Below are 144,179 nucleotides of genomic sequence, written 5' to 3'. Positions count from 1 at the left end.
TGCAATGATGGAGAAGCTGGTGATGGAATTTCTACCTACCATGTGTAATTCAGCCTCTTTGCTCAGTTGGGGCCTCCTTCTCTTGGCTGCTAGATGGTGCAGTAATTGATGGGAAAGTGCAGATGGGATATTCACAGTTATTTTATAGGCCCTATAGAGTCTTTTATAATTTCTGAACTTGATAATAGGTTTGTGCACAGATCCAATTTCAAAAAAGATCGGGTTGGTTCGGATGCCTGTAACAGCATGGGCTCTGCTGTCATTCTTTTTCTGACCACAACAGAACAGCAGCTGTCGAAAACCTAGCTGCTTCCATTTCTTTTGGTTACACATGGAGTGTGAGGACAGAGGCAACTACTAGGTGATTTCTTAAGCCCTTGCCTTAAACCCAGGTCTCCTTTAGATACAGAAGGGAAAGGATCACAGGAACTAGCGTTTCTTAAGCCCTTGCCTTAAACCTGGGCCTCCTCTGAAAAAAGAAGGGAAAGGATCACAGGAAGCAAGGTTTATTAAGGCCTTACCTTAAACCTTGGTTTCTTCTAAAGAGAGAAGGGAAAAGATTTCAGGAAGGAGCATTTCTTAAGCCCTTGCAGGCTTCTGAAAAATGAATGGGGGGGGGGACTAAAATCCAGGACACTTGATAACATCTATCCTCCTCTGATGGAACCTACATCAGCAGCTGTTGTGTGAGATATTTATTTGCTCATTTCTATTCAACTCATTTTTAAAGGACTCAGGGTAGCTACCTAGTACCAGGCTTTTCCTCTTCACGAAAATTGCAGAGTCAGATCACTATCATCTTACTGTTTCTGGGGTTTAAAAGTAAGTTCACTGTCAGAGCTTGACCAGCCTTCAGCTTTCTACTGTATCATGCAGCAGTTTGGACAAACAATCTTTCATCCAGTCTACCCATTCACAACTCCTAATGGTTCCTCTTAAGTTTTGAAGATGAGCAAACAGGGACATGTCCAAGCATACTTCGAACATAAATCACGAAGTCACATAAAATTGTATTAATAAGTACTATAAAGAACAAGACAGTGTCTAAGATACAGGAAAGATCATTCCCACTTATTATTATTATTATTATTATTATTATTATTATTTGATGCACAACAAGATTAGTACACAGCAAACAAGATCACTATGCTGGCTTTTGCATTTGATCACACGTCGGACACTTTGGCAAATAATGTGAGCAAATCCAAGTAGGGAGGAATTTTGCAGCCCACAGATGGTAATTTTGTCAGTGCCAATTGCTTTTAAGTGCAGACCAAGGTCTTTAGGCACTGCAGCAAGTGTGTTGATCATTACTGGGACCACTTTTGCTGGCTTGTGCCAAGTTTTAGCAGTTCGATCTTTAAATCCTCATATCGTGAAAGCTTTTCCCATTGCTTCTCTTCAATCCTGCTGTCCTCTGGGATTCCAACATCAACGATCCATACTGGGTTTTTTCCCATGATTGTGAGGTCAGGAGTCTTTGTTCTCCAAAATTCTGTCAGTCTGAATTCGGAAGTCCCAGAATAGTTTAACGTTTTCATTTTCCATAACTTTTTCTGGCTTGTGATCCCACCAGTTTTTTGTCTCAAGCAGATGGTATTTGTGGCACAAGTTCCAATGGATCATCTGAGCAATGATGTTATACCTCTGTTTGTAGTCCGTCTGCATGATCTACTTGCAGCAGCTGAGTATGTAATCTGCTTCTTTGAAGAGTCTGTTGTCGATTTTTCAATTCTGGCTTTGATGGCATTGGTTCTAATGGTTTGTTCTTGGACTGCAAAAATCAGGCCCTCGGTCTCCTTTTTCAAAGTTCCATTTGTGAACCACATCCATGTTTTATCCTTGTCAATTCAGCTCTCAATTTTTTCCAGTAACTGTTCATTAAGAGCTTAGTTTTTTCCTATTGACTTCCATCAACATTGGTTCTTGACTGCCTTTCACATAATCTGTCAGTGCATGTTTCTCTTCTTCTACCATTTGTAATCATAATTGCAAATAATAATTGCAAATAATAATAACTGACAAAATAATAATAAATAAACCACTAATAACTAAATAATAATAATATTAACATCTGACAAAATTACTATCTGTTAGCTGCAAAAATGCCACCCTACTGGGATCTGCACACATTATTTTCTGATATACATCACACAGTTCTAGACACTTGGGAAGTGTCCGACGTGTGATCCAATACAACAGCCAGCAGAGTGACTTTGTTTGCTGTGCATCTTTTTGTGTTTCAAACAACAACAACAACAATTATTTTAAAAAGAGAGACAAAGTATCTGGGGTCTGCCATCAAATGCCCATTTTCTAAGAAATTCCTGTTAACAATAAACTACAAAAAAAAACATTGCTCAGATCATATTCAAGGTGTGCAAAATATGGCCAATAAAGAAATTCATTTTCCCCTTGGACATTCCCACCATCATAAACTAAGTGGATTACAATTTGAACACATTTTCAAAGACCCGTGCATATTCTGAATCACTGTTATTTTTATTTTAAAACAATTTTTCTGCCCTTGTTTTACCGCTGTTTGTGGTTTTCATTTTTTTAATTGTAGCTATTTCACTTTATTTCATTTATAATATGCCTTAGAAATCAATTTGTACATGTGTTTTCTTGATATTGGAATTTGCTGCTTTGGAAAATGCCTTTTAATTTAAAACTGTGGGGTAACATTTTCAAAACATATCAAAATTATTACTGTTGGTACCTAGCTTATCTCGGTAACCTTGGTGAAGATGAAGAGGTGGTTTTGAAAGGTCACCTGGATTTCATCACAAAGGAAGTATGACCTCACTAGTCTTTGTTAGCCATTGTGGTTCGCCTATTAAATGGCCAGAGCTGCCTGAGCAAGTCACAAGCTCTGAAAGGTCCCTCCAAGGCAGGTTGGGCTCCAGCTGCTAGGAGCTCGAAAGAACAAGAACACCATCTGAAATGGCTCGATTCAGACGCAGCAGGAGCCGAAGCCTCAGTCGCCGCCGTCGCAGGCGTAGAAGACATGGAGGCGGTGGAAAGAAGCGGGGAAGGCGCCGTGGGAGAGGGAGAGGGAAAGGTAAACATCTTTGTAGCAATCATTGGAGGGTGCTTACTATTTTCTGGATCGGATCTGGGTTATATTAGATAGCTAATGTTTATGTTTGCCTTTTTCCAGGTAAAGGCCACAAGAAAGGAAGAAGAAGGAGGAGACACCACCACTAAGTTCTCCCACTCTGGCCTCCGGTGCCCTTGATTTCGAGTCATCCAATTCAACAAAACTTCTGTCAAAAGAAAGCAAAATGAAACAAAACCACTCCTTCCACTGAAACATGCAGGAAGAATTCTCAAAAATCAGGGAGCCTGGAACAAGTCTGAACCTTGCCACCTGTCAATAAATGCTGACATTTCATTTCTGTGTCCTTCGTGTTGTTTGTTGGTGTTGCGGGGAGATGGGAAATTTACATCACATGGCAAACTGAGAACAACAACATTGTAATACCCCATAATTAATCATAATATATATATATAACCTTTTCAAACTTTGGTATAACTTTGGTATAATTTACTCAGAGCAATGGTGGGAATAGAGAAGGAGGAATCTATGCAGATGATTATTGAAATCTGAGGTGGTGCTGGGTTCTTGTCAGCAAGACAGAAACAAATGAGACTTTCTGACTTGAATTGTCATTTTGTTCATTTTCTTTTTTTTTTTAAGTGCCCTCTTGTTAATAAGGGGAAAATGTTCCAGGGTTATCAGTTGAGAGAAGCAGGGATTTCTCTTGATCTGCCCTTAACAACTCTCTGCCTCATGTGCTCCTTTAGCTCTCTGTCTTTTGGACCTATACTTTCAAAGTTGGACCCCACTCTGCCCATGAAGAATGGTGCAGTACAAAATCCCATGGGTTTAGAATGCTCTTAATAGGTCACAAAACTATGTTGTTGGTTATTTTTCTCAGTTTAGCATTGATTTAGAAAGGTATAAATATGTATGCTATACCAGGGAAGTGAATATTCATCTCTTGGAGTCCTCGTGGAAAACAAACATGAGCCAACGTCATGTGGCAGCTAATAAAGCCAATGGGATTTTGTCCTGCAAAAATAGGAGTATTGAGTCTAGTTCCAGAAAAGTCATGCCACCCCTTTATTCTGCCTTGGTCAGACCACACCTAGTACTGTGTCCAATTCTGGGCATCACAATTGAAGTTGACAAGCTGGAATGTGTCCAGAGGAAGGCGACTAAAATGATCAAGAGTCTGGAGAATAACAGGTATGAGGAACGACTTTAAAGAGCTGTGCCTGTTTAGTCTGCAGAAGAGAAGGCTGAGAGGAGACATGATGGCTATGTATTAATATTTGAGGGGAAGTCATGAGGAGGCAACAAGCTTGTTTTTTGCTGCCCTGTGACTAGGATGTGGAACAATGGTTTCAAACTACAGGAAAGGAGATTCCATCTGAGCATTAGGAAGAACTTCCTAACAGTGAGAGCTGTTTGGTAGTGGAACTCTCTGCCCCAGAGTGTGGTGGAGGTTCCTTCTTTGGAGACTTTTAAACAGAGGCTGGATGGCCATCTGTTGGGGGTACTTTGAATGCAATTTTCCTGCTTCTTGGCAGGGGGTTGGACTGGATGGCCCATGAGGTCTCTTTCAACTCCTTGATTCTATGATTATTTCATCTTTGCTGAGCAGATAAACAATTTCTGTAATTTTCCTCTCGTGAAAACAAACATTTTGAACATTTTTTCATGAGATTTTCCTGTTCTGTTTCTTTTTTCAGGCAAATGTTCAGCACAACAGCAAACAAACTAATACATGTTTATATAAAAACTGTTTTGAGGCAAAATTGATGCTTTTATGCTAAACCTATGATTTTTCACAAAATCCATCAACAGGTTTTTAATACAAAGAATACAATTTCACCCTACAATTATGTCTTTAAGCTAAGTCTTTGTGCATGCCCCAGTTTTCATGCAAAAAGTATTATTTCCAGAAACACAGAAGTTTTTAATATTAAAAAGTCACGATTCTTCCACATTAATTCTGTTTTGGTACCAAAAAAAGCTCTTGCAACATGTTTTTATGTTGAGCAATGAATAAAGGTCATTCTAACCCAGTGCTACATATAGGATCAAAATATTTATCTTTACGGAGTGCATTAAAAAATTCAATAAGGGATACTCAACTTACATAAGGAATCTCAGGTAAACAAGAGATTCCTCATCCAAGTTGGGTATATCTAGAATGCTGGGGCCAAAAGTGTTCTAGATTTTAGATTGGGGGGGGGGGGGTTGAAATAACCTTTATTTGCATATATTTACATAATGAGATATCTTGGAGAGGGGACTCAAGCTTAAACACAAAATAATTTATGGTTCATATACACCTTACACATATAGTCTAAAGCCAATTTTATACAATATTTTAAACAATTGTGGGCACAATGTAAATTGAACTATCTGAGAGAAAAGGTGTCACTATCTTGGCTACCATGTGAACAATTTTGTATTTTAAAATTCTAAATAAGGGTTTTTCAATTTATATTATATTATATTAAAATAGTGTCATATTAAACTAAAACAAAATCATTTTTAAATTTTCCAGTTATGTTGTCTGTAAAAGAAAGTTCAGATATATTGTTCTTCAATGTGATTTTTTAATTGATTTATAATTTTAGAATAACATACTTGTTTACAAACATGAATGATAATTTTGTTATGAAATAGAGCCGAGTTTATCACAATTCACAATCAACTGAAACTAGTTGACCAGATTTCTTTACTTTATGGGTGAAATGGATCTATCCATTGGGTTGAAAGTAGATGACCAGAATTTATTTTATCTTATTCTGGTGAAAATTATCTAATTTCATTTAAAGTAGTTGGCCAGATTATTTTACTTTATATGGACAAAAATGGACCTAACCAGGTTAAAACTAGATGGTTATATGTTTTTTACATTATATGATCAAAAAATGGATTTAAGCAGGTTGAAAGTAGTTGACCAGATTATTTTACCTTATTATACCTTATTATACTCTGGAACTCTCTCCCCAAGGACATCAGACAAGCCCCAATGTTGGCAGTTTTCAGGAAGAGCCTGAAGACCAGGCTGTTCCAATGTGCCTTCCCAGAGTAGGAAACTCCTAGCATCATGTCCCAAATGCACTTTGTTAGAGATTTAGGATTGTCTGCACATTGCACCTACCTCCAAAAACCTCTACATTTCACCTGCCATGTCCTGCACTTTTTAAATTTTGTCCATTACATTTGGCCCAGCCTTAGGTTTTAAATGTGTCAAGTTGTTATTGTTTTTAGTGTTTTATTGTTTTGCTTGATGTTTTATTATTTGCTTTATGAGTTTTACTGTTGTATTTGTATGCTGTTGTTTTGTTGGTGGCCTTGGCCTCTTTAAGCCGCATCGAGTCCTTCGGGAGATTTTAGCGGGGTATAAATAAAGTTAATAATAATAATAATAATAATAATAATAATTATTATTATTATTATTATTATAGGCAAAAATGGACCTAACCATGTTGAAGCTAGTTGTGAATAAAGTTCTTTAAAAAGTCCCGTTTACAATATATTCAATACTGATATACTTTGAGAGGGAAAGCACTTAGTATTGCTCTTGTGATTATAATGGGTTCTCAGTATCCATGGATTCAGTGGCCCCTGCATGAAGGCAACCATAAAGCTAATGTGGCCCTGAATGAAAATGAATTATACACCCCTGCTTTACATGTTCAATGATTTTTCTGTCACTTTATAGGAATGAAAACCTTATAACTGATAAAAGAATGGCAGAAAACCTGAGAAATGCCACTCCTTATCATTCCAAATGCATAAAATTGCCCTTTATAATTATAGGCAACTGGAAAGCATGATTTATTGCACATACGCATAGAAGTGATGTTATCTTTGGTTGTATTACTTTTGAATTGTTTTCATGACCAAAAAAGTGAAAATAAATTTGGCTGTTCATTCAGCTCATTATGTCCATGCTTACACTGGGCATAGTTTTACCCTTATGAGAGTAGGGAGAGCATTACAATGGAAATCTATATTGAAAGGCCAGCATCAATTGGGTTGAAACTAATTGACCAGGTTATTTTACATTATGTGAGTAAACATTGATCTATCCAAGTTGAAACTAGTTGGCCATATTATTTTTACCTTATATGGGCAAAAATGGACCTAACCATGTTGAAGCTAGTTGACCAGATAATTTTACCTTATATGGGAAAAAATGGGCCTAGCCACAGGGTTGCTAAAAATAGAGACAACCCATTGTACTACATCACAGTTGAATGAGGTATCATTGGCCATTGTTAAACTTGTATAAAGGAAAGCGCTGCAAGCCTCAAGCCTTAAGCTCTGAAAAGCCCATCAAGAACAGGTGGTGCTCCGCTGCAAAGAGCTTAAAAGACAGAGTTACCATCTGAAATGGCAAGATTCAAACGCAGCCGGAGCAGGAGCCTCAGTCGCCGCCGTCGTAGGCGGCGACATGGTGGTAAAGGGGGAAGGAGGAAAAGGGGCCGCCATGGCAGAAGGAGAAAGGGTAAGGTCCTTTTCCTTAAAATGTCTCCTTTCGTGTATTAGCTCTGGTGTTTTCTAACAGAACTTAGGCTTAATATATGACTCTGTTGTTCCTCTTTTCTTTAGGCCATAAAGGTCACAGGAGGAGGAGGAGAAGAGGAAGAGGCAAGAAAGACTGAACTCCATGGTCTCTGACATGCTTCCCTCCTGGCAATTGTTGGCTTTTCTACACCTGCCAACAAGAATAAAGACACAAACCTTCTGAAGAGTAACACCCAAGATGACTTACCCAGAATCAAGGAGGCTGAAACAATTTGAGCAATACCACCTGTCAATAAACAATGGACATTTTATTTGGTTGTCTGTTTTTACTGTAGAGAGAATAATGGTAGATAATTAAAAAGACAGTTGAAAAATAAATATTACCTTCAGAGGGAAGGGAAGTAGAATAACAGAATCCTACACATCAACCAAACATATTTCAGTATGGAGTTACCATGAAACTCAATTAACCTAAATGCTGGCCAGAACTAAATTGATTCCTTCTAATATCTGCACAAGTTCCTTCCATATAAAATACAATTTTTATTCTGGCTTGACTCTATAGTTTTCCATATATATGTGAAATACAGAGTATTATATTAATCACAGACATTTTTAATTTTACAAGGCCTAATTTTCTATATTGCTATGATTTTTCTTATGTTGTCAGATGGTATAAGTACATTTATATATGTGCCTACCTATCATATTTCATCACAATGAGGTTGATTTGAAACATCATAAACCTTTGTTGACATGAAGTCAGATTTCAGAAAGAATAACATCAGTTATAAACAGCCATGTAAGGTCAAGTGGTGATTCTATTGCTAGAAACCCAGAGGGTGAGCACCTCAAAAGAGTCAGATTTGGCTTTAACCAAGACCAGAAATGTGAACCATTTCCATACTGGAAGAAGACAAATAGATTAATATTATCTCACCTTTTTCTCAGAATTGATACCCAAAGTGCCTCACCTAAACAGCTATACAAGTTGACATAAAAGGAAGAGAAGTCTCTATCATGGCAGAAGGAGAAGTAATTATTTTAATACATATTTTCTGTACTTTGTGGTGTTAAATAGTAGCTTTCCCAATAAAGAACTCAGTCTAATTGGGCAACATCTCACAAAACACAAGGCAAGAGCAGGGGCTAACATAAAACATGGATGCTCGATTAGGGTATGACACAGCTTTAAGTGATGGAAAATACTTTTGAGAGTTGCCATAATAACATTAAATGACTGGAGATAGAAGGAGCAGCATAGAAAATTCAAATTACCTTTAAGGAAGAAACATAATGCTATTGATATAATAAACATCACCAGATCAATATTGTGTGCCTGCTTATTTAGGCAATTCCTTGTTGTTCGAGTATGATTTTCTTCCAAGGTGCAGTGTCCTGGCGGTGGATATGTAGATGACTGTGGAGCCCTATTCTTGACCCGCATGATGTTCTACAGTGGGGGCATCGGTTTCTGGTTGGAAGGCAGTCTCGTTCAGGGTTGGCTTGACATGTCTTTCTCTTGGCACATTTCTTCCTTTTGCCCTCCATCCATGCCTCTTCAAATTCTACAGCACTACTGGTTACAGCTGACCTCCAGCTAGAGTGCACTAGGGCCAGGGCTTCCCAATTCTCGGTGTCTATGCCACAGTTTTGTTTCAGAAATTGTGAAAAGTAATGTATTGCAGTAGTGCTAAAATACATGAGGTCGAGTGCTTTTGAAAGTTCCTTCAGTTTTAAAAAAGGGATTTCCATCTAACTCCTGAATATGGGAGTTATTTCTGTTTAAGCAAAAACAGAATCTTGATGGAACTTTTTTCATTGTTGCTTAGACCTTGATTTGTGTTCTAAAGATCTGTCATTTTGGCCTGTTTTGCTGGCTTTAAGTGCAGCAAATGGGGTTTTTGGATGGGGCCAGCTGGGCGCCATCAGATGACACATTGCTGGGCCCTGCCACTTTTCATCCCTGTATTTGGGGGAAAGCACCAAAAGGTGACTTCTCCTGACTATGGGGAGGAAAGTGTGTTTTTAGCTGAAAAGCCCATGTGATGGCAGAAAGGGCGGTGATGTAACATGCATTGCCCTGCATTGCCACCCTTTCTGCTGGCTGATGGAGGTGAGGGGAAGGGTGCCAAAGGACCACCTCCTGTCCTCCATGTGATGAGGGAAGGAAAGAGGGCACACAGGTCACCATGAGCCACGCTGCATGCATTCTCTTTGCCGGCAAAAGTCAGCAAAATGGCACAGCCCCTTGGGGCCATGTGAAGATGTTCTAAGTAGTGACATCATGCTGTTCAATGATAAGATATCATTGTTTTAATGTGAGAGGAGGGGCAAAAAAGAATAACCTTCATTGGTATAGAAAGTATGGACCTTCAAGTCCCTGTCAATTTATGGTTAGAACATTAATTTCACCATTATTTATGGAGCCCCCGGTGGCACAGTTAAACCCCTGTGCAGGCAGGACTGAAGACCGACAGGTCACAGGTTCGAATCTGAGGAGAGGCAGATGAGCTCCCTCTATCAGCTCTAGCTCCTCAATCGGAGACATGAGAGAAGCCTCCCACAAGGATGATAAAATCATCAAATCATCCAGGCATCCCCTGGGCAACGTCCTTGCAGACAGCCAATTCTCTCACAGCAGGAGTCACCCCTGACACAACAAAAAAAAACAACAACATTATTTATTAGGCAAAGAGCTGGCTTACCATTATTTTCCTCTGAAATATAGACAACAGCACATGAGATTCCCAGGTGACTTCCCTTCTAACTACTTATAACCAAGTTTGACTTTTTAAGGTTTGAAACTCATGTATGATTTTGTTCCTGAAAAAAAGTTAGTTATTGTTAATAAATTGAGATAAATCACTTTCCTTATCTCAGCTGCTTCTACCTTCCAAGTTTCTACTTGAAGGCACAAAGTGGTAAAAACACTGGACTTCTTAATTCAGCTTTCACCAAAAGCGGCATTTTATCTTTATTTATACAAATATACAAGACAACCTTCATTATTTCCTTCAAAATGTGTTTATTTCCTTAACAGATCACTCCAGGTACTAGCCTATTCTTTCCCTCTGTTATCTCTGTTACAGTAAAGATTCTTACTGGGGTTCTCTTCCCCTTTTTGCTCCAACCCAAACTACTAATCTAAATAAGTCAACTTGGCCTATCTAAACCACACAGGCTAAAAGCCTAAACCTTCCTGATTCTCAACACAGTAGAACCAGCTTTCTCTGACCACAGATTGCCTATTTAAAATGCCTGCTCTTGCCAAGTGGCAGTTGGCTCCTCCCCCTTTTCCATGGTAACCCATCTCAGAGTGAGCTGAGCTGGCACCATCCCCCTAGTTATGCTATTTTAAATACTTACCCCTTTAAACACCTACCTATAATTATACATGACTGTAGGTGAAAATTCACACTTCACCACACAACTACAACTCCCATTTACAGCCAAACTAATTTCAGATTATGCAGTTTGTAGTTAAACACATCTGAAGGGCCCCAACTTGGAGAATATCTTGATTAATGAAACCACATTTATATACACCAGCTTTTCCGTCTGCTTTGTGCCGCTCATGAATCATTTAAGTAATTCTGATGAGGTTCTTGAAAAAGAAATGTGCTGCCCGAAGAGCACAATACATTTGATGGTTTTATGATAGTGTGCTTTATAAAATAATAGTTGGGTCAAAAACTTGACAATTAGTCTTTTCCTTGTCAATTCTTCAAACTCCACTCTACACAGACTGCTAAAAGAAGGCAAATATACAATCTATTCTCACTTCTGAATAGGCTCTGGTTCAGTGCCAGCAATGCAAACACTTATCAATTTTCACAGTGAAGATGTGGTAAATGAAATCGGAGGACAAGCTTGAAATAGTGAAGTAATACTGTCAGTGCAATATTTTCGGGCATCTTAAAGACGCTGCTCTGTGCGCTGTGATTCATACCTTTCGAACAGATCACGGATTGCACTGAACCTGCTGACATTTGCTCCAGGGGCAAAAGCAGCACAACCTGGCATGGAAACTGTAGCTCAGGTGTGTTTATTCAACATATGTGGACAATTTGCAGCTAATACTTACTGTAAATCTAAGATGTAAAACAGGATAAGTTCAATCCAGAGAAAATATTTTGACTGCCAAATTGTGGCTGCTTCAGTATTTTAAAATGTCAGATTTATGGTTACCTTGAAAATGACCAATTGCCTATAAATCTTCAAGTATTTGAAAAAGAATGATGCATGATTGTTTAGCTCATGAAATGCATTGCTTTCCCCTAGCCAAGCACATGGTTTTAGTTAGAAAATTATGGTAACAGAAATTGTATAAAAATTATATACTAAACATTACAAGACAGGGTATTTCTGAGGTTTATAGCCAATGGCGTTATGCCTAGAGCATTAAAACTGGGTATCCCTGAACCTCAGAAATGGTCAGGATTAACTTTATTACATTTTTAAGCTCTGGAAATATGATGCTATTTGTTTATTTAAACTACATCAATTGCCTTTGTGTTTCTTAATATTTTGAACTGGAATGTGCATATGAAGTCACACTGACGCATCTACACTGTCACATGGAGTGCATCAAGACTGGCTCCAGGTCAAATGTCCACTGCCTTGGGCAATTGCCTTATGCAATGTGTTTTATAACAATCCCCTGCTCTCAAATAACAAACTCATATTTTCTTCCAAGAAATCCTTTTGTTGCTTCTGTGAAGATCTACAATTCAAATGACTACCCATCAAATTGAGCTGCAGAACTAAAAGCTTAGATATCAGTGATGAAAATGAGTAGAGCTCCACAATGTTATCTTGTATAAGTATAGTATGACCTCACAAAGCTCTGCTTTCTCAATGAGAAATAGGAGCCAATTCTTGTACCCCATGAGAAAGGGAAGATGTAGGTCAGGCTGGCCTATACTGATATCATCTGTACTTTCTATATCTTATCTCTTAGGTGGAGGTTGTTTGAAGGTTTCTCCTACTTGGGCTGGGAGATTTATGAAGATACGCCCATCAAACTATTCAGCTGCATCTTCAAAGGCATCCCATCTTGCCCTCTGAAGGTCATCTGTTCTGCATCCTCCAGCTCACATCAGTTTCATCCATCTTCTAACTTTCTCCCAACACACATATGCAGAAGTCTGGGCAATGGCTTTTGGAAAACTAACACATGAGTGCTGGTTCCCAGACTTAGGTGAGGTAGGCAGTGTTGTGTATGAAGTATTTTTTTCCTCAACCATTTGTTTTTGATCCCATAGTTGCATCCCTGCAAACCTTCGTTTCCCAGCCAAGTCTATGGATATCTCTGATTTGTGTCTTCAGAGTGCCATTTTTGTTCTATTTTTTTTATTATTATCTGTTTTTCTGTCCCACCCATCTCACCCCAAGGGGACTCAGAGCAGTATTTATCCTAGACTGAACATCTGAAACACATAGAATGAAAAAATAGGGCTTGGAAAAGTTATATTTTGAACCAGAATCTTCAACATTTTGGCGGAATGACTTAAACTCTGGTTAAATGAATGGATAAGAAATTATCAAAGTGGATTCTTACCAAAGAGACACCTCAAAGACAATGCTAGAACTGTCATTGATTTAATAGAATATTATGAGACAAATCACCAGAAAGAAGTGCCCTTCCTCGTGCTAGATGTGGAGAAGGCCTTCGACAACTTGAACTGGGACTTCTTTCAACTGCTAATGGAGGAAATTGATATAGGCTATCAATGCCAGACCATCACCACATGCATTCAAATGCAGCATTCCCATACTAAAATACCATGATCAGTAGTAGCTCTAGTGGCGCAATGAGTTAAATCCTTGTGCCTGCTGAATTGCTGACCTGAAGGTTGGCGGTTCAAATCTGAGAAATGGGATGACCTCCCATCTGTCATCTCCATCTTCCCATGCGGGGACATGAGAGAAGCCCCCCACAGGATGGTAACGTATCCTGGCATCCCCTGGGCAATGTCTCTGCAGGTGGCCAATTCTCTAACACCAGAAGCGACTTGCAGTTTCTCAAGTCCCTTCTGAAATGATTAAATAATAAAAAAAACCATGACCAATGTTAAAGAGGATAAAAAATAAAATAGGTTTTCTCAGCTATTAAAGAGGTTGTATTCATTTACAGTTTACTTATTTTGGGTACACTCTATGTACACCGAGAACAGAAAAACTCCAAAAGGTCCCATGGTGATCTGGGGAAAAAGTATCAGATCTGAAATGTCAGGATGTATGTAGCCTTCTCTTAGCTGAACACCATCCCACACACAGAGGCAGCAGATATGGGTAGAACAGGCCCTCCTACGCTTCACAATGCCTCCTGCACGCATTAAGCCTTGGCCAGCCCTGGCTTCATTGCAGAGAGATCAGGGGTCTTGCAGTTGCTATTGGTGGAAGACAGCAACATGAAAAAAAAGTCAGTGGTTTGACATTGCAATGAAGAAGCAAAACAAAAACAAAAAACACTTCGGTCTGGACCAAGGAGCCTCTGACACTACCGTCAATACCGCTCTGATGGGACAGACCAAGCTGCAGCCAGAAGACTCACCAGGGACACGACCACAGAAGACCTGACCTCTCCTACAAAGAAAGAGAAAAGGTGTCTGCTCTAGGAGCTGGGGCCACAGAAGGCACAAGACGCCAGAAAACTGAGAACCATGATAGAAGCCCATCAAACAGAAGAGAAATCAAAGAGGGCAATAGAAGCATGCCAGAAGAAGGCTTCTATAAAAAGAAAGTGGCAGGAACTGCACCTCCTCAATTACTGGCAGTGGAGGAAATGGCAGAAGCAAGAGGCCTGGGAACAGCAGCAGAAGAACAGGAAGCTCCAGAGGGAGAGGGAGCTGGTGGCTGCAGCTCTCCTTGAACAGGAAGGGATCCGCCTTCTCTACACAGGATCAGAGTGGGTACGGCCACCCTGTGTCAGCAGTGATCCCTTCCTGCTCAAGGAGAGCCACCAGCATAACTTCAGACAAGGCTGCAAGCCCTTCTCCCTCCAGCCTCAGAACATCAAATGAAAAAGCACTGCTCCGAAGGCCTCCACCCTTCACTGCATCGGTGAAGACAACCACTGAAAATATAATCTATTTACAAAGAAATATATATTTTAAAAATCTTTTGATTCTTAGAATTCTTTTTTCAATTTGCACACCTTGGCCACATCCAGAGGGAGAGCCACCAGCCTAAAATCAGCCAAAGCCACCAACCCTTCTCCCTCCAACCTCATGAGAACGAACTAAACATTGCTGCTCCCAGGGGGCCCGCCCATCTTCCACATTAGCTTTAGCACCCAACAGGGTCATTGCTGAAGATGACTGGCCTTTTTATTTTCCAAGGCCATCACCAAAGACCTGACATGTTTGAAAATAAATATTTTTTAAAAAAAACATCTTTGATTTTTAGGTTTTTTCCCCCATTTACGCCCCTTGGGCTAATCTAGAAGAAGAGTCTGGATGTCCATTTGGCAGGAAGGATTTAATGGAGTCTCCCTTCAGGACCAAAGGGTGTTGGAATGGATGGCCCTTGGGTTCTTTTCCAAATCTAGGGGTCTAATAATAATAACAATAATAATAACAACAACAACAACAACAACAACAAACTGGTGGGATCACAAGACTGAAAAAGTTACAGAAAATGAGCACTACTCTGTGACTTCCGAATTAGAGTTTTGGAGCACAATACACTCCTGACCTAGCCTTCTACTATTAGCTGAACACCATCCCACACACAGAGGCAGCAGATATGTGAAAGAGGGATTTTAATGGAGTCTGGTCAGAGCTACTTCGCTTTCCCTGCTTTCTGCAAGCACACAGCGTAGGACTGCGTCTTTGAACTTTAACTGGAACATTATGAATCATGATACAGAACAGAAGCAGTACCATAATGAAAGATCAAGGAAGGCAAGAAACCAAAGGGAAAAATGTGCAAAACGATCCTTCAGCTTGATTGTAGATTTGCTTTACTAAATGTAGAAAATGGATGATAAAAAGGGAAAGGAAACCATTGTGACTGTTGGAAAACATGCATTGCTTTTTTAAAAGAAATGAAACATCTGGAAATGATTTTTAATACTGCCATGCCAAGTTTGAAAATGTCTGATTTGTTTTAATCAGAAAATGACACCTCTGGAGAATAGAGACATGTTGAAAACATTTAGCTTCTTGAGTCTAGCGATGTAACTGCACCAGGAAGCAAAAGGTCAATCTCATTACTAGCTTGCTGCAGAAAAGGTCAAAGAGGTCCAGCTGAGACTGGCAGATTCAGATATGGGGTGCCCGCCATAACCCACCAAAGTCAATAGCAAACCTCCCCTTTATGTTAATAGGCCATAATCTATTCCATTCCCCTTGTAACTTTTAGCAAAGGCATTGACCTGAGATGGTTTTGTGTATGTCTCTCTGTTTGTGTGCATGTGTGTATGAAAGAGAGAGAGAGAAGGGGAAAAAGAAGGGATGGCGATGTGGGCTGTTAACATATGCTGTACAATAAAAATCCAAGCTTGTTTCTGACCTAAAAAATCCAAGCTTGTTTCTGACCAAGGTCCTATTGCTTTTTATTGATAATGATACCTACGAGGTCATTTTGTCCCATGTTGAAATCAGAAAGGCATTTCCAACTAATTACCGACACCTCTGAGAAGTCCTTTCTCTATCATGCATGCTAAATTATTTAATATTATTCAGATTTCTTTCTCCCGCCTTCATATGCTTTTTTAAAAAAGATGATTTCAGTATGGAAGCTTGCTCTACAAATTGCTATCCATGTAATTAAGTACTTGATCCAAATAAAGATGTTGGGATGAGGAGATGCTCCTCATGTCAAGTGAGGTCAGGCACATTTATTCCTTTACACGACTCTTTTAGTAGGCTTGCTAGTTGCCATGGTGATTATACTAATAATCTCCAGATAATTGTATGTCATACTCTTAAGCATCAGCATGAAGGCTGCGGTGATATCGGAGAGATAGCTGGCCATGGTGATCAAATACAGTTGGAGAAATCTTTGAAGAAATCTAGTAATGAGGAGAAAAAGAATAGGAAAGATGAGAGGAGACAGGAGTGGATGTGGCATGAAACAATGAATAGGAAGAGAGATGAGTGCACATTGTATAGTACAGATAAAGGAACGGGGGGGGGGGGGGGGGAGAGAAATACAATAAATGCTAATGGATAAAAGAATCCCAAAGAAAAGTTCTGATAGAACAAGCATAATTGTTCTACAAGCATAATTTAGCAAGAAAATTTGAAAGAACCAAGTTTAAAACCCAACTGATGGCACACATGCCATTAAAAGAACAATTTAGGGACAACCAATCCAAGAGGGGATAAAATTATGACAAATGATGGATTTGGCTGCTGTAACAAAAGTGAACTCTGGAAAGTTTCTGAAACACACCTTTCCTCATCCATTCTAGACAAACCAGAAGTTGATGTGGATACCTTATAGTTCAGGGGTGGGGAAGCCTTCAGCCTTCCAGTTATTTTTGACTGCAAGTCATAGAAGCCCTCAACAAAATAGAAAAAAAGTGAGAAATGCAGGAAAACTGCTGTCCAAAACTATTTGAAGGGACACACAATTCCCAGTACTGTTCTTTATGGAAAACGTGTGCTCTAGCATTAAGTTCTCCAAAATATGAGAATATTATTACTAAATCAAAGGTATCTGGGAAAAGAAAGTCAAGGACTTATCTAAACCAGCTGTTTAGCTGGGTGTGAATCTGTGTCAGAGCAGCCCTGGGGCACTAGGGGCCATTGTTTACATGACTGGGGAGTGCAGCCATTTAACAAGGGCATGGCACATCTTGCCTCTTCCATGCTGCCACTGTTTCCATGCCTTACTGGCCACTGAGTTCTGTGAAATCTCTTGTGTGTTGTTGTGGGCATCTCTGCTGATATCAGAACAGAGCTTCTGCATGACTACATGAAAGAGTAGGGAGATGGTGTGATGGTGCCAGTATCTCATCTGGACAGTTAATTGGACCTTATGCAGCTACCCAGACTGACCTGAAGCTTCAGGATACTCCAGAGTTTCCAGAAAATTCTGGAGTATCCCATCTTTGCAAGAATCACTACAAAGCCAGTTCAAACCTCAAAGTCCACAGGTTACTTACTATTACTAGAAGGAGCTGTGAATTCTGGCAGCCATCCATTCAAAATGAGTCAAGGGTTTTGGCTTGTGTAAACACCCCCCCCCCCCTCCAGATGCATCCTTTGGGAGAAGATTTTTCTCAACTAGAAATGGATGCAAAAATAAGATGCAATCAGAAAAGCAGGCCTATTTGCTGTGAAAGGTTCCCCAGCTATAGTTATTTTGGACAATTACCCTATATGGATTGAAACTTTTCTTTCCCATTTGATTCATTTTTGAACAGCATTTTCCAAAGTTCAAATATTTCATCATAAATTTGCCCCCCCCCCCCTAAAAAAAACCCCTTGCAGTTGTTAAAAAGATCGAAGTATATGAGGTTCACCCATCCAGGCAGGCTGCACTCAATTCTTAGCTCTTAAAATTCTACATATTCAAATATGTTTCTATTAAAAAACTAGGGATGCCTCCTCCTGTCCTCAAAAGTCCCATATTTAATATCAGTCATTACAACACTATCCTTTCTATACTGTCAAAGGCTGTAGTGTACATACTGAATTTGGCAAGTGTAAAATATTGAGCATTTCTTTTGTTTCAACCCCACTGTCTCCAAAAACTTAACAAAAATCTTAATATTCCTTCAGTTTTTCATCAGTCAAGTCACTGACCAGCCTAACTCAGTACCATCTACACTGATAAATGTTTCCAAAATAAATTCAAACACAGCTTGCTAAACTATTTTTATATTATTTCTATGGTGTTAGCTTTTTAATGGACTGAGAAGGAGGAGGAAAATCATCATCAATTCCACATGACATTTCCTTAGTCCAAGGAGCCTCTTGTAAACCTCCTCAGGGTTTTTAATATAAGTCTGACTATAAATTATTTAAATCTTGTTCCCATCACTATAATTTTTGTCACCATTGTAGTCTTAAACCATAATGGAAAATGGGAATGTGTCAAACATGCCTGGACTTTTCACTGATGTTTTTTGTACAATTAAAAGCTGGGTGTTTTTCAAACACAGTAAATTGCACCATCCGATTTCATAAGCTCATGAATGGCTGTTACTCGTTACCCTACAACTTCTTAGACAATAGCTAAATTAACTGTTCTTATTTCAAAACTTCCAAAAGCTCTGAAAACATTAAGATTTTAATTTGAGCAACAGATTTATATGTACAGAAAAGGGTGCATAAAATTTGAATGTCTCCATACTGATTAGACATCGTACATGAAGTCAGCTGGCCTGAAACTAAGTAAACAACTAAAAGATTTCAGCAAGAAATGCCTCTCTTTTTATTTATGAGCTTCAATTTCAGCAGTTGCTACTAAAATTGTGCAGAAAGGCTCCATTTACATTTTTAGGATCAGATCCTTCAGAAATTCCTCATTGTTCCACACACTCAATGGAAACCTAAATGTTTCTCAGGCATTGCTAGCTATTCACAGAAATGTGTAGACTCGACATTTGCTTTGGCACTTCTTGTGCCTATAGCAGTTATTTGCATGAAGAAAAATTCAGCATTGGTGACTCTTTCACTGGCAAAGATGTGAGAGATGGCTTCAGCTGCTGAAAGTCTACATGCTGCCCAGCTGTTAAAGACACTGCAGCCTTGCCAGGAAAAAGCTGGCAACTCTGTAGAAACAAGCATTCCCATTTTCATGCATCCATAATTTTGCCAACATTAATCCTGAAAGCTTGAAGGGCATCCAGGCAGCTGTGCATAATGTTGGTCCTATTAAACCAACCCAGAAGTGCCCAGCAGCAAAAGAGGCAAAAAATAAGGACAAACTTTAAGCATGGAGCTATGGCAGATGCTAATCCCATAAAAGCAGTAGGAGTAATAATAATAATAATAAAACTTTATTTGTATTCCGCTCTATCTCTCCGAAGGGACTTGGGGCGGATTGCAATCACAAAAAGGTAAACATTCAATGCCTGAGTATGACATTGATGCAGAAAAAAATTCCATTTTTAAAAGTTGCAATAAACATCTTTTCTGACAAGGAACTGAGTCACTAGCAACACTCAACATCTTTGATAGGAAATGGATTTTTATTTTAAACTGTTTTCCCCAGCCCTGCCACCCCTCCCCCCCCCAGTCAAGATTTAAGAACACTCACAAATAAAATACAAACAGTTTAAAAGTGTTAAAAAGATCAACATTAGAACAGAATTGAACTGTCAATTAGATCAAAACGATTTAAAACATGCAATTAAAAGACAATGAAAAACAGTTTTACAAAAAAGCTCAACTGCTTCTTCTTATGGTAATCAACTTCATCGCAGTCAATGCTTTCCAGCTCTTTTCTACTATGCCTTTGACAGCTGCCTTAACAGGTGGAGATTTCTTAAAGGAGGCGAATTTCCTCCAGGCCCGAAAATGACATTACAGGGAAAGCTTCATCAGCTAATTTTCTCCCTGTCAGCCATTGAAAAGATAGCAGGAATCCCAGAAGAAAAAGAGTTGACCAAGTGCACAAAAAAACCGTTGTAGAGTGCAAGTAAAGAAATCATAAATTAAGCAAATAAGGGTGTCACTTATATTTGTAGGATTTTTTTTTCTGCTGACATAATTTCTGTGTAACATCCAAGTCCCATCACTGGCTCAAAACAGAACAAGGTGTATAGAATTTGTGTTAAAGGTGAGATCAAGTGGGCTACAGTTCTTGAGCAAATGAGATGGCAAATTTAGGAGGTTCCGTGCCTTTTCACTAAATAATTCTTTTAAAAGGAATTCTTTTTTTTCCAGCTTTTCCATGTGGAGGACTAGAAATTTGCACTGTAAAACTAAATTTGAGTTCTATGCTAGAACCATATTCCATGATTTATAATGCAATTTCCAGCACCCAATCCACTCTGTACCAACATGTGGTATTCCAACTGATGAAAGTACACAAACCAAACTGAAGTCTAAAAGAAACAATATTTCCACACTGGTGAGGAAATAGTTGGATCAAAGAGCTTTGAGATCTAAGCAAAAACTCTAATGTTTGAAAGCTATGAAGACAAGTAAACATCGTGAATTGTACCATTTCTTTGCTCATCAAATGACCATCTAAGTGTTTTACAAATATTTATATACCTTGATGTTTTTGTTTCTGTGTTTTGAACAAAAGGAGAACCCGACTAGAACATATTGAAGACCTATCCAGTCCAACATATTTTTTCCTTTAATGTCCAGCAGAATTTGTCTTGGGAGGTCCATAAGCATAGCATGAAAACAATGGCAATATTCCAATTATGTTCTATAGCAATTGGTATTCAGAAGCATATTGATCCTAGAAGAAATATATAATCACCATGACTAGTACCCATTGCTGACTTTGTTCCCCATGAATTCATCCAAATTCTCCATTTTGATAGCAATCTAAAGCAATTGCCATCACAATGTCTAGTGGAACTGAATTCCATTAGTTAACTAAACATCGCATACACAAAAAAAGATGATTAACATAACTTTGTAGTGGGAAATGAAATAGTTATGAACTTTACAAGCCTTAATGAAAGCGGAGGCTGTACTCAACAAATCGGAAAACTAAGACTTTGAAAGAGCAGTTAGAAAAGTGGCTTTCAGAGGTCAATCATTCATAGGGTTGCAATAAGTCTCAACAGAGGTAATGTTGCAACTTTACAAAACAGCTACAGCAATGACAAAAATAGTGTTTCCTTTGGATTCCTCTGATTCTGCCGTTCAACTTCCCACAGCTTCTTCTATTGAGAAATAAGGTGAGGGAAAATAAACAATTATTTATTATCTTTATCCCTCCTGTCTTTTAGAAAGAAACTTAAAACCTTATAATGGGACCAAGCGTTTGAGCCATAGAAGCAGCAACTGATGAGGAGTTATAGGATATAAGTTGGTTTGAATTCAATGGGTCTTTGCAGAAGGCAAAGTGTTTTATTGGGTTTGGATCTTTGTTACTGCCATTACTCTCAAGTTTGGGTCCTTGGACTACAGATCTCTGTGTTTCCGTGACTTCTGGCTGGAACTCCATAAGTGCTGACTCCAACCTCCCCTTTTGACTCTGGACTGTGTTTTGACGACGACTTCGCTTTTTTGGACTGCTTCATCTCATTTTTGATGTGCCTGGACTTTGAACTGTTTTTGGACTTCGATTTTGCATGCTCCCACCTTGTGCTTTTTGGACCTTTTGAATTTCAAGCAGATTGCTGTAACTTTTTGTTATCCCAGATTATACTCCGGTATAATCCAGATTATATTTAAATTGGGTTTTTTGCTTAGCGGTTGCTATAGACTCTTAGTTTGTGCTAGAGGCACTGAGTTAAGTGTCTCTAATCCTTTTTTGTGTTTAATAAACCTTTGTTTGGACCTTTTATACTGTGTTTGGCATTCTTGAGGCTTCTGGGTCTTGACATTCTATGAACTGACGCAGACTCCGAGATCTGCTGGGGAGGCCTTCCTATCAGTCCCACCTCCCGTCTCAAGTGCGGTTGGTGGGGGCGAGAGAGAGGAACTTCTCTGTGCCCCCCCCCCCCCGGCTTTGGAATGCCTTCCCATGGGAGATCAGGCTAGCCACCACTCTCCAAGCCTTCCATACACAATTGAAGACATAGCTTTTTAGACAAGCCTTTCATCATGTTTAGAAACCCTTACTGATATTGATTGCAGTTGTTTTATATCTGAAGCTACTGTTGCATTTTACTTATCTTAACCAGGGGTTTTAATGATGTTTATGTTAGTTGTTATTGCCTTTGTGTTATTGTCTCTGCACTTCTGTATTTTGTGTGTTTGCACCCTTGAGTGCTTTGTGAGACACTCCGAGTCCCTCTGACAGATGGTAGCAAGGTATATATAAAGTGTTGTTGTTGTTGCTGTTACATATTTTGGTTGAAACTAACCAGCCAATAGAAGCAAAAGAACACAGATGTCACTTCTCTAAACCTACAAAAATGCACAATATCACAGGCTAACAAAGTGCCTGTGGCCAGGAAATCAGAAGACGCTTACTTCTTGGGAGGAGAGCTATGTCCAGTCTCGATAAAATAGTAAAGAGTAGAGACATCAGACTGGCAACAAAGATCCGCCTAGTCAAAGCCATGGTATTCCCTGTAGTAACCTACGGATGTGAGAGCTGGACCTTAGGGAAGGCTGAGCGAAGGAAGATAGATGCTTTTGAACTGTGGTGTTGGAGGAAAGTGCTGAGAGTGCCTTGGACTGCGAGAAGATCCAAGCAGTCCATCCTCCAGGAAATAAAGCTCATTGGAGGGAAGGATACTAGAGACAAAGTTGAAGTACTTTGGCCACATCATGAGGAGACAGCAAAGCCTAGAGAAGACAATTATGCTGGGGAAAGTGGAAGGCAAAAGGAAGAGGGGCCGACCAAGGACAAGATGGATGGATGGCATCCTTGAAGTGACTGGACTGACCTTGAAGGAGCTGGGGGTGGTGACGGCTGACAGGGAGCTCTGGCGTGGGCTGGTCCATAAGGTCACGAAGAGTCGGAGACGACTGAACGAATGAACAACAACAACAACAAAGTGCCTACTAATCCATGATAAAGCAACAATGATAAACCTTTTGATACATAAACATATAAAGGCCAAAATGTTAATAGCTTGTTACCACTGTCCATGTTGGCAGGAGCTTCTGTGAGAAGTCCTGAGATCCCAGGAGCACCAACCTTGGTTTAAAGACCTATCTGAATTATAGCACAATCCTATGCACTTCTATTTAGAAATAAGTTCACTTCAGTTCAGTTAGATTCACCTCCGAGAAAATATGTATAGGATGCAAGGAGGTTAAGCCGTTTTACATTATGTTTATTTATTTATTTATTTATTTATTTATTTGGGGGTTCTTTTACCCCGCCCTTCTCACCCCGAAGGGGACTCAGGGCGGCTTACAGGAGCAAGGCACAATTTGGTGCCTGCATCATAAACAATCGTACACAAAATTACACAAAATTACAACAATTTACAGTTGACATGCATACAATATAACCATAAAATCAATAAAATCATTAAAACCAAATACAAACCCAGTTCTCCTCTTACATGGTCAGTGTTTGTTAACACCTAGATCTAGTTTTTCATTCCATTTATCCATCCTGCTGGTCTTACTTGCCTGATTGACTGATTTAATTACCAGAGTGCCCAAAGGCCTGGTCCCATAACCAAGTTTTCACCCTCCTCCTGAAGGCGAGGAGGGATGATGATGCCCTAATCTCCCCCGGGAGTGAGTTCCACAGGTGGGGGGCCACCACTGAGAAAGCCCTGCTCCTCGTCCCCACCAGCCTCACTTGTGACAGTGGTGGGGTCGAGAGCAGGGCCTCCCCGGATTATCTCAGACTCCGGGGTGGGACATAGAGGGAGATACGTTTGGACAGATACACTGGACCGGAACCGTATAGGGTTTTGTAGGTCAAAACCAGCACCTTGAATTGTGCTCGGAACTGAATCGGCAGCCAGTGGAGCTGGCACAACAGGGGGGTGGTATGCTCCCTGTATGTCGCTCCGGTGAGCAATCTGGCTGCCGCTCGTTGGACTAGTTGAAGTTTCCGAACAGTCTTCAAGGGCAACCCCACGTAGAGAGCGTTGCAGTAGTCTATTCGGGATGTAACAAGAGCGTGGACCACCGTGGCCAGATCAGACTTCCCGAGGTACGGGCGCAACTGGTGCACAAGTTTTAGTTGTGCAAAAGCTCTCCCAGCCACAGCTGAGACCTGGGGTTCCAGGCTCAGCTGTGAGTCCAGGATCACTCCCAAGCTGTGAACCTGCGTCTTCAGGGGGAGTGTAACCCCATCCAGCACAGGCTGTAACCCTATACCCTGTTCGGCCTTGCGACTGACCAGTAGGACCTCTGTCTTGTCTGGATTCAATTTCAATTTGTTAGCTCTCATCCAGTCCAACACAGCAGCTAGACACCGATTATGTTCACAAGAATATCACTGAGGAACTATAATAGTAGAAGTAACAGATATTGCTTTATTATTACTACCATTATAATTACCTACTTTTACAGAATTGAGTAAATTGTGATTAAGTATGTCATAATCTTTTAATAGCTATGCTTTGCTTCAAATAAAAAAGACCTTATCATTCAGAAAATACATTGAATGAACATAGTAAAACAGCTCTATTCTGCAGCTCTATTCTGCAATTCATCTGGAAAAATTACTTTTCAGACAATTTATTTTTGCTCCCTGTCTTTATGTCAGTTCAGGACCCAATAGCAGCATAAATTACAATAAAATACAATAAAAATCTAATCACTTTATAACATTACATGATTTTTGAAAACTATCAAATACACTGTCTCATTAAAGCTGGTGTGCAAGAAAGGAAAAAGATGTATGGAAACTTCCATTTGAAGACTTTGCCATAAGCAATCACTGCATGGCCACAGTTTTGCCTGAATAAAAGATAATACTGTCTGCTCTCAGAAAGAGTGCAAAGAGCTTCTCACAGATGGAAGAACTGCAACCTGGGAGGAGTCACTAAAAAGGTCCTTGTCTGTGGTGAGACTGAGAGAAAGGACTAAAAAGTCTAAACATTTAAGCTAACTCATAGGAGGAGATGCGGGTTTTCAAATCATATGGACCCTGGTTGTACGGGGATTGTGAAAGTTATGGTCCCAAAATAACTTTTCCAAGCACTGCTTTCAGCTCATTTTAAGAAAAGGGTGAGAGAGTATGTGCTGGGGGGAAATAACATAAGGGATTTTTCATATAAAAAGAATTATTTGCCAGATGTCTGTCTTCTTGGCACAAGGCCTTCTTGACTTTGTTCAAACGACCAATTAACTGAGACACCCTCATCTCACCGAACTGCATTCCTAGCAATATTCAAATTATGTGGTGAAAAGGTATGTGGGTATGTGGGAAGGACTTAAATGAAATAAATCCAAATTCCTTTGCCTCCATCTCAGCCAAATCACATACACCCTAATGCCCTTTAAACAACAGCTGCTAAGGATCACAAAAAGGAAAAAAACGGAGGCTATTGCTTTAAGGCAACTTTTCTACAAAATGCTGTATGAACAGTAATGCACACTTTTGAGGAATGCAGAAATGTAACCTACTCAATCTAGTCTATGGTGGAGGTCAGAAGGGGAACAGTAGCACATGTTTGATGGGGCTTTCCCAGATACAAAAAATATTAGAGTTGTAAAGTAAAGTTGTAAGTAGAAGGTAAAAGGAAGAGGGGCTGACCAAGGGCAAGATGGATGGATGGCATCCTTGAAGTGACTGGACTGACCTTGAAGGAGCTGGGGGTGGTGACGGCCGACAGGGAGCTCTGGCGTGGGCTGGTCCAGGAGGTCACGAAGAGTCGGAGACGACTGAATGAATGAACAACAACAAAGGTTATCTAATAAATGGTAGGACATAGACTTCAATTTAATCTCTCTCCAAAAATGCTATTGGGAGAAATGAATGGCCAGCTCTGAAAATAATATACAGTGATGGTTAGCTATATGTTGACCATTCACAAAATCATGAAAGTTGACTTCTTTGCCAATATTTTAGACAATGGGAAAGGAAAAGGTGGAACAAAATGCTACTGAACAAGATTATAGTTTATAAATTTTTGTGGAGTGGAAGGAATAACTCAGACCTGAAAATAATGAAGTCAGAAATAATGTCTTCAATTTTAGAATCAGTAGAAACTCAATTATTTGACACTAATTGATGTTTTTAATTATGTGATACAACAAATCTGATAGATTATAATTTCCTTTTTGAACTTATCTCTGATACATATATGATATGATGGGACAAAAGACAATAAAGGAAAATGGGAGACATTCTTCCTCCTACTACCGCCTTACAACTTGGTTCTTTGGATTACTACAGACACTCTCTGCCACACATCTTTAATTGCATGGAGGACCATTCTTGGTACAGGTGTCCCTTGCTGGTAACACACAGTAGGGAAAGTCTGTAATGGAGAAACTGCCCTTTGATTCACAGGTTTCTCCGGGAACCTATCACATTAGGAAATACTCCGTTTCTAAGACTGTTTGAGAATGATTTTGAACAGGTCCCCTCACATGACTTTGCCCCATCCCGTCAGTATTCCATCAGAATCTGTCTGCAAAGCATTGCAGAAACGGATTATATGCACATAGAATTCTGATTGTGTTTTTTGAAATACTAGATATTCTTCCATTGCTGAAACACTGTTTTTGTGTGTGATAGGAAAATGTGAATGCATCCCATCAGCAATACTTTTTAAAAGGTCATAGAGTGATAGGGGGTGTTTTGAATGGATTGGGAGGACCAGCCTTCCGTGGTGTGATGTGTCAAAGCACAGTATTTTCAAATCTTAAGAACTGTAGTAACCATCCCCCCCCCACCATACCCACATCCCCCAAACCCTTACTCTACCCTTCCCACCCCATTCTCCAATCCCCCCATGCATCTCTTTAGCACCTCCCTCCCTCCCAAAGCCTTCCTTCTTTTTTATTTTATTTTTTTGCAGCAAAATCAATAAAAATTATTAAAAAGAATTGTAATAATCAGGCATGATGAGAAGTATATGCATCCCGTCTCAATACAGCATGCATCCAGTCCTTAAAAAATATGGGCTGCATGCTGATAAGTAAAGGTAAAGGTTTCCTCTTAACATTAAGTCTACTCATGTTCAACTCTGGGGGGTGGTGCTCATTTCTCTTTCTAAGCCGAAGAGCTGGCGTTGTCCGTAGACTCCTCCAAGGTCATGTGGTATAAGGATATGCAATAAGATCTTAGTTACATGTTAATATATCCCATAAATATATGTCTAAATATACATTATTTTGCAAGTTGTCCCTATATACCAGTCTTTTAAATGTTGCAAGCCTTGCTAAGTCTTCTGTCTTTTGAATACTAAATTCTCCTTTCAATGTAGAAAATGAATCCACTATGGGACATTTCTAAAACAGTTGACTAAGAGACGCATTGGTAGTACTACACCTCTAGTAATGATTTGGCTCAGATAATATGACAATATCCAAAATCCAGAAAACAGTGATACCATTTTGGAGACAACACAGCCAATCTCGGATGTTTTCTGATTTCGATAAACCTATGATGAAATATGTTTTGATGAAAGTATACCCAGAATAGTAGTTTCTGTTGTATAAGATGTAATCAGAGATCTATAGTCGTATTTAATATAGATGTTAAAACAGCAGATCATTGTTTAGTCAAAATTGATCATTCCAGTTCTCTATTTGATTCTTGCTGTAAACTTCATTGACACATTAATTGATATATGATTTAATAACTCAGTATCTGTAGGTGTGTCCTTTTACCACAACAGAAACAGGAATATTCTTGGGCATATATTAAATGACAAAACTAATGATATTGGTAATTACATTGTATAAGCAAAGGGAGAACAGACACAGTGTCTTCTGAGATCTTTAGTAACTTTTGGGGAAAGGGCCAAAGTTATCCCAAGGAAGCATTTTGCAGTTCTACTATCCATTTACTGCAAGGGCAAATGGTTTGAGTTAAATTTTGGCTCACTATGACAAAGATTGGGACATATTTTATTAATTTAACACAGTATCCCTTGGCAGCATACAGAAAACTTTTCAGAGAATTCCAGAAGGCCAAACAAGGGTAACAGGCTGAAAAACATGAATTGGAAAAAAATCAAATGGATTAAGTGAAGCTACCTGGCAAGAAGTATTGAAACAAATGAAATATATCAGCATAGCAAGTTGCAACACACACACTAAAATCCTGACTAGTGAGTTTTATATACATGCAAGAGATTCAGGGAAATAATTAGCTTTGTTACTGATGAGTCTCTATACACAGAATAATATGTACCCTACACTAAACAAAACATTTACCAGCATATACAATTACACAGATATTTGTGAACCTGCACCAACATTTAGTCATGTGGGAATGACATTTATTCCATGTGATCACTACAATATTTTCTCTAAAACATACCCTTCAATTTAAGACACCCTTCTCTTTTTTTGTTATCTGCCAAATGCTTAGCAGAACTCTGGGTGGGGAAGAGCATAAATAATTGCAGCGCTCAGGGCTGCTTCACACATTACATTAGAAAATCATAAACTTGACTGAATTTTGGCTCCAGGGTTGTCTTGAACCATATTACAGTATCCACAGCTGGATCCAAGAAATGTTAGTTTCTTGTTTGCTTGTTGTACTCTGTTGAAAACATTCATCTGTTGTACGCTTGGCTTTACCTATGGTGTTCCACTGGTGACTAAACTGTGCACAAATTCCATTCTGAGATTATGTGGGGTTCTACACTGTACACTAATGAGAGAATAACAGCAGCATGCATAACGACCCCAAATCATTGTGTTATCCCACCCAATGCTTATTTGTGTTCTATGTGATTGCTTACAATGTTTATTTATTTATAAGTTGACAATGGTTAATTTTGTATTGTATTTTTAAAGATTGGAAGTAGATTTGTGTCCCCATTGTGGGAGAAAAATGGCATATGAATAAAGATCATAGAATCATAGAATCATAGAATCAAAGAGTTGGAAGAGACCTCATGGGCCATCCAGTCCAACCCCCTGCCAAGAAGCAGGAATATTGCATTCAAATCACCCCTGACAAATGGCCACCCAGCCTCTGTTTAAAAGCTTCCAAAGAAGGAGCCTCCACCACACTCCGGGGCAGAGAGTTCCACTGCTGAACGGCTCTCACAGTCAGGAAGTTCTTCCTAATGTTCAGATGGAATCTCCTCTCTTGTAGTTTGAAGCCATTGTTCCGCGTCCTAGTCTCCAAGGAAGCAGAAAACAAGCTTGCTCCCTCCTCCCTGTGGCTTCCTCTCACATATTTATGTATTAGTAGCAATAATAATAATAATAATAAAACTTTATTTGTACCCCGCTACCATCTCCCCATGCCCAAAATACATCAAACAATATCAATAACACAACATTAATAAACAATCAATAAAATACAAATCATATAAAACACATAACAAAACAACTATCAATAGTGACATATAAACAGTTTTAAAATGGCTGGGCCAAATGTAATAGATTAAAATTGAAAATATGCTGACGTGAACAGGTAAAAATATAACTGGATAGGATTTTTCAGAGAGAAACGAGGGAACAACAATCCATCCTAAGTCAGTGTTAAAGTGCATTATGAGGGCATATTGTTGAGAGTTCGCCTATTCTAGAAGTAATTGTAGATAATCAAGATGGGCTGCAGTGAAGTTATGCTTGTGCGTATATATACCTTCAAGTTTCCTGTTGAGTTTTCTTGGGCAAGGAATACAAATAAATGATTTTGCCTACAGCACTGGTAATTGCTGTCAGGCTCCCAATTCAAGTACTAATGAAAGTTGATCCTCCTTAGCTTCTAAAATCAGATAGGATCTGATAACCACCATGGTTTTGGGATTCTTCAGAATTATGCATAGAGGAAATAACCCAGAACTGTCTAGGTTATTATGCATGATGTTCCTCCAGAATCAGCCAGGATGTAATAGCAATATGAAGTCCAAAGTCCAATAGCAGCAAAGCAACACATCAACAGATTATCCAGATGGGAACAAGTTAACAGCACTGGCAGAGCAGGCCAAAAAGCCACATCCTGCCAGAGGGCAAGGCAAACTAAACAGAAGTCCAAACATGAAGCACAAACAAAGCAAAACAGATAATAAGTAACAAGACAAAATAAAACAGCAATCACAAGAGACTTGGGTTACAGGAACTTCTGGAACAATCACCATCTGATTTTGGGACAATGCTACTTCCATGCAGGAATGGTGCCACCTTCTACTTCTCTCTGCTTTCTTCCAATGCTAGACAACTGACAATCCCTAACTGATGAAAATAAATGCCATTCTGATGTAAGCAGGAGCTGAAGCTGAGTTCCTCCCCGCTTCCAGATCTTTAAAAGCACTGGCAGTAAATTATAGCTTCTGGAGGCAGGACAGGTCCCAACCCCCAGGTTGAGAAATACTGCTCTAGAAGCTGATAATCATTGTCAGTGTCCAATCCACAGACTGTAATATAATTTACTATCAGCAATCTTGGAATGAGAGAAGCTCAGTCAACCAATTTGATTCTGGAACAAAGTTTTCACAAGAAGGAAAGATGGCTTTTTTGGGGGGGAAGCAAAACTGAAGGTGAAAAAATGAATCCATGCAACTACAGGGCAGTGTACTAAATGGCAGAATAATACATGACAATAGACAGTCTAGGAAATCCTCAAATATGAAGGCTGCATAAAAAATAACAAGATTTTTGATCAGACTGAAAGCCATGAGATTCCCGTGAATGCTCAGAGGGAATTGGTTATCTACAAAAAGATATTATCCCTTAATAATATAGATATGAGGCTTAACCACTGGGTATGTTAAGTGACATTAGTAAAACAAATACCACACTTTCGGAACAGTAATCCTGCACCATCGAGTTATTGCACCCGCAATGAAAAACTTTCAAAGCAGCAACAAGAGGAAACAACATTCAAATATTACAGCTATATAAATTGGATAGAATATGCCTGCCACAAATATTTTCTCAAAACGAAAAGATTTGATTGGAAGCTGCAGGTAGCCATTGTGTCTGAGAACAGTAAAGCATTAGTACAGAATAAGAAATACAATACAAAGTGCTGAAGATAATGGAAGCCTCAGCCATTTAACCTCTCTGAAGTCTGGCCAAAAAAAAATGCTATAAGGTGTCATTTGTCAAGGGTGTTGTTAAGATTAAATAATGCATGAGTTTGTACTGATCCCCAAAGATGTGAATAATTAAAGTTTGCTCAGCTCCACAACACGTTCCATGTTTTTAATCTTTGGTGAGACGCCTCTAACTTTCTAACTATATTCATATTCGGAGTATGGATGGGAAGGAGCATGTTGTGGAACAGATCGATTTTTAATATAAAAAACTGAAACCAAATTATCCTAATTCTTAATATAATTATTTATAGTCCACTTTCTCTCCAAAAATTGCAATTCAAAGCAACTCATAATTTAAAAGAACAACATAATTAAAAACATACAAAAAGAAAACATTAAAATAGAATGAAACTATTTCCAGTACAATGGATTCTTGCTTTCTGCTAGTTTGGTTCACTCACTCATGGATAAAAGTATCTGTGTATGCTAAAGTTGCATTATATACAATGGTGTAGTAAAATAGTGCCCTTTATATAAAATGCCGAAATCAAGGTTCGCTTTTTGTACTTTTAGGGAGAGCGGGAATATTTTCAAGCTGTGGATGGTTGAATCCATGGGCACAGAATCCATGAATAGAGACGGCTATCTGTAACAAAATAATTCAACATTAATGAAAAAAGGGGACAAGCAAAGGGGAGCTCTAAAACAGTATAGTTAAACAGTACTTAGCTCCCTAGACCTTTAAAAACTTTCTATTTTAAAATCTTCTGCAACAACACGGTAGAGTAAGACTGAGGCAATACCAGGAGTAAATCATCACTATGACGGTTTGGCTCAAGCATGGGCAAACGAAGGCGGGGGGGGGGGGGGGGGGCGGATGCAGACCCCTGAGTGCTTACCTCAAGCTCTACTTGTTTTCCGTATCCTCTAGGACAGGGCAGCCCACTGCATCCTTATGTCAAAAAGATGGGAGAAGAAGGCTTGTAGCAGCTAAGAGCCCTCTCGCCCTCCTCCTGGCATAAGGACAGTGCAAGTGCCCCCTCCTGGGCCTGCCCTCTCCTGCGCCCGCCCTCTCCTGGGCCCACCCACCCAGTGTCTGCTCGCCCCCCTCCTTCCCAGGTCCGCAATATGGCCCCAAGGCAAAAAGGTTTGGCCATGACTGGTATAGCAGCATGGTCAGCAGAGAGTAACTTGTAGCCATGGTCAGTTACACACAAAAAGTACTCACTTTCCAGCTTATTCATACAGAAACTATTTGTCAAATAAATAGAAAAATGAGTTGCTTCCTTATTGCTGATGTTTAAAATATCATGTAGGTTGAGCCTAAGTAGACATGCACAGCTCTGGGCAGCTCTTGAACAAAACAAAAAAGAAAAAAGAATGGGACCATGCCAATGGTTTTAACGAGGAATCAGTTTCATCAGACTTCTCTTTCTATGAACCATAAAGCTAGTTGCACTATTTTGGGGTGGGGGGGCAGGGGGAGGTTGCAATACTAGAAATGGGGAACTGGGCCATACCAGTGGTTTTGTTGAGAGACTGACACCATTTGTTTCTTTTCTTTCCCAGTTTCCACTTCAACTGGCTATTGTAAGGATTACCAAGTTGAGTACTAGCATATGAGTTGGCTTAATTTCTTCTTCCCACCTCATCCTTTTTTCCTGGTATGCTACAACCTAGATTATACTACGAGCTATATTGCTCATTGTCTTGTTTTTATTCAAAACACATTATAAAAGTTACTTTGGAAGGCTTTTTGGAAAATAGGAAATATGCTAACATGATTGTTCTGGCTTCCTGATATAAAATAAATGAAAGATAATACATTTTGATGACAGCAGTGAGAAGTTAACTCCTGAAGCAATGGGACACAGATGGCCAAAATGCAGACCTCTAACACTCCAGGCAATGTACAGCTTTAGTGCAGTTGGGCGGAGATGAGAAATTTGTTAAAGTATGCATGCTGGCCTGCTCTTTAAAGGGCACAAAACAAATGTGCCTACTACAGAGAATAAGGAAATCTTTAAAAGGTTATATATAGCACGTTTAGTAACAAATATGCCAATGTAAGTTTTAGAAAGTGTTCCTCCTGCCAATAAGGAGTAAAAGGACTGATATCTATGCATTAAACCACCCAGTCTATTAAAAGCTTTTAAAAGATCTAACAAAGCTAGAACGACAAAAGCTCGTATTACAGAGAGAGCAATCAATAAACCAATTGGCGCTACCTCTGTGTTATAACCCTCAGAGGGTGCATTTTTCACAATTTCCATTCCAACACCTAACAAAAAGAGTTACTATTTCCCTTATGTAGCTAAAGATAGTTAACTCTCTCCAAAAACAATTTCTTTCTTGATGCTTTCATTTTGCCATTTGTCAGAAAAGGTTCTTCTCTTGAGTTTAGGAAACATCTTTTTCTAGACTACAGCTCCTGATATTCTTCACTGCTCATGCTAAACACAAGAGTTCTTTCTGTGATTATAGTACAAGGAATAATTTATCAAACTACTGAGTATTTGAAATACAGACCTATAAATCCGGTATGGGAGCAGGTGAAGGGAGATGTAATCCGAAACCAAATCTTCTCAATATAAGCCAAATACTAAGCGTGTTTGTATTAAAGTCTGAGTCCCTTTGGAGAAATAGGGTGGGTTATTTATTATTATTAGATTGAGAAGATTTGGTTTGAGGTCCTAATTTATCACTTATTGTGTGTGCTTTGGGGTGCATTCGCATTACAGAATCATAACGCTATTATTCCACTTCAACTGCCATGGCAACATTCAGTGGAATTCTGCAGTTTATTTATTTATTTGTTTATTTATTTGTTTATTTATTTTGAGCGCTTCTACCCCGACCTTCTCAACCCCCTAGGGGGGACTCAGGGTGGCTTACAAAAGACATAATTCGATGCCTAACAATTCACAAAATACAATATACAAAATACAATATAACAACAACAATTATAACTAGTTAAACAATCAAATTAATACCATAGCAGCAATAAAATCGTCTTGTGGTCAGTGTTCGCCAATTTATAAATCCATAGTCCATCCAGCATTATCATAGTCCTTTCCTACTCTGGTCGTCATTGTCCTTTATCCATCTGCCAGCTTACCCAAACCAGCTTACCCAGTTTGGAGTTTGGTGAAGCAGTATTCCCTTTTTTCAACTGTCAGTTAATGGGATGTTGCAATAGCAGTTAGTGGAATAATAATATTATAATTCTGTTGTGTGAATAGGCTGATAGCCCTTTTTTGAGTCTATCCTGTCTCACAGAATTCTTCTGAAATTGAAATAGGGAAAACCACACATGTGCCATCTCACTTTCCTGAAAGGTGAACAAATATATGAATAATAGGTAATGTTCCATTATCCAGATGGACTCCAGAAGGGAGCCTAGACAAAGAAGGATAGTCCATTTTATGGGGATAGAGGGTGGATTGAAGGAGTTAAGCCATTTCCCTCGTTTTCCTATTATTCCCTCCCTTCCCATATGATAATTGTTTTGACAATGGCGATATGGGTAGAAGGAATAATGGAAAAACAGGAGAAATAGTTTAACTCCTTCAGCCCACCCTCCTCCCCCATAAAACAGACTATTTTTTCTTTGTCTAGTGCCCCCTTGTGGCCTCTTTCCAGATAATGGAACAGTATCAAATAATAATATAAATATTAATATGTATATTAATTCAGATCTTAATAGGATTACCATTTCTATTATTAAATAATAATAATAATAATAATAATAATAATAATAATAATAATCTGTATTTATACCCTGCCACCATCTCCCCAATGGGGATTCGGGGCGGCTTACATGAGGCCAAGCCCAAACAACAAATTACAGCAGAGTAAAACCAAAAACGCAAACTAAAAACACAAACAATAAACAACATCATAATTACATAAAAAATGTGAATGCATAACAATATAAAATTACAATAAGCACAATCACAGTGACAATAGGCAGGCTACATGTAATGATTAAAAGAAAAACTAATTAAAAACTAATTAAAAAATCGGGTGAGATAAAGGAGAAGCAGGTTATTTGAAGATGAGGGCAAGATCTGGTAAGACAGGGGGGGAAAAGAGAAATCAGAATACTGACCATTACAATTGCCAAACATGTTGATCATCGTTTTGATTCTCACCCATACCTTAACCTGATTGGACAGAGGTTGATTACTATAATGCATAACTTTTTAACCAGTTTTCATTCCATGGGTCACATCTATAGCTGCTTCCATCTGTCTTCAAGATCCAAAACAGAGACTCCTACAGTTTGACACCAATTTAACTGCCAGGGCTCAATTTTATATAGTTTGGAGAGGCATCAGCACTCTTTGGCAGAGAAGAGTCAAGACCTTGTATGTCTGAACAAGCATTTCTAAAATCATAGGCTGTTAAAATCACCATCAGCATGTTTTCAAATGTATTTTCAAACAATGGAGGACGTTACATTATCACTCATTATCTACACAGGATATGTCCAGAGTACCTATATCAAGTAAACATTGGCAAAGCTTTTAATATTTATTTTTCCTCTTTAGCCACAGATGGAGAAGAGAACTATTATTATGCCATGCATATCCAATGTCTGTGGTAAGAGCATGCTAATATTAAAGCATGTTTTGGTTTTTGGTTTGTTTGTTTAAAAAATTCAGGGCTATAGTCTTTGTTAAATGGAAACAAAGACCTTCTGTATCTTCCCTGTCTCTTCTGTCTAAGGATGATTAAGGAGATGTGGAACATTTTGCAAAGAGAAGTCCAGGAGTGCTGTGTTGGCTACAGAAGTTTTTATGCTGTGAAAAGTCAGCTCTTTCTCTTGCAGTTTAACCATTTTTATCTTATCAACCTCCTGGTTTTTGTCTTTTATGTCAGAGGCTACATGTTACAGATGATGGAACCTCTGCCCTTCCAGGCTGAAAATAAGATTGACTGCCAACAAAGCTGGCTGCTAATATCATGCCTAGGTAGGATACAGTCCCAGGCTGAATGAGAAATGAGATTAAGCCAGCTCAGGTTTGGTTACCTTTCTTTCACATATAGAAGGCATGACAACCAGTCTATAGATGGACCCAGCACTTTCTCGCTGAGACAATGGTTTAAACTTGACATGGAAAGAGACATGGTCTGATTAAGACCTTAATTCTAATTAATTTTTCATCATAACTTACTAACATTTTGCAATTGTGCTTGTATTTGGGATGAAAAGAATTTGCTCTTTGTTAAATCTGAAGGCAAGAAAAGGAAACATTGTGGAGGAATGAAAATCATGCGTAGTTCAAGTCTTTACCAATCCACACACTGTCTTGCCAGGGAAAAGATATGCCTTGCAGATGATCAGTAATCAGTAAAGAATAAGATGTTTACTCTTTTTTATGCAGAGCAACATATATAGAGTCATGAGAACAGTTGCATTGACTCACACAATGTCCTTTGAAAGAGATTCAAATGGTCCTTAAGTGTCCATGTGAAAGATATTCTTCCAGCAGCCAAAAATACAAACTGTCTTGTCAAGCTCCTGCACAGAAAACTTAAGCATGTAACTGTTGTCAAAACTCCCAGGCTCAGCTAGCTTCTGGGCATGGCCCAACCAATCAGCTTTGTGCTTTGCATTTTTCAGTTAACACACCAACTGGTTTTACATGCTCCAACAAAAATGACATATCTCCCATTTCTAAACAGTTAGATTTGTAGAGATAAAAATAAAATACATTTTTAAAAGAACTCTTTCAGAAAGATGCAATCATCTTGTTATAATCCCCACATTATCGTTACCCTTGTATCAGAGCTTGGAAAAGAAACCTAAATTTCAATCCACATAAAGTATTCCCCACAGTGCCTGATTGCGAGCTTTCTGGAGTAATTGTCTATGAAGTAACTTTTCAAAGGTCCATCTTGTATGACATGATTTAGAACAACCATCTTCAACCTAATGTTGTTTATTTGTCTTACTGCATTCCATCACCCCTTTAAATGATTTGTATTATGCATTCCATCATCAATGGTGCCAAAGAGAACTACAATTCAAAAAACATTTGGGGGCCATCAGGTTGCTATAAGATAGCTTACAGTATACTCATAGAACCATCTCATTGCATTGAAAAATAAAATGAAATACTATTTCCTTGAGTGGAAAAGTATTTCAAGTCCATATATAGGTTGAAGGCATCTCTCAGGACTGCTTTCGTTGTCTATCTGTGCAATGCCAGTGGATTAGATGGTCCTTGTGGTCTCTTCTAGCTCTAAGATTCTATATATATTTCACCATAATTGCCTCATGTTTGCATGCTTACTTAGGACAATAAAACATTATAATATGAATGGCATACTCTTTTTCCCATCCCATGTTATGTTTAACAAGCAGAACTCTCTCTCAAGAGTTCTTCACCAGAATGTTTGTCACCTAATTTTTCAGATGCCTCAGCAAACTCAGTTTCAGGATGAGAATACACTAGTTAAATTATATTATTATTATGTTGTTATGTTTATTTATACCCTGCTTTTTTTCTCCATGAAGGAGACTCAAAGCAGCTAAAGGATAGTATAAATTCAGATTCTTCTGAGTGATTTTAGTTATTTCAATTCAATACACATTTACAAGAAGAAGATATTTTTCTAGTATTTCAGCCAACCCAATCTCATAGTAAGTGTTTAAAGGACAACATGTTGAAAGGATACAATGGATTTTGCTTTTTAATAGTAGGTTTTTTCCTTTTGACATTTAGAGTTCTTTCTATAGCTACAGGTAGCAGTACAGTTTATTTCAATAGAGTAATCAGAGGTTGCAGCAAATTTGTATTGTTACTTTTCTTAACTACTCATAAATTTCTTTTGTCTTGATGTATGATCAAAATTAGGATTGTGGAAACATTACACCACTCTGTTTCTGTGGCTTAAGAACAGCTTTTCACACCCTCCACTGGTTTGCCAGTTGTAGATCTCTCTGAACAAGGATAACGTTGTGTAGGGATTTCATTGCTGATAGCATCCGGGTTGGGTCATCCAGGTTGCATTTCATACAAGGTTACTGAAAAAATGGTTCAGATATTTTAATGTGTGAAGAATTCAGCAGCAAAAATTTAGACAGGTTCTCCTCAATAGACCCATACTATAAACTCTTAAAGCAGTGGTTCCCAATTTGTGATCCGCAAGAACTAAAATATGGTCCATGGCCTCAACGTTACAATTTTTTTCTTGGTCTCTTTGTTTTTAGGCCTGTTCCTGGGGGTTATTTGGGGTACTTTCAGAAAATTGCATTGGATAGACCACATCAGCTTTAGCTTATTAAATATGTTTTTCTTTGGGCAAGCAGATGGCAGTTACTGGATGGCATATGTTCTGTATCAGAAACTAAAGCTAATTTGGTCTATCCAATGCAATTTTCTGAATCAGCACCTCAAAGAACCAAACCAAATCTAAAGTTGACCAAAAATTGATTCCTTTTTGGTACTAATGTTGGAGAGTGGTTCCTGGTCAAAGTAGCCCCTGGTCAAAAAGAAAAAAAAGGTTGGGAACCACTGTCTTAAAGAAATATGCTGTCTTGCTACCTAGATGTCAAAACCAATAGAAGGACCTCACCCTCCCCATGTACAGAAATCAACTACATTGGAGCAAGGTCTTCAAATCTATTTGGGCCTCTGAACTGAAGTAAGTCCCCCTTTTCCTGTTCAACCCTGTACTTGTATATTCTGCCAAGTAAGTTTTTTAATTCCCTTAAACAATAAAGAACCTGATCTACAAGCAGAGAGATCACCCCGCTTTTCAAAATGTAATTGTATGATAGAGACATTGATGCTTGTAGTGCATGCAGGCATCTCAGCATCTGCTGTAACAAATGGGGTTTCTTGAGTTTAGTCGTTTCTTTAGCATTTCAAAAATCTCCATCCCTACCCCCAAGCACTTCAGGTAATTCCTTTAAAATCTGGAGTCAGGTGCAGACCAGATCCACTGCACTAATGATGCTCCTAGAGATTGTACATTGATCTTGACAATTCTAGTAACTCACTGTTTTCAACTGTGCTCAAAACTATTGCCTGTTTCTCTCCCCTCCCTCTACCAGCTAATTCCAGACCCTGGAAAAATTACAGAATTCCCCCAGCTAGCTTGGCGATGAGATTCTGAGTTAAAGCCCTAAAAAGTAACTTTTCCAAGATCTGGATAATTTCAAATTTTCTCCTCCTATTCACCCCATTCCTTAGTCTCATTTTATCTCCACTTTGTATTTTGCGTCATTTGTTATTCCCATCCTGCTCTTCTAACACCTACTAATTTATTCGCTCTCAAATTCTCAGTCTATCATATCATTCTTCTATTGTCAGTTTTGTTGTCCAGTTTCTAAGGCTGGATAAGGAGGAGGGGTGTTAGCTAACTTTCCTTTTTTGGCTGCCAACATTATGTCACTCCCTCCCAGAACAGGAGCTCAGAATGTGGTATAATTTTTCTTTCTCATACATCTTGGTCTCATCTTACACTGCAGCTGATTTGTGGTTGAATAATGACATCTGCATATGTTTCTCAATGTTCTTAAATCTGAATGTTAAATATTTGTCACAGCTACATTTGTTGAACTCTAACCTTCCACTTCGTAACAACTAAAAGTGACTTTAAAAATCCTGTTCTTTCTGCCAAAATAACTTCACTATACAACACTAGCTGTTATTCATTCCGGATGATAAACACCCTCTCAAAAAATTTCCAGTCTTTAAAACTTTAATTAAAGCTATGCCTGCTGAAGGTGTCTACAAAAGCAGACAAAGTAGCTATCAGACAAAAACGTACAGTTCAGCTGTAAATTAACAGCCTCCACGCAGAGACAAGAAGAATACAGCCTTGTTTCCAGAAAGCACAGTCAACAATATGGATATTAATTCGTCATCAAAAACTTGCAGCTACTTCTCCACCTATTCCTTCACCTCTTTTTGACCACCCTGATAAATGTGTTGAAATAGAGATCTTTCAGTAAGCAACCTTGTTCTCCAAAACCTTGGTGAAAAGCTCTTAAAGCAGTGGTTCTCAAGCTTACTAATGCCACAACCCCTTAATACAGGTCCTCATGTTGTGGTGACCCCCAACCATTACATTATTTTCATTGCTACTCCATAACTGTATTTTTGCTACTGTTATATGTAAATATCTGATATGCAGGGTGTATTTTCATTCACTGGACCAAATTTGACACAAATACCCGATACGCCCAAACTTGAATACTGATGGGGTTGGGGGAGATTGATTTTGTCATTTGGGAGTTGTAGTTGCTGGAATGTATAGTTCACCTGTAATCAAATAGCATTCTGAATCCCACCAGCGATAGAATTGGGCCAAATTTCCCACACAGAACCCCCATGACCAACAGAAAATACTGGAAGGTTTTGGTGAACACTGACCTTGAGTTTTGGAGTTGTAGTTCATCTACATCCAGAGAGCACTGTGTACTCAGACAATGACGGATCTGGATCAAATTTGGCACAAATACTCAGTATGCCCAAATATGAACACTGGTCAAGTTTGGGGGAAAATAGACTTTGACATTTGGGAGCTGTAGTTGTTGAGAATTATAGTTCACCTAAAATCAAAGAGCATTCTGAACCCCACCAGAGATAGAATTGGGCCAAACAGACTAATAAAAAATACTGTGTTTTCTGATGGTCTTTGGCGACCCCTCTGACACCCCCTCCTGATCCCCCCAGGGGTCCTGACCCCCAGGTTCAGAAATGCTGTCTTAAAGTCTTTCCTTATTCACCTTTTTTTTTCTGTGTTCAAGATAACTTAATGGCCATTCCAGCCAACACACTAGGTTTGTGTTATGAATTTCTATAAACAGAGCATATGGGCCTCCTGCTCCTTATAAAGCTCCAAAGGCATAACAGATCCAGGTTTGCTTATCCTTCAGAAAGCAAAAGAGTAAAAATAGCTGAAGTGTCACCCTGTTCAATGTCACTGTTTGTGCATATTCTAATTTTAGGTGTTCTATTGTTAGGCTTTCTCTCGTGGGTGATGATTTTAGGGAGTCTTGGAAGAGTGACAGCCCTGCAGACCTGGAAACTTTTTACCTGAGCATTTAACCTTTACTGATTGCTAATTGCTGATTTTAATTGACTGCTTTCCTCCCCGTACGTTTGCAGATCTCTTTTCTCCAGGGTCCTTCTTCAGTGGGTCCTTTTCTCAGAAAAGAGCCTGTTGGTGACTTACAAATTCAGTAACCCTACTGACTCAATTGTCTAAAGGGTGAGTTAATATGGAGGTTAATCCACCTGATTCAATGGCTCCATTCTACTCAGGGCTAATAACTAGATTTAGGTCACATACTATCACAGGGGTTTTGCCCTCAAAACACTAATTGCATTTGCTGAGGTGATCCCCTTGCACTGGTTAATACAGAAAATGTGTATTAAAGAAAGGAGACAGCTCTTTGGTTGAAATAATGTTCTCAACAGTAAACCAACAGTTGCAGGTTCTTCCTTGGCTCTCCTCACCAATTGTTCCAAGTCTTTGCTATTTTCTGTAGTAGTATGGCAACGTTTCTCAACCTGGGGGTCGGGGCCCTTGGGGGGGATCGTGACAGGAATTCAGAGGGGTCGCCAAAGAGCTTCTGAAAAAAACAGTATTTTCTGTTGGTCATGGGAGTTCTGTGTGGGAAGTTTGGCCCAATTCTACCATTGGTGGGGTTCAGAATGCTCTTTGATTGTAGGTGAACTATAAATCCCAGCAACTACAACTCCCAAATGTCAAGGTCTATTTTCCCCAAACTCCACCAGTGTTCACATTTGGGCATATTGAGTATTTCTGCCAAATTTGGTCCAGATCAATCATTGTTTGAGTACACAGTGCTCTCTGGATGTAGGTGAACTACAACTCCAAAACTCAAGTTCAATGCTCTCCAAACCCTTCCAGTATTTTCTGTTGGTCATGGGAGTTTTGTGTGCCAAGTGTGGTTCAATTCTATCATTCGTGGAATTGGGAATGCTCTTTGATTGTAGGTGAACTATAAATCTCAACAACTACAACTCCCAAATGACAAAATCAACCCCCCAACCCCACCAGTATTCAAATTTGGGTATCAGGTATTTGTGCCAAATTTGGTCCACTGAATAAAAATACACCTTGCATATCAGTTATTTATTGACTATTCATAACAGTAGCAAAATTGCAATTATGAAGTAGCAATGAAAATAACTTTATGGTTGTGGGGTCACCACAACATGAGGAGAACTGTATTAAGGAGTCGCAGCATTAGGAAGCTTGAGAACCACTCTAATAGGATATCTTAAATTGTTCTTTCTTTAAATTTTCCCACCTTCTTCCTAAATTTCTGATCTTGTTTTACACATGATATGTTCAGCAGACAACTTAAACCTTCAATCTCTGGCATCTCAATGTAGGTTGTGCTGGAACTACACCAGTTCCAAATCCCTTTGTCTGGTTTCCTCGCCAATAGTTTTAAAGCTGTTACTTTTCTGTTAGTTTTTATGAGGTAGGAGTTTAGGAAAACCCTTCCTGGTTTGCGGCAGCCATTTTGCTTGCCCTTTTGTCTGAGGAAAAGGGAACCATTTTGTGTCAGCTAGTTGTCCACGCCCCATTTTGCCTGAGGAAAAAGGAGCCATTATAGATCATAGACCACCAGGGAATCCTTGAGGCAGGACATGTCTTCAGTTGGTCCCAGATTTCAAGGCTTTGACAATCCATTTCAAGTCAATATTTTATAACCAATTACTTCAGACCAGTTACCTTTAACCACTACTTTTACAACTACTTTAACCAGTCTACTCTACAATCAGTTACCATCAACCAGTTTACCTACTACCAGTTAATACTATCAACCAGTTATCTTTCATCAACCAACAGTTAAACAGCAACTGGTTATCACCTTGGGCATAAGGCGCCTCAGAGGCCCCTATAACAGAGACTTAGAACAAGGAAAACTGTCATCTATTCACCTCAGAAACATCCATGTCTGAAAGCTTCAGAATCATTAAGTTATCTTTCAAGTTTTCAATATGAACTTTGTTGTGGGAAACTTAGGGCCCTTCCATACAGCATTATATCCCAGATTACCAAGGCAGAAAATCCCACAATATCTGCTTTGAGTTGGGTTATCAAAGTCCAAGCTCAGATAATGTGGGATTTTCTGTCTTGATATTCTTGGCTATAGGGCTGTGTGAAAGGCCCCAAGTTAGTCCCTGGGTAGCGTTAGATCCAAGTCCTGTTAATCAGTCGTTACTATTTTCCCAAAAGCAACAGCATGGACGTTAATTCTGTGGAGTTCCTTGTTCTAAAAGAAGGCACCCAGCATCCCCCAAGTTGACTGGGCCACAGCAACGCATGGCAGGGGACAGCTAGTATATCATAAAAATGTAATGCCACACACAGTTCCTTCACAGATATGATATATTTATTGATTTAATCATTATTCAGTTTTGATTTTTTCAGACTCTGAAAAAGACACTTACAATCTCTGTTATCTTCTAGAAACTCAATTGTCTGATTCCTACAGTGAAGATATGGAATTGTCAGCACTGCTAGAGACAGGCCCATAAAATGAGCAAGCTTAAAGCCCCAAATCCTACTATGAGATCCAACTAGGCTCACTGAAGCAGTGGTATTTACCTATTTATTGACTCACCAGCCAACAAATGAATGGGTGTGTTTAATTAGTACTAACCATTAGGATCCAGCCAAGATGTTTACTAAATGAATGATTTACCCAAGGGCACCAAAAATCACTAATCAAATAATAGGTTCTAGCTGCTTAAATATTTGTACATTGAAGATGTTAGGTAACCATTCTTAAGGGACATTTAAAAAGAAATCCCTATGGCTTTTGCCTCAAGCCACATATTCTGTAACTCCACCCTGACCAACTGGAGGAGAGAAAGTTAATTCATATGAAAAAGTAGTGTTGGAAAGACTACCTCATCATTACGTGAAATACTACAGGGTTGTTCTTTGCAAGCTACCTGCATTTGTGCAACGTTGAAAAATACCTCCTTACTGTTCTGAAAGAAAGGGGATTTGGTTAAGTCCTAAAACTACACCTGCCATATAATCTTCTCCCCCTCCCCTTCCAATTCACTGCTACTCACCCATACACAAAGGGCGCACCCACATAGTACTATCTACCTGAGAGGGAAATCCAATGCCTGACTGAACATGTAGTCTCCATGGAGCCCATCCACAGCTCCTGATGCTTCACTTGACAAAATTTGCCCAAACAAATCCCGTGGTTCTGCTTAAAGGATCCATGTCAAAGGCCATTGCGTTGGGTTTTTTCTGTTCCTCAGTCTACTCTGCAACCTAAGCTCTTGCGTAAGTTCTTATTTGTGTAATACATTTGTATCACATGATACCCTGAGATCTGGCAAAGATATCCCTTCAAATAATTTAAAGTTTATGGGAGAGACCAATCCAATGCTGTGTTCTCTAACATAGCCCTGCAATGATCCCCCCCCCCCCCCAACATTGTAGCTAATTTAAATGTATTTGAGGGAACTGAATTTCAAAAAATATAATAAAAATGTAATGCCACACACAGTTCCTTCACAAATATGATATATTTGTTGATTTAGTCATTATTCAGTTTTGATTAAATGCAGCTGCTGATGTTCTAGAGCAGGGGTCCTCAAACTAAGGCCCGAGGGCCGAATACGGCCCTCCAAGGTAATTTCTCCGGCCCTCGCTCAGGGTCAACCTAAGTCTGAAATGACTTGAAAGCACACAACAACAACAATCCTATCTCATCAGCCAAAAGCAGGCCCACACTTCCCATTGAAATACTAGTAACTTTCTATTTGTTAAAATTGTTCTTCATTTTAATTATTGTATTGTTTTCAAGTGCTTTTTTGCACTACAAATAAGATATGTGCAGTGTGCATAGGAATTCGGTGATGTTTTTTCAAATTATAATCCGACCCTCCAACAGTTTGCGGGTCTGTGACCTGGCCCTCTGTTTATAAGGTTTGTGGACCCCTTTTCTTTTAGTGCTTTTGAATAGATCTTTGTGTTTCATATCAGTGGATTAAAGTATTTTGAAAATATATTAGAAGACTTTAATCCCTTTGTTACTGTTTAACACTCTTTGCTCCCCAAAGAACTTTTGATCACATCTCACAAAATAAAAATATAATGGGTGGTTGTGGGGGGGGGGGGGACTACACGTGATGGAGCAAATCTGAAATCAGTTTTGGATGTAGAATATTCCTCAGAAGGATTAGTACAGAATACAGATTTTTCTTGCACCTGGACACCATGCCAGTATTTGTAATGGGCTGCCTTTCTCCTCTCTGTCATCATCCTTTCCAATGGGCCATTGTTTCAGGACAGAGAATGGCATCTCCAATCCAGGCACTTGGTGACCCCTCATAGAACTGAGAATAGCTACTTAGGGGACCTTCATTACTCTGGTTAAATCTGGCACATCTCCCTCCTCCTACAAAAAGCTGCACTATCTGATTTATGTATTTATTTATTTATTTACTACATTTATATGTCACCCTTCTCACTCCGAAGGGGACTCGGAGCGGCTTACAAGTTATAATTGTTTCTTATTTGTGCGCTATTTTCTTTGGACTTCAATCAGGTCTTGATCTTATGCAATAACGACACAAGGAGTCATAGAATCATAGAATCAAAGTGTTGGAAGGGACTTCATGGGCCATCCAGTCCAACCCCCTGCCAAGAAGCAGGAATATTGCATTCAAAGCACCATCCATCCTCTGTTTAAAAGCTTCCAAAAAAGGAGCCTCCACCACACTCCGGGGTAGAGAGTTGCACTGCTGAACGGCTCATTCATCAGGTGATGCTATGGCTGGGCAGCCAGGCTGTTGAAGCACTCTCGCCACAAGGTTGAGAACCACTGCCTAAGCTCTTCAGCTTAGAAATGGAGATGAGCACCACCCCACAGGGTTAGACACAACTAGACTTAATGCCAGGAGAAACCTTTACCTTTACTAATCAGCATGAATGATGTGCCTGTCATTGTAGGTATCCAATGAAACCCTGGTTAATTCTAATATTCTAATAAATATCAAGCATTTATCATTATTACTTTTAATTTACAAATTCAAGTCAGATTTATTAGTGAAGGAAGTGTGGCTTCCTCTCTAATTCTTGCATCACAAGCAGACCTTGAGGAAGGAAATACTCCCTCTCCCAAATGGCAAGTGTTCAAAAGCAATGGCGAACCCATAAAGAAGAAATGAATGAGTAGCCCTTGCATTCATTCTTATACTGTACAAACAAAGCTGAAATGTAAACCTGTGACCTTGGTGAATCTCAGGCAGAAGCCAGAAAAGAGGAAGGAACAAGTAGCTAAAATAAGCAGATGGGTTATGGAGCGGAAATAATAAACAGAGAAATAAATTTCACTAGTAGTGAAGATATTGAAAGACCTAATCAGAGACAGAATGCACTAAAACAACACCTGAGCAGTTAAGATAAAGCTATGCCACTGGAAAATAGTCAAAACGATATCTTACAAAGTAGAGGTTTGTTTTTGTTTTAAAAAAACTCTGCTTAGTCTTCCCAAGATAACATCATGTTGGGAGCCAGAATGGTACTTATTACTTCTTATTAGTGTATTAAAATAATGGGTTAGAAAGACAAACTTCCATTTCACCAGAATAGTATGTAGGCTTCTTGTGTCATGCTCGCTTATTCCCTAAATTAAGCAGGCCTGGCCTAAATTATGCTATACATCACTAAGACCTTGGTAAAAGGCAACTTGCTTAATAATGTTACAGATACAGAAGAGACAGATGTTTCTAAAACTTATACTAAAAATGATAAACAGATTGTTTTGAAGCTTTGCAGCACAGGAAAGATAAATTTGAGGGTGGGAACAAATTATCTAGCTAGTGCTAAGGTAGCAGCTTTTCTGATATCAAAAGCACTGGTAATGTGTTTGGTGAGACCATTAGTCCTTCAAGATTTCTTTGAGTCCACCAAACCATAGTGTAGCTACTAATATTTGTGTGATTGCCTTGAGACATGAGAATCATTGAGCTTGTGCAGGTGCACTAGCTAGTGAGAAACTGAAGGACTGGGATGTTGTTTGGTAATTAAACTGAAAGAGAATCAGTGATTTTTAGGTGGACATCTGAAATAGCTGATTGGATGTTAATCCCCACTGGGCGGGTGGCATGTCTCTGTACAAAATAACCAGTCACAGGAGCTCTACTGCCTAAAAAAGAGTGATGACAGGTACCTATTAATATGACTGGGGGTCTTAGTGAGTGGCTTCCGCCAAGACACTTTGTATAGGGTCTCAGCAGAAGTTGAGAAAGGAGACAGGAGATGAGGGGTCTCCTTCCCCACTCCATTTTACTTTGTCCCTGTAATTTTATGTTTCCGAGACTGAACAACAATGTGCTTTGGTAAGGAAGCTACTGGATAACCTCTATATAGACCCGGATAAAGCAGCCTGGTGCTCCATCACTTGGTATGTGTAAGGAGCAGAGCATAGATTATTTAAGACCACTCCACCTGCTCATGATCCCTCTTGGCCCACAACTGACAAATCATCCTCCTGCCTTTAGTGCAGCATGAGCCTAGCTGGTTACTTCAAAGCCAAGTATGAAGAAAGTATAAAGGAAGAAACCATTTGCATGGGTTTTTGGCCTACTACATACTGTATCTGTGAGATGGACAATTGATTAAAGGAGATGTTCCCTCACATAGATATCAGAGGTATTGTAGGAATAATAAAAGACTTGAGTGCACATGTTGGAACCTCCTTGTAGTGAAGGGTGGGGCTCTTTGGATCTTGGGATTGAGGGATCTGGTGAAGGAAACTGCTGATGGGGCTCATCTGGAGCTTTCCTCTCTGTTATAAAGGTTTGGAACTTGGGAGGGAATGCCCTAGGTTGCCATTCCAGTCAACCTTCAGCTTTGCTGAATGAACTACAGCTTTGGATTGTCCTCAAGGTGAGATATTTTCCCCAAGGGAGGCTGAGAAGGTCCTTATATGTTGATACCTGGATTCAGCTAGACCCACATCAGGTTGTTCCTTCATTTCTTTGCTCATCCTAAGGCACAACTCATTTAAGTACGCTGTAGGTAAAAAAAGGGTCCTTTATTTAATTTAATTTTCTGAGTCTGGTCCTGTCTATTTCATAGTTGGCCATTCATGCTGCTGGGACTCGCATTAACAAAATCCAAGTATTCTGGTTTCAGATGACAAATCAAATCAAACCAGTAGCCAAGTCAGTTCCAAATATGTTTGAAAGCCTCACTGAGCCTTCATAAGACATATTTTTTCAACAGAAGAATCTCAACATGTTCAGTCATTTGAGCAAGATGATTGTCTGAATAAACTTACGTAATTCATTGTTTCTGTTAAATATTATGGCAGCTTCTGTCAAGCTTTCTGCCAAATCAAGAAAGCAAAGTAAAAGCTTGAATTAAGGCAAAGAACAAACTATAGATTTGGGAGGGGGGCAAAGGGGGGGTGCTAAAATGTACAACAGCAATCATTTTCTATTTGAATCATTTCTTTTTCCAGCTGTATCCCTTACCTCTCAAAAATGGCACTTTGCTTGGAATCTCATAGAAAATGAGGATGCTTACTATACCACACCATTATTTCATCACTGCAGTAGTCTGATTCTGCATTTGTTGCAGTCTTATCACATCACATCGCGGTTCTCCCAGTGCTGTTGTTCTATGCAGTTGTTGGGAATGTGACTTTTTTCATGCTGTTGAAAATAATCCATTAATGACCAGCTATGACCTTTTCCGCTATGATTCAGTCACCCATTTGCTTGGAGATGCTTCATACCACCTCATTCGAGAACAATCAATGAGCGGGTGCAGCATGAGTGTAGTCTAATTGTCCCTCCCTTGTGAATCCCCAAGTAATTCTTCACCAGACAAACATCAGATTCCCAAGAAATCTTTGTCAGACAAACCTCAGGCTACATCTTGTACTGAAATCTTGTACTGCAGAATTAGTACCTATTGATGTACTCACATTTGCATGTTTTTGAACTACTAGGTTGGCAGAAGCTGGGCCTAAGAACAGGAGCTCACCCCACTCCTCCGATTCGAACTGCCAGCCTCTCAGTCAGCAAGTTCAGCAGGTCAGCAGTTTAACTTGCTGCACCAACAGGAGACCAATAGACAGATAGACAATGGATAGATAGATAGATAGATAGATAGATAGATAGATAGAAAGAAGCAAACCAATCACGAAAAACAAGTTTGAGAAAATAGGATGGTGAAAACTGCATTAATGCAGAGGAAAAATCCTGTGGAAATCATGCTATTTCAGCACAAATGTGGCAAGGATGTGATACATAGTGTCAATAAACAGGTAGCATTGTGAGTGCAGCTGAAGTGGTTTTCCATTGGCCTATACCTGACATAACGGTATGGTGTGATAAGGTACTGAATCTAAGAAAAATGCTATTCAATTCTCAAGAAGTCTCCATTTCTGTCTTACCTTCAGCAAATGAGAAGAAATTTATAGCTTAACTTAAACCATTTTAATAAAACCATACTTTGCCCTGAACATTTCTCTGCATTTTCCTGAAACCTTTTTGAATTCTACACACATTCTTCCATATGAAAGGAAAGCAAGAGATGTATACTTCATATCAGATTATTTTCTGTAAATGTTGGTCACTAAAATACCACTGTCCTGATCTGGAGAAGTCTCTCATTCCCACAATTGAGACATGGCCAATTAAAGGGTTGTGAATTTTTCAGGCTCTGTGGCCATGTTCCTTGTAGCATTGTTCCAATAACATGACCCTTCAGCCCGAAAAACTCACAGCAGCCCAGGGCCCTTCCACACAGCCATATAAACCAGAATACCAAGGCAGAAAATCCCACAATATCTGCTTTGAACTGGGTTATCTGAGTCCACACTGCCATATATTCCAGCACAAATTTGAAATATATGGGATTTTATTAAGCTGTGTGGAAGGGGTCCCAGTGATTCTGGCCCTTAAAGCTTTCGACAGGCCAGTTGAAATTCTGGATGTCAGAACTTGTTGCTGAAACCAAGGAATTTAACAACAAATTTTGTGGAGGGTTGGGTTCATTCCAGCTTTTGGGGAAAACTGATTGCCACCTTTACAAAAGGAATTTTTAAAATTCTTTTGGCAACTTGAAACTTTTGAATAAAACATTTGTGTAGAAAAAATGATTCATTTACTAATGGTTTGTTTTAGAATTCTTCCTCTACCATGTACAGTTTTTTCATAAAGGACTGTTACTCCATTCATACATTGTTTATGGAAATAATCCTATGCCTGTTTACAAAGCATTCCACTACTGTACAGTGTTTTCAGCATAGTTTAGTGTATTTCGTATTGCAGTTGGGCTGTAATTTTATGCACACTTGCATGAAAAGAGGTTTCTTTAAACTCAGTGGGCCTTCCTTCCATATAGACATACTTAGGATTTAAGTCAGTTTATGGAAAGAAATCATTAAGTACAAAATTTCCTTTGTAAGCATCATTCCAATTGTAATGAAGCATATATATTTTTACTGCAATAAAAATAACAATAATTGTAATTTTTCGTGCATGAAAGTGCACTCAGTTTTTCTCCACATGGTGAGAAAAAAAGAACATAATGTGTGAAGCTGCCTTAGTGTCGAGAGGGGCATTTCCTCTCACCAGGCTTATAGCTCAGCCAAGGGACACTGACTCAGGAAGGAAGCCAGAGAACTGTAGATAGAGCTGAAGCAGACTCATTTATCAAACTTGAGATTGCAGCGGGATTATGTGGACTTTCCCCGCAGGGCTGCTTATAAGGGATTTCAGGGGAAAGAGCTGTGACTAGCAGGTTGGGCCAAGGCATTTTTACAGGAAGTGTTGATGGCAAAGTAGACAGAAGCCAAAGGTTTGGCCTTCTAATCAATTTTGTCTCCAAGTACACTATAAATTTATGCTGGCAGAGATACAGAGGGTCAGAGTCATTTCCCATTTGATGGAGGATAGGAAAACCACCGAATTTGCTGTACTATTAGAATTTTATTAATATTCTCATTAATCCCCTTGTTTATCTACTGCTCCTTCTTTGAGGCCATATTTTATATTACAGAGTGTTTTCCTCCTTTTCATACTTGGATTGCCACATTTTCTTTTCACCAAAACCAAAGTGGAGCTGAGACCAGGCAGGATGCCTCTCCCTTCTGAAGGAAAACAAAATGTGTGTTTGTTTGTTTTTCAATAGGTCATGTACCTCCAAGTACATGCAAAGTGCTTTTCCCCTCTCAGGATACACATTGGAAAAACTAAACAATTTCAGTTCCAAGTTGGCTCCACACAGTGTAGATCTGGGGTTGCCCTTACCTTTGAATAAAAACTTTAGAAAGCAGACTTGTTGGGAGCTGCCTCCTGTGTTGAATTGACTCAAACTTGGGTTCAAAGCCACATGTGTTTTATCTTATTTTGTTTTAAAATTGATTTTTACTCAAGTTGGCTTGGGAATAAAATATCACAAATGCAAATATAGTAAACTAGATTACTATTTCTGTAATGAAAATGTCACAATAGAAAAACAGAATGTGGAAAACAAGTCGTTCGGCAAATGAAAAAAAGCAAAGTATATCCCCAAAACCATAGGATAATTAAAAACAAATTGACTAATTCAACTACCAAAATCCCTGTAAAATAGGGAGACTTTGCAGAGGCATGTTGTGTTGAGCAACGAGACTGGCACTCACTGCTAAGTCTTGCAGAGCAGATTCTTGGTGTAGGCTTGGAGAAAATCTCACAGTGGATGTTCCACTGTAAGACTTTGGTGCAGTGGATCTAAACCTGTAGGTCCTCAGGTTTTTGGCCTGCAACACTCAGAAAACCCAGCCAGTTTGCCAGCTGATAGGATTTCTGGGAGTTGAAGGCCAAAATATCTGAGGCCCCAGATAAAAGGCCCCAAATCTGCTCCAAATCAGGTTTTAAAAACCCGCTTTGGCACGGATTTGAATCCCCACACTGGCCAAAAACCCCAGATTTTCACAAGTGGGTATCTATATGCCATCCTTATTACAATCTGTCCCAGCCCAAAATATTATCAGTTTCTTTTCAGTTTCCTTGCTCCAAATTTCCCTCATTCCCATTTTTTTCATTGGTAATCACAATTTTGGCAACAATTTTAGGTAAAGGACAGAAAAAGAAAATAAAGAAAAGAAACAAAATGTGAAGATTCAATCTAAATTTGAAAACTTTGCTTTGACCTTGTAGAAAAAGAAGCTAGCTTAAGTATTATCAGAAACATGAATCCATACAGGAAGAACACAGCACTGCTAACAATGAGTTCATTCTTGATTCTGTACTATTTAATGGTTCCAGTCAGTGAGTAGAGCAGTGATTCTGTTCAGAGTTTTAGTGTGAATTTCAAAGGAGCTCTCTATCTTCGCAAATTCGATCTCCAAAATAGATCCAGAACCTTGGATAGCTCCTTTAAAATTTAACCCAGACCCGATTCATCATCCTACTTGGCTGGCATTCTTGGCAATAATTCCATGGTTTGAGGCAGCTTCTCCCTTAAAAGAAAAATATACCGTAATGCTTTTGCTTCCATAATAAAGGTAAAGGTTTCCCCTGACCTTGTCTAATGCCTAACTCTGGGGGGGGGGGGGGGTTGCTCATTGCCATTTCTAAGCTAAAGAGCCGGCATTGTCCGTAGGCACCTCCAAGGTCATGTAGCCAGTATGACTGCGTGGAGCACCTTTACCTTTCCGCTAATGCATTACCTATTGATGTACTCACATTTGCATGTTTTTGAACTGCTAGGTTGGCAGAAGCTGGGCCTAACATCTGAGGCGTTTTCTAAACTGAAGAAGGCAGGAGAGCTTCTCCAAAATAGAGATCTCATCCCCAGAAAAAAGGGCAGTCTCTGGACCAAGAGATACTTTTTTAAGCCAATAACAGCGAAAGGCTTAGCAGGCTGGCTTTAAGCCCCTGTTAATGGTTAACTTTCAGGGTGCTGCTGAGACTGTAGCAACCCTGGGAGAAATGCAAAAGGATGCCATTTCATGCAACTAAGGGGCAATGCAAACCAAACTCCTGGAAGACAGAACATCATCATCATCATCATCATCATTATTATTATTATTATTATTGTGTGTTGTATAATAATACTATTCTGTATAGTGTTGGTGCAGTACCACCTGCAGATATTTACAAAATACTAAGGGAAGACTGGATTGCAGACATTGTCTCCTATGTGTTGAAGACTGAGGTTCTGAAGGCCAAATTGGACAAGCATGGATTTGTTTCTTGGTCACTAATTAAAAAATCTACACCACACCACTATTATAGGACTTCAGCATAAGAATGTAAGGGTTTAACTCACCTGCTATCCACAATCCAATCTTGATCATTTTTTCTTGTTTTGCCATTTTAGTATGAACAAACAGGTGAAATGAACTTGGCTTTCATCTAGGTTGGGTAGACCTTTCCTCTTAGCCCAACACAGTGTGTGAGATTGTATAGCACAGCATGATTCCACGGTGTGTTCCTCAGTCCTATTATCAGTAATGAATGGAGGGAGAAATATGGGACAATAATGCCATGCCACATATGTTATACTGCATTATTGGGCAAGGAAAGGAGACCTGAAGTGGCAGAAGCTTCTGTTTTGTGACATCTAGTTCTCTTACAAATGAACAATGTAATAGCCGAGTATGGTTGCCAGAGCAACCTTAACAATAAGACAAAAAATACACTGGAACTACAGGATCTGTCATACATTGAAAGATGAGTTATTGGTTGTATTTTATCAAGTTGTTACATTGGGGATAAAACAGCACACAGACGTTTATAATCCGGACATTGGCCAGACATCAACTTGGTGTCGGCATGCAAAATCCTTGGGATGTCAGAATGGCTACAGCTCAATTTCCATGCAGGATGGATTCATATGGGCTCTGGCTTATTCCTGCCTGTGAATCAACACAAATGTTCCTAATTGCATTATAAACTCCATTAGTTCCCCTGGATCTGTGAAAGAGATCTCCGGTTATTGGAGACTACACCAGACATCTTTAGGCAAGTCAATATTTTCAGTCTCTTTTCTACCTTTCTCTTTTTCCCAAAGGGATAAAAACAGACTTCTCTAACCTAACTGAAGATAAACATTTAGGCTAAAATGCTATGCAGAGACCCAAAGTTCATTGGGGCACAATGAAATGTGCTGCTGCCTAAATATGTATAGGTTTATGGTATCAGCTGCTAGAAGAAATCCTAAGCACATTTATTTGTAAGTCAGTGGGACTGACTTCTAAATAAACATATATAAAATATAGGTATGGTACTTAATAGGGCTGTGGTGCCTCAGTGAGTTAAACTGCTAAGCTGCAGAACTCTCTAATTGGAAGGTCAGTGGTTCAAATTGGCGGATGGGGTGAGCTCCTGTTTTTTGCCCCCGCTTCTGTCAACCTAGCAGTTTGAAAACATGCAAATGTGAGTAGATCAATAGATACTGCTTTGGCAGGAAGGTAAAGGCGCTCCTTGCAGTCATCCCGACCACTTGACCTTGGAGGCGTCTATGGACAACGGCAGCTCTTTGGCTTAGAAATGGAAATGAGCACCACCCCTGAGTCAGACACAACTAGACTTATTGTCAAGAGGAAACTTTTACCTTATAGTTCTTAACTGGAACTAAGACTTTATGTACATTTTTCAGAGGACATATTCACATATTATGGACAAGGCTTGATTCCAAACCAGTTGTGATGACAATCGTTGTGACGGAATCATTGGTAAACAAAGACAGTGGGAAGGTATGCAATCATTGCCTATAAATTCTACATACTTAGGTTCAGGCACACTGATAGACCCATCTCCCCATATAGGCTTGACTAACTCTCCTCCCTTCTGCCAGTTCTACTACTTTTGCAGTCACATGAGATGGGGCCTTCTTGGCAGCTGCCCCAAGCTTTGGAGTTGTCCTTTTAGGAACCCTAGAATGTCCTTCTCTTCCTTCTTCATTGCTGTTACTGGTAAAATTTATGCTTCTTTATTTCTTTTCATTTTTGTATTATACCTGAAAATTTTGCTACAGTCTGCAAAGTATTTTTTATTGCCACATGAACTTTGGGCAATATTTAGCAACATCTTATCTGAGGACCCTAACTTCAACTCTTATTTTTGGAGCGAGTTCCATCAAAACATTACTGTGCACTGTGACATCATTATGCCATACATTCCCTATTCTCTTTTGTCTGTTAGAAATATTTAAACTCAGGTCAGGTACATAAGTCAAAATGAAAATCCTCCATCTGTCAGAGATATTTTGATTGTGCTTTTCCTGCATGATAGGGGGGTTGGACTAGATGGCCCGTTTAATCTCTTCCAACTCTATTATTCTATGATATGTCATTGCAAATATGTGTATATGACAACTACTTTGCAGTGGCTGGCCATGATTTTTGGATTTCTTCTATCTTTTCTTCATTTTCCCCCTCCTTTTCATTATGGCCTAATATATTTTCCTTTCCTCTTTGTTTCTTGGAATGTATGGAATTAAACACTGGAAGTAGAATTTTTACAATGTGAAGATATACGAGGGTTATATGAAAAGTTACAAGACACATAGCTCTCATGGGGAATTTTCATGGGAGAAGTTGGTATCACTGCCATGTAGCAGAAAGCCAGTGGAAGCAGTGGCAGTGGTCAGTAGCTCATTAAATGGCATTGTGGAGAAGGTTGGAGATGAGTTTCCTCATTCCGTTTCCCTCCCAAGTGTGAAGCTCATGCTGTAATACACTACCTAAATGCTAAGGGCATGAATGCCGACGTCATTCATCGTGAGATCATTTCAGTTTATGGAGAGGACGTAATGTAAAGATAACATGTGGCAAAATGGGTATGAAATTTCAATTGCAGAACGATGGAAATTCACGATGAAGACAGAAGTGGACGGCTGTCCATTGTGACTGATTACGTGGCTGAAAAAGGCGGCGGGAGACTTCTATGACACAGGCATCAAAAAACTCGTCCCACAGATGACAAAATGTATTGAACTGAATTGTGATTATGTGGAAAAATGTAATATCTATGCTATAATCCATGTAAGTTTTATTAAAATATATTCTTTGTATTAAAAAAAATGTAACCTTACTTTCTAGATATCCCTCATAGAGCATGAACTTCACTTTTGGAGGGAAATGGAATGAGAACACTCATTTCTAACTTCACCACAATGCTAGTCAATGAGCTACTGATGACTGGCACTGCTTGTTCGATTCTGCTGCCTTCCCGCTACAAGGTAGTGATACCAACTTCTCCCATGAAAATTCCCCACGAGAGCTATGTACCTTGTAACCTTACTTTCTGAATAACCCTTATACAAATCTTCTGATGGTTTTATTTCCTCCAGCCACTAGATGATACCAATGAACTAATATGTACATCACCTAAAGTTAACCTGAAGGCTACTAATATAATGTCTGCCACATTTGTCTTGGATTCTACTCTTTATGTAACAAGGATCATAATGCTAGAATCAGAGATTAGTATTTCATGACTTTTATGTTGTTTAAAAGGCAGAATTGGCCACCAATTGTTTCTTTGTCGCTGTAAGGTTTTCATGATTAAATCGGAAACCTACAGAGCATCTACCAAAGCCAAAGCCAACAAAGACTACCATCCTGTTAGTCACATATGCATGCATACATTTCCCTTCTGCCTGCATGTGTTTTTTTTTTTTTTTTTGGTGCTGTGGAGGTTTCTTTCTCTGTCTACAATGGTCAATAATATGTACAGTCTCCGAACATGTCCACCCTGCACAGCTACTCCATGCCATGTGTGCAAGATTAGAAAAGTATCTGGTTAGGTACCTCCAGAAGACCCAGATGTGAAAAGAGAGTATTGGTGAAAAATGAACATTTTAGGGAAGATCCAAAAAGGCTGCTACAATTTTTGGAGGGGAAAGGATTTTCAGTTTTACATTGGCACCATTTCTGTTTCTGTCTAGAATGGTTTTTAAATGTTTTCAAGCTTTGTAAACAACACTTCTTTCCAATTGTGTATAAAGAGTCATGAAAGCAACAGATTTTTCCCACTGATGACAATGGTGTATGAATACAGCCATATACTACTTTTGAAAAGTTTTATCAGACTCACAGGCAACACTTCTCTATCTTTGTATGTAGACTTCTATTGCCATCTAGTGGTCATTAAGCATAACAGAAACTACCCCTTGAATAAAAACCATGTATGCATTTGAGTGAAATACCTGCTGAACTATATCTGTATCTTGATTAATGGACACAGAGCTTCTCAAGAACAGCAACCCAGGTAGGAATTATAGTCCTAAATACAACTTGGACTACAATTCAGATTATTGGTGAAATTCACATGACTGAATGCGTTCCGTCCAAAGATAAAATAGTATCACTATGCAGAAAAAGCAAGTAAGACAGGGGAAAGGACTTAGTGATCATCCTCAGAGGTGAGGTCACCTCACCTCTGAGGATGCTTGCCATAGATGCACGCGAAACGTCAGGAGAAATGCCTCTAGAACATGGCCATATAGCCCGAAAAAACCCACAAGAACTGAGTGATTCCGGCCATGAAAGCCTTCAACGACTTAGTGATCGTTTAAGAAGAAGGTGGTATTTTAATTGTCTTTTAGGAATGGAGGATTTACAAAGTAACATTATGATTACTCCCCTTACTACAAAATATGACAAGCCAGCCATCCCAAATTTGTGGAATGTGTTGGATTTGGCCAACACATTCCACAAATGTGTGGAGACATAGCATAAAGCTGAACTACACCACATGCTTCTATGAACCCCTCAAAAATCCACCTTTTACCTGCTGCAGTCTCATCCCCCTAATTTGGGCAATAAGAGAACAGAGAGGTAATAATAATAATAATAATAATAATAATAATAACAACAACAACAACAACAACAACAACAATAAATCCAACATTACATTACAGATTCCATTCCATTGCATCACAGATTACAGATTCCAAGTGTAGACTCTGCAAGGAAGCAGACGAAACAATGGTTCACATACACAGCTGCTGCAAGAAGATCACACAGATGGACTATAAGCAGAGGCAAAATACCGTTGCTCAGATGATCCACTGGAACTTGTGCCACAAATACCATCTGCCTGCAACAAAGAACTGGTCTGATCACAAGTTTGAAAAGGTTACAGAAAATGAACACGTTGAACTACTCTGGGACTTCCAAATTCAGAATGACGTTTTGAAGAACAATACTCACAATCGTGGAAAAAAAATAAAGGGTGGATAGTCAATGTTGCAATCACAGGAGACAGCAGAGTTGACAAAAAGCAACTGGAAAAGCTTACACAATACAAGGATTTAAAGATCGAACTGCAAAGACTCTGGCACAAGCCAGTAAAGGTGGTCCCAGTGGTGATCGGCACACTGAGTTCAGTACCTAAAGACCTTGGTCTGCACTTAAAAACAATCGGTACTGACAAAATTATCATCTTTTAGCTGCAAAAGGCCACCCTGTTTGGATCTGCCAATACATCACACAGTCCTAGACACTTGGGAAGTGTCCGACATGTGACAAAAGCCAGCATAGTGATCTTGTTTGCTGTGTACTAATCTTGTTGTGTATATTATTATTATTATTATTATTATTATTATTATTATTATTATTATTATCAGCAGAGAAAGATCTGACTATATTCTTCAAGCTGGATACAAAAAGACATCTCCCATGGCTTCCTGGAGAATCCTTAAGAGTTGCAGAGGATGATGCTAGCCTAGCCAGATGCTCCCATAGCTGGTCACTTCATCACCTCCTATTTTCCACTGGCCAATAAATAGCCATGGGGCTGCACATGTAAAAGATGGGTTTGTGAAGGAGGGTTGATCATGGGTAAGGCCAGGAAAACATTTCAACGTCTGCAATGACCCCCACCCTCACCCCACCCACCAGTCACCTAGGTTTGTGTGATTCACAAACAGTTGTGCCATTCACTAACAAGATGCCAACTTTCAGTGATTATTCTCTAGACTTGTCACTGTCAAGGGCTGGATTGGAGGGTCCTTGTAATCTCTTTGAACTTTATGATTCCATTTAGCTGCTGTTGGAATATCTCTGAAATTTTAGTATTTTCAATTTAGGGGGAGACATTATCTGCCAGTGTATCTCACTGCTAAATCCATGGGCATTTAGCAGATGTGTGCTGACAGAGGTCCCAGTCTATTCCATTCTAATCTGTGACAGATATTCGATCTGGATATTAGCTTTGTTCTCCAAGTGACAAAGACGCCATCAGAATGACTCTCACATTACTGTGATTTAACCTGATATTATGGTTGTCCCGCCATGTTTTAATATTTATGATCCTCAATTTTCCATTTACCTGTTCCAAGGAGCATAAGTAGGGAAAATAAGTTGAGCTTTTCTCTTTTGGAGATGCCTATTTTCAAATAGTTCAGTTATACTGCTTTTTTAACAAGCAACCTTGACTTTAATAAGTCTTTTAACTCAGTCTTTTCATATGACGAGATGTCAATATTTCCTTGGAAATATATTTACTATTTCAGAGGATCAAATCCATTAACAGTGACAGTGACATGGCTGTATATGTCTGAACATTCATTTGCCTAGACCTTGGTTTTTGGTTTTTTTGTTAGCAAAATGAAATTTAGATAAATTGAGGCAGTGAATACTTTCCTTGTGAACTTAGATTTGTTTTGGCACATTTTAATGGTGCTCACCACCTTGTAAACAAACAGCCAGTGATCTAACTCAAAAGACTTTCCAACCTGTTTCCTTTCACCGGGAAAAATAAGTCCTTTCAATATATGTCCACTTTTGTGCTGCCACGAAAAAATAAAATAAAGTTATTTGATATCTTAAAATAAGATAATATATTAGAAAATATTCTAAAGGAATATTTAGGCTGTGCTGTTTATTTATATTGTATTCATCCATAGAAAGTTCATGACGAAATCTTAGTGCTGTGGGTAGTCTTGCCATTTTCTTAGGGCTTTGGAAAGAAATATTTGTTTCTCGAAACTCAAGGGAGGTTTTTAAAAATTAGAGATGTTCTGACCAACAGTGTATTAGAGAAGTTCTGACCAAAAGGCATCAATGATGCACTTCAGTTATTAGTCTCTGGGTGTGGTTTCCCTTCAACAAGGTGCTTTTCTAACTGGAACACTGGTTCCCAACCCATGGGCTCACTGGTGGGCTGCCATTGGAGGAGAGCAAGAGAAAGAAGGAGAGGGAGAGAAGGAAGGAAGGAAGGAAGGAAGGAAGGAAGGAAGGAAGGAAGGAAGGAAGGAAGGAAGCAAGCAAGCAAGCAAGCAAGCAAGCAAGCAAGCAAGCCAGTGTCATTGCCTTCATCCTCTCACAACTTCCCCAACGTCATTGGAGGAGAGAGGAGAATCCCCCGAAGTAACTGTTGTTGTTGTTAGCTCCCATTACCACACATCAGTTGTAATGGGAAAGCAGCCCTTTGGAAGATCTTCTTTAGTTCCCCAAAGTAATTATTATTATTAGCTCCCATTGCCAAACACAAGTTATAATAGGAAAGCAGCCCATTTTAAGACCGTTTAGTTCCCCAAAGTAGTAGTAATAGTAGTAATTAGCTCCCATTGCCAAACACAAGAGTTATAATGGGAAAGCAGCCCTTTGTAAGACCCTGTTTAGTTCCCCAAAGTAGTAGTAGTAATAATAATAATAATAATAATAATAATAATAATAATAATAATAATCTCCCATTGCCAAACACAAGAGTTATAATGGGAAAGCAGCTCATTTGTAAGATCCTGTTTTGTCCCCCAAAGTTGTTGTTGTTGTTGCTGTTAGGGCAAGTTTCTTAGGTCTCAGCTCCGCTTTTTGTATTTTTTCAACCTGAACCCCCTCTTTTCTGTTAACAAAATCCATGGATAACAGAGGCCAACCAAATTTTTTTTTCTTAGTGTCTTTGTTTTTAGGCCTGTTCCTGAGGTTATTTGGGTGCCGATTCAGAAAATTGATTGGATGGATCACATCAGCTCTAGATTATTAAATATGTTCTTTTTTTCCTGTGCGAGCAGATTTCGACTACTGGATGGAATATGTTCTGTATCAGAAACTAGCCCTGATGTAGTCTATCTAATGCAATTTTCTAAATTAGCACCCCAAATAACCAAACCGAATCTTAATTTGACCAAAAACTGATTCGTAACTCTTTTGGTACTAATGTTGGAGAGTGGTCCCTGGTAAAAAAAAAAAAAAAGTTGTAAACCACTGAACTAGTAGAATATTGTGGATGACCCCATCTCAAGAATGCAAAACCCAAGCCTTAGATGCATAGAAGAACGTGGCAAAATTGACCTATACTGATGGCAGTCGCTGGTACTGTTACAATTTCTTCAGCTGTATTGATCCTCTCTTTGCTCTTCAAAAATGGGATTCAGACTGTGACATTTTCCTGAATGAGTCATTGAAGAATTGCACTGAAACAAAACTGGAATGAGTGATGTACAAATCTCTCTCAGTATTACCTGCAGATCTTCTGGCAGGTCTTCTGGCTGGATGTTAGCCACATCCAACATCTTGTCTTGTATAAACACAGAATACAGCAAACAGGATATAGGAAAGTAACATGAAGGAAAGGAGGAGAGACTTGTCCCTTAAACTAAAACATACCATAAAATAATCTGTTCATCTGCCTTCGTAATTGTAAGGCACCAATTCCCTGCCCCCCACAAAACTTTGTCTAAGGTCTGTGATCAGGAGGCAAAAGGGACTAATAAGATTGCCTCGAAGATGGTTAATAACATCATGGTTCCATTCAAAATACATGATTTGTACAGCCTAGCTGTGCAACAGTTTTCTGCAGAGGAACATTCACATGGATATTGTAGCATTGCACCTTTCAGTCTTATCATGTATTTTTGTCTCTATTATAGCGTGGGTGCTGAGATTTGCTAAACAACATTTTAGAACTGGGGAGTTGTGCAAGCTAACCCAATATGAAACAGCTCCCTTTAAATTTAATACCTTCTCCCGTCGACACAGATGTATCGCAAAGTAGTCGGACTGGTGTAGTAGTTTGAATAATGGACTAAGACTCTGGGAGACCACTGGTCAAATCCCCACTCAACCATGGAACCTCACTTAGTGATTATGGACAAATGATATCTTCTAAGAAAGCAACAATGGCAAATTTCCTTCAAATCAATCTTGACAGAAAAATCCTTGGCTAACGTCACTGTGAGTCAGAGTTGATCTGAAAGCACATAAATAGTGCATCATGCTTCCTTTTCATTTTCTGCAGAAGGTTAAGACAATGGCCTGAATAAAACAGAAGTGGAATAGATTCCCCTGGAGTGACTCTATCTGAAAGCTTTCTCTTCTTCTATGACTTTATTTCAGGTTGCATGATAAAGATATAGATCAGGTTTTGTTTAACATAAATGTGCGTATATTAAGCCAAGCAGCAGCGATGCCAAGAAACATTGTTAGTGAATTAAGAAGTTGTGTATTGGTCAAACTACAATTGCCCAATGTGCGTCAATGCCCAGTACACATCAGTTTCAATGTGCATCAGTCATGCTGGTCTCATTTTTCATTGTGCAATAATCACGTTGCTAGATCAACTACACAATAATGTTAAAGCAGTCTTCTACTGAATATAGTATAAATGTGGTCACACTCTGGACCAGGAAAATGTGAGCTGAAGCAAAACTTTTTCACCTGTTGTAGTCAATACATGAATTAACTAGCCAGCAAAATCAGTACCCATGCTGGAGAAGGGATATTGAGAGCTGTAGTTCAAAAATTACTTTTCCCAAATCTAGTCCAGAACCAAATGCTCATAACGAAACCTAGCCCATGTTGTGTTTAAAAGTTTCCAGTGAAAGATCAATTTCCTGGTTGAAATCGTTCTTTCTTGTTTAATTGTGCGGTACACTTACTTTGAAAGTAATTGTTATACTCCAGAAACTTTGTTTTTGTGGCTGCCACGAACTATATTGAGTTAGTTGAGACTCTATGAGATATTCATTTAAAATTTAGCAAAATGTGTTGCAGGATGTCCTGCAAAAACTAAGTTTCTGCAATTTAATACACTTCTCCATTTTAGAACAAATTAGGAAATGACATTTATAACTCAGGAACAAAAATTGTGTTACATGGTGTAGTTCTATCTTCTTTAGGCTTACCATATTTGTTGCTTCAATTGTAATTCCATACCCATGAGTATCCTCAATGCAACTTCCAGAACCCATTCCAATGTTTTTGTGTGCTTCTTAAACTGCAGCTTCTAAAATATCTCTTTATTGTTCTATCAGAGTTGAATAAAGGTTTTTTAAGAAAGAGAATGTCAAACTAATCATGGAATAACTTATACAACAACCTTAGTGGCTTCAAATGACCATTCCAGGGTAGATTCATGGTAGAGTGAATTAATATATATATGCATGCAGGGTAGGCTTTGGGGCCAAAAGTATGGATTTTGATATGACCTGGCTGTGGGTATGTCAAGGGTAATTTCACAGAGAAGAGAAAGTACCAATACCATTTTAAGAGACAGCCACCCCTGGCTACCGACATCATTTCTCTGAATAAAGACAAAACCAGCATGGCAGAGAGAGTAGAGGAGTTGATGCTTCTTTTAGCATCTCCCAGGGTAGATTAAGTGCTTGTCTTTCATCCTTCTGTTCAGAGAAGGGGATGGTTCCATTTCTCATGTGATTAAAGTATCGTGCTCACACTGACCATGGATAAGTTGGCCAGGCTTTGAAGCTGCAATGCCATTAAATGCTAATCAAGGTGGTCAATTGCAACATTCACACTTGCCTCAAGCAGACAAGAGTTCTTTCTCCCATCCTCGACATTCCAAATATATAAACCTCACTTGTCTAGTTTCCAACCGACCTCACATCCTCTGAGAATGCCTGTGATAGATGTGGGGAAAATGTCAGGAGAGCATGCTTCTGGAACATGGCCATAAACTCACAGCAACCCAGTGATTCTGGCAATGAAAGCCTTCAACAACACATTGGCCAGGGTTTTTTGGGGGTTGATTTTTTGACTATAATTTCTAGACTTATACATGCAACAAAAAGCTGGAGCCATCACTGATATTACTATTAAGTGAATATCATTGCTTCCATTTTATATTTGGCAACCTGATGTTAAAAGACAGTTTGAAAACAGGGGTTATAGTGAGGTGCCATCATTCACTTGATGATATGGTCCAGGATAAAGAGTGAGGTTTAAAATGAATGATATATTCGGTTCCATTGGTTAATTCCAAAACTAATTTACAAGCTATTTGCAAAAAGTTCTTAAGCCACACTTATAAAACAAAGCCTCTTAAAAATGCAATGCTTATCTCTTTGTTAGCAGTGGGATAGTATGCTGAAATAGGATGAGAGACCAATTAGAATTCAAGTCTGAGTGAAGGAAGATAAGACACTTTTGAACTGTGGTGCTAGAAGAAAATTCGGAGAGTGCCTTGGACTGCAAGAAGATCTAACCAGTCCATACTTCAGGAAATAAAGCCCGATTGCTAACTGGAGGGAAGGATATTAGAGGCAAATGAGAAGACAGGAAAGCTTGGAGAAGAGAATGATGCTGGGGAAATGGAAGGAAAAAGGAAGGAGGGCCAACCAAGGGCAAGATGGATGGATGTTATCCTTGAAGTGACTGGCTTGACTCTGAAGGAGCTGGGAGTGGCAACGGCAGACAGGGAGCTGGTCCATGAGGTCACAAAGAGTCAGAAGCAACTGAACAACAAATATTAAAGTCTTTTCATACAAATCAGTTCTACGAAATACACAGCTCTTATGACAAATGTGTCAGAAGAAGTAAAACACGAGAGGTATAGGAAACCAAATATAATAACATACACACATTATTTCTTCAGTCTTTATCCATCCAGAATTTTTAATCTGATGACCAAGTGACTTGGGAACATTACTGGACAGACTAAGGGAGAAAATGATGTACGAGTTCCTCTTTTAAGAAAGAACAATGAAACATTATTTCTGTGTCAGTAGATGGAACCCAAATACACACGATTCTTACTTTACATGGCTTTTCCACAGAGACATACACACTCTTTAATTGCAGTGAAGCATTACTTACACAACACCAAATCGTACTCAATACAATTTGAGAGCCATTATTTATAAGACATTAGAGAATATTATATCTATTCACCTGCATTACCAAATATTTTTGGCAGTAGCTGCAAGCAACTGCTACTTCCTATAGTTTTCAAAAATGTATTCAACCTACACATTCAGGATTTGTAAGTGAAACACCCAACTTTGTATTTGGGTTAGGAAGATGAGACTTTCATTCGGATATTTTTCCCTGCCCTCCCCGCACCCCCCCCCTCACCCCGGTGTTGAGTATGTAGGATAGTGAATGATGCTGTGACAGTATCTAGCAATTTCTCTTTATGTAGAGCAGATTATTGTTTTTTTTAAAAAAAATGCTCAAAAAAACCGGAAGTTAAATATGGCGAGCTACACAAAATCTAAAATATAGGGACTTTCCACAGTACATTATACTAAGTCAACACGTAACAGATTAAAAGATGCAAATTTTGCTTAAAAGTTTAAAGTTTCTGACATCATCTTCCACCATTCCATGAGCTCTTCCTTTTCTTCTTCTTTTCTTTCAGACAATGATTCCAGGTCAAAATCAACCTGAGAGAAACGATAAGTAAAAAGAGGCAACATATTTCAACATCTTGAAGTACTGCAGTGAGGACAAAAATGAGGTTGAACACACATTTAATCATATTCAGAGTAGACCCACCAAAATTAAAACTAACATCAAGTTCTGCTGGTTTCAATGGCTCTCCACTGAATGTGATTAGAAAGTAAACATTTTGCAATTATGAAGAAATCTGCAGTCTATACATTTATTGGAGAGTAAGTTAGCACTTCAAAGCATAGTAGTTCTTGCTGCTGTAGTTCTAAGTTTTGAGTGAGTAGCTGCTGCAAACATGCCCTTGCTATTGTTGAGAAAAGAAGGGGCTACTGTGCAGTAAGAACCACTGCAAACTGCATGGTCGGTATCTAAGTAATTTGAAGTGCTGGAAATCACCTTCAGGGACCTAAACAACATATTGTACTACCCAGATGTTGACCCTGCTTAGTCAGTGCTCTTCAGATTCGGTTCATGAAGCTGAAGTGGAGCAATGGTTCATCTAGCCCATGATTATCGCCCTTGCCCAGTAGTAGTTGTCGAAATATGTAAACAGACACTATTTTAATTCAGATCCCGTTAAGAAAAGACAAGGAGCTAGAGATGAAATGTGAAGTCCAGTACTGAATTCTGCCTTTTGCCATATATCACACATTTATAATATATCCTTCTGTATTAGGAATATTAAAAGCTCTGGGCAACAAATACACATGCAGTGCTAGAAACTTGATCTAGGAAGAATGGTACTGCACAACTCTTTGGAAAAATCTATTGGGGGGGGGGGGGGGAGAGACTATCAGTCTCAGAATTTCCTAGCCAGCATGGCCACAGCTCTGAACAAAGCAAATTCAACCTATACAAAAACAAAGATATGAATTATATGTCAATGTAAACCAGGCAGTACTTACCCGGACAGCAGGACTGAAAGGGACTGCCACTTTTTTAGTTATTGCTAGGTAAGCTGGCGCTGATGCAGTCACTTTATAATTTCCAGGTACAAGCAATCTCCAGTAATCACCATCCTTGGCTAGAAAAGAAGCAATATGTTAGCACTTCCACCTAATGGGGGACAAGGCCACTAACTGCAGCTTTGTCCCACATTTTAAAACATCACAGAATGCTCCAGAACTTTCACCTGCCCCTTGTTGCAGTGTGAACAGATGAGCTGCTTCCTATTCAGAACTGGCTTCACCTGTTCACACAGCCATCCCACTTTTCCAGGGCTCAGGCAGCTGGGGGACAAGGAATGCCCTGTCATCATTTGCTTAATGGTGACCAGCAGGCATGAAACCGGCAGTGGTTGTCGCTCATCGCGTCTATTGATGCTAGCTGATGTGAAAAAGTGATTGGAGAAAGAAGGGAGGGAGGAAAGAGAGAGTGATTCTTCCTTTCTCCTCTCTTTCATCGTAATTTTGATCCGGCTAGTGTCAATGGACACAACAAGCGATGACCACAACCAGTTTCATGCCGGTGTTTGTCACTAAGCCGAGGACAACACAAGAGAGAGTGACACCAAACTACGTTCAGTGCTGCTGGACCATGAGGGCACCATCCAGCTACCTGGACGGCTCAGTACCATGCAGTGTAAACATTCACTGAACTGGTTTGACAACCCACTGTGTGGACTCCAGTGGCACCTGTCTGGAGTATCCCACTCTGGACAAGCATCATGGTTTGTGACATGTGTAGATGCTCCCCTAGTTTCACAATATATTAATTACAAAGTGAAGTTAGTTTTAAGCGTCATATCGGACCGAATCAGGCTCTGTGGCTATCTAGATTTTGTTCAGTTATTGTTCCCATAATCCATCACCACTGGTTTTGCTGGAGGTGTGATGGAATCTGCAAGTCAACTGATACTCATACTTGGTTGCAATGATGTCCTTCTATTTGAGGAAGGATTTGCAAACTAAAGACCATCTCAGCACATTATATCTCCCACTTCAAACCCCTTGCCCCCCATTTACAATTCTATTTTGGAGATCCAAGAGAGAGACTGGGCCGCCTATGCATTGTAACAGCTGTGCTTCCACAAATACAAAGCAATAGTTGGATATAGCTCCATCATCTTTAAAATGTGATTCATATCGCACTCTTACCAGATGTAACATCATGATTGATCCCCTCCACAGAAATGGTGGCATTAGCAATAGGATTGCCCCGAAGATCTCTAACAAATCCTTTTACCCCTCGGTGTATCTGAAAAATAATAGTTCTTTACATCTGTGTTCCACTTTTTTTACTATGTATTTATTATACATTCTTTCAACACAGAAAGGAAGGGCAATATTGTGTTCACCTTGAGAAAAAGTGGTCCATGAACTGCCATATCTTTGAAATATAATTGAGTCTTATTCCTGCACAGTTTACAAGCATGCTCAAAGGAATGGCTGTCCTGAACTGCTTTGTCCAGGAGTGCACGAGCACTGTTGAAAAGAATTTTGAAAAACCCAAACCAGAACAAAAGCAGATAAACCATGCACCAGGTACCAAGAGTTAGAATTTCCACCACAAGGTCAAGCTCATGGCAGTAAATGCTTCTCAACATTGAGATCAATGGAAAAAGATGAAGCAAATCAGCTGCCTTTACTAGCTAAAAGTATATGCACTCCAAGATGATATGAAACAACATCTCTAAATGTGTTTTATACATGTTACTGCCATAATGTGTATGACCACAAAATCTTATTGTGTGAGGTGTCCATTAGCTCTGTACATTCTTTGTCAGCATCTGGATGAAAATAACCAAAAGTCTGAACCACTGCTAGCTCAAGATCTGAGTAGGAGGGCACCTTTTCTCAAAAGGCCCCATTTGGATCCTTTTATTTCTCCAATCCTCTCGTTCTCCTCTCTTCTTGCATGCTAGAGGAAGAACGTGCAAGCTTGCCTTTCTAATTTTAAAGAACCAGTGTTTCTCGAGGTTTCCAATCTTTTCATCTCCAGTTAATAAACAACCCAAGATAAGAAACTACACTGGTGTATGTAGGAAGTCTGAATATGCCTTAGATGTGTCAAATCAGATAGAACAAGAGGGAAGGTTTCACTACTAGTGGAGGGTTATAACCTTAGGAACATTTGGCTCCTAGGCCCAAATGAATATACCACTATTTTGTAAAGCATGTACATATTTTTGGAGCAATAGCAGCAGCAATAGCAAAAAAAACCCCTGACTATATATATATATATAAAGGGAGGTGAAATTAAACGAAACAGGGATTACTGACTGGCTTAGATATTATGAATATTTTATCTGGCAAACTATGACATTTTTTTCCTGGAATACATTAAATTTTTAAAAGTGTTTTTACTTTCCTCCTATTTTACAAGCAAGCCACTCTGATTGTATCATAGCATAAAGCAGGCAGACTACACAAAAAAATGAAAATCTTTTTTTAAAATGTGTATTCCCTGCCCTATTGTCCCAGGTGGAAAAAAAGAGATCTTTCACACTTGAACGTATATGTCACTTCTGGATTTTTATTCCCATCTTTCACCAAATCTGTGAAGATATCTTTATGACCACAGTAGGAAGCACCAACTCCTTCTATTTTAGTACCGATGTCCTGCCGAATTCCAGCTTTTAGGTACCGTATATACCTGAGTATAAGCCGACTCGAATATAAGCCAAGGCACCTAATTTTACCAAAAAAACCTGGGGAAATGTATTTGAGTATAAGCTTAGGGTGGGAAATGCAGCAGCTACTGGTAAATTTCAAAATAAAAACAGATACCAATAAAATTACATTAACTGAGGCATCAGTAGGTTAAATGTTTTTGAATATTTACATAAAACTTTAATTTAATATAAGACTCTCAAACTCTGATTAAATCATTATTCTAACTTTCTTCAATGTAAATGTGCTTACGTATCCTTCCAATAATAATAAAGAGAGTAAGATAATAAATGTAATAATAATAATAATAATAATAATAATAATAATGTAAGATAATGGAAATGTAATAAAAACAGTAATACAGTAAAATAATACATGTAATAAGAGTAAAATAATAAATGTAATAAAAATAATAATAGAGTAAAGTAATGTAAATGTGATAATAATAATAATAATAATAATAATAATAACAACAACAACAACAACAACCCAGTAAAATAATAAATAACTTTGACTCAAGAGTAAGCTGAGGGGGGGGGGGGGGGCTTTTTCAGCCTAAAAAAAGGCTGAAAACTTGGTTTATACTCAAGTATATACGGTATATCCAGTGGAAATATTCATCACCACACAGAATTTATTTAGATATCTCAGCTCAAAGCTGTGTATATTTATTTCAGAGTAAGTCCTACAGAAAAGTTGCTGGGTAAAAGCATACACCATCTTGCTCTTAGTTTGATATCCTATTTCCAGACAAAAGCAAAGTTACAATATCCTTTTACTCTATAGAACAAAAAAGTGAGATACCGAGTGAGTGAATTCTTGAACCTGGTACATCACCTGAGCCAAGCAGAAAACAAATCTTCTTTGTTAAAGGTTATCAGTTTCATAGATATCTTGTTAACACACTGATTGGCTTGATGAAACTTTAATATTACATTTAGAAAACCTTAAAAGTGAATTTATGCATAGGAGCGGGGGAGATGTTCTTAATATTTCCCTGCCCTTTCATAGTGGTTAAGTTTTTTTTAAATTGAAAAATAAGCACCACACAGTTAGGTTTATTAAATCCTTCTATCTAATTTGTCTTTGGACATAAATCCAAGCTGCAAATTAAAATAATTCTGAACACACGGACTGTGACTGGGCACTATAATGTTTTATATAAGAGAGAATCATGAGAAATAATCCAAAGAGAGTTTCCCCCCAAAGGCAATGACAGAAATCCATCTTGACCAACCTGGAACTATTCAGATATGTTGAACTACATTTCCCATCATTCTCACCAAGTCTGGCTTTTACTTAAAATTAAACTAGAGTTGTAGTCCCAAGCATTCAGATAGCACCAGGTGAAGAGAAAGCTGGCATACAGCATATATTATTTTGAGTATTTTTCCATTGCCACTAAAAATAGGTCATTTACCTGTTCAATGTAATTGATGAGTGAATTCTTGTTGTCCTCCCAATAACTTTTCAGCGTTTCCTCAGGAGGGAATTTTTCACAGCTAAGCTCCACAGTGATTTCAAAGCAGTTGCTGCTGAGGTAGTTGAAATCCTGCATTCCTGCAAGATTAAAACACACATTACCTGATGTTTGACAGGCACGGTATTCTACGGAATAAGAACCACCCTTTAAGGCATTTCAATGTCAAGCCAGAGAAAGACGATCAAGATGGTCAAAGGTCTGGAAACCAAGTCCTATGAGGAGCAGTTCAGGGAGGTGGGTATGTTTAGCTTGGAGAAGCAAAGATTGAGAGAAGAAATTATGCCCATATTTAAATATTTTTAAGGGATGTCACACTGAGGAGCAGGCAGTTTGCTTTCTGTTGCTCTAGAAACTATGACATGGAGTAATGGATTCAACCTACAGGGAAAGGATACTACCTAAACATGAGGAAAAACTAACTGATGGTAAGAACTGTTCAGCAGTGAAATATGCTACCCAAAATGTGGTGGAATCTCCTTTTCTGGAGGTTTTCAAACAGGCTGGATGAGCATACTTTGATGATGTGTCCCTACATGGCAGGGGATTTGACTGGACGACCTTTGCACTCTTTTCAAACTCTATGATACTAATTTATGATCTCTTTAGTGTTTTGAGAGTAAGGCTCTGAAGTTGGTTTTCTCTCCCTCTTGTCCACCTTCTCCTTAGAGGAGGAGAAAAGCCACTATATTCTATGGTGCACTCTTCCAGGGATCAAAAGATTGCTTTATAAAATATTTACATGCAACTCTTTATAAAATATTTATATTCAATTCCTGGAACAATTCCATCAGCATCTGAAAAATCCTTGGGAAGTCAGGTGGACAAATGTCAGCTGAAAGAAGCAAAGACCACCAGCATTGAAGTAATGCTCCTATGCCATCAACTCCACTGGACTGGCCATGTTGTCCGAATGCTCGATCACTGTCTCCCAAAGCAGATACTATATTCCCAACTCAAGAACAGAAAATGTAATCTTGGTGGGCAGGAAAAGATATTTGAAGATGGGCTTAAAGCCAACCTTAAAAACTGTGGCATAGATGCCGAGAACTGGGAAGCCCTGCTCCTTGAGCACTCTAGCTGGAGGTCAGCTGTGACCAGAAGTGCTGCAGAATTTGAAGAGGCCTGAATGGAGGTTGAAATGAAGAAACATGCTATGAGGAAGGCACATCAAGCCAACCCTGACCAGGACCACCTTCCACCTGGAAAGCTATGTCCTCACTGCAGAAGAATGTGCAGATCAAGAATAGGTCTCCACAGCCACCTAAGGACTCACCACCAAGACACTACACTTGGATGGCCATCATCCTCGGGCTCCAAGGGATCGCCTAAGTAAAGTAATTTATATGCTAAATGCAGCAAAATGTACAGTTTTAGGATCTAGTTACATTTTAGTTTCTTAAAGAATTAAATAATATTTAGAATACTCGGAAAATAAGTATGGCATATATTTTCTCTCACAGCTGTTTTATTTTTGTAGTAATCCAAACTGAAGATAAGGAAGAATTGAGAATATAATTTTACTTTACTTAAAAAAAATTCTCTTGCACTTTAAGATAAATTAGGAATAGGTAGCTGCTGTCAGTTCCTATAAACAGAAGGTTCTACAAACATCAGCATTTATTTGCAGTTTGATTTGATTGAAGTGTTTGTGCCACCTTTTGTTTACAAAACTTTCCAAATGACCAACGTTTTCTTGGATGAACTTCTAATACATAATGTTCTGAATCGCTACCTTCATAAATGAATTTCTTGGCAGCCATAGTCCTGAAGAACAATTGTACAAAATTTAATATTGAATCTAGTCAGTCTATTCCTCCGGGATACATCTGGCCTCAAAAGTCATATTTCAGAAGCCAAAAACGAGTTTCAAGGTGTAGTTCAATTACTTCCAGATGACAAAGGAAATACGTTATAATGTGTACAATAAAAACTCGTGAAAGACAAGTAATCGGAAAGGCAATGAACCCTTGAGAAATAATTTCAAACATGGATTTCTTTCTATGGGAGCAATTCTTAAAACAAAGGCATTGCTAATGATGGACAGCTGTTGTATAAATATATTTGACAGTACAATTACTGTCCACATGTGTTTGAAACATTAAGAATAAATGAAAAGCACATTTTCACAATAAAAAGAGAGTAGTTTCAAAAGGCTTCTGTGCTTGCATTTTCTCTTGGAAAAAGAAATAAATGAAAATGTATTTCTATGTACAATGGGTATCTGCTGGGGTCTGGTTCCAGGACTCTCATGGATTCCAAAATCTGTGGGCACTCATGTCCCATTAAATACTATGGCATAGTAAAATGGTATCCCTTATATAAAATGGCAAAATCTAAGTTTATTTTAGAAATTGTTTTGGTGTGAATATTTTTAAGTCATGAGTGGTTTAACTACTACAATTCTGATCTGCTGCCTAGTATTTCTTGACTTCAAGAAGCAAGCAATATCCCTGACTATAGATGTCGACTCTGGAAACTCAGCCAGACTGGAGGGCAAGGTAATCTTCTTAAAGACACTATTTCTGGGTTAATGGAAATCAGATTAGAGCCTTTTAATCTTGTACCTGTAGAGCTATTCATGGACAGAGTCATTTAAAGACCTTAGAAAATTATCATTATGTGGATTATACAAGAGTGTTTGTAATACCCTGTCTTTTGCTCCTGACATGGAAACCAAGATGGATCACTACATGAACTGAAACGAGGTTTATCTATAAAACCATATTAAAACACTGTAACAATGGAACCCATAACCATACTTTCACTTAACTGCACCTGGGGGGAAATTTTTTCCCTAGGAATTTGCTAGGTCTTTCTGGGGTTTCTATGATATACTTTTTCTGAAAGTTATCAGAGTCGTGTTGGAGTACCTAGCAAATTCAACCTCTCTAGGAACCTCTAGGTGCAATGCAACTCTATAGAGCAGTGGTTCTCAATCTGTGAGTCCCCAGGTGTTTTGACTTACTACTCCCAGAAATCCCAGCCAGTTTCAGCTGTTAGGATTTCTGGGAGCTGAAGGCCAAAACATCTGGGGACCCATAGGTTGAGAAGCACTGCTATAGAATATGTAGAGACTCGGTCAGGTAATTTAACGGGATTTGGTCATATCCATTCTGGCTATATCAAAATCTAGCCAGGAAAATATCTCGCATGGATATGGGGGCCTTACTATACTCTAAAAGAGTAAAATTATCTGTGAACATGACCGTATCACACTAAATCGCACTTTTGAATTACCATTTAATCACCAAACACCTGTTCAAATAAAAGGGTCTTTACTTGTTGGCAGAAGGGAAGCAGAAAGTCTCTGGTGGGAGAGAATTCTGCAGCCAAGAGCAGCTAATATAGAGGCTATACAACACATTCATCTACACAGGCAAGGAGGCTCACACTTCTCAAAAGCTAAGAGAGAATTTTGACTCCTGCAAGAAATGGTGAGAGAATCTGCAAGCTGGTTATTTTCCTCTTCTGCAGCTCCAATTTCAAGGAATAGGACACTTATTCTCCTTCACATCTGGTCATCACATAATAGAGCTAGATTGTAGTGCTTCATTGGATACTGTGCAATTCTATGGAGGCCATAGCTTTCCCTCACTACAGACACTAAAAGTGCTTCTGTCATTGCCACCCTAATCTAGCAGCCCAATGGCGCAAGACAGTAACGCACACTGCTTCATCAAAGGCTATTAAAGAGAAACACATGGTTTTCTTTTCAGGAAAGAATTACAGACCTTCCTCTGTCAGGGCTGTGTTACTTTTATGTATAGAGTAACACTTATATCATTAACACCATAAAATGAGGAGGAAGACCATCAGTATTCTTGCGATTAAACTAAAATGCTGCCATTCCTTGATACAAACCTCCTGGAACACTATACCATGCACCACCATTGGTTGTCCCATCTATAAAGCTGCTGTCATCATCGTTCTTGCGACATGGTGGCCTATCTGCATCAGACATGGCTGGATTGAGGGTTGAATAGCTTCGAGCTAAACTCTGGAAAATTGCATCGTCTGGGCAAGAGCTATACTCATGAGCACTACCTAAGAAAACAAAACCAAGAACATATGGACAAGGAGAATAATGTAGAAAACATGCATTCATCTGAATAGGGCTTTGCCAAGAAACCATATCAAAATGGCCAAGAAATTATGCAGAGCTGGTTGCATATGAAGTAGTCTATATGCATCAGTTTGGGCCAGGGGTGAGCAACTGTGGCACATCAGAAGCTCTCAAGCCACAATTCCCATCAGTTTTAGCCAGGATAGCCAATGTGAAAATCTATGGCAGCTGTAATCCAAAACCACCTGGAGAGTACAAGTTCTATGAGGGATTTTGACTAAACTTAGCATGCATACCCAACATGCCGAACTTTGAATACTGGTGGGGTTTAACGAGGACTGACCTTAGAAGTTTGGAGTTAGAGTTCACCCACATCCACAGAGTACTGTGCATCCAACAGACAATGGTTCTTGACCAAACTCGGCACAAATACCCAATATGACCAATTTTGAATACTGGTGGGGTTTGGGGAACTGACCCAGAATAATGAGAGTTGGAGTTCACCATGCAGCTAGAGAGCCCTGTGAACCCCACCAATGACAGATTTGAACCAAATCTGGTATACAGAAATGACCAACAGAACATACTTTTTGGGTGACTGACACACTATGATGGGAGTTGTAGTTTACTCTGCATCTAGAGAGCACTGTGAACCCCACCAATGGTGGATCTGCACCAAATGTGGCATACAGAACTCCCATGACCAAAAACATACTGCAAGGGTTTGTGGGGAGTGACTTAGCATGGTGGGATCTGGAGAAAACTTGGGATACATACCCAACTATAAGTACTGGTGGGGTTTGAGGTGATTAATCTGACATGATGTGAACTGTAGACTACCCACATCCTTAAGCATTTTCTTAATGGGACCATTCATAAAATCCAGAGAATGACCTTTTAAAATGCATAGTTAGAAATTACTAAATATCTAACTCGGGCAACGTGGGTTATGACTGTTGGATACAAATATCCAACAGAGGTGACAGCTTTGTTTGGATACAAAAATGCTTTGTTACCTGAATGCTCATGTTCTCTGCCCTATCCGCTCTTGCACTAACAAGGATCTGATGGGATTCAAAGTATATCCATTTCATTTTTAAATTCATTGCAGTTCCATATCATGTCTGAACACTGAAGCATGGATAATGTTAACATGTCAATGAGAATAAGAGATCTTGTACTGAAGCTAACTTATTTCAGTAATCTATAATTAAAATTAACCAGAATTAGTAAACACAAAAGTGAACTTTCCTTCTCTTCCTTGTGGATGGTGATTGGGGATGGGGCACAACAAACCAGAGCATCATTCAGACATATTCTCTTTAATATGTACTGGAAATGTACTCCTGAAAATGTACTGAAGCACATTTTAGTGTTATGTCCAAATGAGGCATTAGAGATTGAAACAATGTTCTTTTTATTTGTTTCCCAGTTAAAAATTAATTTGCTAATAGTCTGGAAAGGCCATCACGAAGACTAACAGTTTTGTAAAGTTTTCTTCCAGTATTTGAATACCCCAAAGCATTTTGAAATATTTTTCCACAAAGAAAAGCATATGAAGTTTTTTGATGGTGAAAAAAAACTTCACATAAGATGCAGATTTTACACTCACTCATACATAATACCCATGTGTCTTTCTAAACAGAAAAGCCCTCTGAGCTACTTTGAGACATTAGAATGCAGGGGAAAATACTGCACAGAAATATTTAATTTCTCACAGAGCAAGGAGAAAATGACAGTACAGTTATTATTTATTCATGCCTGCAAGGACATATATAGTAACAGATGATGAGATTGGATTCTGATTCTATTGATGAGATACGAATGATTTGTCATATTGATATTTAATTGTTGTTATGCTATTGTTTTTAAATGTTCCAATGGTTTTGTAATGTGTGCATTGAAATTGCTGCTGTTAACCGCTTTGAGTCGCCTAAGGGCTGAGAAAAGCAGTATATAAATGAAGTAAATAAATAATAAATAATAAATAATGTCTATGTATTCTACTCCAAACATGTTTACTGGCATTGGAACTTCATGCCAGCAGTATCCATCCTTTCAGCAATTCTGCTTATGTACAGAGCTGAATGAAGCTCCTAATTCCACATTGTTCTAGGGTATGCTAGTTCTCCTAAAACTCTTGCCTAAAGTAGCTGTAGTTGCAATTTCATATAGGAATACTGAAAAAAAGCATATAAACTTTTATTATTCCTGTATGATTATGACCATTTTCACAAATATACTAAGCAATTAATGTATTGTACTATACTTACCAGAGCGTGTTTCATCGTATGGGTAATTTGCTACAAGATCCCCACCATGAAGGTTGGCTGACAGTACAAAAGGAATATCCATGATCCAGTGAATCACTCCCTTTGTTTCAGGTGCAAGCTACAGAAGAAAATTTAGTACATGTTTTCAAAGCCAGAGTAATTTTAGCATTGAACAATTCCATGAACAGCTGTGACTAGAATGAAATCTGAAAATCGAATTATGTAGGACTGCTTCACACTTCATATCTTCAGAAGGTATTCAAATAATTTTAATGCAAAATACTGGTGCAACACCTTGATATATACATTATACAGGCAAAATGATCTCAAGTGGGTTTAAATTCAGTGCCGTGCTTAACTTGCCAAAATGTGTGTATAAAGCAGTCCACTGTGGTCTCCTGGCACAAAACCATAATAATTAAACTACTTCAATTATTAGTGTCCCTGGTGGTGAGATCTTTCTCCAGTTTCTAACAATTAAAAGTTTTCCAAAACTTAGCATTCTGAGCTTGTAAAATACAGATCCCGGACAGATCTTGTATGTCAAACATCCACTAAAACAGAACCATCTTCTAATATAATTTCCTCCTCAAGAGGACCAAAAGACAGCCTGGATGTAGTTAATATGGAATATACATTGATAGCTCACCACAGAGCAGTGGATAGCACTTGCCAACTCTGCTTTGAGAAACTGCTGTGATGTGGGCATTCAAAAGTCCTTTACAAGGTGAAAAGTTAGCTGCAGAGCAATGCTTAACTTTTGTTCATCTACTCTTCCCCTCTCAAAATACCACTTTTTCCTTACTTGAGGCAGACATATATTTTGGACCCAAGCTGGGGTAAAGCTGCTGAGAGAAGGGAATGAAGAAAAGAAGCAGTGAATAGGGTTATCATTTCTTATTTGCTTGCTCCTTCTCTCATCAAAACTATATCCTTGTCCTGGCACTACTTTTAGATCAGTGGTTTCTAGCCTTTGGGCTTCCAAATATTTGGCACTTCAACTCTCAGAATTCCTGAGCACTGATCATGGTGACTCGGACTTCTGAAGGTTGAGGTCAAAAACAACTGGAGGACCAAAAACTGAGAACAACCAATTCAAATATTCCATAAGGACTTGAGTTTCCAGATTCAAGTCAAAGAAACTTGTTCCTCAGTAGTGTTAAAACTAGCTAGCAGTGGCTCTTGGAGTTTCAGATAGGAATTTTTCCCAAGGATTGAAAGTGGGTCCTGTTGATGTAATATGTCCATTCTGTTACTGAACTACAACCCTTCTAACTGCCGAATATCTGGCTTAGCTATTACAAGTACTCCTAACTGTTTTTATCATAAAGTTTCCAGTGAGGATTCATGCAGTTATTTTTTCCACACGCAAAATGAGGAAAGCAGAATCAAAGCCATTGTACTCTGTCTCCCACTCCCTACTGCAACATTCATGGTGGATTAAAAGGAAGAACGTGAAATGATGTGTGTGTGTGTGTGTGTGTGTGTGTGTATATATATATATATATGCACACACACACATACATACACACACACAGAGAGAGTATATTCTCTCTCTCTCTCTCTCTCTCTCTCTCTATATATATATATATATACACACACACACATCTATATTAAACATGTCTTTTAAAATATAATATGGTTTCAGATAAAATCTGAATTCAGTGTCTACATAGCAGAATCAGTGGTTTGAGGTTTGAGTATTTGACCAGGACTCTGGGAGACTAGGGCTCAAATCTCCATTCAGCCATGGAAACCCACTCGGTGACCTTGGTCAAGTCACACACTCTCAGCCTCTGAGAAAGTAAATTGCAAATGTCCTCTGAAGAAATCTTTCCAAGAAAACTCTATGACAGAGTCACCATAAATTGGAGTTGACTTGAAGGCATATCACACACAGACAAACACACAATGTTCACATAGCCCTTTAAAACAGCTATGAATGGCTTTTCCACATATGGGAACTACTTTGTACCTGGTTCCCAAGATCCACCAGGCAAGACCAGTACAAAAGGAGTACACTAACAAATAAATAATTTTACATCTAGAAACTACTTCAGAGTGTGAGAATGCAACAAAACTGGCAGTTCTTGAATATAGAAATCAAGTGCCTGTTGTTTCAACAATTCTGCACATCATCAGTGAAATTGCTGGAGGAAGTCTGATTCATTTTATTGCTGCTATTGCCAAATAATTGGAAGTTCTGGCTATGCTAGTGAAAAATATCCAAAAATTAGCCAGTCTTAATCTTCATGATCTATTTGATTTATACCCCCCGCAAAACAGCAAGTAAGACTAATTCGATTCCAATGTGTCTTCTTGTTGTCAAGGAAGAAAACATAAATATAAACACTCTATTTAGTTGCAAATTCACATGTTTTCATTATTTAAATGAATTAACAATATTTCCCTTTACATTAAATCTAGCCCAATCTGACTCTGGGAGTAGTGCTCATCTCCATTTCTAAGCCAAAGAGCTGGCATTGTCCATAGATGCCTCCTAGGTTATGTGGCCGGCATGACTGCATGGAGCACTGTTACCTTCCCGCAGAAGCGGTAGGTAATGATCTACTCAAATTTGCACGTTTTCAAACTGCTAGGTTGGCAGAAGCTCACCCTGTCCTGTGGATTTGAACTACCGACCTTCCAGTCAGCAAGTCTTGCAGTTTAGCGATTTAAACCGCTGCGCCACCATGGTGGATTGGCAAAAAAATGCTTGTAATACAAAATAATAGGGGTTTGGTGATATCGTATACGTTAGAAATGTGATGATTCAAATCCATCCTCACTGGGAATCTGTAAAATGATTCTATTACAAAACACCAATAAATTCAGCTAGTTGTCTGAATTTACAATTTGTATCATTGACCCCTTTTGTACCTAAGAGCAGAAGCAATGGAATCTGAAATGCAAACCAGTTTCCGCTTGCTCTGCCTCTTAGGACTTTCCTAATATCATCAATTTTTTTTTTTGCACAGATGTATGTGTTGAACAGATGTAACTCTCCAAGACAATGCTTTTGTTGCCAAGAAACTATTATTTTCCACATACTCAAAAGAAAGTATCTTGTATCATGATAACTACAGCTCTTTCTCCATTGATTTCACCAGATCACCTAGACAACATGTGTCAAACTCAAGGCCCATTGGTCGAATGTGGCCTGTCATGTCATTTTACATGGCCCTCCAGACGCTGTCCTACAATTCCAGTGTTCCTCATTAGTAGACATCATTAGAGCAGTTGGGAGTTATAATACATTAACATATGGAAGGCTGCAATTTGTTTTGGTTAGTCAGGATAGTGGGGTTTGAATTTAGAGACAAGGCTTATGGACATTATGCCTGACTTTGAAATATATTTTAACCTTTCCCCAATCTCAGAAGCACAAGTGCTGTTGGGCTGCCATTCCCATTATCCCCAGTCCGTATGATAGATAAGCGATTGGAGCTTTCATTCAATGACATCTGGGGACCCAAACAGGTAAAAACTAAAGAGAACTGACCACTATGTAAAAAAATATTGTTGGCCTTCAGTATCCAGTTTCTCGGCCCATGGAATCAACAGCTCTTTGAAGGCAGCCTCAATGAAAATGAGTCTAACACCCTGACCTAGACAATTGCTTTTTAAGGTAGCTGACACAGAGGGTCAGCAATTTGTTTTCTAAATTGCAATGAACCGGTAACATATTTGTGCCCATTATTCCTTTCATTCCTCAAGCTCTTCAGCAGACTAGCACTAGTCCATGAATCACACTTTGATTATCGCTAGTCTACACTTTTATTACAGTTTGCCAGACCTTTGGATTTGATTTTAGATTGTTTTGGCTCTCTACATTTAATGTTGTATTCTGCTGCTCAGTACTCTCTTGAGATATGTGTGTGTGTGTGTGTGTGTGTTTGTGTGTGTGAATGATATTGAATGTGGTATTGTAAGCCTCAAAGTGGAATGCCCTCATTCCAGGTAATTCTAGCACTGAAACCATAACCTTAAAAATGACCAGCAGCATATGTATTAGAGAATACCACCATGTTCCGATGATGATGATAGTGTTAAAAAACAAAGTATGGATTGTCGATATTGCAATCCCAGATGACAGAAGGATTGAAGAGAAACAACTGGAAAAGCTGACACGATATGAGGGTTTAAAGATCGAACTGCAAAGACTCTGGCACAAGCTAGTCAAGGTGGTCCCAGTGGTGATCAACACACTGGGTGCAGTGCCTAAAGACCTTGGCCTGCACGTAAACACAATCGGCGCTGACAAAATTACCATCTGCCAGTTGAAGAAGGCCATCTTACTGGGATCTGCACGCATTATTCGTCGATACATCACACAGTCCTAGACACTTGGGAAGTGCCCAATGTGTGATCCAATACAACAGCCAGCAGAGTGATCTTGTTTGCTGTGGACTCATCTTGTTGTGTTTCAAATAATAATAATAATAATAATAATAATAATAATAATAATAATAATAGGCCAAATTCTGCCCACCTATTTATGGGGTACACAAAAATGTTATATTTATTTATTTATTTATTTATTTATTTCAAAGTGCCAAAGAAGCATTTCCATCTCTAGCACCCCCTCAGCTCATATCTAATGTTTTGTTATTATGTCTTTTTGTTATTATGTCTTTTTTTTTGTTATTATGTCTTTTTTATGTCACATTAGCTATGGCAGCACAGTGTGATATAGATAGATAGATGCGCACAATGGATTGTGTGGAAGCAATGTTGAAAGAGTTCCTATAAGCTTCATGATAAAAGCTTTGCACTGTTCTCTCCATATCAAGTTTGTTGTGCTGGTGGTCATTGTTCTTTATTGGAGGGGATGTAAAGCAACTCCCTCTGACTACCTCATGGAATAACAGTTATAAAGTGCCTGGCAAATACTAACATGCCCAACCGCCCCAATTTCATCGATATCTCCACCCTCTTAAGTGGAATAAATACCCTCTCATCACCACTTCATCCAACTTTCTGGGAATTAAGAAATGGAGGGATTACAGCTAAAGGGGTTGGCAGATTATTAGGAAACAAAAAAAAATACTATTATTACCTTTGGGTTTTGATCCACAGCTTTCTTTAGGTTTTTCAGTAAGTGATTGTTCGGACCACCTTCTCTTTCATTGACATAAACTATCCTATCCAGATCAGGGAAATTTCGGTTGAGGTCTATCCCCTGTGCATTACTTCGGCCAACAAACCAGTCTTTGAGCTCACCTGGCTATGACATAAAAGAAACAGAAAGAGATTATTAGAAAACAAACAAATATAATTTAATAGCACAGCACAACTACAAGGATCCCTTTAAAAAGTGGTTCATCAACTTCAACAGGAAGAAACGGGAAACACATTTCCAGATGCTCAAGAGATATTTGGGTTTATTAGTTTTAAAAAAGGGGTAGAATCAAAGTTCAGAAATTTTTGGAACAGAAAAACTTAACCCATTTACTGGACATGTGAAGAAGTCTGTTATGTCTGGAATCACTGCAACAGAGTGCCTCTGAATTAACTTTGAACTATAGGAAATGTCTGTGTGTGGTGATTAATTTGCAATAGAAGAACTATACATGGAAGCCAACGAATATGTGTGCAAATGAGTGCCAATGAGAAAAAAGTGCAAATATTAGAATATCCACTCTCTCCCCTCCCCTCCCCCTCGGTTGCTGACATCGGAAAAGAATGATTCAGCATAAGACAAAAAAACATATCCACTGTTTTGCACAAACTCAAGCTAGATGGTGCAGTAATAAATACACACTGGATAATTAAACATTTTCTTTGGTCAATTCATGTTATAAACTTTAAAGCTTAAAGGAGAAAAGGGTGAGTGGAGCCACTAGGTGGCGCTCCCACACTGAGTGTCCCTGGTCACTCATTTCTTGACATCAGTAATGAAATGAAACTTGGCAATAAAATGAAGACAACTGGACCCCTTTGCTATATATGGAGCCTAATCACACAGAAAAGGAGAGAATAGGTAGGGAATTGCAAAACACTACAAAAGAGCAACTACATGCAGAAAACGCAATATTCATTCTCAAGAAAATAAGCACACAAAGATGACAAAGGAGAAGAGCCACCACATATCTCCAGTATATGGCGTCTGTAGCCTCCAGATGTTGACTCCCACCCGCATCAGCACTAGCTAGCAAGTCTGGAAACGATGGGTGTTTCACTTCAATGTTGGGAGAGCCACAGCTTCCCCCTACACATTATGGCTTGTTGATACACTCTACTGGTTTCAAGTATTCCAATGGCAAGAGGGTGGGTGACACCACAGAGGTAGCAGCTGTGAAGGAAGGAAAGCACTAGAGAAATGTTGGCTCATAACTGACGTATTTTAGCTGCTTTCCCTGGTGATCACTGGATGACCTTGGAAAAAGTGGCACCACAAATATAGTGCTGTGCATGTACTTAATTTCAGCTTATGTCTGCAGTTTGTAACAGTACTATGCAAGTGACCTTCCACAAGAGAATAATGCAGTACTGCTATACTGCATCTTATTTTACAAAATCAGAAAATTCTGTTAAAAAGCTTGTGGATAAAAAGAATTTAAAACAGAATTGGAAAAGGATACAAGAACAACTTACTTCTTTCAAACACTCTTCTGCCACATGAGTTAAGAATGCCTGCCTTTAAAAAAGGCCTTTATTTGCCACCAGAAAAGAGAGCAAAGGGGGAGGGGGCAACTAGAAACGATTCCCACAGGACGGGAGAAGACTTCTAAGTGGCTATTCCCAAGCTGTGGAACTCAATTCCATGGGAGGTTAGGTCGCCCCCCTAAATCTAGACTTTAAAGTGTCTTTCTAAAGTGCTGCACCTTGTTCCTAAATAGGTTCAGTACCATGGATAGCTCCTTTAATGCCAGCCAAAAACCTGGAAAGGATTCACTGTCTCACTGATATATAGGCCACCTGCTGCCATTTTCCTTCAAGTAATGAATGTTGCATGGAACATAACAACTATATTTATGTACAACTGTACATATATAGGTTCTACAACAAGGATCAGAATCAAGAACCACACATTGAGTTAGTGCCTTGATGGCTACAGTGTCCATACCTGTGATGCTGCCTTCTCAAATCCATCTGGATTCAGGGATGGCAGGATGTGGATGCGTGTGCTGTGGATCAAGTTGATGATTGTTTCATTTCCCTTCTGGTATTCATTGCACAGGTATTGAGCCAAGAAGATGAGAAGCTCTCTTCCAACAGCTTCGTTTCCATGCATGTTCCCAACATATTTGAATTCTGGCTCTCCTACAACACAGAGAAAGATGGAATGTGAAATGTAAGTGATACACTGAATAAAATCAAATTCTGAAATACAAAATGTGTATATTAGATGCCAGAGATCATAAAACAGAATTGTTCTTTAGAATGGTTCCAAGGGAGAAACAATTTCTGTATCTGTAGCCCCATGCTCCATATTCTCTCCTGTATCTACCAGGGAATGGTAGAAAAGATGTTCTGTTCTGCAAATGTAAACCCAACTCTACAACTTCTGCTACATTAAGCTAAAATGCAGCAAAGTTTCACTGGAATAGCCTAAAATCTAAAACAGACTACAGAGGGTTGACACTCAAATAAAATATTAACATAAGTATAGTTGTAATTAGATACAGATGCAAGCCAATAAAATCAGTGAATCTGCTTGCCTTTACCTCTGGTGGCGCAGCAGGTTAAACTGCTGATCTGCTGAACTTGCTGACCGAAAGGCTGTTAGTTTGAATCTGGGGAGCGGGTTGAGTTCCTGCTATTAGCCCCAGTTTCTGCCAACTTAGCAGTTCAAAAACATGCAAATGTGAGTGGATCAATAGAAACTGCTCTGGTGGGAAGGTAACAGTGCTCCGTGCAGTCATGCTGGTCACATGACCTTGGAGGTGTCTACAGACAACTCTGGCTCTTCAGCTTAGAAATGGAGATGAGCACCACCACCACTACTCCCCCAGAGTCAGACACGACTAGATTTAATGTCAAGGGAAAGCCTTTATCTTTATTACCTCCCTACAGCAGGCTCTCCAGCCCCTTATCCTCTATCACTACAGGCAGATTTAGAAAACCCTTGCAGAATGGATTGGGAAATGGTGCAAGAGTGGATAAGATGAATTCCCCTTCTGTGAGCTAAAATACCTTCCATATACTTTGTAATACAAATTACTTGGAAATAATGCTTTATCAACATAGCAAGAGATAAAATTTTCAATGAACTCTGCAAAACAGTTGACCGGAATTCTAATATTTTTACACTTTAATCATATAATAATTCATAAACAATACTCTCATACATATATCAAGGGTCAGGGAGGTGTGGCCCATAGATAGCACATTATCCCCAAATCTTCCATCACACAAATTTGTTTTAATTTATTTTCATTTCATTTTTAAATATTAAAAGTTAACCCTTAAATTCAAAGTTATAGAGTTTCAATCATGTATCAGAAACTATTTACAGTCAAGAGAAATAAGGACATTTATTTACAATCCATCAAAACACCATCAAAAATTAAGAGAACCATGTCTTCTCTGGGACAGAATGTATGGTGGTGTCACTAAAAAGGCCCAGTTGCATAGCAAATAAACTCTGTGGGATACAGAGCAGGTTTTGTTGTTGGTAGATGTCTTAGCTTCATAAGCATTAGAAGTATGAAAGGGAAACATCACTATTTTAAATGGCCTATAAAACACATTATATATCTATTTAAACAAGTATATTATGTCACAACAAAGCATTTTCCGAAGCACTGATGTCCTATCCATTTAACCCTTCTCTTGCCTTCATTTCCTAATTACATCCTGTCTCCTTCCTCACTTACTTCCTTCTGATCAAATACCATGCATTTTCTGAAGTTCAAAAAGCATCCAAACTCTTGGTGGCAGTAAATAATTACCAGACAGTAGTTACAACATAGCAAATTAATCCACTTCCTGTCAAACTTTAGGTTCTTCTAACTCCATTTTTAAAAGGGCTGAATTTAAAACATTTAAACTCCTCTATGGGAAGCACTTTAGTGAAATGGCATGTGTGACATTGAAATCTGCATAAAAAGCACGCGGGATATAACATGAACCCAGAAGTCCCTAGTTTGAATTTTCCTTCTGGTGGTCTCAAGTGAGTCATTCCTTTGAAACCTCCCATTTACAATATGAGAGTTGTTGTAAGAATTTCAGCTGGACAATTTTCAACTTAACAAAGCTTTACGTGGCTAGTGACTGGCCACACTAATGGAACATTATGGGTGTTGCAGTCTCAAAATTAGCTTTATTGAGTTATGGTTGGGTAAAGTGAACATTGTAAAGGTAAACATGGTGACCCTGTAGTCTTCCAGATGATAGACTCCGATATTCGCCATTTCTGACAATTGGCTCTGCTGACTGGAGCAGAATTGAGTTACAGTTCAACATGCCTCTTTTTCCCCCCTCAAAAACCGTATTAGCAAACAGTGTGATATTATGCCTGTTACACAAATCCTTTTGTATTTGTGATGTTCAGAAATGTAGTTCCAACATAATGATTTGTGATTTACTTGATTTTACTGAAACATTTGACCCAAGACAAAAAGAATTCAGCATGAAGTGCTCAAAGATATAATTTCAGTGATCTAAGGCTGTAATTTCCACAATTTCATGATGAAAAGTGCTATTAATCTCTCAGTATTTTGAGATATGTCATTGCTAACAGCTAACATTTGACTTATTGAAAATTATTTCCATGAAGAACCTGAAACTGTGGAGGAAATGCCCATGTAACTCAGAACTAGACAATAGGTATCTTCCTAAACAACTTATAGACTTGTTCCTAAAAAGACTAGATACTGGAATATAAGGAAACAATATGCCTCCTCCATGACCAAGCTTTCAAAAAAGCCAATCTTCTATCAGTCAAGAAGAAATGGGTCAGAACTGCTTGTGATCTTTGGGCGCGGGGGGAGGGATGGCAACTTTAATCAGAACATCTAACACCACTTTTTTTGTGTCAGGAGTGACTTGAGAAACTGCAAGTCTCTTTTGATGTGAGAGAATTGGCCGTCTGCAAGGACGCTGCCCAGGGGATGCCTAGATGTCAAGACAAAGAAACATAATTCAGTTGATAATTTACCTCTAGGGAATCACACAGTATATAAAAACACTAACATTTGTTTCAAAAGTATTGGAATTAAATAAAAAGTAACTTCACTGATGTTACAAAAGTAATTTCTTACACTAATGCTCCTACCAATACTACAGGTATCCACAGTTTCATCTATTCTTCCCACATCTATCAAATCTTCTAAGTTCCAAAGGCGATTCTGTGGTTTGCTTCTGCCAGAAGTTAGCACAGAATCAGCTATAATTGTGAATACAACTGAAATGAGCTTTGAACGGTATAACATGGCACAACAGTGTAGTGTGATACCCAAAGGTTAGAACCTAATTTCAGAGGCTGGAGGTCTTATTTTACATCTGCATGGAAACTCTATTTGTGTGTGAAAGAACAAATAAAAATATTGTATAATATCTGTCAAACCCCTAGAATATTGTATAATATTGGTCAGATCCCTGGTTCTTAGTGACCAGGTGCAAACCAAGAATGGGCAACTTGGACGTCCCTGAACAGACTCAGAAGCAGAGTGGGCAGATCAAAAGACAACCTAGCAAAATGGAACTAACTAAAAGAATCCTCCACCTTGTGCAACTGTGGGGCAGAACAAACAACTCTGCACCTGTATGCTTGTCCACAATGCCCTGCCTCACGTACAGAGGAAGAATTGCTAAAAGCTACAGACAATATGGTCGCTGTTGCCCAGTTTTGGTCAACAATTATTTAGTCGCTTGTGCTCCTTCTATTTTTATCAGTTTTATACTTATATATGCAATGCTTTTAACACGGGTTAGGGTTAGGGTTAAATAAGTGATCTAAAAATACAAATGGGTCCTAAGTGAAACTACTATAAATGAAGGAAGATCTGGTTTTCCTTATGTAATATTGCAGCAAATTTTCTAAGTTGTTCATGTCAATGCAGTACCACAGACATCTGAGAAAGTTTCACAAGGTTAAAGTGTTTTGTGAGCAACATTTTATTTAAACTTTAAAGCAAATGATCTTTGCTAAAGTTATCTACATGTTCTTTTATTCATTAGAGGAAATCTAGTACTACTCTTGTGCAAACAGCGTTGGTGTTTCTGATGATCTCCATTTGCCTGTCACTTGTAAATTTTACGATCTGCACACACTGTCCTTGCAGGCATACACTGTCCTAAATGTAACCAGCACAAGCAACAGGAAATTCATTAATCTAAATGTCTTTGAAATAGGAAATCTGTTTTGTTTTTAGCTTCAACCAGAAATAAAATCACTAGAGGTTAGTTTTAAAATAAACGCTTTGGGGTGATGAAATTAATTGATTGTACTTATGTGAAAAAGACATGTAAAAAATCAAAACTGATCTGGCATACAGGAAACATGCAGATTAAAACTTGTAGTTTATAGACACAGCTCAGCATGCAAAATAGAGTAACTTCTACTGAATTCTAATGGAGTTCAACTGACTTTATTTGGGCTGTTAGATTTAATTGGAGGGTGTACCTCATTCCTGATAGGTGACACACTCATCAGAAGAAAAGGTTCCCACCCCAACTTAATTGTTCAAAACTATTGAAAGCTGGTTGCATTCATGCACTAGACTGCATGGTTTAAGGGAAGCTCAAGGAGTGGGTGAGGTGGGAGCACCTATCCTTTAGTAATAAAAACATTATCATGGATCCCCAAATTTCACTATTACGTGCATTCTTTTTTTTAAAAAAAAATGCAGATGGTCCAACTGTCAGCAACATAAGTAAATAAATAATGTCTTATAACATACCCTGGAGATGAAGATATGTCATTCTGTCTCATGTGGGTAAGGGGGAAACTTGCAGAGAAAAAGTCTTTTTTTGTGTGTGACTTTTCTGTGTTTATTTTTGTACTATTTTTTTTTAAATGAGAATTAGCTTGAGAAGAACTTAAGATATTACTCCTGTCCCTGGTCATGCAGCAAGTATCAGAGGCATCACAAATCGTTTTCCTTGATGGAAAGGCACCAGTTAGTTCTAGCTTCCTGACATCCCAGAGAGACTTCACATTTTTCTGATTGTCTTACCTTTAATATGGCATTGAGCAGAACACACTCTGTTAGTGTTCACTGGCAGTATATGCCAATATATTCTTTGAATAACCAACCATCAAAAAGATGTAAGCTTTTATACAGTAGGAAATACTTATATTGATAACAGAGTAAAGCAGAATTTATAAGCTTACTACCCCCTAAGGGCCCTTCCAGAGAGGTCAAAATCCCAAGAGGAACTAGGATTTTAACTGGGATTGAGGCTACACAGCAGCCCCAAACCCTGGGATTTTATGGGGGCTAAATGCCCTCCAGGTTGATCAGCCCCCAGCCCCCCATTTCCTCTTTAAAATCCAGAATAAACCAGGAAATCCCAGTTTACTCTGGATTAATTTGAGGCATCATTTGGTTGTCTCAGGTTAATTCGAAATCCAACATGGGTTTTGGGCCTGCCTGGAAGGGCTCTAAATATGTTGGACTACAAGCCCCCATTAATGTCAGATATCACTGATATATCTACAGAAGCACCTATTTTTGTAAGACCATATTGAGGCATCTATGTATAAGGTAGCACATTATGACATATATGCAGCATTTTAACAACTTCTACAGATTCTAGGGAATGAGTCATTTCGTTTCTGCCAACCATTCATCAGTTCAGCAATACTGCACTTGACAGTTCTATTTCACCCTTTATTCATGGCATGAATAAATGGAAAATTACAAAATAAACAAGGCAGCACACAACACCTGACAGTGCAGCTGCTCCCAAAATGTAAATCATTCAAACTGTATTCAGGTAATTCATTCAAAACTGAATTAATGGAAGCATGTCAGTACAAAACAAGCTTCCTTTTTCAATATAGAGAACAGTCTACATCAACCTGGAGCTGTCCAGATGTGTTTCACTGTCATCTAAGTCATGAAAACAATGGTTAGAATGATGGGAATTGAAGCTCTGGCACCTCTGGAGTATATCAGGTTAATGAAGAATATTACAGAAGGGTACATTGGAAATCATATTCAGTTATGACAATGATGAAGATCACAAAATAGTTCATACATTATTTATCTCAAAGTTTATTTAATCTATGATGAAAAGATATTAACATTTATTATTTCATTCTTACATGCAAGAATTATGTATTTTGTCTCCTTTGGATAACATTATAAATGCTTTTAAGGGCATTTCATTTTTATTCGCATTTTAGGATAATTTTTTGCAGCCCCCCCCCCCCCCCCCAATCCATTTTAAGGAAATGATTTTTTGGGGGTTTTTTTTACAAGAAAAGCATACATTTTTCTTTATTTGGCAAAAATCACTCACAGCAGCAGATCATTTTTGATATAGTGTCTTGACATATGAAGATATCTGTTCTCTTCAAGCACTAGAAATTCATAGATACTGCACCTTTACTTTACAGGGTTTTTGAAACCATTAACTATAAATGGATATTCCTCAGGAGCACAAACATTGGAGGAGATGACTTTCAAAATGCTATCAATTTGAGACCCATAATAGTCAAGTCCCATGAAGACTGTAACAGCAGATTTCTGAAAGCACCTAATATGACGATGGAAGCACCTCGTATCCAATTTGCTGCTCTTTATGGCTTAATGCTATGCTCATAATATAACATGTGACCTTTTGTTTGGGCCATTAAAGGAAAAACAAACAAAAGAGGAACACTTAGTTCCTTTTACTGCTTAATCGGCTTGTCACTGTCACTACCAAACCACATTTCATCTTCAGGTTATTTCTCCTCATTTATTTATTTATTTATTTATTTATTTGCATGAATGCACAAAGAGTTGACATGAGCTAATGGAGTTTTCTATGTTAATTGTAGCCCCACACAGCATGTTGCTGTTTTAGAACAGAAAACACATTTTATTGCAGGTATGGGCAAACCCAGGCCTGGAGGCCAGGTGTGGCCCCTTGGGCTCTTTTCTCAGGCCCCCCTCTCTCTCACCATTCTATCCTTCCTTCCTTCTCTCTTTCCTTTCCTTCCCTCCCTCCCTTCCCTCCCTCTTTCTCCCCCCTCCCCTTCCTCCATTTCATCCTTCTTTCCTTCCCTCTTTCCTCCCTCCTTCTCTCTCTTTCTACTTCCTTCCTTAAAAAATTGTTGAAAAGAATTATGAAAAAAGAATTAAACTATTAATAAAATTAAAAAGGATAAAGAAACAAAACTTGGAAAAGAAGAATAACAAAAATAAACAACAAAGCACAGTTGGGGGGTGGAAAATTAAGACTAGGGCATCAAGAAGAAAACTATTGGTAGTTATGTTCAAATTCATCTTTCTGAAATACAAAAAGCCCTTTTACAGCGAGGAGCAGTCCAACATGAGGGGTTGCCAAAGGCCATGAGAAAACATATTTCTGATGGTCTTAGGAGGAGAGAGCAGGCTGAAGATCTCTCTGCCTTGTCCTTCTCTTTCTTTTCGGAAACAGAGGGATGAATCCTCCCACCAAAAGCCCTCCTCTACTGTGATTGGCTGGCCTCTCAGCCAAGGGGAGAGCTGTTTCTGAGGCTCCAAGCGGGGAGTTGAGAGCAGGCATGCTCGGCTCATGGCAATGTGGTGTGCATGTGTGAGCAAGAGAGAGCGTGTGAGGCTGGAGGGAGGCTCAAGCAAGCATGTCCCTTCAAGGCGTGGGAGTTATGTGTGGGAAGTTTGGCCCAATTCTTATCATTGGTGGGTTCAGAATACTCTTTGATTGTAGGTGAACTATAAATCCCAGCATCTACAACTCCCAAATGTCAAGGTCTATTTTCCCCAAGCTCCACCAGTGTTCACGTTTGGGCATATTGAGTATTTGTGCCAAGTTTGGTACCTATATAACACTGTTTGAGTCCACAGTGCTCTCTGGACGTAGGTGAACTACAACTTCAAAACTCAAGGATAATGCCTATCAAACCCTTCCAGTATTTTCTGTTGGTCATGGGAGCTTTGTATGCCAAGTGTGGTTCAATTCCATCCTTGGTGGAGTTCAGAATGCTCTTTGATTGTAGGTTAACTATAAATCCCAGCAACGAAACATCCCAAATCCCAAATTATAGTTCAGGGTCACCACAACATGAGGAACTGTATTAAGGGGTCTCGGCATTAGGAAGATTGAGAAACACTGGACTAGGCAGATATCTACCCCTCTCTTGATTAATTGAAAGAGACATTTATAAAACATAAAGGGACAAAGCAGACAGTTCATGGATAATAAAAAGAGAATTCATCAAAGAACAGGCTGTTTAATAACAATTTCTTTTAAAAAATATTATCTGGACAGATTGGTCAACCCACTGTAGCACATAACTGAACCAGAGAACTAATCTCTATAATTCATCTCCGAACCTGCGTGGGTGGAAAATGTCAAATAAGACCAGAAGGCAAATAGTATGGAAGCATAAACGTAAGCAAATCCAGGTGCAAAGTGTGTATGGCAGACCCAGAAAACATATGGGAGTAGAGCTATGTCTGCTGTATCTTTAAATAACTGCATTGCTTTTGGTGCAGAAAGCATGTATGTGGAAACTTTACAAGGATAACTAGTATTAGACATTTTGTCACTAAAGGATTTCCCTTTCCACTTCTTTTATCATAATTTCATCAGTCAGCCCATTGGCAGCCATTTTCATACAAATTATGGGGTGAAAATATAACACATACAAAAGACACAAAGAAAAAAATAGTAACTTGGACTAGATTAATCCAGAAAACATGCTTTTAAAACTAGCTTTCCCTGAGTAGTAGTTGTTGTTCATTCGTTCAGTCGTCTCCAACTCTTCGTGACCTCATGGACCAGCCCATGCCAGAGCTCCCTGTCGGCCGTCACCACCCCCAGCTCCTTCAAGGTCAGTCCAGTCACTTCAAGGATGCCATCCATCCATCTTGCCCTTGGTCGGCCCCTCTTCCTTTTGCCTTCCACTTTCCCCAGCATAATTGTCTTCTCTAGGCTTTGCTGTCTCCTCATGATGTGGCCAAAGTACTTCAACTTTGTCTCTACTATCCTTCCCTCCAGTGAGCAGTCGGGCTTTATTTCCTGGAGGATGGACTGGTTGGATCTTCTCGCAGTCCAAGGTACTCTCAGCACTTTCCTCCAGCACCACAGTTCAAAAGCATCGATCTTCCTTCGCTCAGCCTTCCCTAAGGTCCAGCTCTCACATCCGTAGGTTACTACAGGGAATACCATGGCTTTGACTAGGCGGATCTTTGTTGCCAGTCTGATGTCTCTACTCTTTACTATTTTATCGAGACTGGACATTGCTCTCCTCCCAAGAAGTAAGCGTCTTCTGATTTCCTGGCCACAGTCTGCATCTGCAGTAATCTTTGCGCCTAGAAATACAAAGTCTGTCACGGCTGAGTAGTATTACATCATATGTCTGTTAGAGAATGTGGTGTGTTTACTGATTTATTCCTATTTTGTAACTTTTGTTGTTGTTTGACATAAACTGACTAAAATCTACTAGCGTAACAAAGTATGGTTTACATTTTAAAATTAAAAACAGCACAAAAATACTTTCACAAACGAAGGGAAAGACATCATTTTGTATTGCTGAAGGACAAGAAGTAGAATGAAGGGAAAGGCTTCATTTTGTATTGCGAAAGGACAAGAAGGAGAACGAAGGATTCTGTAGATCCACTAAAAGCTCACTTGATTTGGAGAAGAAAATAGATATTTCCTTTGTTCTGTACATCACTTGCTTTGAAATTATGTGATCATCTTCAAAATTTACCAGAACTTGATCAAAGTGACTACTTTAGCTTGCAGCATCTCACATCTTCAAACAGGGATGGTGCATGCATTTTTCAAAAGTAGGGCATTTTTAAAGAAATAGGTCTTAGCACTTATCTTTCAGCACAGAAAAATATAGTGGTAGTATTTATAGCATGGGTCATTATCGCATGGCCAAATCTTGCCCCTCAAGTGGAAGAGTTTGGAAAAAAGCAATTGTTCCAGCAGATGCATATGTGGATATGGTATGTGACTAGGCATATTTATTAATAATTTTATTTCCTGTATTTATATACTGCCTTTCTCACCCCTGGGGGGACTCAAGGAAGTTAACAACATAATAATGGCAAAAATTAAATGCCAACATACAGTACACAAAGAAATCATAAAAACTAATTACTACATATAACTATGAAGTTAAAACTATATGACTACTTAGTGCTAATTTTAGCACTTCTTTGGAGCAGTCAGTAGCATATTGGTAAATCTAAGACTATGATTTGTTCATTTCTTTGGAATACATATGTAGATTCCATGCATTTGAAGCCACCACTCCCCAAACCAAGTTTCCAAATGGCATCAAATGTCCATCAAGTACAAGTCATGTCACCATTGGAAAATATATACATTGGAAAGCATATTACCTTTTAGCCAACTGAGTAAGACAGGCATCCTCAAACTGCGGCCCTCCAGCTATTTGGGCCTTCAACTCCCAGAATTCCTGACAATTGAACAAGCTTGTTAGGGCTTCTGGGAGTTGGAGGTCCAAACAGCAGGAGGGCCGCAGTTTGAGGATGCCTGGAGTGAGATAATAGACAATACAAAACCAAATAGATTGTGGAAGGAGTTAGGATAAGGGCCACTATTTCCAAACTCTGTTGCTTATTCTGAATATCAATTTATGTTACAGGGTTTTTTAATTTCAGGCATTCTTTGTGGGAAATGAACAGAGAGGATTATTTACTTGTTTGTTGTTAACTGACTACATTAATAAATAATACATAAAACACTTGAGTGTATCTCTTGATATTTTCTGCCACCAAGCAGTACTTTTATTAGACAATTATAGTGTGCGGGTAAGGGGCAATTTTCTATTTTCCATCAAAAATCTCACAAAATCTACATCCAGTTGGTAATCCAAACTAGAGTAATGCACCAAATCAATTTTACTAATATAAATATTGTTTTGCATAATCAATAGGTCCACTCTAGTTTAAATATAAATTAGATTCAAGCCATTTCCTCACTGCAGAAAGCCAGCTATTGGAATAATTCAACGAATAGTCTTGTCTGTTATGACGACAGCCCAAAACAAATCCATGATGTAATGTAGGCTTTCCCTAGCATCAGATTATAGAAGACAAAAAGTTTGATTACAAAGTTGATAGGCCATGTTAAACTGATGCAAAAGGGAATAGAAAAGACTGCCATTTTGAGAATGGATGTCCCAGATCTTCAATGCACAGTTTGACCTAAGTGTTGTGTTGGCTTTGAAGCAAATAACAGTAAGTCTATGTCTCTCCTGAATTTTTAAAAAGAAGAATAGGAATGATTGTTTTGTTTCCAGGCCTTGTTGGTGAGTGAAAGAAAACAAAGAAGAGAACATTCTGTGCAATAGCAGTTCCTGTACATAAGATCTCAGAAATCTGCTACATTAAAAACAAACCGATACACATACACTGTGTCACTGACCCATTTAGTCAATGAAAAATTGGTGGATTTTACCATGGCTTCTTTCTCTGGAGCAGTCTCTTGAACAAATGCCATATGGCATGATGGGCTAGATATAGAATCTAATGCCACTGGCATTGTATATCTTGCTTTTGACAGTACATTTAAATTGTTCCATGCAGATTCCCCCCCCCCTCCCATAACAGTTCACAATGGTTGGTACAATTTTCCATTCTTCCACTGTGAATCCTGAGGCTGGTGGGCTGAGCAGACAAGCGAATGGAAATTTCAGAAGGATCAACTGAATACTGTTATTTCTTGGCAACTTTATCCTACCTTTACCTCATTGTTGACAATGATGCCAAAAAAGGGGGGGGGGGGAGAGAGAGAGAGAGAGAGAGAGAGATGCTCTACCTAACAATTCTAGTGAAGAATGTCTTCCAATATATATATTTCCAGATTACACGGCTGGAATGAGTACCAGCTCAAAGCACATCTGTCTTGGGGAGAGATCAGGCTAGACACGGAAACTATGGGATGTGTCTCCCTTGTGAGAGACAACGGCTCATCAAAAGCTTATATCCAGCAGCAATAATTTTCCTGCATGGACTATGAAAATTGGAGCGCCTGAATATTTTGAAAGTCCATTGGTTGAAACAGGCAGGATAATTCAGTTGCCACTTTGATGAGAGCATCAAGAAAAATGTGATTAAGATACACAGCTAACATGTACACATGTTGCTTAAAGACACGCAAGACAGTTGCAACTTAAAATAGCAAGGATTACTTAGGAAGAATAAGGAAAGCAGTTACCACCCTGCCCAAAGCAGCTGTTTCATGATTTCTGACCCATTACACAGCCTCCATGTTGTGATTAGATAATTTAGACTCCAGAAGTAAAGCCTTATAGAACAAAGGTTTCCAGTGGTAAATGTGGACTAATTTTGCTTCACTTATATTAAAAAGTGGTGAAACACCTGCTCATTTTGCTGACTGTCCTGCATTTCCATCCGAAACTCCTGATCTGGCAGCACCACTGCCCACTCCATTGTGTCCATATGACACTAGAGAAGAGATAGCAGAAGAGACAGTCTGAGAAGCTATTTCACATGATATTGTTAGTTGGTATGATAGAAGTACTAAATTATTAACGTTTAGAAATGTTAAATTTTAAATGTTATCATACCATATAATCAATGTGAGGCAAGAACTAGAGAGACAAGAGATACCAAATTCAGTCTGGAGTTCTAATATACTCAAGAAATAACACAACAGATATTTTCTCCATGAACAATTAATTCAAAAAATCAAACACCTTATTTTCACTTACTTGAATATAACAACATTTCAGAGAGTAGGACACAGCTGCATTCGATATATATTTTCAGAGGCTGAAAGGGGAGGACCTTGCTGTCAAAGTGATGGTTTCATGCCTTTTATTACTAAAGTAAGTCCATGCACAAAGGCACAAAGTTGTGCTAAGAAAAGAACATGGCAGAGGAGAGGAGAACTCCAAAACAGGCAAGAAAGTGGTCTGAATGAAATCATGCCTCACTCCAAAATAGTAGTTAAGGGAAGGCTGCTTATATATGTTAGCTTCATTATGACAGAAAACTCTGGGAACTGAGAACAACCTTTCTTCTCAATGATCTAGAAATTAAAGTTAGGTTCAAAGACTCAAAACTACAGAATCTGGAGTAGACGCTACTACTGGAAGTAATCAGATTGTTACTCGTTTTTCTTCAGTCCTTATTGAAGACATAAAGGTAAAGGGTAAAGGTTTCCCCTGACATTAAGTCTAGTTGTGTACAAATCTGGAGGGGGGGGGGTGCTCATCTCCATTTCTAAGCTGAAGAGCCGGTGTTATCCGTGGACACCTCCAAGGTCATGTGGCCAGCATGATTGCATGGAGCGCCGTTATCTTCCCACCAAGGCAGTACATATTGACCTAACCACACTTGCATGTTTTCAAACTGCTAGGTTGGCAGAAGCTGGGCCTAACAGTGGGAGCTCACCCCACTTCCCAGATTCGAACCACCAACCTTTCAGTAAGCAAATTCCGCAGCTCAGCGGTTTAACCCACTGCACCACCAGGGGACCCATTATTGGGGTCACACTGTATAGCAAAATTATCAGCACAGGATAGCTGCAATTACAAAGCACATAAGTGCAGGAAAAAAAACAATTATTGTAACAATTAACAATGCAGTTGCCCTTCCACATTTGCAGTTTTGACTTATGAGAATTTGATTAGTCATAGATTTGATGAAAAATGTTCTCTCTTGTAATCTCTAGGTCAACCAGTGACCAGTGACTATCTGACTCTATGATCAGCTTTCCAGCAGACATTGATCATAGAGTAACTCCTAGCAAAGTGCTCTCTTAGATAAAACCGTAGCAATTTCTTTATTTAAGATTTCTCACTTTCACAGCAGCTCTGTGCCCCTAACCCCAGTGAACATGGAGGGCTGACTGTATACTTCCATACTGTTAGCAACTAATCACATTCAAACATACATATAGATAGCAATAAACAACGTACAATATAGACTTCTGGATACCATCTGTTTCGACCCCAAGGTCTTCTACATATTGCAGTAAAAAAAATTCTAATAAGATATATTTAAAATACTGTCTCTGTTGATTCTACCAGAGAGTTTTTGGCAAGCAGAGTAATTACAAAGGAACAGTACAATAACTGGCTAATAAGAAAATACCTTACAAATAAAATAGGAAGGAAATAACCAAACAACGACAATACAGCTTATTTTCTCTTGTAGAATTAATAGCGAAGTGTTCATACTCTAATTTGTAGTCATTGGTATTCATGTTATTTGCATATATGAATTACCTTGCATTTACATATCTACAATTCATTTTCTTTTTGGGATTTGTCACCTTCGTGTTGTATTTATTTCACTATCCAATATAAACTGGGCATATTCCAGCTGCTTGGCTCACACTTTTACCTCATAGGTTCTTGGCAGAAACTGCTGTCCAGAACGTGGTGGCCAACATAAGACACAGAGGAGATCAAGAACTGTAACAATAAATGTTCCCTGACCTGAATAATCCTGGCATCTCATAGATACCACATTATTTTGCTTCCTGAAGCCAAAGATAAATACAAGACATTTTTATAAGTTGCATTCAGACCTCCTTTAGTAAGATGATGGAAGCAATCTAAATAAGTAGACAAGTAGAATGATTGACCTTAGCACTCAAGGTAACTACTTCCCAGCTTGAGCAGAAAGGCAAGAGTTCTACTTAGCAGGTGACTAGTACCTACTCAGTGATGCCAAATTCAGCCAAATACATTAGAGGCAGTCTGTTCCAAACAGGAACACCCTTGCTAAAGCAGAAGAGATTAAATGAAGGCAGGAAACATGGTTGGACATGTTAAGATGAGAATCTTTGTCTACCAGTTTCCTCTTCGAAGATTTTTCATGACTTCACATTTGTAAATTCTGAATACTATCTGACATTTATGCTTCAAAAGCAGATAATAAGCACCATCAGTTCCCATCTGCACATGTTTAAATACTTCGATTATGGTTTCCATACTGCCTTGGAATAATAGAGATTACAGTTCAGACAGAGGAAAGCTGCTCTAAACATTTTAACATGTGATACAGGAGATTAATGGATGGATAATCTAATGGGGGGGGGGGTAGATTTTTTCATACTGACACTGAGAGGGAACAATTAGCCAAACCTCTCCTATGATACCCAGGAGCTCAGATATCTTCCCAAAGATGGTTAGAAAAACTCAAGATTTTAATTTACACCCCCTTAATGATTTAATTAGTTTGGATACTAAACATATGCATATTTTTCACATGATATGTTATATATGTATTATGCCATACGAATTGTATAAATCCAGTTTATATTAACAAAGTTGTAGGGTTTGTTCTCAGAGACACCAAGGTGGCTTTGTCGCAGCAAAAGGCAAATACATTTGGAGGATATTCCTAAGCATTAAACAGTGACTATAACAGATAATTCTTAACTACTAATGCATACACCCCAATCAGCGGTTATTCGCTCTGAGCATGAACTACAAATATAGCTTGATTTGTTAATTATTTTGGGAAATAGTAAACTTAGGCTGCCAGTATTTCCTTCTAAATGACAATCTTGAGTTAAAAATCATTATTAATGTTAAAAACAAAAGAATTTCAGGCAAATTTGATGTCCTTACACTGTCTAAAGCCTATATAAGAGATAAGTATCTATAAATAGCTCCTGAATGACTAGGAGAACAACCCCCCCCCCCCAATTGATAAGGAGCCTTTCCCATGGAATTAGAAGTGAAACAGGAGAAAAGTATGCCAAATATATGTCAAGGCCTTATATCCTAATGGGGTACATTTAACTGTTTTCCCAGCTGGTCACAGAAAAGCAGCTCCCACACAACCCAGGAGACCATCTGGAGAGCACCTATATATTCTTTTCATTGGAACCAATATTAGGCAGCATATTCTTCGGAGAAGGGGCTCTTTTCTATGGACATAATACATTTAAAAGTCCTCTGACCTTCCTTTCATAAGACATCCATTAGAATCATTAGACTAGAGGGTACTTTGCAAACACTTCCAGTTACTTAAATGACAATTGTTCTCATAGCAACACATGAACACTCCTAGTAGAATTCCTAATTTCTTTTCAATTTAATCCAAGAAATCTTCACTGGGTTTGAAACCATCTGGCCATCCATTTTGCAATGAGGAGTATTTAAGATGCACGATGTGCCTTTAACATCTTTTTCACTTTGTCTCTCAGCACACAAGAAAGCTTTAGAAATCGACCCATTGGTATTCTGCTCTCTAAGCAATGTGACTAGTTTTTATTTTCCAGAAATTAGTCACAGTATTTTGCTGGAAATCAAATGTGTATCAGGTTGTTGAAGCATTTTGCATATCTTTACTATTTTCTTCCTGCTCTGTTTTTCCAGGATTGAATTTAGACGACAGATTCAGACTGTTCTTTGAAAATGTTCCAGAATATCTGTATTTGGCAGGTTTTCATATAAAAAAAAATGAAATACAATTCAGCACATTTGGGAAGTCAATTATTTCACTGAAACAAATGGCACGCCTTGGTTTAGCATCTCCTCAGCGTAGTTCTTCCTGATTATTGCCTGTAGTCAAAGCGGACTTTTGGTTTGATCTGTTCCTGGTCATTGACTCTTTAACATAAAATTTGGTCACTGGGTCTAAACATAGAAAGAATAGGGAAAAATCCCTGTATCTCAGAAAATAAGAGCAATTTGACAAGTTCCAGCAAGCTTCTTAACAAAAACAAACAGTATTTGCATGTGAAACGACACAACAAAGTCAGAGCCTTGCATAACTAAGCAATATTTTGAACTTTCTGGAAGTTTCATGAAAGTTTCTTCCAAAATGAATTTAGAGATTATCTTTTTCTTTCATCAGCCTCCACTTTTCTTATAATTTCCAAGCATTTGGCATGTTTTTAAATCATGGTCTAAGGGGGTGGGGGTGTATTGTTTTAAAGTCAACTGTTTTAAATACATTTTAATTTTTAAAATTGTATTTTAGCAAGTATAGTTCTGAACTTAATTGCCATGCATTGCATCATTTACATCAAAATGTTATAATAAAGCTCTGCTTCCTTTGGGAGCCCTCCTGCTCATTCTGGTAAGTCTCTGAACTTCTAACCTAAAATCCTATCCTGATGTCAGCACTATATGCAGTAACATTTACAGAAGGGAAGCACTGCAGTGATCCCTTGGATCAAATATACACATTTGGGGTGAGTTGTTTATTTCCTTCCTGTAGCACCTTCCTCTCTTACTGTTCTGCCCCAAGCTATCTAACTGCTTGGAAGGTGACCTGCTTGCACAGGGAACAGATGGAGGACACTTAAGACAAAGAGTCAACAAGATTTAATAACTGAAAAAGGCTTCAACCCCTTTCTCCTCCCAGGTCTAACTGGCAGAGTCCTCTGAAGACAGTTAAAGTCATTGAGAGAGGAGCTCTGAATTACTTAACTTCTCTGCTGTTTCTTCTCTTGTTGCTATCTGTCTATCTTTGGAGTAATGTTTGACTTGAACTAACTTTAACTTGAAATGTCTCTGACTTGGCCCCCACCTAACTTATTTTATTTATTTGTTTACCATATTTATACTCTGCCCTTCTCACTTCAGAGGGGAGTCAGAGCGGCTCACATAAAGGCACAATTTGATGCCACACAAACATATATCCAACAAAAATATATACAGTATATTCTGGCGTATAAGACTACTTTTTAACCCAAGAAAATCTTCTCAAAAGTCAGGGGTCGTCTTATACGCGGGTGTAGTCTTATGCATGGGAGTCGTCTTAACTCTATATTTTAACTGGAAAAGTTGGGGGTCGTCTTATATGCCCAGTCGTCTTATATGCCGGAATATACGGTACATTTAAATCAACTGCTAAAACATATCAAACATTAAAATTATTAAAATAATGAAATACAATATCATAGTCTAAGGCCGTTCCAGTTATCATTACACCATTCTGCATTCATTTATTGCACTGACAGATTATCCAAACACTTGGTCCCACTTGCACATTTTTAGTTTTTTTCCTGAAGGTCAGGAGGGAAAGGGCTGATCTAATTTCACTAGGGAGGGAGTTCCACAGCTGAGGGGCCATCACTGATGAGGCCCTGTCTCTCATCCCCACCAGTTATGCCTGTGAAGAAGGCGGGACTGAGAGCAGGGCCTCCCAAAATGATCCTAATGTCCAAGATGATTAATAGAGGGAGATACATTCAGACAGATAAGCTGCGACTGAACCATTTAGGGCTTTATAGGATAAAGCCAACACTTTGAATTGGGCTCAGTAGCAGACTGGCAGCCAGTGGAATTGATGTAACGGGAGGGTTTAATGCTCCCTGTGCGTTGCTCTAGTGAGAAATGTGGCTGCTGTCCATTGCACTACTTAAAGCTTCCGAACAGTCTTCAAAGGCAACCCACATAGAGCACACTGCAATAATCTATTTGGGATGTAACAAGATCATGGACTAACGTGGCCAAGTCTAACTTTATCTGGACTCCATTTGTGATGTACCATTTTGTGGACCTTCCTGGTCTTCCTCTCGTCTCACCTTCCACTTCTAAAATGGTTGGTTCTTCAAGGAACAAGAATGGTTTTGCCTGAGGCTTTCCAATTGGGAGGATTCTTAAAGGGGAAGGGACGGTGTGACTTAAAGGGAAAGAGGCTATCTAGACTGACCCCCCCCCCCCTACAAAACTGTACATGAAATGCTAATCCCCTCTTTAAAGGAGTAAACGGTGAGTGTCTTTACAGAGGCACAAAATTTACCATTTCTGCATTAGCCATCAAACCCTACATATGAATCTTCAATTTGAAAGTGTGGATGGGAGAAGCATCTCCATATTGCATGACAGAATAACTTTAAACCTGATGAAGAAGTTAATTAATGAAAGCTAAGGGAGGATGAAAGGGGGGTGGGATGGGATGACTTATACAGAATCACACAGCTCCTACTTTCCAGCAGATCAAAGCAATTCACTTCCATCTCATTTCACATTCTCTCTGGGAATCATAAACACAAAAATCAGTGTCATTTTTCCTGACATTTTGAAATACTAAATCAGTAGGAAGCTTTATAATTCACCAACTTTATCTCACACATCCTGAGTGAGTCATAAACCCAACACCTTAAAAGAAAATTACAAGCAATCAAGGCAGTTAATATTACAAAATAGGCAGAATCTAAGTAACTGCTATGATTGCTTGAACTTTTCATATTCAGTTCATCACTCGACTTCCTGCTGAAAATTGTAGGTACTGCTTGTCCCTAATGGAGAGCTGTGAAAAATGATTCAAAATGTCATAGCTCAATTAAAAACTCAGGGCCAAATTCTATTGTTGTTCTTGGCTAAAGAACAACCTTGTAATAAATGGGTTTGTGTAAATCTTGTTGATTTAATGGATCTACTCTAATTGGGATTAACAGTTGGATTTAACCCTAAACTTAATTTTCTTATTTCAGATAGATTTGTCACAGCATTGGGGAGGGGGGGGGGTGACAGCTACCATGTTGTAGTTTAGAGTATTGTATCTAAAGTTAAATACTCATTACTGACTATAGTTGGAGAAAGATCATGTCTTTGTTCCACTTGTATCACCTAAATTGAAGCTGAATTGTTTGAGTTAAAAAATATTTTCAGTGGTAAAGTAGTCTCGCTTATCCAATGTAAACAGGCCGGCAGAACATTGGATACACAAAAATGTTGGATAATAAGGAGAAATTAAGGAAAAGCCTATTAAACGTCAAATTACATTATGATTTTACAAGTTAAGCACCAAAATATCATGTTTTACAACAAATTGACAGAAAAAGCAGTTCAATACACGATAACATTATGTAGGAATTACTGTATTTACGAATTTAGCACCAAAGCATTGTAATGTTTTGAAACAGATGTGGATCCGGGCGGGAGGCAGACTGCGTTGGATAATACAGAACATTGGATGAGAGAAGGTTGGATAAGTTTGATTCTACTGTATAATGAATCTTTCCTAATGCTATCTCTCTGTTTCACATTTCTAATAAAATATTGGAAATGAACTTAGGCATAAAATAGAGGAAGAAGGAACCAACATGAAAAGATCCTATTTGTTAGATGAAAGCCAATTTTTGCATTCAAGAAATGTATGAGTGGGTTCAAAGTACCTTCATACATTTACCAGCATGTAGTGCATCTTTTTAAAAGAAAGGCATTCTTCTAACAGGTCTGTAGGAACACAGCTTGTAAAATAGGTGTACCAAATTTAAGAAAAATATATTTAAGATAGAACACAACATAACTTTGTGAATGTTTTCTCTTGTATATGGGAGTTCAATGGCCAAGAGAGGGAAGTTCTTCATATTGGTGAAGAGTGTGGATTCGAGGATTCTGGAAGAAGCTGATCATAGAGTCACACTGGGAAGTCTAGAAATTCCTAAAGCGAACATTTTTGTTAAAGCCATTAATTATCAAATCGACAAAAGTCAAACCCACAAATGTGGAGAGCCAACTGTGCTATCAAGGGCATGCTATTTTACAGTCAACATTAAATTTATCAAGCATGACTCCAATTTGGAAAGGGTTTTCTAAAGATTTAAGAAGAATTCATGCTGCTGACAGACTACTGTCTCATCATAAAGTTATATCTTGCTATGTTAAAAGGAAATATAGGTAGAATTTAATTTGACAGATATATAGGCATAAGTGAAATAAGGTGGTGAGCAGCTTCTTTGGCTATATAATAATCTACAAATTGATTTGCAATGGTATTATAAATCAATTTAAAAGGCACACACCACACAAAATAAATTAAAATGACCTTTCTTTAATTCACCATAAAACTGCAATTACTAAACCTGACTATAGCTGCAGGCCAACATTTGCTTCCCCACTATTTTTTTTAGTTCTCTTAGTCTAACATATTTGTTGACAAGTTGATGTAATTATGTGGTTTAATCAGACATCAAGCTTCCTTTTATATGGCACTCTGGCATTCCTCCTCCAGTCTCAACAGATTTTTAGTCTCTGGACAAAGCTGATGAATAAAAAGGGAAACATCAATATAACCTCAAATGTATACTTAGTATAAATATTCCTAAGTAAGCACAAATCTCCTATTTTATATTTGTCCATCAAGCATTTGTTTCTTGAGTATATTGATAGCTTGTCATTAGAATGCTCCTACATAATCTTTATGAAATCAGGTATAATACTGCATCGAGAAATAGCAACAGGACATGAAGATGACCAGTCACTCCTTCCATGATTCATAACTGAACCTTTCACAACAATCACAATTACAGGAATTATTGCAACCTTCTTTGCTTAGTCAGATCCACAGGAACATCCTTGGTATGTGTCATAAGTCATCTTCTAGGATTGGGGAGGTGGGACTCTTTGTTTGCTGATTCAAAATCATTGTTTTTGAGATAATAACAGAATCCACAGTGCAAAAAACACAAGTCAACAATGCTCATTCACTAAATTAACTCATACTACGTAATCAAAATGGAAAGATTTAATTGATTTTATTATCAAACTATAGTGAACTTTCTCCTCACAGAAAACCAAGCATTACTTATAAGCAAACATTCCATTGATAAAGTTTTCTTCAATGTTTAGAAAAGTGAAGAGTTATTGACATCTTCTAAATTGCTGACTGTTTTACTGAAGATGACATTCTGGCTCTGACATTTTAGCAGAGGGGGCAAAGACGGAGACAGAATCCTTTATGAGAACCATACAGAATCACATTAAATGTACAAAAAAATTGTCAAAAAAACTCTTTTTAAAAAGCTTCCCAACCCCACCTGCCCCTTTTTGTCTGTCTAGCTGAAGGTTTTTGGTAATATCAGCGCTGGAAAGATCAAAGAATCATAGAATAGAGTTGGAAGAGACTACATGGGCCATCTAGTCCAACCTCCTTCCATGCAGGAAAGACACACCCAAATATCCCTGACAGATGGCCATCCAGTCTCTGGTTAAGAGTTTCCAAGGAAGGAGCTTCTACCACACTCCGAGGCAGAGAGTTCCACTGTTGAACAGCTTGTATGGTCAGGAAGTTGTTCCTAATGTTCAGGTGGCGTCTCTTTTCCTGTAATTTGAACCCATTGCTCCTATTCCTAGATTCAAGGGCAGTAGAAAACACGTTTGCTCCCTCTTCCTTATGACACCATTTCACATATTTATATACGACTATCATGTCTCCTCTCAACCATCTCTTCTGCAGGCTAAACATACCCAGTTCTTTAAGACACTCCTCATAGGGCATTGCCTCCAGACCTTTGATCCTTTTAGTTGCCCTCCTATGGACTCCTTCCAGCTTGTCAAGATCTCTTTTGAACTATGATGCCCAGAACTGGACACAGTATTCCAGGTGAGGTCTAACCAAAGCAGAATACAAAGGCATCATGATTTCCCTCCATCTAGACACTATATTCTTTTTGATGCAGCCCAAAATCCCATTGGGTTTTTTAGCTGCTGTATCACACTGTTGGCTCGTGTTCAACTTAAATGTATCTTTTACATGTTAGCTCAGTTAAAAGTTCTTTGTACATCCATTCTGGTTGTTTTACACTTCTATTTTTTTTCTTCTTGCTGGCACTGTTTGCAATTGTGTTTTCAGTATCTCACTTTTAAGAAACGCCCATTCATCGTAAACTACCTTCTCTTTTAGTATTCCTGTCCATGGAATCACACTCAATATTTTCTTAAATTTCCTGAAGTCAGCTCTCCTAAAGTCTAGAATGCATGTTTGACTTCTCTTAATTTCACCATTCCTTTGTATCACAAACTCTAGGAGCACATAGTCACTCCCACCTAAGGATCCCACCACTTCCACTCCAATGGTGTTGGTTAGGATCAGATCCTGAATAGCAGATTCCCTTGTTGCCTCTTCTAATAAAATTGCCTGCATGTTTTATCAAGGAAGGCGTCATCCAGTTCTTTTGTCTGGCTAGAAGGTAAGTAGTAGAGCCCACAATTACATCTTTTTCAGTCCTTGTTACTTTTCTTACCCAGATGGCAAACAACTAGAGAATTGCAAACATTTAATATTGGTTTGCCAAAGCATGTCTGTTGTAAATAGTATGATAAATCTTAACCAGAGAAAGAATGGGATTCTTATCTGGCCAATCCTACTGTAGCTGTGTGAGCCTATCCACAGTAGACAAGGCCACAGCTGCTGCCTCTAGAATCCCTTCCTGAGCATGGATGAACAATAAAAGAGAGAGAAAATGGGAAAGCATACAAGAGTCACTAACACGGGACAAACCATAGATGTTCATCTAAATGAAAATCTTAAGAACAGTAGAGACTGATAAATGGGGGGAAATTCCTGGATACCTTCTGTGTGTAGTCTTCAGATGGTCTGTGGTAGATTCAGATTGTTCTGTTATATATAAGTAAACAAAACAATCTGAATCTATCACAGACCATCTATAACTGAGAATATATATAAGGCAAACTTGACCTGTTTATTTCTTTCACAATATGTATATTGTTGGTTTTAACTTTTAAAACATGCTGAAACACGTTAACTGCTCTTCTTTTTTGTGGTGTAAGAACCCAATAATCTGCTTTCGGTGTTACTTCTGTATCTGATATTAATTTCTTTGTTAATAAAAACAATGCCCAGGAACCCATCTGCTTTGTCAACAGAAGTTTACCTGTACTGAAAATCTCACTTTCCCTATGCAACCGTGAAGATACCAAAGTATAATCCCACACTGTATTTTTTCTGAATTTAAATAAAATATACCCTTTGCCACCAGTAATTTCCCATTATTATTCACTTAATATTCTTTCTATTTGGAAAGATGGGAAGCTATAATGCAAGAATGCAAGCGTAAGGTTAATTTCTAATGACAGCTGAAGACAAACAGAATTGCCCCTGCTTCAGAAAAATTAAGGATAGCCAACTATTTATCATGTTTCCATATAATTAAAATGGCACTGAGGCCAAAGCACTAATAGAAAGGGCTTACAAATCTATGGATTAGTGAATCAGATGAGATCTTCTCATTATGCAACCACCCTGTCAACGCAATCAAACACAGCTTATACACTGCAAAGTACTTGAACAACCTTGGATAAAATCTGTTGCCTGCATGTAAAATATAATATTAGCAAAGACTAAGAAAGCATTCCTGTTGCAGTACATAATGATTCCTTTCTAGTACTCTCATCAAGATTTAAATTGGCTAAGCTTCAACATAGAGGGCTGAACTCTCTGTTGTCTTACACTCGTGCTAACCTTGCGAAAATCACCTAATTCGAGATATATATCATATAGTTTGGCGCTAAAAGCACATTTCTTAAGTGTAATCTGATGGGATTCACTTTTGTTTAGAATAGGCTATTGCTGGAATCCTACATCTGTTTCTACATTTCTTGAGAATAATGAGGCAATCTAGCATAAGTCACTGAGGAGGGAATCAGTGGAAATTCAAAAGCATCTGATGCAAATCTAAAACAAAGAATAATGTGGTCCTTTTTAATAAACCCTTAAGAGTATAACAACTCATGCACTGGAGTGTCATGGAATCAATTAAAGCAAAATCACTCCCCAAATGAATGACACATAATCTGAATCTTTATATTTTTGTGTATATGAAAATAGGAGTGGTTACCTAGAAAGGCAGTGGAGGCTCATTCTCTGAGCATCTTCAAAAACAGATTGCATCGAGCAGAGAAACAGACTCGCAAACCCATGAGGTTCCTTCCAATTCCATGATTCTATATCAAAGACATTTAAAACTAGAGAATTAAATAGCTGATGCATGAAGGAATCATTATGACTGTATGTGTGCATGTGCACTACATGCAACAAATACACTTTGAAATGTGTATTATAGAAGCTGCCTGTGGCAATTATACATTTTGCTACTAAACATTGATTCTTCTAAGGCATCATTGCCTTCTTTAAAAACTTGTTAACCTGGTAAGCTCCATTGAGAACAAATTAAAAGCAAACTGCCTGGTTCTTTTCAGAATGGGGCTGCACCTTTAAATACTGCCTACACCAGATGGTCTTGGCATATAAAGCAGCAGGAGACAACATTTTAATGCTGCTCAAACAAGCAACTTGTGCTACTTGCAGACCAATGGTAGCAGCCTCAGTCTGCTAATCCTCTCTGTAACCATAGCAACTTCTATTTCAGACAGTTTTTCAGTTTTCAAGTCAAATGGGTCTGTATGAGCTCAAGACACTCTGCTAGAGTTCTAACACAAACAGGTACACTTTCTTTTGTACTAGAAAAGCATGGTTCAAAAATATTCTTTATCCTCACATGAAGAACATAGCTTGAATTCATTTTTCCATCTGAGGGTTTGCACAATTATCCGTTTCCATATGGTGTACTTTGCTTGAACATGACATAGAGCTCAACCGATATCAGCTGTCACAAAATCATGAAAGAGGGAAAGAACATTTTGTGCACTTTACATTGGGCTTCTCAAATTGGAAGGAGGAGGAGCAACTGAAAAGCTGTAAATTGGGCAGATGTTAAAAATCCTCCCCACCAGAAATATATTCAGTTTGTCTCAAGGAATCTTTAGCTAACACAAGTCAGTTTGTTGTGCTACCATGCTGCCCACACCTACATCTCATAACAGAAGAAAGCATTCCATTTACGACAATACACTATAGAAGGAGGAGCCTCTGGTGGCACAGTGGGTTAAACCCTTGTGCCGGCAGGACTGCTGACCGACAAGTCAGCGGTTCAAATCCGGGTAGAGCGGGCTGAACTCCCTCTGTCAGCTCCAGCTTCCCATGTGGGGACATGAGAGAAGCCTCCCACAAGGATAGTAAAACATCAAAACATCCGGGTATCCCCTGGGCAATGTGTTTGCAGGTGGCTAATTCTCTCACACCAGAAGCAACTTGCAGTTTCTCAAGTCACTCCTGACATGAGGGAAAAAACTGTAGAAGGAATGATCAGCTGTCAGTTGAGTGTTAGTACTCAAGGTACTTCATAACAAAACAAACACTTGGATATATCTCTCAGTCCGTAGGAGCAACACAATGGCTGCGTTCATACACAACAGCAAGTCAGGATACTTTAGAAACCTGGTTTATCATGAATATACTTCATATTTCTGCATGGAGCAGATTAAATCTCATTGTGCTACTCTGTATTAGTATAAATGTTAAGGTAACAATTTCTGTGTCAAAACTGATGATACTATCTTGTTTGTCCCTTTACACATCAAAATCAGAAATCAGAGTAAGTTCTCAGTTGACAAATCCTGATTTATTTTGAAGCAGTTTTCAGTTCCTTGTTCTTGAAAATCTTGACTCACAGTTTAATGTAGACTTAATCAATTTTACTCATTGTGTAAAGATGCTGCATACAGATACCAAGAGAGAACGCCTATACAGGATGTAAATGAAGCATGGTAACACAGGTGATGGGAAGACATCCAGTGTTCAAACATGGGGAAAGGGGCACATTACCACAGAGCGGGTGATAGAAATAATAGCTCCATTTATGAAGACGATTTATACCAAGGGCTTAATCTAGGGTCACTGCAGACCAGGCATTCTCAAACTGCAGTCCTCCAGCTGTTTGGGCCTCTAACTCCCAGAAGCTTGCTCAATTGTCAGGAATTTTGTGAGTTGAAGGCCCAAACAGCTGGAGGGCTGCAGTTTGAGGATACCTGGTCCAGACCATGCTGGTGGCCAGGTGCAATAGACTGAACTCTCTGTGGTACCGCATTGATGTCAACTCAGCAGACTTGACCATGATAGTAGGATGCTGACAGGGAGCTCTGTGCTGGTTACTAGAGTTGTAGTTCAACACTCAATCACTACATCATATCATCTTATATGGGGGAATACAGTTCTTTAACTAACCTGGAACTGAGGTATATAGGGCTTTATGGGTCAAAACCAGCACTTTGAATTGTTCCCAGAAACAGATCGGCAGCCAATGGAGCTGCTGCAACAAGGATGTTGTGTGTTCCCTATAGCTAAGATTACTCTCCAGTTTCTGCCCACCCAAAATTGTTATACAATAAAACTGATGTAAAACATTATTTAAAACGAAATTAAAAGGCATTTTAAAAAGACAAAGATGTGTCTCTTATCTGATCCAGCAGGGCTCTTATTTTCTTATGTGCTTCTGCCTTGGACACAATTTGCCAAGTCTTTTATGGGACCTTCATCCATCTCAATTGTACTTGAACCACAGCCATGCAAACCTGAATGAAATTAATGTAATCTACATTCCAGCCATGAGTACAAAACTGCACTCAATGTTTTTACAAACCAGACCATGCTGTCAGCACAAATGCCAAGGAAAACCTAGGTAAAAAAGAAAAGTAGTACAGAACTGGTTATCAAGAATACCTGAATTTTGCCATGTTTTATTTTACTGATAGAAACTAGAAAGTAGATGAAGATCATGTATACTGTGAAGCGCAACACTGCTATTATGTGCAGGGAAATGTAGAATTCAGCATGAATCTTTCCAAATGTCCTTTTATTTACAAAGTCTCTGAAGTTATTGCGTGTAAACAAAATGTTTCTAAAAGACAGACAATATTTGCTCTTATTCATGAGTCCTTGGTGCTATCCCTTAGAATCTGAAAACTACATTGATATTTAAAGCTTTCCTTCTGCTTAAATATTTCAACACTGAAAATATTTTGCAGCTCACCTTGCATCTATATTTCATTTTAAAAGGAGGCTGTCGGAATCAACAACTATCCAGCCAAGACAAATGTCATCACCAGTTCAGAAGTCCAGGCAGAAACATCAATATGGATCAATGCTGTGCTAAGGACAGCCACCATTGCAAGGTGTGACATTTCAGCTTCATTCAGTGAGGAGTTCAAGTGATACTTTGGGATGAGAGGCATAATTGAAAAGGACACATCTTTGAGGATACAATTTTACATAAGGGAATAAAGTGTGAAAGGGGGACTGTAGCCAACATCACAGGATGCATCTGGTCTACTTTTCCCAGTCAAGTTGTTACAGTAAACTTCAGTTACTTTCTAAACTGTGCATCATTTTAGGATTAGAGGGATGAAGTAATGCTGTTGCATGTAACCAACATAATGGGGGTACATAATACAACTTATATCATCCCTTCCACTGAATTATCCTCTGTCAAAAAGGGTCTATGTTTTGGCAGTTAGGACACTCTTAATGATGCAAAAGTGGTTACATTGCTGCAACGCCAAGCTTAGATTATTATTATTATTATTATTATTATTATTATTAAATTTATTTATAGCCTGCTTTATCTCCCCCGAAGGCGACTCAAAGAAGCTTAACATAAAAGTATCAGCATAATCATTTAAAATATACAAATATGTGAACATTAAAGCAGGATTGAATATAAACAGTATTAAAATATTTCCAGTTAAAAACCATTAAGACAAATTTAAAATTAAACCACAGCATCCCCCGAATTGATCTTTAAACCTTTCATCTTTAAAAGCCTGTCTGAATAAAAAGGTTTTAGCCTGTCACCAGAAGGACAATAGGGTGGGGGCCATTCTGGCTTCCCTGGGCAGAGTGTCCAGAATCAGGGCGCAGCCTCCGAGAAGGCCCATGCTCCCGTTCCCACCAACCATGATTGAGATGGAGGTGGGACAGAGAGAAGAGCCTCTCCTGAAGATCTCAGGTCCTGGGCAGGTTTGTACAAGGGCATGTGGTCAGCTAAATAGCATGGACTTGAACCAACTAGGGCTTTAAAGGTCATAACCAACACTTTGAACTGTGCCCGGAAACAGATTGGCAGCCAGTAGAACTGCTACAATAGGGGGGGATTGTCCACTCTCTGTAGCCAAACTTGGCTGTAACTCTTTGGACCAACTGAAGGTTCTGAGTACTCTCCAGAGGCAGCTCCATGTAGAGTGTGTTAAAGTAATTCAGATGGGATGTAACTAAGGCATGTACCACTGTGGCCAGATCTGGCTTCTCAGGGAACGGTGCAGTTGGCGCTGAAGTTTTAATTGTTCAAAGGCCCTCCGGTCAACTACTGACACCTGGGCCTCCAGGTTCAGTTCAAAGTCCAGGAGGACCCACAAACTGTGAACCAGTGTACTCCTGAGGAGTGTAACCCCATCCGACTGACCAGAAATACTTCTGTCTTGCCTGGATTAAGTTTCAATTTGCCCTCATCTAGTCAATTGCTGATGGCAGGCACTGGTTTAGGGCCATGATAGCTTCCTTGGCATTAGGTAGAAAGGAGTAGCAGAGTTGTATGTCATCTGCATATAGGTGGCACCGCACTCCAAAACTCCAGATGACCTCTCCCACCTGTCTCCCAGGGTCTGCAAAGAGCCATTAGCCAGTAGATAGGGTCAAAGGCAGCTTTAAAGAGCTCACAAACAAATTCTGCAAAACAGCTCACAAGAAGCAAATACTGAAAGCAGCTCACAGCAACAAACTCTGCCTCTTCCTTCCAAGCTCCTTGCTGACGTTTCCTTGACTTTGGTAGGTGTTGTATCTAAAAGTCAAATGTTTAATTAGAACAAATACTTAATTTCCTTACTGTTTTACTGCTATCTACATGGTCAGTGTATAGCCCACTTGTTAAACTATTGTAACACCAGGCTTAGATTAAAAGTACAATGTTTAATTGGAACAAATATCTAATTTCACTGATGTTTAATGCTGATCTACACATAGTCCACTGGTTAAATTGTTGTAGCATCAGGCTTAGACTAACATCCAAATATTTAATTAGAACAAATAACTAATTTCCTTCCTGCTTTAGTGTTGATCTATATGGTCAGTGTTTAGCTCAGTGGTTAAGGTGCTGCAACACCATGCTTAGACTAAAAGCCAAATGTTTAATTAGAACAAATACCTATTTTCCTTACTGTTTTAGTGGCGAACTACACAGACCAAACTATAGGAAATGTATGAATGCATGTTCCAATTAAGTAATCACAAATAATTATTTTAATTTAAAAGGATTTTTAATTAGCTGACATTCCAGCTTCCAGAACAGTGGTTCTCAACTTGTGGGTCCCCAGGTGTTTAGGCCTACAACTCCCTGAAATCCCAACCAGTTTACCAGCTGTTAAGATTTCTAGGAGTTTAAGGCCAAAACATCTAGAGACCCACAGGTTCAGAACCACTGTTCCAGAACCATTCAGTATTGTTGCATCTGACTTAATCTAAAGAATTGTGAGACAGATAGTGTATGTGTGTATATAACTTTCCCAATGATTTCTTCTATGAAATCACAGCAATTCCAAACTGGGCCAATGCATGCATCAAGCTATCCACCACAACTTAAAAGATCTTTGTTTAACGACTGCCACTTCAGGCTTGGAAAATCAGTAAAGTTAGTATTTCTTGCTCCAATGTGCATCATTTGCCTCAAATACATTTGTCATATTAAAGTTCAGTCAGTTCCTCTGCTGCTTGGCCTTTAACCAGTTACAGAATAATAAGACGCTTGCTCTTAATTCATGACAGCTCTGTTCACTTGTGTTGTTGTTTCTGTGAGAGGTACTGTAAAAAAAGCTTTTTAAAAACCCCAATGCTCCCATTCTTGTATTTGCCACACTGAAAGAAGTCTAAAGAGTTAGTAAATGATGCAGTTACATCTGCATCATTTGATCTAATTAAAGCTCATAGAACCAATGCAAAATATCCTTGTATTTAGTACTATGTGGTGTTCATATCCAAGTATAAAACATAATGAATCCCATCCCCCACACTACTCCTGAAACCCCTATTTTGAGAGACAACAATATGGTTCACATTTGAAGTACTACCTGGATGTTCTGTAACAGCTCTTGGTAATTATTTTTGCAATATCTTGTCTTATCCAATGGCAACTTTGTATGCATACATGTTTGAGCTTTGACATTTCCATAGAACCCAGAATCTCTGTTTTACATCTGTCTTGAACTACAAAAGATAAAACCTTTGGATGAACCCACAAATATTTGAAATCATGTTAAAACAATGCTTTCAAATGACAATCACTTTATTTGAGCCAATTCTTTCCTAATTTTTCTGTGCTTTGATTTAAGGTTTTGATTTAAAGTGAAGTACACTTCCAAAATTTTATAGCTCTTTTTCTAAATGGAGCTGACATTTATAGCCAAGTGCTGGAACTCTATCCACTCCCTTAAAATAACTATTAAAACTATTACATATATAGGTTGACATTTTAACGACCACAACAGTTAGAGAAATTCTGCTACATTATGTCAGGGGTCAACAAGGCCCTTTGGGTATATGTAGAGTTTAAGTAACTAAAATTATTTGATTGTTGCAAAAGACAAGGAGGAGTAGACAACCTAATACTCTCCAAATTACAACTTTCACAACATCAACAGAATGTAATGTGTTACTGGGACAGTCCAAAGCATCTGGAGGGCATCAGGCTGCCTATGTCTGGGTAAAGGGGAACAAGTTCATTGGCCATTTATATTCTAAAGTTCAAATTGCAACCACAGTCTCCTATTAGACATTTCAATTATGCACATTTATTTATTATTTATTTACTTCACTTGTATACCGCACTTCTCAGCCCTAGGGCGACTCAGTGCGGTTAACAATAAACAATACAATGTATACAATAGCAATCACTAGACATTTAAAAACAGTAACATAGCAGTTAATTAAATAGCAAACATCAATACATCAACAATAGAACCATCACGTCTCATCAATGAAATCAGAGTCCAGTATTCCATTCCAATAATCTATTGCACTCAATTACGCTGATTGGTTGAATGCCTCTTCGAAGAGCCAGGTCTTCACACTCTTCCGGAATGCCAGTAAGGAGGGGGCCGATCTGATATCTGTGGGAAGGGCATTCCACAGCCGAGGGGCCACCACCGAGAAGGCCCTGTCTCTCGTCCCCACCAGGCGTGCTTTTGAAGCCGGTGGGACCGAGAGCAGGGCCTCCCCAGATGATCTTAACGTCCTAACTGGTTCATAGGAGGAGATGCGTGATAAATGTTCAAGACACTCATCTATTTTAATATCTGAGTTGACCTGAAAATATCTATAGCCATTTTACACTTTATTTACTAGCAGATTAATTTTAAAACATTTTAGGTTGTCCTTTTAGAATGGTTTCTTTCATTAACACTGACTTTAATTTAAGCTCAATTTAGAAGTCCTTTTCTAGAGCACCTATGCCACCCCTTACTTCAGATACTATATTATGTGGGCTTGACTTTTAAATATCTGATTATTCATGGATTTGATTAAAATGTTCTCTGAAGGAATATCTAGGTCTTCCAGTGCAATGCTATGGTTAACTTTCTCTGGAGATTGACCACAGAGATTCCTAGCGAGAACACCTTCCTAAGACCCCTTCTAATCTGCCATATAATCCAGATTATCAAAGTAGATAATCCACATTATCTGCTTTGAACTGGATTATATGTGTCTACACTGCCATATAATCCAATTTAAAGCAGATGATCTGGATTTTATATGGCAGTGTAGAAGAGGCCTAAGAATCTCTAGGTATTCCTTCAGTGTGATTCTATGAGCAGCTTCCAGTGAAAGTTACCCATAAAGTTATGCTGGAAAATTTAAGAAAGTCCCACAGATATGTTCTTTCAGGTAAAAATACTAACAATTCCTTTATTTGCTGTTTTCACTTTCACTGAGTTCTTATATCCCTAACCCCAGTTAATGCAGAGGGCTTACTCATACTCAGGTATGCCGTTAGTGTTGCTATTCTGATATTGTGATGTGTGCCCTGTACTGAAGGGGTTGAGAAACTTTGACTCCCTAAACATTTGGGACTAAGACTCCCATAAATCCCAACCAACATGAAATGGTCTAAAGCTGTCGTATGGAGGACCAAAGTTATCTATCCCTGCCTTGATGGTTACATTCAGATATTCTTCAAAGAGAGATGATAATAATAATAATAATAATAATAATAATAATAATAATAATAATTTTCTCCTGCGCCTCCACCATGCTTACTAGCCTCTTAGATGGAATGGAGCAGAGAAAAAAATCTCTGCCTGATGGGGTATAAATACATTTTTACTCACAAAATAGTACTGTCAGAAAAATCTGTGGAGAAAAGAGCCTTCTTATCTGGGAATCATTCCACATGATAGGAAGAATGAGTGTGAATGTTTTTGGGAGCAAAGGGGAAGAAGGCACAAAAAACGGAAGATAAGTTGATGAAACAAATAATGAAAGTAAGGATCACATAGTGCACCATGCTAAAAAGTACACTGTAGGGACCTTTTAATAGTGGACAAGCTGAGTAGTTAACAGCAAAATATATCTGTAAAAATCTTTTTTTTTAATTTTGTTGGAGATTAGCCATAGCAGAAATAATTAAACATTAAACAAATTAGCCTCAAGATTACACTGTATAATTAACAGAAAACTGGCCTTTTCACTCCACTGACTTTACAGAATAATGCACAGCATTCATTTTTGGATATGAACATCTGTTTAAACTTTGACATGTTTAAAAAGCTGTCATCTAGTTAAAGAAAACCACATATTAGACCTTTGGCACTTTTTGATCTTTATTGATGTTGAAGCCAAATTAAAGAACACAATAATGTGCTGTAGTATGTATATGGAATTTATGTCAGTTGGAAAAGAAACGTGTGATATAACCACATTACATATTCATAAATACCAACTAATTTCTAAGCTACAAGAGTTGCATGGAGAATAACGCTCACAAATTCCATTCTCGTACACTTCCACAACTCTCAGTTTACAGAAATCCTACTTACATGGATAGATACCTACATAAAAACTCCAACCATCACCCAAGTCAAAAAAAGAAGCACAATTAAAGCCCTGGCAGACTGTGCAAAAAGAATCTGCGAACCCCACCTCCTCCAAGATGAACTAAACCACCTAAACTGGGCTTTACAGGCCAATGGATACTCTACCACATACATCAGAAGAGCTGCGAGACTGAGAACAAGCCACGAGAGTAAAGACAAAAATCCACCCAGAGGAAAAGTGTTCTTGCTATACATCAAGGGAACCACTGACCGCATTGGGAAGCTGACGAGGAAACACAACATACAAACTATGTTGAAGCCACTGAAATCCACAAGCATGTGGACAATTTCAACAGAAAGGAAGAAACCATGAAAATGAACAAAATCTGGCTACCAGTATTAAAAAACTCTAAAATTATAACAGTAAATAAAGAGCAAAACTCAAACACAGGGGAATTCCAGAGAAGAAGCAATCAGGAACAGCTAATCACCTCTCAACAAAGAATTCCTCCAGGCGGTAACAAGGCACACCTAAAAACTGTCAGGACATGAAAGATGGCCAATTGAAACATTCACACCTAGCTCCAACAGACAAGAGTTCTTTCTCCCACCCTGGACTTTCCACAGATATATAAAGCCAATTATCCTAGTTTCAAACAGACCTCACAACCTCTGAGGATGCCTGCCATAGATGCAGGTGAAACATATGCTTCTAGAACATGGCCATACAGCCTGAAAACATACAGCAACCCAGTGATTCTGGCCATGAAAGCTTTCAACAATACACAGAAGAGATCATGTTTCAGACAAAATAGTATGCAAAGTCATCTGTCCACAACCTTCAAGACTTCTGTACTGTTTGGGGAGATACTCTAAATTATTCACGCTATATGCTAGGCAAAAAGTACTCTTCTCCTTTCACCATCAGCATCTGCTGAACTCACGATGATTTATGTCCCGTGTGTGATGTGCCATACTGTGAAAAGTCCAAAGAAGAGCATCACAATAGTGATGCTTTGAGGTTAAAAGCAAAGTACACCCAATCTGTCACAGAGAAACAATTTTATACTAAACAGATTGATGTGTATAAAGCCATGAGGCATTTTCTGTTTCACAAAAATAAACTTTTCTATCAAGCATTATGCAATGCAGGTAATCCGAATGTGCAAAATATGTTATAGCATCAATTAGTGTTTGTTATTGTTCATTTGTTCAGTCGTTTCGGACTCTTCGTGACCCCATGGACCAGCCCACGCCAGAACTCCCTGTCAGCCATCACCTCCCCCAGCTCCTTCAGAGTCAAGCCAGCCACTTCAAGGATGCCATCCATCCATCTTGCCCTTGGCTGGCCCCTCTTCCTTTTTCCTTCCATTTTCCCCAGCATAATTGTCTTCTCTAAGCTTTCCTGTCTCCTCGTGGTGTGGCCAAAGTACTTCAACTTTGTTTGTGTTAGTAAATTATATTTTTTATTCTATAAAAGACATGGAAAATTAGTAATGTATAGGAACCCTTAAATGTTTTACAGTACAGTACTTACATTTTTCACCAAAATGTCTACTATGCAGTTCTAGTATTTTATATTTGATCAAAGCCTTAAGGCCTAATAAAAGCTGGCATTCTCCCATCTTTAACATTAGCAGTTCTAAGAGAACAGCCTGAAGAACAGGGGAAAGCTGTTCTAGTTTTTTCTTAGTACATAATTGTTTTCCAAGATTTGCCAAGATAGTTTTAAAACACTTGCACGCAACTTGTCCCTATGGGTTTCTTCTGGTCTCTGATATATACATTGTAGAATATTAAAATAAAACGTATTTTTAGAAACATTTTGCTTATTTCATAGCAATCTTGGTCGCATTAAAAAAGACTAATAGAAAGTGGTCATTTCTGTGGCCCTTTCATACTACATAATTAAAGCGGTACTATTTTAACTGCAATGGTTCCATCCTATGGAGTCATGGGATTTGTAGTTACCAAGGGGTTACAGTTCTCAGCTAGGGAGCACTAATGCCTCACCCAAACACAAACCACAGGAACAAACATGGTGAATGTGCAGTTAGTGCAGCCCTCTAAAGATCCAGGTTAACAAACCCCAGAAAAATGAATTTCCTTACTATAAACAACTGTGACACAGCAGAGATGGAAAATTCTGTAAGCGGTTGTTCAAAAAGGTAACTTTTCTAGGCTCTGTACTGGACTGGATAGCTTTCAAAAAAATATCAGACCAGTTGTCTGTGTAATTTAATATACCTCTCATTTCTCTCTACTTGCTTTCACCAGTTGTCCAAGTCAATGAAGATTGTGCCTGCTCCTATCTGCGTGGTTCCATCCCTTCCTTTGTAAAAGGCTTCATTTTTGGATAGTGCTAAAGTCAGATGGAATGTTGGACCTTATATTTATGTCAGAGATTTTTTAATAACCCCTTTAAAGCACAAGTTCACATACATGATGTGAAATGCATTCACTCAACATCTTTGTGACACAATTCGTGGGTGGACAGGTTGTCCCCATTCCCTTTGCTAAATCTCCCCCAAAACCAGCCAAGCGCACAATATTTTACAAGCAGCATTCCAGTTCATTGTCACATTGTAAATCAAGTAGAAGAGCAAGGGATGTATTGATCTATGCTTACTAAGCTTTCAAGATGATTAAGAACAACATAAACCTATTTATATAAATACAGCTCCTCTGTGAAATTTGAGCTTCCTGAAATATCAATCCAGACAGCAGACGTTCATATTATACAATTGCAACAGCTGAAAGGATTTGTTATCATACTACTAAACATAATCAGTATCCTGCAGAATACTAAACTAGGGGCCAGCTCCTATTGATGACAGCATAATGTTATTTTAAGAATATCATTCTATCTTTTTACTGGTATGTGGTTTTTAATTATGTTGGAAGCATTTTAGATCTCTGTTCTGGGGAAAAGGTTGGATTAAAAAATCAAATAAGGTAATTAAAAACTAATAAATCAATAAATGAAGGCAACAAATCAAATAAATCCACAATTAAGAATGCATCTAAACTGTAGAATTAATGAAGTCTGAGATCATTTTAACTGCTATGGCTCAGTGCTATGGAATCATGGATGTAGTCTTACACTTCTCTGCCAAACAGAGTTGCTGCCTCACCAAACTACAACTCCACAAGACTGAGCTATGGCAGTTAAAGTGGTCTCAAGCTGCATTAATTCTATAGTGTAAATGAATCCAAGAATTGGCTCTACGGAAAATGACCTTCCCAGCCAGATCCCAACTTCTTTTGAAATCGCTATGTATTGCAAATTCCATAACCTATTGGAAATAACTGCACCATAACCTTATTGAAAAGGTAAAAATGATGTCACATCCGTTTGGCAAATGTGAATGCCCATGAACATAGAGACCCCCTTTTGAAAACCACTAATCACGGTGCTCCGAGTAGCCCTGCGCCGCGCCCGGCTCCAGCTGGGGCCCCCAGGGGATGGAGCTGCATGTCCGTCGCGGCTCCCCGCGGCCCCCCTTCTCCGCCGCCGCTCCGGGTCGTCTGGGTCTTGGATCATGCCCCCAGGACCTGGCTACTCCCCGTACTTGCATCCCATGGTGACTCCGGCTGGGGTTGGGGCTCTTCCAGCAGGGGGGCCAGACATCCCATTAGCCTTGACGTCATGGCTAATGTGGTCTCCATGGCTGCTACTCTCTCCTCCAAGTAGCCAGACCCCTGGGGTGAGGTGAATTCCAGGTCGCTGCCCCCTTCCGCGGGCCCCTTCGCCCGCCTTTGGGTAACTCCATTGGGCTTAGTGTACACGGTCGAGGAAGCAAGCGCCGTCACTCTCTCAAGCTCTGCCTCGGCCTCTCCGAAAGGTGAGATCTGCTTCCCTCCCACCGCTCCGAGAACGGTGTCCTCTTCCTCCTCCAGAGGGGACTCGCTCTCGTCCATAGTAACACCTCACTGCTGCCGCAGGACGGTGCGAGGAATCTCAGCTTAATGTCAGCTCACAGCAGCCGGGCTCAATGATGACACGAGACTTCCATCGTTATCAAAGAACTTTACTGATGGATGCACAGACATGGAAAAGGATTGACTGGCCACAGCTGGCAGCCCCTTATATATACACCCACTCATTTGAAGAGTAGATTCCCGCCGAACCCGAAACACCTGTGTAAAGTTTCCCGCCACCAGGCAACTGCCTTCCCCCAAGGTCACCAGCTGCACGGTCCTTATCAGAGCGAAGTGTCAGGACTCCGGTTTTCGGCGCCAAAGCCCAGGCTCCGGAAACTGGATCCTGACACCACACCAAAGAGGTACAGTCAAACTGGCAAATCAACATACAGATAGAATAGAGGTTAACAAATATATACATTGACAAATGAACAGTGAAAGGCTTGGGGGCTGCTATTTCCAACACTATGATGCCCCTGTTTATTCCTGGAAGTAACTTTTTTTTTCAGATTTTACTATTCTTTGTTTTGTAAAAGTTCAAATTCTACCTGAAATTTAGACCAAGCGTTTCTTTGTTGTCCAAATCCCACAGAGTTTTCATCAACATTCAGCTTGGGATGAAGTCAGAAATGTGTCTTGATTTACGAATGCGACAATTTGTCCCAGAAACTCTGCTGGCAGAAGCCTCTTAAGAGTGAATGCCTGGGTCTCTCTATCCAATATAAAACTCCTATAAGTTCCAAAATATTGTGTATTTTAGAACATAAAACACTGTGCTGTATCTAGCACTAAATACCTTCTCAACCCATGAGGGAATCCAGTATAAACGGAAACTATTGATACCTCCTTTTTATTACAACCCTGTTTGACCAGTTTATTCAAGAACGTATTGTCCCAACTTTTTCCCTCAGTGCCATGTCCATGTAAAATCTTGAAATACACAATTTTACCACAGGCACACTATCAGCACTATCACATCTCAATTCTGTGGTGAGGTGTTCCCAGAATCACATCTCTGTCCATGAAAATCAAGGTTAATGCATTGACTTCCCAGCAGAAAAACAGCAAGTTCCTAAAGAAGCTGAAACTTTAGCAGATTAACAAGTCAAATCATTTGCTTTCTCAGCTCAGAAGAAAGACAGCTTTAGGAAGGCTCAAAGACATTTTAAAAAAAAAACAAAAGTGAAATTGTGCTAGTGGCCAAGAGCTATTTTGGCTTAACAGTGCGTGTTAGTGAACCAGGGCTTTCTTAAGTCAATCCAAATGGAAAATCTAGAAAACTAATACTGCTACCCTAAACATATGTTTCAGAGAAATAAGACACAGTGGATCTATTCAGGTACATGGAATACAAGACTGCAGTTTGAGTTTTCCAAACAGAAATATACAGCTGAAGGTATACTGTATAACTTCACCAAGGGCTTGTCTACACAAATAAAACAATGTGGATTCCCCTCAAATCCAGCACTGGGTGTCTTCATGACACTCAAGGACATCCAGTGAATATGTTAGGTTTTCTGGTCTTAATCTGACTTTGCTCCGTTTTAGGCAAAGTTAGGAGAAGCTCTGGAGTTTGCAGAAAACTCCAGAGTATCAGTCAGCTTTTTTGCCCTTCTGGACAGCCAGCGGAGGTCCATTTAAGCACAATGCACAATCCAGATTGATACTGCCATCACTTGAATTGTTCAGTACAGAGACCACTTCTGCACTGCCCTTATATCCCAGGATCTGATCCAGATTATCTTCTTATCCCAAATTATTTGGCAGTGGAGACTCATATAATCCAATTCAAAGTAGATAAACTGGGATCAGGTCCTGGGATATAGGGCAGTGTAGAAGGGGCCAGAGACGATGCATCCCTGTGTTGCTGCCATTCACTCTTTGACAGCCACTGAACTCCTACTAAGCTTTTGACCATTGCAGTTGCATCCACTCATGTCAGAAAGGGGCACCAATGTGACCGACAAGAAGAAAGAATAGTCCAAAGATTCAACCACCCATGGCTTGAAAATATTTTTTTAAACAAAACTCTTTTTCATTTTTATAAGGGACACCAGTTTATCATCGTATATAATGGGAGCTAAGTACCCATAAATAGAGTATTCATAGATTTTTCATATCCACAGCGGGGATCATGGAACTAAGCCCCAGCAGATAGATAACAATTGCCCACTCCTATGGACCAATATGGGTATTTTCTTCATAAAATAGTGCTTAGAGTTTAAACATTTTTATAATTCACAAATACTATAAACATGGCTCAGCATTTTTTCTTCTTTCTATATTCTGCATTAAATCTCCCGCAAAAAAAATGACACAAAAGCTAATAGGTGCCTTCCCTTTAGCAAGCAAGCCCAAGAGATTAGCATTAGCAATCTTAGGTCAAGGGAAAGATATAACACCCTAAAGAGATGAGTCATGGTCCCTACAGGATCTAACCACACAATGTGAATAGAAATGACAGTGTTAACAGAGAAGCAGAATGATTAAGCTTAAACCTGCTTGCAGACATAATTTTAATTGGTGAATTCTTTTAAAGACGTCACTGATTTGTTTGTCTTTATGTTTTTGTGACAACGTATTTCACTCAGTATTTTTCTACTATTCCCCAACTCAAAGAGTAACTAATGAAAAGGCAGGAGAGATAAATAAATGTAATCCTTTAGAGCTCCGTTAGAATGATTATCTGTTTTCATAGGTTCAGTAAGCTTTAGAAAACAGCTAAAATCAAGCATAGAAATGTGTGTTTAAAGCCCCATCCATTTTCTGTATGTATGAAATTGTTCATGGCAGACAACATGATATTTTGGGAACAGCAACCATCTCTGAACAGAATCTAATGCAGAGCATATCTGCACCTTTGCATAATTCAAGGTGGCAGGCAAAGTAAATTCTCAAGTGCATGTGTCCTATAGATTTTCAAGCCAAGAAAAGCAAAACCTATCATTTTAGCCTGATTCCACCAGACCACAAGATTTATGTTATGCAAAAGATTCTTATTCATTGGAAACAAGTGCTTATCACTCCACCCGTGCTCCTGACTATTGTTTTATCATTTTTCATCCCTATCAGCAAATAGGAGACATCTAGCTATTCAATATAGAACATGCCTTATTTTTATGTATGCCTTGCATACTATCATCAAAACATTTTATGTTGCAAAACACCTAGAGATTCTCCTAACAGATCTGCATTATTACAATTAAATCTTTATCATTAAATTCCTATTGCTTCCCTAGTAGTAACTGTTGCAAGATTTTTTCAAATAAATCTCTTTTTTTCCATACTACCAGCTTTCACCTGACTTTAATTCATACATCTTTGCAATTTGCAGACAATTTAGTCATCGGTGGCAACAAAGAACTGACCAAGACAGCCAAATCCTACTATGGCTCATTAGGTTGTGTGTATGCATAATGGTATTTTTAGGCTATGGCCTCTTCAAGGAAAGGAGTCAGAAGGTAATATGCATGTAGCATGACTGCTGTTTAATGAACAGATATTGTAATGCTAAAAGAAACAGCTCAAATCACCCAACTATCAACATGTAAAACTAACAGGCAATAAATCATTGGAACAAGTAACGTATGCAAGTCCTTCTTCTGTGTGTGCCAGGCTGCATGCCAAGTACGTTGGCTAGGGATTACAGTATGCCTCCATGTAAGGTTGTGACATTGGTTATCCCATGATAATGCCAGTTACATATACTGTGATGGTGGCATGGAATCACTAAGGGAGAGAATCAGTTACTGGATGGGAACTGTGTGTTTGTGTATGCCTGAGGTTGTTGGAGGGGAATGGGTAGAAAGAAAGAGAAATTGAGAAAGTGAGAAGGGACCAATTAACATATGGTGCATTAATCTCTATTATAGGTCGTTAGTTCTTTAAGTAAAAGGAATGAAGACTAAAATATATCTTGCTAAAATAAATTAATCTTCAAGGTGTCATTAGACTATTTTTCTTCTCCTTTTTCTCCCCTCTTTTTACAAAAATGAATAAAGATGCCTTTCCATTAATACTGTATGGTCAAAGCACTATACTCATTTTCTATGGTTCCCTGTGTTCGCTTCTCCCTCATCATAAGCAGGGACGACCAAAGAACTTTACTGCCTGAGATGGAACATAACGTACCTCCCTGCCTCTTTCTCTTCCACATAAAGAAGCCAATGAAACAGGCAGGTGAATGTTACGTCAGCAACAATATCTGCATATTGCATCCCCAATTACACTGGGGAAATGAACTGATTCAGAGCATGCAGATAAGCTGTTTGACGTACACATTTCTGTCCTCCAAAAGGGGGAAACAGACACGGGTACAGAAGGAATAGTGGGGATGCCATTGCCACCTCTCTAGCATTAGGGCAGGACCTCTTTAGGGAAGAAAATACACAAGAGTATATTTTCCCCCCACCATCTGTCTCATTAGATGGGAAAATATGTCAAAAAGCCAAAGCATCCTGGGTTTGTGACTGCTGATTTTGCGTTTGTATAACCACTTCTGCCTACCAAAGGATGCTTTTCTGTGATAAAGGCAAACCAGTTCAAAACCAAGGCTGCAAATTGGCTAGGGACCATGGAACATGGCCACACAGCTTGGAAAACTCACAACCCAGTGATTCTAGCCATGAAAGCCTTCGACAATACAAGGCTGCAAATGCCAAAAGCTAGCTAGAGAGACGCTCAGAGACGGTTGCCATGGAAGGTTATCTTCACTGCCGCCACATTCACTGCACACACACATGGAAAGCTACTTTGCCTATCTAATACCATACACATAAATTCTAAGAGCACTGAGATACAGTTTTCCTGCCACTGTAGTGACTACAGGTATCATAAACATGCCCTCTGGCATAAGGAATTGTTATGCTGCACTCCTTCAATATGTTTCCGACTTGATGGTGTGCAACATAAAGCTGCCCTATCTCAGGCTTGTCTGATTTGTTCAGAAGGTATCTTACTTCTGTCTTCCTCTAAGGCTGGGAGAGTACGACTTCCCCAAGGTCACCCAGTGGGTTTCTATGGCTGAACCGACATACAAGCCCTACCAGAATCCTGGAGTTGCAGGTTGATAAGGGTCTTTAGACTATTTTCCCATACAGTGTTGGTGTCTCAACAGACTACACCTCCTAGAAGTCCATGGCATTGATACATAGCAGTTAAAGTGGGGTCATTAATTCTGCAGTGTATATACACTCCTGGGCCCCTCTGTGTTGTGGAGTGCAAATCCGATAAACATCTATAGGGACCCAGGTTATGGAAATGCATTGTCTTCCAGCTACCAAACTCACAAGTTGTGTATTTTTCTGTTTGTTTGCTTTGTTCTGTTAGACTGGTTGTTCTGACACGACAAATAAAATAAATTGTCTTCCAATGGCCTATACACTTCCAACAGCCCCACAAATTCCATAGGCTTCTACAGAATTGAGCAATGGCAGAACAAGTGGTGTCAGAATGCAATCATTCTACAGCAGACATGGGCCAGGAGGCCATTAGGAATTGGAGTCCAAAACACCTGGAAGGCCCAAGTTTGCCCATGCCTGTTCTACAGTTTAGATGCCCTCAAAATCCAACATGCTCAAGCCACCAAACCAAATTGACAAGGGAGTCCTGAAATTGATCCTTAAGAACCCAAGTCCCTTGAGGAAGACAATGAGAATCTCTGAATCAGAGTTGGAAAAAACCTGAAGGGCCATCCAGTCCAACCCCATTCTGTCAGGCAGGTACACACAAGCCGGGCATTCCTGATATATGGCCATCCAGCCTCTGCTTAAAAACCTCCAGAGAACAAGACTCCACTAGGCTCAGAAGCAGCAGCATATTCCACTGCCAAACAGTTCCTCCTAATGTTTTCCTGCCATCTGAATCTACTGCTCTAGTGTTTTAAGCCCTTTCCACACAACTAAATACAATCCCACATTTTCTGCTTTGAACTGGAATATATAGCAGTGTGGATTCAGATACTCCAGTTTAAAGCAGATCTTATGGGATTTTCCGCCTTGATATTCTGGGTTATATGGCTGTGTGGAAGGGCCCCCAGACAGGCCCTATATGCCAGGATCTGATCCCAAGTTTTCTGCTTTAAACTAGATTATATGAGTCTACACTGCCAGATAATCTGGGATAAACAGAAAACCTGGGATTCAATCTTGGGATATAGGGACTGTCTGGGGGCCCTTCCACACAGTCATATAACCCAGAATATCAGGTCAGAAAATCCCACAATATGTGATTTAAACTGGATTATCTGAGTCCACACTGCCATATATTTAGCTCAAAGCAGATAATGTGGAATTTCATTCAGCTGTGTGGAAGAGGACTCGGGGCCCTTCCACACAGTCCTATATCCCAGAATATCAAGGCAGAAAATCGCACAATATCTGATTTGAACTGGGTTATCTGAGTCCACAGTCAAATAATGTGGAATTTTCTGCCTTAATATTCTAGGATGTAGGGCTGTGGAAGGGTGTTCAGTCTATACTGCCATATATTCCAGTTCAAATCAGATACTGTGGGATTTTCTGCCTTGATATTCTGAGGCCCCTTCCACCCAGCTGAATAAAAACCCATACTTTCTGCTCTGAGCTAGAATATATGGCAGGGCAGATTCAGACAACCCTGGTCAAAGCAGATACTGTGAGAATTTCTACCTTGATATTCTGGGTTATATAGCTGTGTGGAAGGGCCTTGAGTCCCTGGAGCAGCAGAAAACAAAATTGCCCGCTCCCCAATATGGCATCCTTACATATCTTTCCACATTGGTTATTATGCCTCCTGTCAATCTTATCTTCACCAAACTAAACAATTTCTATTGTCCTTCTCTGGACATCTTCCAGTTTGTCAATAACATCTCCTTCTTGAACGAAACACAAAGCAATTCCAGGTGAGCAGAATAGAGTGGGATTATGGCTTCCTGACAATTTGATGGATGCAGCTTAGGGTCCTTTCACACAGCCATATAATAACCCAGAATATCAAGGCAGAAAACCCCACAATATCTGCTTTGAACTCGGTTAACTGAGCCCACTCTGCCATATATTCCAGTTCAAAGCAGATAATGTGGGATTTTATTCAGCTGTGTGGCAGGGGGCCTATTTATTTATTTATTTTATTTACCATATTTATATACAGCCTTTCCCATCCCGGAGGTGACTCAGGGTAGTTTACAATCGGCAAAATTCAATGCCCCCAACAACATAAAATATAATTAAAACATTAACATATATATAATATCAACCAGGGGTCCTCAAACTAAGGCCCGAGGGCCGAATGCGGTCCTCCAACATCATTTACCCGGCCCTTGCTGAGGGCCAATCTAAGTCTGAAATGACTTGAAAGGACACAGCAAGAACAACAATCCTATCTCATTACCCAAAAGCAGGGAGCGCCAGGTGGCGCAATGGGTTAAACCCTTGTGCTAGCAGGACTGAAGACTTGACAGGTCAGTGGTTCGAATCTGGGGAGAGCGCAGATGAGCTCCCTCTGTCAGCTCCAGCTCTCTGTGCAAGGACATGAGAGAAGCCACCCACAAGGATGGTAAAACTTCCAAACATCCGGGTGTCCCCTGGGCAACATCTTTGCAGACAGCCAATTCTCTCACACCAGAAGCAACTTGCAGTTTCTCAAATAGCTCCTTTACGGAAAAAGAAAAAAAACCAAAAGCAGGACCACACTTCCTGTTGAAATGCTAATAAGTTTATATTTGTTAAAACTGTCCTTCATTTTAATTATTGTATTGTTTTAAATTGTTGGGTTTTTTTTGCACGACAAATAAGATATGTGCACTGTGCATTGGAATTCATGCTTGCTTTTTTCAAATTATAATCCGGCCCTCCAACAGTTTGAGGGACTGTGACTTGGCCCTCTGTTTAAAAGGTTTGAGGACCATATAAAAACAATAGAGACAATAAAAACAATAATCACATTGGCTTTTTGAGCTGCAGAATCACATTGATGCTTCAAGACTCCTGTGGGCTGCTTCCAAGGCGGATGAAGATATCCCTGTATTGCAGGCGTGGGCCAACTTGGGCCCTCCAGGTGTTTTGGACTTCAACTCCCAGCATCCCTAACAGCCTCAGGCCCTTTCCTTTTCCCCCGCAGCCGCTTAAGCGGCTGCGGGGGGAAAAGGAAGGGGCTTGAGGCTGTTAGGGATGCTGGGAGTTGAAGTCCAAAACACCTGGAGGGCCCAAGTTGGCCCATACATTCGCTATTTCGACCCACTAATTTGCATATGGTTTCCGATTGGCCAGCCTCAACATTCTAACATTCTTAAGCAGCTGAGGGGGGAAAGCAAAGGGCCTGAGGCTGTTAGGGATGCTGGGAGTTGAAGTCCAAAACACCTGGAGGGCCCAAGTTGGCCCATACATGAGCTATTTCTACCTACTAATTTGCATACGGTTTCCGATTGGCTAGCCTCAACATTCTAACATTCTTAAGCGGCTGAGGGGGGAAAGGAAGGGGTCTGAGGCTGTTAGGGATGCTGGGAGTTGAAGTCCAAAACACCTGGAGGGCCCAAGTTGGCCCATACATGAGCTATCTCGACCTACTAATTTGCATATGGTTTCCAATTGGCCAACCTCAACATTCTAACATTCTTCAGCGGCTGAGGGGGGAAAGGGAAGGGCCTGAGGCTGTTAGGGATGCTGGGAGTTGACCTGGAGGGGCCAAGCTGGCTCAGGCCCTGCTGTGGTGCCTTCAATTCCTTGCTGGCTTGCTTACCGGGTTCATGCTCGCCAGGGTTGTCAGAGATCTGGATGGCGAGCAGCTCCCTGCCCTCGAAGCTGCGCCCCACGCTGTAGATGCGGGAGATGGATGGGCACTGCAGCCAGACCGAGACTAGCGCCTCCCTCAGCTCCGGGTAGCGGTGGTACTCGAAGGAGATGCCGTCCTCCTGGCTCAGGCGGCGGCGGCGGTTGGCTCCGGGGCTACTACTGCTTCCTCCTCCTCCTCCTCCCGGGGCCTCTGCTTCGGCCTCTTCTGCTCCAGGGCTCGGGAGGCCGAAGGCGCTTGGCGGCAACACCAAGGCGCCGCAGAGCAGCAGGACCAGCGCGCAGAGCCGACCTCGCCCGTCCATTGCCTCGGCTGAGAAGAAGAAGGAAGACTGAAGAGGAGGAGAAGCAGCAGCAGCAGCCTTTCCCTCCTCCGCTCTCGGGCGCCCTCTGCCTGCCTCCTCTCGCCCCGCTTCCCTCAGGAGGCTCTCAACCTGCTCCTCGCGCGCGGAGGGGAAGGCGCAGGATGTACCACTTCCACGCCGGGGGGTGCCAAGCTGTGACGCTGTCCTCCCGCCCGATCGCGCGCGCCCCTCCCTTCACCTGGTGGCGTCTTCCTAATTGCCCGCGCGCCTCTTTCCTCGCTCTCTCCCTCCCCCAACTCGGGATGGTTCCTTCCTCATATCCCTCGCTCTTATCTATAGGGAAATCACGTTGTCATTGGCCCATACCTCTCTCAGGAGGCAGGTTTCCTTCAGAATTTGAGGCCTGAATAAAAACCCCACTTTGGATATATATGGCAGTGTGGACTCACTGGGTTGCTGTAAGGTTTCCAGCCTGTATGACCATGTTCCAGAAGCATACTCTCCTGACGTTTTTGCCCACAGAGTCATAGAATCAAAGAGTTGGAAGAGACCTCATGGGCCATCCAGTCCAACCCCCTGCCAAGAAGCAGGAATATTGCATTCAAAGCACCCCTGACAGATGGCCATCCAGCCTCTGTTTAAAAGCTTCCAAAGAAGGAGCCTCCACCACACTCCGGGGCAGAGAGTTCCACTGCGGTTATGAGGTCTGTCAGAAACTAGGCAAGTTGGGTTTATATATCCGTGGAATGTCCCAGGTAGGAGATAGAATTCTTGTCATTTTGAGGTATGTGTGAATGTTGTATTCAATGGCCTAGCAGTTTCAGGGTCTGCATTCTTACAGCCTGGGGGAATCCTTTCTTGGGAGGTGATTAGCTGGCCCTGATTGTTTCTTGTCTGGAGTTCCCCAGTTTTTGAGTGCTGTTCTTTATTTACTGAGTAGTAGTATGATAGCTGGGTCCTGAAGCTCTGGACATTACAGAGATGCTGCATCGCTCCTTCAGGGCCGCTGTTTGCCCAAGAGAGACTTAGCTAGTATAAGCCAGGCCGGAGACAGATAATACAGAAGGAATGTAAAAATTCTTTAATGGTGAAACCCTTACCCTAACCCTAAACCTTACCCTAACCCTAAACCATACCCTAACCGTAACCCCTAACCCTAATCATAACCCAAACCCTCAACCTTGCCCTTGACTGTTATGATTTTTGAGTGATGTTCTTTCTTTACTGTTATGTAGACTCTGATAACCCAGTACAGATATTGTGAGATTTTCTGCCTTGAGTAAAAGGGCCCTTAGCACACAGTGAGGACACCAGCCCTTGGGCTTTGCTACTGAATACGCATGCCCAGTGGGGAACACCTCTCACCATGTTAAAACAGTGGATGTGGCTCTTAATGAGATGCAGGCATGTAGCCGGGGGGGGGGGGGGGGGGGGGGCTTGAGGGGCTTAATCCCCCCCCCCTGAAATTCTCATGGTGGTTCGCGAAAAGGCCTTACTGGTGCATTATTTAAACTGTTATGTTTATTCATATCATGATCTGATCACCATACTCAATATATCCCATATGCATGGGGGTATTGGGGTAATGATACAAAAGGTTTGCTAGGCTAGACCCTCTTTCACTCACACTCAGCCCCCCCCCCCCGAAACTCAGCCCCCCCCCGAAACCCCCCCCTAATTTTTTTAGCCGACTAGTCCACACTCCAGAAAATAAAGCCTGACTCCTCACTGGAAAGAAGTATATTAGAGGCAAAGAGGAAGTACTTTGGTCAAATAATGAGAAGACAAGAAAGCCTGGAGAAGACAATGATGCTGGGGAAAATGGAAAAGAAAAAAGGGTCAGCCAAGAGCAAGATGGATGGATGTTCTCCTTGAAGTGACTGGTTTGACCTTGAAGGATCTGGGGGTGGCCACAGCCGACAGGAAGCTCTGGCATGGGATGCTCCATGAGGAGGTCGGAAGTGACTGAACAAATAAACAACAACAACATGCCCTACACCACTGGAGAAGTTATATAGTATTGCACCACCTGACATCCATTGGGAAGTAGCAACCAACAATGATAAGACGAAGGCAGAGACATCTCCAGCCCATTCCCTGTTCAGATATCAACCAGCATGCCAACGCCTTAAATCAAGAAATAGTTTTCTAAGATCTACAGAAATACTCGCAGGAACACCCCAGCAAGCAAGAGTCCAAAAGGGGCAGGCTAAAACCCGGAACCTCAATCCATGGCTGATACTGAGTGGGCACACAGAAGACTGGGCAACTTGAAAGGCGCCGAACAGGCTGCGCTCTGGCACCACGAGATGCAGAGGCAACCTTAAGAAATGGGGCTACAAAGTGGAGTCTGCTACACGTGAGTGTGGAGAAGAGCAAACCACAGACCACCTACTACAATGCAACCTGAGCCCTGTCACATGCACAATGGAGGACCTTCTTATGGCAACACCAGAGGCACTCCAAGTGGCGAGCTTCTGGTCAAAGGACATTTAGTATATTGCCAAGTTTTTTTGTTTCTGAGACAATAAATAAATACATAAAATATTATGATGGCATTCCCTGCCCTGTCAGGCTGACTCTCCTTCTTTCTCCTCAGAACAACTCTCTGTTCCAACCAGGAAGAGGAAGAGAGCCATAGCCAACTCAAGAACAGAGTGAAACGGCAATAACTTGTATACAAACAGACCCACGTGTTCAAAATGAATTAAAAACATAACCATGTAATTAAGATGATTTTTTTAAAAAAACATAGCTCAGAAGAAAATAAAGAAGAAGGAGAACTAAGAATCCTGTCTTTGGCCCACCAGGATGTCACCAAGGCCCCTTCCACACAGTTTTATAAAATCCACACTGAATATTGTGGGATTTTCTGCCTTGATATTCCAAGTTATATGGCTGTGTGGAAGACCCAGACTACACAGTGCCATATATTCCAGTTCAAAGCAGATAGTGTGGGGTTTTATTCAGCTGTGTGGAAGGGGCTTCAGATACTCCAGTTCAAAGCAGATTTTGTGGGATTTTCTGCCGTGATATTCTGGTTTATATGGCTGTGTGGAAGGGCCCTGAGTCTCTGAAGCAGCAGAAAACAAGCTTGCCCACTCTTCAATGTGGCATCCTTACAGATCTTTCAACATGGCTATCCTTTCAATCTCATCTCCAAACTAAACACATCGGGTTATTTCTACTGCCCTTCTCTGGACATCTTCCAGCTTGTGGATAATATTTCTTGAACAGGACAACACTCAATTCCAAGTGAGGCCCGAGCAAAGTACAACAGCTTCCCTACACTCCGATGGATGCAGCCTAGAATCGCATTGGCTTTTTGAGCTGGCCCTGATTGTTTCTTGTCTGGAGATCTCCAGTTTTTGAGTGCTGTTCTTTATTTACTGGGTAGTAGTATGATAGCTGGGTCTGGAAGGAGCCCCCGGTGGCGCAGTGGGTTAAACCCCTGTGCCGGCAGGACTGAAGACCGACAGGTCGCAGGTTCGAATCCGGGGAGAGGCAGATGAGCTCCCTCTATCAGCTCCAGCTCCTCATGCAGGGACAGGAGAGCAGCCTCCCACAAGGATGATAAAAACATCAATTCATCCAGGCGTCCCCTGGGCAACGTCCTTGCAGACGGCCAATTCTCTCACACCAGAAGCGACTTGCAGTTTCTCAAGTCGCTCCTGACAGGAAATAAAAAAAGCTGGGTCCGGAAGCTCCGAGCATTACAGAGATGCCGCATCGCTCCTTCGGGACCGCTGTTTGTGCAAGAGAGACTTAGCTAGTGTAAGCCAGGCCAGAGACAGATAATACAGAAGGAATGTAAAAAAGTAAAAGGTGAAAGATTTATACGATCTGAAGAGAAACCAGAGTATAGAGTACACAGTACGGAAGGAATGTAAAAATTCTTTAATGGTGAAACCCTAACCCTAAACCATACCCTACCCGTTCCCTAACCCAAACCCTTGCCCTAACCCTTAAACCGTACCCTAACTGTAACCCCTAACCATAACCCAAACCCTAAACCTTACCCTAACCCTAAACCATACCCTAACCATAACCTCTAACTGTAACCCTAACCCAAACCCTAAACCTTGCCCTAACCCTTACCCTAACCTAAACTGTACCCTAACCGTAACCTTAACCCAAACCCTAAACCTTGCCCTAATCCTTACCCTTATGCTAACCCTAACCCAAAACCTTACCCTAACCCTAAAGCATACCCTAACCATAACCTACCCGTTCCCTAACCCAAACCCTTGCCCTAACCCTTAAACCGTACCCTAACTGTAACCCCTAACCCTAACCCAAACCCTAAACCTTACCCTAACCCTAAACCATACCCTAACCATAACCTCTAACTGTAACCCTAACCCAAACCCTAAACCTTGCCCTAATCCTTACCCTTATGCTAACCCTAACCCAAACCCTAAACCTTGCCCTAACCCTTACACTAACCCTAATCCTAACCCTAAACCTTGCCATTACCCTAACCCTTACGCTAACCCTAAACCTTGCCCTAACCCTAAACCGTACCCTAACTGTAACCCCTAACCGTAACCCAAACCCTAAAACTTGCCCTAGCCCTTACCCAAACATCCCCTCCTTCAAAGCAGATAGTGTGGGATTTTATTCAGCTGTGTGGAAGGGGCCTCAGATATTCCAGTTCAAAGCAGATCTTGTGGGCTTTTCTGCTGTGATATTCTGGTTTATATGGCTGTGTGGAAAAGCCCTGAGTCTCTGAAGCAGCAGAAAACAAGCTTGCCCACTCTTCAATGTGGCATCCTTACAGATCTTTCAACATGGCTATCCTTTCAATCTCATCTCCAAACTAAACACACCAGGCTATTTCTACCGTCCTTCTCTGGACATCTTCCAGCTTTTATTCATTTTGATCAGGACAACACTCGATGCCAAGTGAGGCTCGAGCAAAGCACAATAGCTTCCCTATACTCCGATGGATGCAGCCTAGAATCGCATTAGCTTTTTGAGCTGCAGCATCACATTGTTGGCTGTTAGAGTGTGATCTGTCAAGACTCCTGTGGGCCCTATATCCCAGGATCTGAGCCCAGGTTTTCTGCTTTAAACTGGATTATATGAATCCGCATTGCCAGATCATAAACAGATAAGCATTTGGCTCTGCATAATTATCTGTACTTTTAATTATTGTTGTTTGGGCATGGAATACTGCCAATTATGTAAACCGCCCTGAGTCCCCTTTGGGGTGAGAAAGGCAGGATACAAATGTTGTAAATAAATAAATAATAAACAGAAATCCTGGGTTCAGATCCTGGGATATAGGGCCAGTCTGGAAGAGCCCTGAGGCCCCTTCCACACAACTATATAAAATCCGATCTGATCTGCTTTAAATTGGATTATATGGCAGTGTGGACTCGGATAACCCAGTTCAAAGCGGATATAGTGGATTATTTGCCTTGATATTTTGTGTTATCTGGCTGTATGGAAGGGCCCTAAGAAGGAATCAAAAAAGGCCCACATACACAAAATGAATAAGCACGCTCATATATGAGAACTGATAAAATAATTATTCTGAGGAGAAAGGGGGGAGGAAAAGAACCATGGATGAAGTCTTTGGCCCACTTGGTAGAAGAGAACACCCCTAAATAGGAATAAAAACAGTCCATGTATTCAAAATGAATAAAAATAATTGTTCAGAGGCCCTTTCCACACAGCTGAATAAAACCCCACCTTATTTGCTTTGAACCGGAATATATGGCAGTGTGAACTCAGATAACCCAGTTCAAAGCAGATATTATGGGATTTTGTGCCTTGATATTCTGGGTTATATGGCTCTGTGGAAGGGCCCTGAGAGAAAAGGAGAAGGAGGAGATTCCTGGATGCTGCCTTTGGCCAACTCCAGGATTGAATGGTATGCTGCTAAAAACAGGAATAAAAACAGACCCATATATTAAAAATGAATAAAAATAGACCCATATATTAAAATGAATTTTAAAAACAATGTTATGAGGTGAAAAGGGAAAGAAAGAGAGCCATGGATGTTGGCTTTAGCCAACTCCAAGACAATGAAATGTTACTAACGAGGAATAAAAACAGATCCACGCCTTTAAAATGAATAAAAATAGATCCATATATTAAAACTGAATAAAGCAGAGTTGTTCTGGGGAGAAAGGGAGAAGACAGAGAGCTATGGAGGCAGACTTTGGACAACTCAATGACAGTGAAACACTGCTAAAATGAATAGAAAGAAATCCATGTATTGAAAATGGATAAAAACAGATCCATGCATTATTTTTAAAGATCCAAATATTACAAATGAATTAAGCAGATGCATAGATCAAAATGAATAAAAGCAGGCCCCTAGATTAAAAATGAGTAAAACCAGAATCATATAGTAAACATCAATAAAAGCAATCAGGCCCGTGTGTGTGTGTGTGCAATAAAATTGACCCAACTCAAATATGAGTAGCATTGGCAGAAGGAAATCTGGAGACATTATTTAATGCTTGTCTTGCTTGTTACCTGGTTGCACAACAAGCCATACCTGATGAAAGGCCTTCTCCTTATACCCTCAAGCACCGGATCTTGGAAGATAAGCGAGTTCAGCCCTGGTTAGTACTTGGATAGGAGACCCCCAAGGAATATTGGGAGCTCTATTTCAGAGAAAGGGTCTGGCAAAACAATTCCTGAGTATTCCTCGCCTTAAAAAATCCTAGGAAATTCAAGGGTTTGCCAAAGTTGAGAAGTGAAAGCATACATCTAGCTCAAGTCACACTCAGCCTCAGAGGAAGTCAATGATAAACCTCTTCTGAACAAATCTCACAAGGAAACTCTATTGTAGTTTCAACTTTATAATCATCATAGGTTGGAAATGACTTGAAGGCAAACAACAACAACAACAGGTATGCATGCCTAGGCTCTTTTTTAGAAAGGCCATTCAAGGACACTTGAAGACTGAGTGTGGGTGGAGGTACAAAATATAAATTTCCTAATAAAACCAAACCTCTGGCAGTGGATCTGGTTTGGCAGTTGTCATAGAATCATAGAGTTGGAAGAGACCTCATGGGCCATCCAGTCCAACCCTCTGCCAAGATGCAGGAATATTGCATTCAAGCACCCCTGACAGATGGTCATCCAGCCTCTGTTTAAAAGCTTCCAAAGAAGGAGCCTCCACAACACTCCAGGGCAGAGAGTTTCACTGTTGAACGGCTCTCACAGTCAGGAAGTTCTTCCTCATATTCAGATGGAATCTCCTTTCTTGTAGTTTGAAGGCATTGCTCCGTGTCCTAGTCTTCAGGGCAGCAGAAACAAACTTGTTCCCTTCTCCCTGTGACTTCCTCTCACATATTTATACATGGCTATCATTTCTCCTCTCAGCCTTCTCTTCTTCAGGCTAAACATGCCCAGCTCCTTAAGCCGCTCCTCATAGGGCTTGTTCTCCAAACCCTTGATCATTTTAGTTGCCCTCCTCTGGACACATTCCAGCTTGTCAATATCCCTCTTCAATTGTGGTGCCCAGAATTGGACACAATATTCCAGGTGTATTCTAACCAAGGTGGAATAGAGGGGTAGCATTACTTCCTTAGATCTAGACACTATGCTTGTATGTCGTATGAAATCAATCACTTGTTGAATTGAATGATGAACAAGGATCTAGATTTTCTGGCCACAAGATAGTACGGGCCAATGTTCCTGCATTAAGTTCAGATTCCAGTCCATGATTCGCCTGTCAAAACCGCATTGAGTCGCCTGTCAAGGGCTGAAAAATGCGGTATAAAAATGAAGCAAATAAATAAAATAAATAAATGATTGTGATCCATTTACATCAAACATGCAAAGAATGGCAATTCAGAATACTGAATTGAAAAGTTCCAGCCAAAAGCGATCTTGACTCTGCTCTTTTCTAACAGCAGTATAATTAGCAGACTTGATGTTTCTGGTAGGTGGTGTTCACAGAGAAGTGTGAACAGATCTTTTTTATTGCAGGTTGAAGCAGTATATTGAAGAGCCCTAAACCTCAAACACACCGCTGCATCTGTACTCAACGTTTTCACCCAGACAAGCCTGAATAAATAATTATCCTTGGGAGAAGTGGCCTTGATGCTCCATCACCTTATATTATTAGGTAAAAGGTAAAACCTTTACCTTTACCTATTTATTCTGAGCCAGGAACCATATGATCCTTCAGAGGTTATTAGACTGTAATACCCAGAAGCCACAGCTCACATAGCTAGTGGTGAGGAATGCTAAGAGCTGTAATCCTGAAGGGCTACTGGTTTATTTACAGGAAGGGGACCCTCCAGCCCAGGGCCCTTCCACGCAGCTTTTTATCCCAGATATGAAGGCAGAAAATCCCACAATATCTGCTTTGAACTGGGTTATCTGAGTCCACACTCAGATAATGTGGGATTTTCTGCTTAGATAATCTGGGATATAGCACTGTGTGGAAGGGCCCCCAGTGATGTCCTCCCACTGGACCTATCTATTTATGTATGTGTGTATGTATGTATGTATTTACACTTAACCCCCAGGGCTCATTGAAGTGGGACTAGAAATCCTAACTGATATCCCTGTCCTAATCAATCAAGCCCTGGTTGTACTTACTTGTTTACCTGATCTTTCTCCTTTCTTTCACATCAAACTAGAGAATTAATCCACTTTAAATCCAGTTTCTGCCTCCTGCAGAATTCTGGGGTTTGCAGTTTAGTAAGACTATTAAAGGCTCCTTCCTAAACTACAAACCCCAGAATTCTGCAGGAGGCAGTAACCAGATTTAAAGTGGATTCATTCTCTAGTGTGATGAGGTCGACAAACTCATATCCTGAAATAATTATTACTTAACCAAACTGTTCTGTCTGCAGACCCTGCTATAACTTTGCTCTCTAACAAAATGACCAACACACATTTTTAAAAAGGACATTCAAATACCCAGATCTTCTCCACTATGACATATTCTCATCCTTCCCAATAGACCACTTATTTTAACATATTATGCATACTATACATGATAACACATTCCCTTATTTTCTATTACAGAAACACAACATTTGTACAAGTTCAGAACATCAGAGGGACTTTCATCCAGTCTCATTCTGTCAGCTTGAACCAGGGAGAAAGAAGAAAGCCATACACACTGTCTTTAGCCAACTCATGGGCAAAGTAAAACATTAATAAAAATACATTCCTGGGTAGAAAAAAGTAAGGGTTACCAGAAGGAAAACTGGAGACAGCTTGTGTAGGAGAGGGAATGTCAGAAGCCGTTGCTTGTTACCTGGTTGCATGATGACACACATTTGCTGAAATACCTTACCTTAAAATCGTAAAGCTTATCTTGTAAAAGAGATTAAAATGGAATACTAAAAAGGCAAACCTAACCTGAGCTCTCCCTAGAAGTTAAGATGACTAAAGTGAGGCTGTCGCACTATCATGAGAAGACAAAAATAATTAGAAAAGACAGTAAAAGGCACTCTGAAAAGAGGAAGGTCGCATTATGGATAGAGAGACTCAATCAAGGAAGTCACGTTTCAAGTGAGGTTGATACAGAGGGACTTGGAGGTCTTTCATCCATGAGCTCACCATAAGTCAATGTTGATGGCAGTTAATAACAAACTAAAATTTGCTCAGAAGTAAGTCTCATTGAGTAAAATTGGATTTACTTCCAGGTACATATATAGAGAATTGAAGCCTAATTATGTAACTCCATTCCATTTTTTTTACTGGGTTGCTGTGAGTTTCCGGGCTATATGGCCATGTTCTAGAAGCATTCTCTCCTGATGTTTTGCCCACATCTATGGTAGGGATCCTCAGAGGTTGTGAAGTCTATTGGAAAGTAGGGTAGTGGGGCTTATATATCTGTGGAATGTCCAGGATGGGAGAAAGAACTCTTGTCTGCTTGAGGCAAGTGTGAATGTTGCAATTGGCCACTTTGATTAGTATTTAATTTCCTTGAAGCTTCAAAGTCTGGCTGGTTGCTGCCTGGGGGGACCTTTGTTGGGAGGTGTTAGTTGGCCCTGATTGATTCTTGTCTGGAATTCCCCCTCTGAGGATGTCTTCCATAGATGTGGGTGAAACATCAGGAGAGAATGCTTCTAGAACATGGCCATACAGCCCAGAAAACTCACAGTAACCCAGTGATTCTGGCCATGAGAGCCTTCAACAACACATTTTTTTACTGTTATCATAGGTGCCTCAAGGACTGAACAAAGAAGCACCTTCCATCATCATTTAGGGTTGAGACCCTTCTCCAGTTGGTCCATGGTCTGCCACAGCATGGAATGATATGAGCTAAGTCTCAAGACGAAATCCTGGTCTATTAATGTGTGGTGAATCCATATCCACAAATCATTCCATAAAGATTTTCAGAGAGTTGGAATTTATATATCAAGCAATTATGAGAAGATAAATCATAGCTTTGGAGCCAGACTTCTAAAATGTATAAGATGTTGGCATATTTAAAACCATTTGTTAATGTCTACTATAAAGCCAGCACTTGTGTGAAATCAAATGAAAGCTAGTTTGTCTCCTGCATGTATGTGTATGAGTATACATAACATTTATTCTCAAGATTAACTCCCACAAGACATAAAGATAAGTGCCTGCCAGATCAGAGCTAATGGGATATTTCTGGCATTCTCTACATTCTTTGTACTAAAAAGTATCCCACAAATGTCCTCTTTTTGCTGGCCGTGCGCTAAAAACAGATGGGACATCTCTGGAAAAGATGCACGTAATAATAGCTAGCTGAATTATGAGCAATATGAATAAAGCATAGAACAGAAGTATATTGCCTGTTTGCTTTGAAATAATGCATTGCAAATAACATTACCTAAGCTAGCAGAATATTCTTTTTTGTGATGCCAAGGATATGTTGCAGAATAAGGAGTGAAATGCCTGCCAATATAAATGTTATGAACTAGCCTATTAATATTTTTCTTTGTGCCAAGATATTGCTCACTGTGCCAAAAAGTAACAATCGCACCTGCCATTACGTTATTTTTGTAAAAAAAAAATAAAAAATTCTTATGCCATTAAAACTCTAAGAAGTCATACTATTTTTAACATGTTATTTTTGAGCTCCACTTTATTACAGGATCAGAGCTTAAAATATGGTCAAAATTTCTGTCCCCATAAATATCTAAGACTCTGGTTACATGTTATTCTTTTGGCATACAAATAGAATGGCTGGGCATTACATGTTGGACATGTAAGAAATCAGTTTGTGTGTGTGTGTGTGTGTGTGTGTGTGTCAACTGTAAAATAAGATGCAGGAAGCTGATTGATAGGGCTACATCCGGGGAGCTGGCTGAGCCGGGGACTTTTGGATACTGTTACATTTGTCAGGCTTGAGCTATGCAAGTGCTTGCAGTGAGAAGCAGAGAGAGGCAGTTTGGAGTGTGCTCTTGCTTCATAAGCTGTTGGAGGAAAATTTTCTACATGGACAAAGAAAGACCATTTTAAATCTCTAAAAGGACATTATGTGAGTCTATGCAGCTGATCACATGATTGTAAATATGTGGTTCTGAATTATGAAGAGTAAACTACTTGTCCTTTGTTGATCATCTGCATGGCAAGACAGTGCAAAGGCTGATCAAACGTGAAGTACACACGGTTCATTTTACATTACACCACACTACAGTCCTGAAATTGAAAGGATATATTGAAAAATATAACATGCTTTTTAAATACTGAACAATTTTCCAAGATCAAGCAGAAAAACCCTAAAGGGAATGATAAGAGTTGCCAGTCACATTTCTTCATATAGTTTTGTTAAAGTTCTCAATGGTTGTGATATTCTCACTGCAAGATCTTAAAGAAGAATTATACTAGCACCAAATATTGTTGGACAACCATGATTCTACACTGGTCACCATGGAATGTGGGAGATCCAGTCCAGAGACCCACACATTTCCACATTTTGAAATTGGGAGATGTGGAACACGGGATACATCAATTTTGGAGAAATTCAGTTTAACATCACTTTGTGCAATGCTATGAAATCTTAGGAGTTGTAGCTTGGTGAGGCATTGGTGCAATTTTGGCAGAGAAGGTGAAAGAGTTTGTAAAACTACAACTCCCATGATTCCATAACACTGAGCCATTGCAGTTAAAGTGTCAAACTGTATTAATTCTACATAGATGCATCCCATGTTGTTAAAGGAGAGAGAGAGAGAGAGAGAACATAAGCCAGTGTTTCTCAATCTGGGGGTTGGGACCCCTGGGGGGTTTGCAGGGGGGTTTCAGAGGGGTCGCCAAAGACCATCAGAAAACATATATTTCTGATGGCTTAGGAACGCCTTGGGCAGAGAAGGCTGAAGATCTCTCCGCCTGCCCTTCTCTTCCTTTTTGGAAATGGATGGCGAATCCTTCCACCAAAAGCCATCCTCCGTTGCAATTGGCCAGCCTCTCAGCCAAGGGGAGGGCTGTTTCTGAGACTCCAAGCAGGGAGGGGAGAGTAGACGTGCTTGGCACATGGCAGTATGGTGCACATGTGCAGGCAAGGGAGAGCATGTGAGGTTGGAGGGAGGCTCACGCCAGCAATTCCCTTTAAAGGACAGGGGTTATGTGTGGGAAGTTTGGCCCAATTCCATCATTGGGGTTCAGAATGCTTTTTTATTGTAGGTGAACAATAAATCCCAGCAACTACAACTCCCAAATGTCAAGGTCTATTTTCCCCAAACTCTACCAGTGTTCACATTTGAATATTGAGTATTCATATTCATATTGAGTATTCATATTCATATGCCAAGTTTGGTCCAGATCCATCATTGTTTGAGTCCACAGTGCTCTCTGAATGTAGGTGAACTACAACTCCAAAACTTAGGATCAATCCCCACCAAAGCCTTCCAGTATTTTCTGTTGGTCATGGGAGTTCTGTGTGCCAAGTTTTGTGCAGTTCTATTGTTCGTGGAGTTTAGAATGCTCTTTGATCGTAGGCGAACTATAAATCTCAGCAACTACAATTTCCAAATGACAAAATCAATCCTCCCCCAACCCACCAGTATTCAAATTTAGACATATTGGGTATTTGTGCCAAATTTTGTCTAGTGAATGAAAATACATCCTGCATATCAGATGTTTACATTACAATTCATAACAGTGGTAAAATAACAGTTATAAAGTAGCAACAAAAATAATTTTATAGTTTGGGGTCACCACAACATGAGGAACTATATT

At 39.4% G+C, this 144,179-nt stretch overlaps 1 protein-coding gene across 1 annotated transcript; it reads right to left on the bottom strand.

Annotated features, from left to right (window-relative positions):
- Positions 1-65,065: 65,065 nt before the first annotated feature.
- On the bottom strand, positions 65,066-131,195 carry CPE (carboxypeptidase E). Its single transcript, XM_067468711.1, has 9 exons — positions 130,685-131,195; positions 84,374-84,570; positions 82,364-82,531; positions 77,305-77,422; positions 74,830-75,012; positions 70,906-71,045; positions 67,971-68,070; positions 66,780-66,898; positions 65,066-65,867 (listed from the first exon to the last, which is right to left on the bottom strand). The coding sequence occupies exons 1-9, from the start codon at positions 131,037-131,039 to the stop codon at positions 65,769-65,771; spliced, it is 1,479 nt and encodes a 492-aa protein (XP_067324812.1). The 5' UTR covers positions 131,040-131,195; the 3' UTR covers positions 65,066-65,768.
- Between the last annotated feature and the right edge of the window lie 12,984 nt (positions 131,196-144,179).

Source organism: Anolis sagrei, chromosome 5 (genome assembly GCF_037176765.1).
Source record: "Anolis sagrei isolate rAnoSag1 chromosome 5, rAnoSag1.mat, whole genome shotgun sequence".
Taxonomy (NCBI): domain Eukaryota; kingdom Metazoa; phylum Chordata; class Lepidosauria; order Squamata; family Dactyloidae; genus Anolis; species Anolis sagrei.
This window is presented reverse-complemented; position numbering and strand designations above follow the sequence as displayed.

Bases quoted from the DNA above. Each gene is read 5' to 3' on its own strand.
- CPE (XM_067468711.1), bottom strand. From the start codon at position 131,039: ATGGACGGGCGAGGTCGGCTCTGCGCGCTGGTCCTGCTGCTCTGCGGC. The intron at 82,532-84,373 runs GTATGGACACTG...TTTATGTCATAG, and splicing joins TTGAGAAGGCAGCATCACAG to CCAGGTGAGCTCAAAGACTG. The intron at 66,899-67,970 runs GTAAGAGTGCGA...CTTCTTTTCTAG, and splicing joins CAATCATGATGTTACATCTG to CCAAGGATGGTGATTACTGG.